We start from the raw sequence: 124,203 nt of genomic DNA, 5'->3' as shown, positions 1-124,203 counted from the left end.
ACACTCACACGTACACATGTGCACCCACCCCTCCACACACAATAATGGCACATTTAAATTTTTCTCTTAAAATTGGAAAACTATAAATCAAACTATCATTAATTTGCAAATCTCACTTCCTCTTTAAGAGGAAGGATGACACCCAAGGTTTAACCTCTGGCCTATGACATGCACAGACATGGATATTTAAATATAGTTATATATACATGTCTACCTCTGTGTGTTTGCATGGATGCATGTGTAAGTGTGTGTGTGTGTGTGTGTGTGTGTGTGTGTGTGTGTGTAATTACCACAATGGCCCAGAATCAAGAAAAGGACTTCACACAATTCACTCAGTACTGAGCTTTTCATAGCAGAGCTAGGATGCCTGGACCCCCATGTCTGAGACAACATTACTGGTTTTACTCATTTATTTATTTAAATTTTATTATTTTAAGTGTGTGAGTGTTTTGTCTGCATGTATGTATGTATGTATGTGCACCACATACACCTCCAATGCCTAGTATTCACAGCGGCCAGAAGAAGGTGTTGGAGCTCCTGGAATTGGAGTTACAAGTGGTTGTGAGCCATGTGGGGTACTGGAAATCGAACCCTGGTCCTATGGAAGAGCAGCCATTGCTTAAGCCACAGAGGCCTCTCTCCAATCCCTTATTTCTGGTTGTAAATAACAGAAGTGTACCCAGGCCAGCTTGAGTGCAAAGGTGTGGCTGGAGGATTCGGAGAGGTATTAGAAGACACATCACCTGCCTCGTGGTGTTAGTCGACCACTGTCTAGAGGCACTGGTGTTATTTGCCTATTGCCAACTGAAGAATTTGATTCCTTTCAGATTGTGTAATAAAACTACTATACTTTTGTGATGATATCTGGGCATGTGGACTTCTTTGGTGTTTGATATGGACAGGTCAGTTTGGGCTTAGGGGCTGTATGTGGCTTTGGTGGACACAGAGGACTGGGATGTGCTTCCTGGTCCAAGCATGGAGTCTGGAGGAAGATATGGGTGTTGAGAAGGGCTTGTGGAAGTGGAGCAGGCAGACTCATCCAGCTAGACTCTGGAGAAGGATGTGCAAGGATCTGGATAGGCAGAAGGGTTAGATGCATCATGGGAGGGGCCTGTGTGTCCCAAAGCTCCTATAAATATCCACGGTGCAGATCTTTGTGTAGACATAACTTCTTTACTTCACAGAATAAATACCAATGAGACTGTTACATCATATAGCAAGAATAGATTTAGCTTCATATGAATCACATTCATTTCTATATTAATCAGATTCTGAAATATTTTAGATGAACTGGGTTGAATAAGATATTAATCTCTTCTGTTATTGTTTACTCATGGTTGGCTACTGGAAAACTTGAAGTTACACATTTATTCTTCTGTTGGAAGAATTCTGTTTTAAAATTAAACTACTGGAGTTTAAAAATAATCCTTCACTGGCTTGAGGTGTAACCTGAAGCAGTTAACATATGATATCTTGGTTTCCTTATCTGCTCAGAGGGTGTAATGTTAATATTCAGCCTGAATGAAAAGCATTTATTGTGCATATATTGATCTTGGCAAGTGCTGGGTAGCCACTAACTTAATAGTGAGATAAGCAGTAGGATGATCACGGAGTAAGCTCATTCTTAGAGACCACAGATTTGGAAATGGGGTACGTACTGGTTTATTTTTATTGTCACCGTGACACAGGCTAGTCCCTGGGAAAAGGGACTCTCCATTGAGGAACTGCCTACATCAGATTGGCCTGTGAATATGCCCATGAGTTATTTTCTCGATTGCTATTTAATGGATATGAGGGACCAGCCCACTATGGGTGGTACCATCCCTATGCCTGTGGGCATAAGCTATCTAAGAAAAGTAGCTGCAAATGAACCAGTGAGCTAGAGGGTAAGCCAGTAAGCACATTCCTTCATGGTTCCTGCCTTGACTTCCCACAGTGATGGATTTTGAGCTAGAAGTGTAAGCCAAAATAAACCTTTTCTTCCCATAGTTGCTTTGGACATATTCTTTTATCTTAGCAACAGGAAGCAAACTAGAACAGGGTATAACTGAATAAATGGAAGGACTGCTAGAGCAGTTTATTGCCCCCTCCTCTCTTTCTCTCCCTTCTCCATCTGTAGTGAAGATCAAGTAGGCTGCTGGGTAATGTTAGAAGGTTTCTTCCTCTTGGCTATGCCTTTCACTGCAGAGAAAATAAAGAGGGTATAGTAGCAGACATCACAATTGGTAAACTTTGCTTGGCAACAAGAATAGACACATCTACGATTTGGGGTTGATTTATGCAATGGGGTGTTGTCGAGGTGTGGATCCCCAGGGAATAGATGCTAGTGGGTATACTCTTGAAAGGGACTTGGGAATGGGGTCTCTCCCCAACTTTCCGTTAATCTAACGCTAGAAACACTTGCTCCTGGACATCTTCTCACCATTGCCATGGCATGCTGCAGATTAGAGACCTCTTACCAGTACTGAGCCACTGCGGGCACCAGGCCATTCACGCTCATAAACCAGCGCTTCAAAACCTGTGGCTCACAACCCCTTTGGGGTCAAGCGACCCTTTCACAGTCGTCACCTAAGACCATCTGCAGATCAGATGTTTACACTACAATTCCCAGCAGTAGCAAAATTACAGTTATGATGAAGCAGCAAAAATAATTTTATGGGTGGGGGTCACCACAACATGAGGAACTGTATTAAAGGGTTACAGCATTAGGAAGGTTGAGAACCACTGTCATAAACCCCCTTTCTTCATAATTGTCCATGTCTTGGGTATTCTGTTGTAGTCACAAAAACTAGCATAACATTTACAAAGGATGGTGACTGTTAGCTGGCCTCAAGGCTTCTTTCTCAGCGGTATTAAGGATGCAGAAATGAAAACTTTGAGGTAACAAATTCATATTTTAAAGAGACTGCTATTAGTTCTGGGGTGGTCTCAAACACCAACCAAAACCCTGAACATACAGTTTGTCCATCACTTTTCTTTTGGGACAATTAGAATTCTTTGTTATCCATAAATCTGTGGTAAGAATTGAGTGAAGGGGCTGGAGAGGTGGCTGGTTAAGAGCGCTTGCTGCTCTTTCAGAGGACATAGGTTCCCAGAACCCACATGCTTCCAGGGAATCTGATGCACTCTTTTGGCCTCCACAGGTACCTGCACACATGTGGTGCACATACTGATAACCAGGCACACATATACATAAATATTTAAATACTTTAATGAAACATTGTACCTATGGTATAAGTGTGTATGAATATTAATGTGTAATATCATGAGGGAGTAGCAAAGAGAAAAGTTAATAGATTTGATTCACCATGTCAAAAAGAGAGTCACTGTGAGCCATGTCAAAATTGGAATTATTAAAATGTAGTCAAATTTGGAGGGTGCAAGTCTAAGAAGAAATTAATGTGGGTTAGCTGTGCTAATTTAAAATGTGAAACACTTCAGGATTTGAGAACCATGAATAATTTGGAACTCTTTTATATTTCTTATGTATCTATGAAATAGTGATGCCTGAAAATACATTTTCAAGAGGCAGAACTTAAAATTTATGCAAATCCCCTAAGACCTGAGATGTGAAGAAAGAAAATTAGTTATTTACTTATGGATAAAATGTGACAGTCATTATAGAATGGGTGAATGAGTAGTGAGTTAATTAGAAGGCAAAGGAAAGAAAATAAAGCAATACTGGAACCTATTAAGAAAAGAATTAACACTTTAATTGTGCCTAGCTGTGTAGTCAGAGTGACTATTCTATCTTCAGGGAAGCCCGATCCCTGACAGATGTTGGTTCCATCAGACCATTGATTGGTTTAGAAATAGACATGTGATGAGTTAGAACAATGAGCTTTAAGGCTTTGGAGCTAAGCTCTTCAGAGCCTGAGTCATACTGACAGCAGGATCCTAGGGATGAGTCCTGTGGGTTTATTGTTGAGGACCTTTAACTTGCCTTGGTTATTACTTCAACAATATCCAACTAATGCCCTGTGTGTGGTAAGTACTATGCCAGGCTAAAATCACTCTACACCCTTCACCCACACCTATTGGGCTCAAGATAGCCCGATTTAGTTTCTTATTTTAAAACCAAAAATAACATTTAGAAGTCCTGATTCTAGTTCAAAGAGCTCAGTATTGTTGGAAGTTCTTCATTTTTCCCCTGAGTCATTATGGTAGTTGTTCCTGCGAGAACACCCCCTCGTCTTGTACCTAAGTGTACCGGCTAGTTTGTGTGTCAACTTGACACAAGCTACAGTCATCAGAGAGGAAGGAGCCTCAGTTGAGGAAATTCCTCCATGAGATCCATGTGTAAGGCATTTTCTCATTTAGTGATCAGTCGGGGAGGGCCCTGATGGAAGATGGCCTTCTGTATGCTGTAACTAAATCTTTCTCTTATTGGTTGATGGATAAAACTGTTTCTGCCAATGGAGAGGCAGGAAGTATAGGTGGGGCTACCATACTAGGAGGAAACTGGGAAGAGGAACTCAGAGAATGAGTTGCCAGAGAGACACCATGTAGCTGCCAAGCAAGAGGTCAGGACATCACCAGGTAAGCCAAGACTACATGGCAATACACAGATTAATAGAAATGGGTTAATAATTAAGAGAGAGAGAGCCAATAAGAAGCCTGAGCCATTGGCCAAACAGTTTCTAATTAATATAAAGCCTCTGTGTATTTATTTGGTACTAAATTGCTGTGGGACCAGGTGGGACAGAAACTTACATCTACAGGGCCCAGCCCATGGTGGGTGGTCCCATCCCTTTGCTGATGGTCCTGAGTTCTATAAGAAGGTTGCTTGAGCAAGACAGGGGAAGCAAGCCAGTAAGCAGCTCTTTCATGGCCTCTGCATCAGCTCCTGCCTTCCAGATCTTGGCCAGTTTGAGTTCCTGTCCTGACTTCCTTCATCGATGAACCGTAATGCTGAAGTGTAAGCCAAATGAACCCTTTCCTCCCCAACTTGCCTTTTGGTCATGGTGTCTTGTTGCAGCAATAGAAACCATAATTAAGACACTAAGACAGAAAGGTAGCAACAAAAAAGACCAAAATGGTCATTGGATTCAGTCAGCTCTAGGCTCCAACTGGTTATGAAAAGTAGGGAGAAAAAGGCAGAGCATGCTGGCATACCCCTGTAATTCTAGCACAGAAGGGGCTGAGGCAGGCATATCTCCAGCTGGAAGCAGAACTTGTTTCTACAACAAAAACCATGGGAAGTGCACACAGTGTCTGCGCATACTCTAACGAGGACCAGACAGAGCAAGGAGGTCCAATTAACCATGTTTCTTGACAACAGCATGACTAAGGAAATGAGAAATATTGTATAATGCCAGGTTAGTCAAAGTATGTCCACCAAGCTAGGTGGTGGTGGCACATGCCTTTAATCCCAGCACTAGGGAAGCCAAGGCAGGCAGATCTTTGTGAACTGGAGACCAGCCTGGTCTACAAGAGCTAGTTCCAGGACAGCCTTCAAAGCCACAGAGAAACCCTGTCTCAAATCACCCCCCCCCAAAAAAAGTATGTCCACCAAACAGTGCCACTAATACTCAATTGGGAAAGTTTGCAAAAACACCAGAGTATTCTGATATCGTTGGAAGCATGCCAGGATGGAATGGTAAAAAGTGAATATAGCAAAAGTTGGGTTTTTTGTTTGTTTGTTTGGTTTTGGTTTGGAGTTTGTTGTTGTTTTGTTTTGGAAAGTCTTCAGAGCTTGGGGTCCCCTATACCTTGGTGAGGGAGGTTTTTTTGTTCTGTTTGACATAGGGTCTCACATAACCCAGGATGGTTTTAAATTTACTACATAGCTGAGGCTGATGTTGAATCCTTGGTTCTCCTGTCTTACAGCCCAAGGGATGGAATTATAGGCATGTGTTACTACAGTGACCTCAGAGCTTACTTTTATTTAAAATAAAAGATCACTTGGGCTGGAGTGATGGCTCAGCTGTTAAAGCAAAACCAAAATGTTAAAAAAAAAAACCAAAACCCTATTACACACACACACACACACACACACACACCATAGTATACTATTTACAAAATAGCAAGATAAATGTTACCACGTTGATATTATCATTAAGATTCTAAGTGCTAAGTGTAAATTCTCTGAGGTATTTCTCAGTATGTAGTTTATATCAATAGGAAGTTTACGTCCATACTACATAATTCTTACATAGTTATTTTCTATTTAGCAAGTTAAAGTTTGCTAGAAGTGTTATCAGAAGCTAGCCCATGATCATAGGCTTTTATTCGAGAACTACTTAAGCTACCATGGCTCTGAAAGATTCTGACTTTTTTTTTTAAAAAAAAACCTTTTTGTTATGTAGTAAGTTCACTTTAGCAAACAGGGCAGATGAGGTCAGGGGAAATTGATTTTTACAAGGTCAAGAGGATAATTTTAGACAAAACTGCTTCTAGACATTTCATGTTCTTTGAAAATAAACACGTTGTTAAACATCTCCTGTAGATAATATGAATAGAGCAATTGATAGTTTATCCATTACCCAGGCTGTCTGGTGATCAAACTTGCTTGTCATGTTGTGAACGCTTAGACTAGAAGTGTCTAGACATTTCATCAATATTTACTGAAGCATGGGAGACATTAATTTATCCACTTATGAGTCACTGCAGATAGGAAAAGCAAATAAATTAAATTGCTCTCATAATGAGAAAAACCGCCACATCATAACAATTTGATGTTCACGATCTCCAATTGGTTGTTGATTAGGCTAAAATTCATCTCAGTTTTGTTAGTCTAGAATTTATGAGTAGGGATATCTGAAATGACTGGGAAGACACTATTTCCCAGGCACATGGTTTTAGATGTAAACAAGACCACATATTTTACTGTTCTTACTCAGACTGTGCATGGGAAATAGCCTGGGAGCCCATCAAAGAAGGGGGGCGGCATGCTGCATCTAGACTTCAACCACAGGGGAATTTCTACTCTTTTTCCCCACTGCTGTCTGACAAGTTTTTACTTGTGTCAAATTACAGAGTTCTACAAGCAAGTGCCAGATTATGATTCTAATATTGTAATGTCATGGAAAATTGCTTGATTATCCAAAGTTCTCCATTTCTGAATGCATATTGAGAAGTGTATTTGAAATCATTTGGCACGACAGACACTTCTGTATCTTACTTGACCAATCATCAGGCCAAGTAATATATGACGAAAATGATATATTATGTAACTTATCTATGTGTACTGATACATATATAACTTACCAATATTCATGTACAAACACCTCTAGATTAAATATATTTATATAAAAGACTAAAGATTGATGCATTGTGCTTAATCCTTTTAAAAAGTCTTATATTAAACTGCCCCTGCATTTACAGCAGAAATATGAAAAATTGACCAGTTTACTAAGTGCAGATGAATTCACGGAGGTATTGAAAATGAAATAAAAATTTCTATTGAAATGTTATATTCCTGATTGACATTTAAGAGGCACTAACAAACTGGAAATAAACATATTTTTATAGACTTTGGGGAGGCTGAAAATTCTAGGAGCAGTTCTGTGCCCTCTAAACTAAGATTGGAATCACAGTGAGGAAAGATGGCAGATCATTTCCTTCTTTCTGACCGTGGGAATTGTCAGGAAGCAAGCGCCGCAATGCAAGGTCTCTGTTCCTTGGCCTGGGTTTTCCGTTCTTTCATCAGCAGAGGCCTGGCTTTTCAGAAAACGTACAGTCACCTGTGATGCCTGCTGCATAGTGCCCAACACAGATGCATCATTCAGTCAGGGGCTTGTCAGAGAACAGCTGAGAGAGAAAACCCGAAACAAATGCATCTCCAGCTCTATCCATGTCAACAGTTTCTTTCTGGTTTTAAGTCAAGACAGCAAAAGCAGTGAGTTTGGGTAGCCATTCTAGTGCCATGGCGAGTGAAGGTCACAATTCCATGCCTCTGAGCTCACCTTTGGAAGAGCTGGTGCCTCTGTCTCTTTAAAGGCTGCAGTCTCAAACCCCTGCTGTCTAGCAAAACTGGAAGCTTCTATTTTGTAGCACGAAAAATAAAAGACCCAGAGACTGATATTGGGGTTCAAGTTTCAAGCTGAAGGTCAGAAAGCAAAGCAGCCAAACCATTAGCTCTTACCTCTCCCTCAACTCAGACCAAAGGGACAATCCTCAGACTGCTCTCTACTTCACTGCTCCTCAGATTCACTCAGACTGCTATGCTATTCTTGATGTGGCTAGAGACTCCTGGGACTGACTACTGAAGACCCCGCTCCTATCGTTTATACCTCTCTAGTGCTGGGATTAAAGGTGTGAGCTCTGTTACTCTTTTAGTCTCATCCAATATCATGTATCCCTGGGTGGCCTTGAACTTGGAGAGATCCATCTGCTTTTGCTCCTGAGTCCAGATTAAAGGTGTGTACCACCACTGCCTGATCTCTACAGCTTGAGGCTGACTTTGCTCTCTGAATCCCCAGTTTAGCTTTAATAAATCATAAATAATATAGCACCACACAATTTCATTTCCATAAAGGTTAAGCACATAAGGTCTAACTTTTATCAAGGATTTTCCATGCAGGACTGGCCTCTATGTGGCATCATTAGAGTGGAGAGCCTGTTGCCTTGCAAGCATAGTAAATCACCTTCAACACTGTCTTTGGGAAGATGACAAGAAAAAAAGCCTGCTGTCTAACAAACTCTTGCTTGTCCTAGCAAGACCCAGATTTCCCCCAAATCCACATGCTTCATTTGACAGCAGTTGGGAGCAATGAGATTAGCTAGAAGGGACCTGTTGCCACCAGTAACTTATTCAGCCCAGCTTCTCGATGACTGCTCCTTCACAGTGTGGCGCACCCACAGGGGCCCTGGCAGCCTTCCTTGTGAGGATTTCCACAAATCCATCCATCAGCGCAGCCAATGAGCGTTGCTGCTGTGTGTCTGCTGAGTCGCCCACCACGTCCACTCTCAAGCCACCTGCATGAGATTCAACTGCAAATGTTAGTTTTCCAGGTTCACCAAAAAACTTCCTTGTGCTCACATCCAGCCAAGATTTTGTCATTTTGTTTTAGAGAATATGTGTCAAGGAAATCTTTGCCCACCATGGCTGAGACATCAAGAAAAGAGCTCCCTATCCCAAAGAGGGTATTTTCACTCCACTTTCAACACTTTGGGCTTTGGCTCCTTTTCAGTTGCTACCATCTTTGCTTCCTTCCTTACTTCCTTCCTTTCTTTCCTTTTTTTTTTTTTTTTTTTTTTTTTTTTGGTTTTTTGTTTTTTTTTTTTTTTTGAAGACAGGGTTTCTCTTTGAAGCCTGTTCTGGAACTCGCTCTGTAGATCAGGCTGGACTTGAACTCACTGAGATCCACCTGCCTCTGTCTCCTGAGTGCTGGGATCAAAGGTGTGCCCCACCACCGGCCAGCTTGCTTCTTGATACAAAATACAAGAGAGGTATTGAGTGAGTCTAGACTCTGCAGTCATTTTAACTTTGAAATTTTCATTTCATTTATATATACACATACATACACCTTGAAATGTTCAGCCAGAAAAGTAGATCCATTTTTTATAATGATTGAGTATTTTTTTGTAGATCTAGGGAAAATGCATTCCTTTAGAATATGTACAATAAAATGTTTTTTTCCTCTCTTGTTGGTATCTTTTGACCCTATATTTGCACATGTGTTTATATACTAAACATATATATGTTTCATTTTCATTTTGAATTCCTGTTTACAAAGTTGGTCCTTTCTTGATACCAGAAAACTTCCTGCATGGATATGCAAATTTCCCTTAATGGTAAGAAATTCTTACCATGCCAGTCTTGGCAAACAGTGCTCCTTACACTGCATACGTATGTTCTTTTTGAGAGTTTTGGATTTGGGACAGGCGGTAGTCAGTGGAACTTGTATGACCTATGTCTCAGCTTTTCAATTGCTGCAATAAACATCATAACTAAAAGCAACTTGGGTAGGAAGGGGTTGTTTGGTTTACACTTCCATATGACAGTGTGTCATTCAGGGAAGACAGGACTGGAAACTCAAGACCCTTGAGGCAGGAACTAAAGCAGAGAGCATCGAGGAATGCTGCTTACCAACTTGATCTCCATGGCTTGCTCAGCCTGCTTTCTTATATACCCCAGAACCACCTGTTCAGGGGTGGCACCACCCACAGTGGGCTGGGCTCTCCCTTATCAATCATAAATCAAGAAAAATGCCCTACAAACTTGTTTACAGGCCAGTGTGATGGAGGCATTTTCTCATATGAGGTTTCTATGCCCTGCAAACTCAGAACTTGCATCAATTTGGCAAAAACAAAAAACAAACAACAGACAGGATTACCTACTCTTCTCCAAGCCCTCTGGGCAGGAGTCTCTTAACAAACTTCCCAGTAGACACACCCTGTACCTGTTGCAGCTAGGAGACAAGAACTTCCTGGATGGCTCCACTGGCATTGTCACAGCCTAAACAGGAATTGCTCCCCACAGGCTCTCTGCTAAGTGTTTGGTCCCCAGCTGGCAGTGCTGTTTGGGGGAGATTCTGGAAACTTTTAAAAGTAGAAGGAGGTCTGGCTGAAGCAGAGCACTGGAGATGGTGTGCCTTTTGAGGTTATAGCTGCTAACTTGTACCAGTCTATTTGCTTCTTCTCTGAGGAGCTTCTGCTACATGCTCTCTGCCATGATGCTTTGCCCTGCCATTGGTCCAAGGTCAACAGCACTAAAGACTACAGTTGGAAACCTATGAAACTGTAGGTTCACAGAAATCCTCCCTTAGGCTGTTTATGTCTGGTACGTTGTCACAGTGATGAGGAAAACAACTAACAGAGACTCCTTAGAGTCTTTGGCTTGGTCACCTTGTATTTCATGAGTATTTTACTTTCACTGATACTACTTGTAGCTCTTTACTGGAATAAATATTATACATGAATAGATACTGAGTCTAAGAGGGTTCTGAGAAAACAACTCAACATGGGAGTGTTCTTGGAACTGTGACACACAGTCATACTCCAGCAATCACAGTGAAGACAGCAGTCCTGTCCCTGAGTGTGTATGTATTAACAGGGGAAGGCTAGCTGTGTGTGTGTGTGTGTGTGTGTGTGTGTGTGTGTGTGTGTGTGTGTGTTAGGGTGCCCAATCATCTGACTCTGGTGTAGTTTCAGTGAAGATTAAATAAGAAGCCAGAATCTCACCAATTCACCAATTTTCCACCACCAACAGCTGTCCTCCACATTCTGAAAGGTTTCAGTAGTGTCAAGGGACATGCAATAAAGAGGTATCTTTCTCCTTTCCAACTCCCCTTACTCTAGCCAACAGAAATGAAATACCTATCCTTCATCCCCCAAACCTGGGTTGTCCATGGAGGCCATGATGGCATGGCTTCTGCCTTTGCCTATGAACTCAGTGTTATAGAAGGCCTGCTGAAATAAGATCCACATCTGCTTCAGTATGATCCAGAGTCTCCAAAACGGTCAGGATATAATAAGATGGGATTCAGCACCCAGCAATTTGGGGCATTTCCACACAAATGAAAACAAAACAAACAAACAAACAAACAAAAAAAAACCCACCACCACCACCACTGAAACCCAAATAATCAGTAGATGTTGTGGAGTTTGAATAATAAATGTTCCCAACATGCTAGCGTGTTTGGACCGTTGATACCACTGGGCAGGGCTGTTTAGGGAAGTTATAGAACCTATAGGAAGTGCATCCTTCATGGAGGAAGTACATCATTTGGGGAGGACTTGGAGGGTTTATAGCTTTGAACCACTTCCTGTCCTTTTTCTGTCTGCTTCCTGTGTCTGAATGAAAATGTGATCAGCCTACTCCTTGCTTCTGCTGTCATGATTTTCTATTATCATGCCTCCCCTTCCATGATGAACTACCAAATGGTTTCCAAAGTGCTCTAACAAGAAAGAAGATAGGCCTGGTGCTCCGATGGCCCAGGCTGGCAGAAGGCAGGTGGGAGACAGCACAGGCCTGGGCAGGTGGGTGCCGCCACAGTGAACAGGTCTGTGGAGACAAAGTGGAGAGAAGTAGTTCATGCAGTGTGGAGAGCAGTGGGACTAAGACATGACGTTGGTGAGGAACTGTCCAACACGGGTGGCCTCCTCTGCACCTGGAGCCATGTGATGTCCAGGCCTGTTTTGCCACTGAGGGCCGTGTCTGGGTCTGTGGCCCTCGGCAGCAGGGCTCTGTGTTAATGTCAGAGACTGTGTTACCACAGAAGGTTATACAGATGCATGGGGGTCTGGGCCACCACCTGAAGCCATGTTGATGTCTGAAGGCCATGCTGCCTCCAGGGTCATACGAATTTGAGTGGCCTGCATTAACACTCAAGGTCATGGTGACATCCAGGTCCAAGCTGCAGCCAAAGGCCATGTCTGGGTCCAGGACCCTATTGCAACCAGGGTCTGTGATGATATCCATGGCCACCAGTGTTAGCACCAAAAGTCGTTGGGGGTTCCTGGGATCTGGACTGCCACCTGAGGGCATGTTGGTGAGCCATCCAAGGGCCATGCTGCCAAGGGGACCATACTACCCAGGGCCATGATTTGCAGCCAAGGGCCATGACTGGGTTTGCGGTGCTACCACAACTGGGGTCTGTATTGATGTCTGTGGCCCTTTTTACCACCTGGGGGACCATTATAAAGCTAGCCCTGGTTGCCTGAACACTGGAGACCTGGGCCTGCCCCTTGCCAGCTGCCTTAGCAGGAGAGCATCCCAGCCCTCTCCTGGGAGAACTGGCTCCAGTGGCATGGGTGCAGGAGAACTGGCCCCCACCATTGATGGCGCTGGAAGAACTGTCCTCGTTCACCTCAACAGGAGAGATGACCCTGATCCTTACCTGAGGGAGAGGTCCTGGTGGACATCCAAGCCCATATCCCAGGTTTTGAGTTGGCCCACCCCAACATCTATCCCATCTAGGACCTGCTGGGACATGTGAAGGGACTGGCCCTGTGAAACCATAGCTGCCAGGACTCAAGCAACAGCAGTATTTAGAAATTTTGGTGAGGGTCCAGCATTGATGCTATACCAGAAGCCAGAGGCCTTGAGTCAAACCAACCACTCATTGCAACGAACGTTTGTGAGTATAGCTGTTTGGTCAAGAGGATATACTGTGTGACATACTGCAGCTCACTATTACAACAAATGAATATGTGATAGAGAGGCAGAAAAGACAGGGGATTGAGGTATGTTTTTTAAAATTATTATTATTTTTTTAATTTTCTTTTTCGGCAAGGCTATAAGGGTGGAGGGCAGACATGGAAGGACTGGGAAATGTTGGGATTGAGGTACATGGTATGAAATTCCCAAAGAATGAAATAATACAATAAACCATCAATAAAATAAAAATACAATAATAATAGCAACGCAATAAAAGTCATGTTGATGAGAGAGAGAGAGAGAGAGAGGCGATAAAGAGAAACCTGAACATTGGAAGGGGAAAAAAACAATGGAAAGAGCAAAATGTGAGTAAAAACAATAGACTTCTACAGAAATTTCTAAATTTTCATTGGTGATAGAAGCAAAAATCATAACATTGTTCCATATGGTTATTGATGCACATAAAGGAGACAGTTATAGTACTATAAACTGAGGAGTGGGCTGGAGAGGTGGTCCAGAGGTTAAGAGCACTAGTATCTCTTCCAGAGGTTCTGAGTTCAAATCCTAGCAACTACATGGTGACTCACAACCATCTATAATGATATCTGGTGCCCTCTTCTGGCATGCAGACATACATGAAGGCAGAACACTATATACATAATAAATAAGCAAATAAACTGGGGAGAGTAAAGAGAACTCAGATTCTCAAGTTTCATTTGAATCAGTATAATATTGTCACTATGATGTGTCATGTACAGGCAATGCTAGAGTAGTCGATGTAAAAATGTACACAAGCTGGGCAGTGGTGGTGCACGCCTTTAATCTTAGCACTTTAGAGGCAGAGGCAGGGGGATCTGAGTGAGTTCAGAGCCAGCTTGGTCTACAGAGCTAATTCTAGGACAGCCAAGGCTACACAAAGAAGCCCTGTCTCAAAAACAAAACAAAACAAAAACCCAGCCAACCAAACAAAAAACAAACAAAATGTACACTAGAAAATGTATGCCCAAACTCAAATGCTACATGCACAAATCACAATGAAATTCCAAACAATATTTAAACAACAGAAAGATAAGGACAAAAACAACAGAAACGACAGAGGCCCAAAAAGAATGTGAGCAATTGAACCTTAACATACAACAATCACATTCAAATACTCTACTTCACTTCTAAAAGCCACACAAGTGGAAATAACCAAAATTTCCAGTGAGTAATGGTTAAATTGTGATAAACCTACACCCGGGATTTACACTCAGTCATAAAAGAAAGTGCTAGTTACAGTGGATCTCAAGGCCTTATATGTAATTTTAAAAAGCCATTTTGTGTGAATTATCCACCAGAGAAGACTATTTGAACATGGCTTGAAGCCAGTAGTCTGAACCTACTGAAGTTCGTAGTCCTTTCTCAGGGTGAGCACTTAAGCATAAAAAAACCACATCCTGGGTTGACACACTCTAGTTAGCAAGAACAGTTAGCCAGAAGCAGAACTGTAAAAGCCAGAAAGCAAAGTTAGTGCATTTAGAGACTTTCCCAGAACAATGGACTCTGATAGATTAGGTCTTTGTTTTTGTTTTGGTAGGTGGTACTGTCTACACATGCTGAGACTTATGACTTGAATAGTACTTTCATCATGGTGTCAGTTATGCTAAGGTCTGGGACCCTGCTATAATTTCAGAAAGCTTATATTGTAATTTCTCATTGTCTGAACATCTGGTCGGGGATTCAGAGAAAAAGGGGTGGTTTCAAGAGTAACGGATTATCACAGGTGACATGTATGATGATGGGACACTCTTGGGTCTTGATTCAAGTTGTGGCTATATAACCTACATAGAGTAAAGGGATAGAAAACTATATGCACAACCAGCGTACTACATGTAGAGAAGATGTAATTACTAAAACAAAAAAGAGTAAAGAATGCATTTGACCTTTTTTTGCAACTTTTGTGAATCTATTATTATCTGTTTGTTTTTAATATGTACACAAACATGATGGCACATGCCTGGAATTGCAGCACTTAGGAAGTGGGGACAGGGAGTTCCTAAGTTCCAGGCCATCCTGATATACATAGTGAGATCTTGTCTAAAACAAAACAAACCTTTGTTTTTTTGATCATATACAAACTGTATATACGTACACATATTATATGAAGCACATTAGATATCTTAAGGCATACCAACTGAAGTTAACTGTGGTAATAACGTATCTGTGTAATGTTAATATTTTTTAATGCTGCTAGTTTGGATCTAGAAACTCAACCGCCAAGTGAAGTTTATTCTCCCCACAGCTTCTTAGAAACTCAGGAGGTGTTGCCAAGTGGGAGGAAATTAGATTGCTAGAGGTGTGCCCTTGAAAGAAATAATAGACCTTTACTCCTTCCAGCCTTTTTTAAATTGCTTCCATCAGGCAAAGAGACCGCTTTCTCTTACACCCTGTGTGCTACTAATGGCTCAAGTCAATGGTGACAAACAACCTTGTAGTGAACCTCTGAAACTGAACACAGATGAACGTTTCCTTTATTCAAATTGATTGTCTTGGGTATTTTGTCACAGTAATGGAAAACTGAATCATTTAAGTGCTTGAGCCTGCCAACATTATATTTTAGAACATTCCAAACACTGAGTCTTGGTAGTCAGCACTCTTTCCCACCAACCTGGTCCCACATGCCCATCAGCCCCAAAACACATGAACACTGTATTAATTATGAACTCTTGGCCAGTGGCTTGGGCTTCTTATTGGCTAGCTCTTATAGCTACTAACCTGTGTATTTCTACATGGTCTTATCTTACTGGAGAATGCCTCATGTGTCCTCTCTTCCTGGGCTCACGTTGAGACTCCTCTGGCAGGCTGTCCTGCCTACCTCTCCCAGATGACTTCTCCTCTCCTAGTCCTGCGTTTCTTACTGCCTCATTGGCCATTGGTCAGTGTTTTATTCATCAACCAATAAGAGAAACATATACAAAAGGACATCCCCATCAAGTCTTACACTCATTTAATCATTCATTTATATAGAATATCACAAGCATATGTATATTATATATACATTGTTGTTTAACATTTGTTATTCATTAATTTATCATATAGTTAGTGAGCCTCAACTTTAACCAACATCATGCTAGGCTCTAAGACTAAAAGTAACTAACTAAATAAGTAGTTTCCTTCCAAAGCTTATGGTACAGTGGGTGAGACTGTTGCTTTAATAACGTTCCAAAGAAATGCTCGACTAGGTTACACTTGGTAATAAGCAATATTTAGACAAGTGTAAACTAATGCTTTGAAATACTAACCTGTAACATAAAGACTGGTGGTGATGATTGCAAAACACTGAAACTCACTGAGCACTGAAGGGAAACAGCCTGTAAAAGAGGTTAAAACTGTGAGGAACGGGGACACTGGATTTACAGAAGGTTTCCTTAGAAGGATGGAGCCAGAACACAAGAACAGGGCTGGCTTTGGGTCAAAGGGAACTGTCTCAATTCAGAATCAAAAGAAGTGAAGACGGGGCATGCAGGACTTAGATTAGAGACTTGAAAAGGCTTGAAGAGGAACTCCACGGGAGTAATTGGAGGTCTGAAGTCTGAGGGGAGTGGAAGTTTTAAATGGTTGTTTTGGGAAAGCAAGCAGAATAGGGAAAAGATGTAATTTGCCAGGCTTAGTTGAGAGCCTGTGGAATCTGTCCTGTAGGGAAGATTCTAGCCATTTTTAGCATGGTGATTGCAGGCAAAATAATAATAATAATAATAATAATAATAAAAGGCAGGGAGGCAGGTACACACACACACCATACACATACACACACATACACCACACACACCACACACACCACACACACACACACACACACACACACACACACACACACACGTGCGCTCGCATGTGTCTTCCAGAGCCTTATGAGGGAAGGGAAGGCAGTCACTGGAGAAAGACTTGAGAGGGAAAAGGTAATCAACATTTCTTAGGAAAGGCTGAGATAAAGTTGGATAGCAGTGATACTGGATTTAGAAACAAAAATGTTATTTTGTCTTTCAAAATAATCATGGCTATAGTGATATCTGCAATTTAGCATCTAATTTTGTTAGACAAGCATGATAACCGTCACAGTATGGAAACTCATAGCATCTAATTTTGTAAAACTTTCTATTTCTTTAAAGTCTTTTAGGCCTGGAAACCGATCATCTACCAGGCCTTCTAAAGATTTTTTTTCTTTTTGGCTTTTCCAGACTGAGTTTCTCTGTGGCTTTGGAGGCTGTCCTGGAACTAGCTCTTGTAAACCAGGCTGGTCTCGAACTCAAAGAGATCCGCCTGCCTCTTCCTCCCGAGTGCAGGGATTAAAGGTGTGCGCCACTACCGACCCACCCTTCTACAGACTTTTTTTTCATTTGAGATTATTTAGTGTAGGAATTTCTCTAGCCTTTACAGAGAAGTTGAGTGTAGTAATTACAAATAAAACTAAAGGAGGGGCTGGGGAAGAGCTCAGTCAGTAAAGTGCTTGATGTAAAAGCATGAGGACCCAGGTGCAATCTCCAGAATTCATGCAATAAGCCACGGTGACACATGTTGCAATCCCAGCACTCTGGAGACAGAAACAAGTGAACCCTTGAGCTTGCTGGCCAGCCATCCCAGCTACACTGGTGAACTCCAGGTCCCAGTTAGAAAGCATCTCTCAAGACATAAAGTGCTGTTGGAGAGAATGCTCAATGACTTTAAACACTGGCTGCTTTTGCAGAGGACAGAGTTTAGATCTCTGGACCTACAAGGTGACTCACAACCATCCTTAACTCCAGTTTCCTGGTGCCCAACACCCTCTTCTGACCTCCTACAGTACCAGGCATAAACACGATGTACATGTGTGTGTATGTTCAAAACACGTAAACATATTAAATAAATAAAACTTTAAAAATTAAGAATCAAAAGAGAAAAAGTGAAGCAGATTGCTCCTGGAGAAGCATACCTCAGGTTAACCTCTGTCCTCCACACACCTCCCCTCAAACTTGCACATGAAACTGCACACACACACACTAATAATAATAAATGACTTTTGTTGGTTTTATCATTTTTAAAATCTGAACTTTCATCAAAACAATATGGATCAGGGGAGTGTCAGCCTACAATCCCAGTGCCTTCTACAGATTTTTAACAAAAGATTTTATTATGTATAGTGTTCTGTCTGCATGTTTGCCTGCATGCCAGAAGAGAGCACCAGATCTCATTATAGATGGTTATGAGCCACCATGTGGTTACTGGGAATGTGAACTCAGCACCTCTGGAAAAGCAGTCAATGCTCTTAACCTCTGAGCTATCTCTCCAGTCACTACAGATCTTTTATTGCTGCAAAGACACTAACTAGGAAAGGACAAGAATCATTTACTGCCTGTGTTAGGAGAGACTCCAGGAAGCAATGGCAAATAGTTTCTCTTTTTGGCTGCTGTAAGCCCTTTTGTAGGTCAACTCTGCAGTCAACCCTAGTCACCAAGAGTTCAGTTCTTTTAGTAATATAAAGGAATAATAATACATTTCAATCCATGCCAAGCATTTAAATTTTTTAAAAATGTTTTTATTAATTTTGTGATGTGTGAGAGCATAACACTCTCTCACACACAGAAGCAGAGGTCAGAGGATTTGCAGTGTTTAGTTCTCTCCACCATGTGGGACACAGAGATAGAATTCAGGTTGTCAGGCTTGATGGCAGCTTCCTTGGTCCCTGAGCTCTCCAGTTGGCCCTCCAATTGTTTTAACTTTGTTTTTCATTTCATGAAGGTTTAGCTAAATAGAAGGAAACTTGGACGGCCTGCCATGTCGATGTATGACCGTAATCCAAGAACTTGGGAGACCAAGGTATAAGAGTAAAGAATTTCAGGACAGCAGTGCTACACAGGGAGATCTTGTCTCAAACAAATTAATGGCTGTGTGTATGTAATGTTCTGGGTTTGACACCCATCTCCAGAAAAACAAACAATTGAACAAACAACAAATAAGAAAGAAAAGAGAGGCAAAAGATAATTGAAATTTTAGATTGGCCAAAAAATGTTTTGCTACAATATTATTTTTGAGAAATACTATTAAACACTTGGCTACTATTATGTATATTCTGGTAATAACTAAGTTATTAGACCTCTTGTAACATGGTTTTTCTAACATCAAAACAAGAACCTCCTTATAAAGTGTTGCTATGGCAATGATAGTGTAGCTTTCATGTATTTTAATTGACCTTGGTGATTAACAAACTCTATACTAGTTATGGTGAGGAAACTAGAACCGGGCCATGCCAAGCATCTAGTGGGTAAACAAAGCAAGGAAGAGATGTTGGGTTAAAATCCCTGAGTTGGGACTGGAGCCATGACTCTTGCAAAGGACACAGCTTGGTTCGCAGCCTTCATGTGGGGAGTAACAACTATCCCTTAACTTCAGTCCCAGGGGATGTGAAACCCCTCTTCTTACTAGGCATGAATGTGGTGAAAACATAAACACAAAGGCAAAACACTCATACACATAAACAAAATCTTTAAAAGAATGGCCAAGACAGAAAATTTAGTTGTTTTATTTCTAACAAGCCCAAGAAATGAAAAAAATACACATCTCTGTTGATTAAAAAGAAAGACACACATGTGGACATTATTTTTTTAATTCCCTTCCCCCCTTTTTTGTTAAAGAAACCAGTTTAAAAATTTTTGGTTTTGTGTTTTTATAATTTTAACATTACGCTAATTTTTGTGCTTGTGTCTTTGTACTTGTGCCACAGTACATGAAGTCAGAGGACAACTTTCAAGAGTTAGCTCTACCTTGTAGGTCTTTGGGATTGAATGCAAAACCAAAGTTTTATAAAGTATCATATCATATATACCTATCTAGGGACTAATAACATTCAATTTATTTTTTAAGGTTTTGTTGTAGTTTTTCTTGTTTTTTAACAAGTGATACTGGGAATTTCTTGCATGGACCAGAAGGGTTCTGCCCTGTTGAGGTTTATTTCTGTCTGAGGCAGTTTCATTTTAGATCCCAGGACTGGAACTAGAATTCTCTTATGTCCAAGCTGGCTTCAAACTTACAGACTATTCTACTGCCTAAGCCTCCCAAGTGCTGAGATTACAGGCACGAGGCAACTGAAGGGGCTCAGATAGAGACTACTTTGTATGTGGAGGCTAAGGAAAACGTTCTTTTACGGGAGGTACCCCTTCTAAATTCCTAAAAGATAAGCTCCTGCAACTCTGACCCCTTGCTCCCTCCCCAGAAGTGCAAAACTGCTATGAAATGATTAACTGCTTGCTCTGGTTTCTATAAACTCTGCTTATCGTTAAGCACAAGGAGAGTGAGGCAGTCCCCTCATATAGCTGTAAATTCCACAGAAATGAAGTAAGTGTAACCTGCCTTTAAAAGCCCTCTTCCCTTTCAGCTCACGGAAACCAAGGAAAGTGGCAACTGAAAGATTAAAAAAAAAATTGGCTGATTATAATTTAAGTCGAGTCCGGTCTCTCGGCGTTTTCGGGCTCTGTATCATGTATTTCCATCTTGGAAAGAGAATTAGCAGGTGTGAGTGGGTGGGGTTCTGAGCCGATACACCAATCTGGACCACAGGTGTCACACAGGCTTTTGTTCCCCGAGTGTCTGGGTCGCTTTGGCCTGCCCTTTCTCTTTCCGGACACTCCGTTTTTCTCTCGGGTGGGGTAAAATTACATTACTACTGGCTCCTTTGGTCTACGGAAAGGTCTGGTCTCCGGTTCTCTAAGGTCACCTGCTCGTCTTCCTTCGGCACATGACACCGCCGCACGAGCTACAGTCGCGTGAGCGCCAGCGGCACGACGGAGTCGCCAGCGACCCACGCCGCAGCGTGCTGCTCGGCTTCGGCGAGAAAACACGTCACAAGGCCAAGGCGCCCACCCGGACTCGGAGCATGCGCAGAATGACCGGCGGCCACCCAGGAACCGGGGGTCCCTTTTCCAGAGGTCACAGTCTGGAAAAGACTTCGGCTTTCTTGCCACTTCATGGAGATTCTGGTCGGGGAATCGCCCGGGCTTAGCATTTGAAGAGAAACCAAACAAACTGCCGCCTCGTCGCCACTACAGCACATTTCCGGTTTCCACCACACATTTCCGCTCGCCGGTTCCGGCCCCTCCCCTCACTTCCGGTCTCCTTAGGTTCCGCTGCGGCCGGCTTTTGCGTCCGCTGTGGCTGGTTCCGCCGCGCTCCAGGTGAGAGGACGCGGGGTTGGTCTACACGCCTGCCTGTGAAGGCGACGCTGCGGCTGGGGGATGCCACTGGACTGCATGCGCTTTCGCGGTTTGTTTCGCTGCGGGCCGGGCGGGCGGGTTGCGACCGCGGCTGTCCCGCCCGACACCCAGAGGCCCCTGTCCCGATGCGGTGCGGGTCCTGGCCGCCGCCTTCGCATCCGGCCTTCTCACCTGATCCCAAGGCTTCCCACATCCTAGAATGTTCTGCGTGCCGCAGGCCTCATTCCTCCCTCTGGCTGGGTCTGTCTCGCCCTTCCCTCAAGGTGGTTGTTGAAGGCGTCCTAGGCAGCTTGTTTCTGGGTCTCTGCCTCCCTTCAGATGCTCTCCCGGGCGGGCCCGTCCCAGCTGCCCTCTGCGCGGCTGCTGCTGGCCGGTACCCGGACACCACTACCACACACTCAGTTTTGCCAGGCTAAATGAAAAGCTCAAGCTGTTACTTTTGAAATTGCCGCCTTTAAGCTGCTTTTAGTTGTGCGGTGTTGCGCGAGTCGCTGGGATGGATTTTGCAGGTTTCTAGTCTGTATAAGTGAGTGCAGTTATTAATTCAGGATTGTGAAGATCATTTCAGATAGTTACGATGCTTAGCATGCTCTTCTCTCACATCTACGGTTCATCCATCTAGCTCCTTGCAGCTTACAAAGTGCTTTGAGGTGTCATCGTTTGTCAAAACACGTAAATTTGAATGGACTCATCCTAGGGTTTAGCAGGCTGAGGGCCAGAGATAAGAATTGACTAGGCATAGCCAACGCACTGGATGTTAAGTAGAACTCTGATTTAAATGTATATTCTTTACATATCCCATAAGAATGTACTTCTGAGTTTGATTGCCATCCCCCAGCGGAGATTTATGTAATGAACTATTAGAATTGTATAAGAAAAAAGCATAAAAATGCTCATGTGTTTTTATGCCTTGCATGATTCTCAGTAGTGATGAAATAAGACTGAGAATTTTTTCAAAAAGTTTTAGGAACTTAAGCCGTAAAAGTTTGTATAACCTTTGTGTTGTCTATGCCCGGAGTTTTAGGGCCTTCACCAACTTGTAGTTACCATTTGTGGCAGAAGTTCGTTATGAAGCAGTGCTGTTTTGTTAAGCACATACAATGCCGTTGGCAGTTTTTTCTTTTTCTTTTCTTTTTTTCCTTTCTTGTCCCCCTCACATACATATTGGCATCTTTCCTTTTTTATTTTTAAATTTAAATTAGAAACAAGGTTGCTTCACATGTCAATCCCAGGGTCCTCTCCCTTTCCCTCCCCCTCCTCCCACGCCCCCCCCCTATCCCCACTCCTTTCCCCAGCGAGGGTGAGGCCCTCCATGGGGGTGTCCAAAGTCTGTCATTTCATTCAGGGCAGGGCCTAGACCCTCCCCCAAGAGTCCAGGCTGAGAGTGCATCTCTCATTGTTGGATGGGCACCCAAAGTCCATTTGTATGCCAGGGATAAATACTGATCTACTACCCAAGGCTCAATAGATTACCTAGTCCTCCTCACTGACACCCACATTCAGGGAGTCTGGATCAGTCCCATGCTGGATTTCCAGCCATCAGTCTGGGATTCAAGAGCTCCCCCTTGTTCAGGTCAGCTGTTTCTGGAGTTAACAAGGCAGTTTTTTCTAAAGCTGGTAACATGGAAGAGCCTAGAGGAATGGCATGCTCAGACTTCAGCATGATTCAGAGATGGTAGAGTAAGACGGGGTAAAATTCACATTTGGTCCGTTTTCCTTTAACTTCTGAAGTCTTTTCCTGTTAGGTCAGTGCTCTTGGTTGAGACCCACTAGTCTGAGAACACTCTCATGGTCTCTAAGCTCTACTCTGCCCATCACAGCACAAATGAATGCTGGATGCCTTCCTAACTCTTAGGAACACTCATTCCCATCTCTGTGTCTTACAGAAAAAGAACATGTAAACTATTGCATTTTGGCCCTCATGCCTTTTTATTCAAGGTCATAGCACTTTGGGGGGGCAGATTCTGCCAAAAGTGGCATTTATTGCCTTAGTTAGCAGGCTTGCTGCAAATTTTCTGTAGAATAGTATTAACATGAGTAAATATAAATGTGACTATAAAGGGAAATGCATAAGGGATTTGTTAATCTTTTATAAGGAGCACGGTAACAGACTTTCCAAGTTAGGTTTTTGCCAATTGTCACATGAAATTTACTGTCTCTAGCAATTGGTTGTGGTGATTGCATGAGTAGTACAAACAGATGCTCCATCGTGTACGTGAAAGCTTTGCAACATGCCAATAGTCTGAGATCAGGAAACTCAGTTCTCTGACCTGTCAAGGAAATGAGTTTATAATGGTGAAAGCTTTATGGGACAAGCAACCTGCATTTAGTTGTTAAGGAGAACAGCAGCTGCCATGTAACATTTTGTGGATCTATATGAACAGGTTTGCTCGTTTTGTTTTGTTTTTTAACTGAAATTTGATCTTTAACTCTTGTAGATGCACTTTAAGTTAAAGTTTTGATATACAGTGTGTTGAGATTTATTCAGAAAACCCACACCATTTAGGTGCTCCTGAATAGAGTATAACTATTTCCATAATGGGAAAAGGGGAATATTCTTATCAGATACCTTTATCAGATGAGATGATCTTTGCACATCTGGTCAATTGGTAAAATATAAAACACTAAATGTGTATTATCTAGGACTGCCTGAAGCGTAATAAACTGTTGGGTTTAAATTTATATAATTAAGACTTAATATAGTGCTTCCCAAGTACTCCATGAGTTAGAAATGTTAGTTGATTTAATTGTCATAAGAACCCTAGGATGCAAATGTGAATAGTATTCCCCTGTTCTACAGATGAGGAAAGTTGTGTGTGCTAAGCAAGATAACTTCAGGAGTCAAATAATAAGTGGAAAATCTAGGGTCTGAGCCTAGGTAGTTTGCTCTGGGTTCAGTGCTCCTAATGAATGCCTCTTTAACATTTAGTGAAAATGATGTCTGTTGTGTGGGCTCGACTCTCCAGCATGCATAAGCCCAACCAAAGAAAGCAGGATGGGTCGGCAGCTCATTGTTCTCTAGTTGAACAAGAGGAGTCTGAGGGTATTAGGAGATACTAATAAGTCAGAACAAGTAAGAAAATTGTAGCTTGTAGGATTCTGAGAGTACTTTTCTGAGGAGACACACCCATCTCTACCATCAGGCTGAACAATAGAGTTTATTGTGTTTGATCTATCAATTTTAATGTCTTCCATTTGCATGTGCCTGTCTCTTAGGTGTTTTCTTCTGACAGAAAGCTACCATTTCATATGCTTGGAGAATGGCACTCCCCATCATTGTGAAATGGGGTGGACAGGAGTACTCGGTGACCACGCTTTCAGAAGATGATACTGTGCTGGATCTCAAGCAGTTCCTCAAGACCCTTACAGGAGTGCTCCCAGAGCGCCAGAAATTACTGGGGCTCAAAGTTAAAGGTAATCTCCCCACTTTGAGGTTTCTACACTGGTGGTTATGGGTTTTCTATTTGCTGTTATGTTTTTTTTATATATATAAGAAACTTTTTTGAGTTTCCTAAACTTGTTTCAGTGATAAATATAAGAATATGAACAGTTACACTACTGTCTGAATGACTTTGGGTCCCCTGGCAGTTAGTATTTGCTTGGTAAGGCTTTGGCACAGAAATCCTAGGTGAGAATCATTTATTTCTGGCATCTGTGATTTACCTTTCATTATTACTTGGGCCTTGTATTCTCCCCAAATTGTCTCTTGTTTCAGAAGTGGAGATTATACTTAGTTTATTGGCACTGTTCTCGTATTTTTTTATGTCACTGACAGGTGAATTTGGAGTAATAGAGAATCTAAAATTTAGTCTTGGGCTTCAAGGCTTCTAGAGCAGTACCATCTTTATCTTGAGCAATAAAATACACAAGTTGATTTTGCTCAGGTAGTCTACTGCCGGGCCAGATGGGACTCAGGGAGACAACCCCTGTATTACTTATGACTTATTATGCTAGATGCATATTCAGTAATAGCATTTTTTTTTCCTGTAAGAAAGGAACAAAAGAAACCCAAATCTACCAGACTTGTTCATGTTTGGCTTTTATGTAATGGGATAGTGGAACCAGCATTTGAACTTTAGTGAGAAAACAGTCATTTGCTTGTATTGTAGGCAAACCTGCAGAAAATGATGTTAAGCTTGGAGCTCTCAAACTGAAACCAAATACTAAAATCATGATGATGGGAACTCGTGAGGAGAGCTTGGTAAATGTTTACTTTTGTTACCATATGTCCCTTTGAAGGTGGTATGATATACACTGTACTGTTATAGCATAGTTTTAATTGTAGTAAAAGTTTCCATCTTATGACCAGTGAAAAATAACTGCACGATGAATATGGTATTAACTCAGTAGAGCTAACTAGTGGGAACTTTTTAGTATATAGTTAGTTGTAAGTATAATGTAGCCTATGTGGTGAAATTTAACATGTCAGATATGCCCAGGGGACATACAGAGCAAGTAATTAACAGCGGGAATTTTCCCACAGTGTGTGCTTAAGCTCAGATTGCCAACATGTGTTTGTTACGGTGAAACACAACTTTCCTGTCTTAATAGGAAGATGTCTTGTGTCCTCCCCCTGACAATGATGATGTCATCAACGACTTTGACATTGAAGATGAAATAGTTGAAGTAGAAAATAGGTAAGTGCTCTTGGCCTTCAAAAACATTGTCATGTGAGAAGAGAGGGGGTTTTCATGTGTTCTTACCTTTTCTGTTAGGGAAGAAAACTTACTGAAGATCTCTCGCAGAGTCAAGGAATACAAAGTGGAAGTGTTGAACCCTCCCAGGGAAGGGAAAAAGCTTCTGGTGCTGGATGTCGATTATACATTATTTGGTGAGTCAGTTAAGGTAGTCAGCTGTTCTTTTATATGCTAACAGTTTTTACCCAGCCCCTCCATGTTCACATGAAGTATTTGAAAGCTTCCCTTATTGTTACAAAAATAAATCATTCATCTAGGAAATGCAGGTAAGCAAATGAAGGCATTACCTATCCTTTTAAGAACCAAAGATGGTCACTTTTAATGTTTTGATTTTTTTGTTGTTGTTGTTTTACATTGTTTGTGTGTATCTCCTTTTTTTTGTTACTTTTGCTTTGAATTAAATATATATTGTGCAAGCCAGGATTATCTGGGAGTAGGAATCTTAATTAAAACAAAATGCCTCCACATAATTGGCCTGTAGGTAACCCTGTGGTGCATTTTCTCGATGGATGGTCGATGTGGAAGGGCCCAGTTTACTGTGGGTGTTGCCTTCCCAGGACTGGTGGTCCTGGGTGCAGACTGAATAAGCCATGGGAGCAACATAGTAAATGACATTCTTCCATGGCTCTCCTTCAGTTCCTACCTTGAGTTCCTGCTCTGACTTCTCTCCTGAGAGCTGTAAGAACTTTTTGGTCATAGTGGTTTATCACAACAATCAAAACCCTGACTAAGCCACATACCTAAAAATATATTTGTATACACACCTAGGTTATTTGTGGGGAAATAGAATGATGATGTGTCATAATTTAACCAACTTAACCTTGATTGAAACTTTTTATGAGAGCTATTTTAACAATAGTGTTTTTTATATTTTAGCCTTGTTTTCTGTCTAAATATATTCAGGCACCTTTCTTAAATTTAAAATTAATCATGTCAATTGAAAAAGAAAGACGTTTGTTTCATCTTCTAGTATTGGCAATAAATACTTTCTGATAGTAAAATTTTCTTGCTTGTAACCCTAAATGTTAAATGTGTTATAACTTATTGTGCACTTTTCTTAAGAATTAGTCAGCTGATTGTACTTGAATAGTGAAGTTGATTTTCTTAGGATGATGGGTATATGTAAGTATGGGTGCCTCCCTTACTGTTCATATTGTGAATCATATTCAAACTAGATGAGAAAAAATGCACAGTGGTCCATGTAAGTCTTCATTTTCAGTGTTGCTCTTTGTGTGATTCACAGAATTGATCCACTGAAACTGCAGTTCAAGGGCGTTAAGTTCTGTGCGTTGTAAAACATCTGCTCATCCTCAGTGTCCTTAGTGTCAGGCTATTTGCAGTTGTATATCTTGTATCCCATGATAGATTACTTTTTTTATAATAGCTTCATTCTACCCAGCACTTGTCCCTGATAATAAACTAATAATTGTTTTTATGATCCGTTTTCTTTTAGATCATAGGTCTTGTGCAGAGACGGGGGTAGAGTTAATGAGACCATATCTTCATGAATTTCTAACATCTGCATATGAAGATTATGACATTGTTATTTGGTGTAAGCTTAATTTTTTTATTAGATTTCATGGAAATAAGGTTGATACTTATACTATTCTGTGGTATGGAGCATAATTTAAAAAGACCTGTTTAAATTTAATATTTTTTAATTGTATTTCTAAAATGTTGTTTGACTTTCTTATGTCATTATAAGAAGTACATGCATATTTTCTTTATAGTAAGAAGATAGTTGAATGTAGGATAAGAATAGGCCATGGTGTTAGAATAAAAGTGTTTATTTATTTGCTTTTGCAGAGCTGGGAATTGGCCTAGGAACTTTTTGCAGACTAGAGACACACTCTGCCACTGAGCTATTTCCCCAGCCCTTAATCCTTAATACCTCCCCCTTTTTTCCTTACTCTAGTTTCAAAATATTTGGAGACAGACATTTCTTTTAAAAAAAATCTTAGCAATATAACTGGACAGAAATAATAGTGTGAATTGCTTAAGGCAAACTTAATACATGGCAGAAGCAGTGCTCTTGATGTTGAGGTCTTTGGACATTCAAGGACATGTAGACCCATGTTGGTCATGGGTTTGCTGCAGAATAGAAATTTGCTGTGTGACTAAGGTCACACTTTGAGTTCAGTTGACATTTATCTTCCCACTTCTTGATAATGAATGATTGTCTTATTCTGTGTGTCTCCTTGTTTTTCATCTGGAAATTACATGTTCAGAACAGCTACTAAGTTAATATCTTTCTTACGATTGTTTTCATTGCAAATACGACACTCTTAAACTTCTGGTTTTATGGACCAATTCTGCATTAAAGTGTAAGTCGAGACAAGGAGAACCTGTGAAGATGAGGATTGACTTTTGTGTCAGTGGTGTGTCATCTAATGTCTGTTGTTACAGACATGTAATGTAGCATAGGGGGCTTCATACTTTTGTCTCAGGTTTGTTCTTAAGATGCTTGGCTCAAAGAGCTTCATTTGCTAAGACTAACAAAGCCTGGCTAATCTTCCACACAGACTTTTGACACCATATGTGCTTATGCATTGCCTGGATCCCTGGCCAGAGAAAGTTGAGATCCACACATCTCAAACTTAACTTTGGAATGAATAAAGAATAGTGGAAGGACTGATTTAAAAGTAGTTTGGGTTTTAGTTTATCATGGTTACCTCTGTCATACAAATACAAATGGTTTAGGTATTATTCTTTTTAGAAGACACACTAAAGTAAGTTTATTAGGGACCATTATTTATGATGTTTTTAAAGTTGTGGTCTTGCTTAAAAAGCTTATTTATTCAGAAGAAGTTTTTTTTTTTAATGAAACTCAAACTTTTCATGTATATTGTATTATTCCTCATGTTTTAGCTGCAACAAATATGAAGTGGATTGAAGCTAAAATGAAAGTAAGTGTTAGAAATAAGCATCTCACAATGTTTTGAAATCACAGTTGACAGATCAAAGATTCTAGAACAGAGTCAATTTCATTTTTACTGGCTGTCTTTTAATAGCTATGGAATGCCAGTATTGGGAGTAGAGGTGCATGTGAGCCTGCTTAATGATGGGTTGATCTGAATGACTAAGCTGGTTCCAAGGAAAAGCTAAGCCCCTTTTTACCTTCCAGTAATGTTTGCTTTGCCCTTTGCTCTAATGTGTTATGCTGATGAGATGATTCATTCTAAAATGGCCAGTTAGGAATGAATCCACTTAGGATTTACTCACTGACACAGGTCAGCAAAACAAGTTGTGTAGCAAAATGTGGCTGCCATTGCTATAGAAAATTGGCATTTTGAGAAATTGCAGGTAGAATGTTCAGAAAGCCTGGGATTTTTTCCCACTTGTATTTTAACTTCATGAACATTTGTATTACAGGAACTGGGGGTCAGCACGAATGCCAATTATAAGATTACCTTCATGCTGGACAGTGCTGCTATGATAACCGTGCACACTCCAAGGAGAGGGCTCATCGATGTAAGAACTCCAATTTCTTTTGTTAAAGATGAGTGTAGATTTTATATTTAAATAACAGAAAAGAAAGAAAGAATTTAGAATTTCATCTGAACAGATAGTAAAACAGTTGAATTTTGACAAAGACATTGTATTTTAAAGATTTGTAACACTAGGGAGGCAGGCAGATCTTTCTGAGTTCAAGGCCAATCATTGTCTACAAAGTCCAGGTCAGTGAGGAGTGAGGGCTATGTAATTGAGCCATGTATCAAAAAAATAAATGAGTTAATTTAAAAATTTTTAAATGAATTATAACGATGCAAGCAAGGCTGTTGGAAGGCTATCTAGCAAGGAACTGTGTTAGGGCTAGCTGTGATGATGGTGGTGAAGCACTGCCGGACTAAGTAGAAGAGAAAAACTGAAAACTATCAAGAAGTATGCTTACCCTTCTCTAGAAGAAACTGATGTATTATATAATACACGGGCCAGGTTATATCCTAGAAAATAGCAACAGGACATCAGAGAAGAGAACTGGACTTTAAAACTGAGGAATTTTGACATGGTTTACTCAAGTGACTGCTTCTACAAGGCTCTACAACAGGCACAGTTAGTAATAAAGATGCAGGAAATGTTGTCTGTGCCTTTTGAAAACATGTACTAAGAATGAAGAGAGCCAGTGTTTCAAACAGTGGTCTAAGCCCATGAGGACTTGCTCAGTGCAAGAACTACTGCACACACCAGGAGGGAGGCATGATTACCACCTACAGCTTGCTTTCCAGGGTCTAAAGTATTGTGGAGTTCAGGAAATGCTAGGCAGGGCTGCAACAGTGAGACAGCAAAGGACAGCTAACTGCTGGTGATTAGGGATGGAGAGCTGGGATTGGCGCCTGTGACGTAATCTACTTCCTCTTTTGATGTAGCAGAATAGTTAAGGTGTAGAAGTAAAGGCAGCCCCAATGACTATTACAGGCCGGTGGGAATGGGTCTTAGCTTTTATGTACTCTAGGATTCCCCTTAGCTTAGCAGTGAACTTTCTGAGGCTGTTTTTTATTTTAAAAGCAAAAACAAAAGCCAAGCCTGGAAGTGAATGAATCAGACTGTCTAGCTGTTACCTGTCATATTGACACATGATTTGACATGTTCCCTTGTGAATTTCTATGTTTCAGATTATTCTGTGGTCAGCAATATCAGTATACTAATTTTAGAGAAGTAGCCTGTGTTTGGGGGAACAAGGTGTGCTAGACTTAAGATTATAGGATGTAGATGTCCTGGTATCTGAACAACCTCCTCATCAAACCTCCTGGGAGAAGTTCCCTGCAAACCCCAAGAGTCTGGCTTACTGCGTCAGTTCCTATATTAGTGACTAAAGAACTGGGCAGTTTTGTTTCAGAAATAAACAAGTAGTAGAGATAATTTAGGAGGAAAAAATAGTTAAAATAGTATTCCTGGGAAGAAAACGTCTTCATGTTAAGCTGTGGAGGACCCAAGCACCCTTAAGCATTTCTCTCCTTGCTGCCTATTCCTCTCACATCTCTGAGTGGAAACCCTGGTGCAAGCCTTTAATCCCAGCACTCGGGAGGCAGAGGCAGGTGTACCTCTGTGAGTTCAAGGCCAGCCTGGTTACAGAGCAAGTGCCAGGACAGGCTCCAAAGCTACGCAGAGAAACCCTGTCTTGAAAAACCAAAAAAAAAAAAAAAAAAAAAAAAAAAAGACACATTCGAGGCATTTTCTGAATGTTCTGATTTGTTCATATTTATTCTCCGAAATAAAAGGTTGGTAGTTGGTGAACATTTCCTCCTATGACAATGGTTCTCAACCGGTGAGTCTTAACCCTTTGGGGGGTTAAATGACCCTTTCACAGGGATTGCCTAAGATCATCAGAGAATACCGACATTTATATTATGATTCATAACAGTAGCAAAGTTAATAGTTGTGATGTAGCAATGAAAATAATTTTGCAGCTGGGTGTCACAACAGCATGAGAAACTATATTAAAGGGCCGCAGCATTAGGAAGGATGAGAATCACTTTAGGAAGACATTCCTCCACCTCATGCAGAACTGGTGACACGTGACTCTTCAGTGGAGAAACGTTGTCAGTTTGGAGTTTGTGAGGCTTTTATAGACTATGTGAGTGTCCGCAGATAGGTCTGTGGAGGGTTCTGTCCCTTGTAGTCCTGGATTAGGAATTCCAGAACAAAACCAGGAATTAATCCTGGTGCCTTTGAACTTTGTGCATCAAATGCCCTAGAAATCAGGCACCAGCACAGTGATTTAAAGACAAAATCAGCAGGGCACAGTGACGTCTACCTCTGTTCCAGTATTCAGGAGGCTGAGGCTGGAGGAATATGAGTTCAAGGCCAGCCTGGGCTGCAGAGTGGGGCTCTGAAATAACAAAAACAAAGGAACACCACCAAAACACACATGGATATATTCAACAAGGTAACTAAATTTTTAATTGAAAGAGCCCAGTGTAATTTTCCTCACTAAGATGTTCTCAGTTTGAAAGGTCTTGAGAGAGGTGGGTTATCCATTAGCCCAGGAAATACTTACGGTTTTTTGCCCTAGAATCTTCCTGTGAAAATGGTGTAAAGTGTTGCGGTAGGGTTAGGTGAGTTAGATGTGCACAGTCATGTGCCTGGTGGTCAGCCAGTGCATCCCTGCAGGCAGGAAGGAGCTTGCTTTGCTTTTAGAATGGGGTTAACTGTTAATACGTATTGAGTTAAATATAAACCTCTATTTTAAGGTGAAGCCTCTTGGTGTCATTTGGGGGAAGTTTTCTGAGTTCTACAGCAAAAAAAACACCATTATGTTTGATGACATAGGAAGAAATTTTTTAATGAATCCACAGAATGGACTGAAGGTAAGACAGACAGTTTTACTTACTTAGGCTTATGTAACCTAATGTGGAGTGTCATGAAATTTTAGGTGATCTTTCGGTTAAAGATGAATAAACAGTGAGTGTTAGTATGGGCCCTGTTAACAGTGCAGAAAATGTTGCCTAGTATGTTTACTGTGCCCTGTCTTTGTATAGATACTTAATCATGTGTTATAATTGCCTATGGTATTTAGTACAGTAACATGCTGTAGTTTTGTGGCGGGGAGCAGTAGACTTTACCTTTGGACTTAGGTGTACAGTAAGATAAGAAGTATATTCTGTGATGTCCAAACAATGGTGAAATCCATTTCATGTATATCAGGAAAGGAAATGTTAAGTGATGCATGGTGTTATACTGTATCACATGTACACACGCACATACACAATTTATCAACTGTTGTTATTGTATGTCTGTAACTGTTTACCAGATGTGTATTTTTTTGTCACTTGTGTATCTGATACCCACAGATTCCAGAAGAGAGTGTCAGATCACTGAACTGGAGTTACAGATGGTTGTGAGCAACCTTTTGGGTGCTGGAAGCCAAACATGTGTTTTCTGCAAGAACAGCTAGTGGTCTTTACTGAACCATCTGACCAGCCCCCTGAGCTTATATTTTTATGGTCACAAGCAAGAGGAGTTTAAGTATTTGGGGAAGTTCAAATGAAAACGAATGTTGCTTTTTGCATTGTCACCTTAGTTAGCCAGCCCACTTGATTATTTAGTTTTAGCTGGCTCTGGGAGCAACGTGGACTTGCTGACACTGAATTGTAACAGAAATCTGATGTTTTGTTAGAAGTGTATACCTTAGAGTTGCTGACATTCTGGCGAGCTGGCTCTAGTAATACTTTTTCTTTATTTCTTTTTTGTTTTTCCTTTTAAACTGAAGCTAATAAGGGCTTTGCAGCTAATAAGTCAAGTGCAGATCTTAGAATTATCAGGCACATGTGATAGAAGGAGCCATATATGTCTTATACCTTTTCTTAATCCTAAGATGAAAAGTCAGGACTTGCTTATAATCATGTATGTAATGGGTGTTTGACAGAATTTGGACAGAGTCCGTGTGACTTGGTTGTTGAGTCAGTGATAACCTTAGCATGAGTCACATGAAATCTGTGTAGCAGCCTCAGAGGCATTTCAGTCTGGCAGCAGAGAATGGTGAAGCTTGAATGCTTTTGGTCCCCGTGGCTGCTAGCACCTCTATGCAGTATGAACACAGAGGTGCTCTGTGACAAAAGTGAAGATTCTCCAGGAGAAGTGGAAACCCTGTCGCTAAGAGGGTTTTCTCTGTCGTAAAATTCTCAGCCAGCTAGGGTCTTGATAAAGACTAGGAATGGGAGCTTGTAGAAAGTAGGTCCTTGAAGCTTTATAAAGTTTGAGTTGAGTTGGCTTTAGTGCATCATGAGTGTAGTGCAAATGTCAGAATGGTGATTCAGGGTGAGATTTTAGTACAGACTTAGCCTGTTGCCTTGGAAGAGAAGCAAGCGTGTTCACTCTGTACCCCATCTTCTGTCTTTTAATATTCTGAAACAAACCCTAAATATGTATTTCATTTACAATTTTAATTATTTTTAAAATGTTAAAGGCTATCTTGAGTTGTAGAAACATACCTGAGCTGATCTCCTTAAGAAAAGTCAAAGCTATTAGGGAAGTAATACAGAGGTATAATACAAATAATTGGTTGAAAAAACTGTAAAAATAACTCATAATTCATTTTCTCGGTGCCTAAGTCAAGATTCAGTCTCACTTTTGTTGTCCTGACTTTTATAGTTTGAAGTAATGCTTTTTAAGTGAAGTATTAATATTATAGAATATGTCAGCCTTACCATTTGGGAAAACTTGACTGAACTTTTATGGAAACTGATCTTTATACATAAATGACAAAGTGAAATGTTTATGGCAAAGTGTGGCAGGGAACTGACATTAATGTGTGATAATCTCAGCTTTCTGGAGTACATAATGGGACTTGGACCATGTCAGTTCCATCCCCAGGACCCACATGTGGAGGGAGAGAACTGGACTTGGACCATGTCAGTTCCATCCCCAGGACCCACATGTGGAGGGAGAGAACTGGACTTGGACCATGTCAGTTCCATCCCCAGGACCCACATGTGGAGGGAGAGAACTGGACTTGGACCATGTCAGTTCCATCCCCAGGACCCACATGTGGAGGGAGAGAACTGGACTTGGACCATGTCAGTTCCATCCCCAGGACCCACATGTGGAGGGAGAGAACTGGCTCCTGAAAGGGTTTCCTGGCTTCTGCATGTGCACATGGCACACACAGGCAAACAGCAAACAAAGTGACAGGTGTAGACTGTCATAGAGGAGTGCTGCAGTAGAGATAACCCACTGTGCTTAGGTCAAGCTCATATCTGGGCTGACTCCATACAGAGTAGATAGTGGAAATGAAATCAGTTAATGGAAACCATTCAGATGCCAGAAGGAAACAAAGTGCGAGCAACACTGCAAGACAGGAGTGGCCATGCAGATTCCAGTGCTGGAGGAGGCCGTGGTGTCTGGTGTAGGCTAAGGGTAGAATACGTTTATGAAAGTCATTTGCATTGGTATTTTAGCCTCAGTGCCTGACTGAAATGATAAGAGTAGCCTGAGGTTTTGTTAGCTTTCCTGTCATAAGGTGAGGTTTGTTTGTTTTTTGACAGATAAGGCCTTTCATGAAAGCACATCTGAATCGAGATAAAGACAAAGAGCTTGTGAAACTCACTCAGTATCTCAAGGAGATAGCCAAGCTTGATGACTTCCTGGAGCTGAATCATAAGTACTGGGAAAGGTAGGTGCTAACTATCATTTGTCTCTTTACACCAGTAGTGAAAACATGTTGGCAATGCCACCCTGTGCCCTTAATTTTTTTGGTTGTTGTTGCTTGTTTTGCTTTTGTTTTCAAGACAGGGTTTCTCTGTGTATCTCTGGCTGTCCTGGAACTTGCTTTGTAGACCAGGCTGGTCTCGAACTCACAGAGATCCTGCCTCTGCCTCCTGAGTGCTGGGATTAAAGTCATGTACCACCACCACTGTGCCCTTAGTTTTTTATATAAAGTGAGAAACTTCTAAAATTATGGTTTTTTCCACTGGCATCTCCTCGAAAGTGCTTCTTCTAACCCCTAACTTACTCATAACCCACATTCCTTGGCCTTTAATATTGCAGTACTGAGAACTTGAGAGGCTGGTGAGTAGCTTTGTAACAGTAAGCAGGCCACCCTCTGAATTCCCTCCTCCTCCCACCATGGTCCTTGAAGGCAAAATCTCTATGTAGACTGTGATGCTTCAAATTCTTGGCCCTCCTGCCTCAGCTCCCCCCCCGCCCCAGTAGCTGGGCTTACAAACACATGCTAGCACATGGGACTGACTAGGAGTTGACCACTATTACTATGCTGTAAGGTGTGTCAGCATGACATTGTTTAACATTGCAAGGAACTTCATTGTATAGTAGCAGAAACAGAAAATAAAATAGTTTCATATGACTTTTCTTTCTAAAGACTACTGCATTCGTGTAGTCTTTTATTCTCCTTTTCTAAGTACAGCCATGGAAAAGTCCAATACAACTGTATTCAAAATCAAGATGACACATCCAGGCAAACCTGGAGAGATGGTAGGGGTATGTGTCCTACAAGTGAGGCTGCCTTGAAATCAGACCTTTAAAGAAGATCTGGTTCTGGTGTAAACATCAGAAGAAACCCCTGTTGGGTGCTTTTCTTATTCAAATTCCACTTTTGGCTTTTTACATTACTTTGGCATATAGCTAATGATGGCAGTTTCTAAGTGTGAGAAAGGGTTGGAAATCTTAATTTAGCAGCAGATCCTATTAAGTGATAACAAGGAAATAGTTGATCACTTGGTAGCACAACTTTATAGTCTTTTCTTTTTGTAGTGCTGGGCATTGAATCTAGGGCCATATGCTATGCAGCCACTGTACCTGTGAGCTTCATCTCCAGCTTTCTCCTTTACACTCTTGAATACAGTCCTATTTTAAAAACACACTGTGTGTGTATGTGTGTCCTGCTCCCTGTAGTATCTTTATTCCACTGTCTTTATACGGGAAATAATAAGATCTCTAGATGAGGTCTAATTAGAAATCACAATACTATTTAACATTGGAAAAGGCAGTTGATGTGGTAACTAATGTTTGCAACTTCTCAAGGCTAATTGTGAATTTGAACAGCCTGACTTGGCAAATTATTTAACCTTTGTACCTGAGAAATAGAAGGAAGTTGTAGCAGAAATTCAACACATGTGATTATAACAGCAGTTGGCACAGAGCACTCAACAGTTTTTAGTAGCTGCTAACTGTACTGATCTTCAAAGGCCCATTATTGAAATAAGTCCTTTGGCAGGAGAGGAAGATTGTTTCCATGACTTTGCCTAATCCAGCTTTGACGTATTTATCTCATTTCTTGCAGGTATCTATCAAAGAAGCAAGGACAGTAGTTACCAGTTACACTCACAGTTGAAGATCCTTGAGATCCATGGACCTTTGTTTCTTTGCTAGGCATAACCATGATTGTGCTGGACACTGGAGAATATGCCAGGCTGCCTAGCTGTGGTCTTCCAATGCTTTGTAAATTTAATTTTGTATTTTTTTGAAGATAATAACAAAGTGCTAAAAAAAAGTTCTTTTCCCTCTATGTTAATTTACTCTTGAAGAAAATGTTCTCTGGCATTGATTATTGAGGTGTTTTTCCTAGCCCTCTAAAAAATGGAAAACAAAAGAAAATTGAAGGTAGAAAAAATATATTCACCAGTGTCATCCTGTGACTTTGAAACAAGTTTTGTCGTATACTTTTGTCTCCTTGTATAATCAGCTGCCTGAGTCTGAGACCAAACCTATCTTGCAACTAGCTAGTGCTTTCCCTCTTTAAACCAAAAGCAAAACCAAAAAGCCCAAACAAGCTTTTAAATAATAACAAGTTTGTTGTGCTGAAAACTCCCTAGAGTTGTTGTTCTTGTCACAGAGTTCCTCTTCTACAATCTGTCAGGAAGATCTCGAAGCCGGAGTTGTGAGTGTTCTTTAAGAATGAAGGACATCTGCATGAAAAGGCTATGCCCTAGATGGCATGGTAGCAAGCAGACTGAAATAACACTACAGGACAAGAGTAGACTTCTTTTTGGTGGCTAAGTAGAAGCACTTCTGCCTAAGAACTTAGTCATGAGCAGTTTACCGCAGTAGTGAAAAGGCACATTCACCAACTCCAACTCTACTCCGAAGCATGGATAGCATTTCTGCCTACTCCAGCTGTGTGTCATTGCTAACTACTAACACCGTTGCAGCAAACATATCTAGCCATAAGATTAAAAATACCTGTTACTTGCAATGCTTAAGCCTGCAGATATGTAATGTGACCACTGTTTTGTGTTGACAGTATTGCTTTATACAGTTCTTGTATTTGAAGGGATTGCTCCTTTTAAATGAACATGGTGTACATTGTTCTTATGGGACTATTTCAGTGGTGTAAATAATAAATATCTTTTCTTAAAATACTGGTTATCTGTTTAGTAATGTCTCGGATATTTTTCCCCTATTTGTCAAATCACTGACCATATTCAGGCAAGGACCTCCGAAAACTAAATGTGATCCTGGCATGCGGAGGCAGGAAGAATCATTTGGAAGCCAGCTGCAAAATAAGTGTGTGTATATCACCAGCCATTCAAAATGGTTTTAGCAGCTAAGTAGATGAGAATGCTTAATGAAAATAATTTATTAAAATATTTCTCAAATGTCTGGTAATTCTTAAAAAATTAAGAGCCAATAGAAATTGTTTTTTAAAGTTTTTATTCTTGCTTGCGTTTGCCTATGACTTCAGTTGCTTTCTACCTTATTTGCTAAAACGATCTTACTAATTAGACAGATCTACCTTGTGTCTTTCTTGTGTTGCTTAACTTTTTCCTGATGGGGATGTGTGTGTGTGTTATGCATGGGTGCATGAAGGTTAGAGGTTGACATTGGTCATTCCTCTTGATAGTTCTCTGCTTTATTTACTGGAGACAGGGACTCTTGCTGACACAACAAAGCTAAACTAGCCAGTCTGCCAGGAGGATTCCCTATCTATCTCCTGAGTGCTAGGATTACAGGCTTTGCCGTGTCTTGTTTGTAGGTACCAGAGTTCTGAACTTTGATCCTCATATTCAGATGGCAAGCACTTAACCCATTGAGCCATCTCTCCAGTGTCCTGCCTAGATCTTCATGAGTGCTGGGCTTATGAACACAGGTCCTCATGTTTCTGTACAGGCCCTTTTGCACCGTGAATCATCTCACCAGTCCTAGACTAGAACATTTTTTCATTGGTTTGTTTCATTTTCCTTATGCAATGAGTTTATTATTCCAAATAGGAATGGCTTCATCTTTTTATGTGAGCTGAACATGAAAGATAAGTTATTAACAGACCAGGGGGAAAAAAAATAGCATTCTTACCATAAACTACACATTTAGCCAGGTGGGCTTTTAACATACATTTCCTGCCAGTAGGTGGCACCCAAATCAAAGTTTCCTAGCTGGTATGTTACCCTTAAGGGTGTTTGGGATCATGTGCAAGGTATGTGAACCTTTATACCTTTTAACTCTTGAGGTTTATGGCAAAAACATCTCTGTTCAACGGTGTATCTGGTAAAACTCACTCATCAGGCATAATTCCAAGCTTAAAATAATTGATATCTAGTGATGCATATTTAACCTAACAACTACATAGCATCTTGAAATCTCACATTGAAAGAGTGGTTTGAGACCCCGGAGTCCTTTGGGTTTTCATTCATTCATAGCACTGGGATGTTGAATTACCTGTGTCTATAGTAGCATTCAGTTCAATAGGTGAAGAATCAGCAGGTGAGTAGCAAGCAACTGAAGCATGTTCAATTATGGAAAATAAATCGGTCTTCTATGGGGGGTAGATCTGTGCAGAGGTAAGAGACTAAAAAAGGCTATGCAAAACTAGTGTTTAGACAGTGTCATTTAGTGGTCAATACTAATATTATTGTGGTTCTCAAACTTCCCCCAAAACTCATGTGTTGAAGACTAGTACTCAGAGATAGGGCTTTGGGAAGGCAATTGGACCACAAGGGCACTAATCTCATAACCAGATCACCTATAGGTTGCTAGACACGGGAAGCTGGGTTTTGCTGTAGAATTGAGCGCTCTCTGCCTCCTGCCTAACCAGGTAAACAGCTTGCTTCACCACATCTCTGTCAGATGCCTAAAAGCAATACAACCAACTAGCCATTAACTGAAACCTCCAGTTAAACTAAACTTTTCCTTGTAAGTTGTTTTATCTTGGGTATTTTGTCACAGTGATAGAACACTAACTTATACAACCATGAACAATGAATAAGTATATTGGGGATTTTCTCCTACCAACTCAGTCATCAACAGGACACCGATGGTGCAGATCATTATCTACTGAAATATTTGTACATCAAAACTTAAGAGGTGCCTATGAAGATTAAATGCATAGCTATTTATGTAAAAATCTAATTTTTAGAATAGCTTTGGGGAAATGTTTGTAGGTCTTAGTATGTGTGCTGAGTGTGTTGAACTTAAAAGAGAACTCCTTAGAGAATTTTAAATCCATCTAAGATTTATGAAAGATCAGTAAATTAGAGGAGAAAGGACAGACCTGTAAAGTAGATGTGTATCACTTGAAATGCCAGTGAGAACCTATGTAGAACGTGGCAATAGAAAGACTCCAACAAAACAAGAACAAAGCTTAAAAGCCTTTCAATCCTGTTAGTGGTTCCTCTTCCTCCTCCCTTCTCACTCCCTCTTTCCTCTCCTCTTCCCCCTCCTTTTTGACATGAGAGTGTGGTGTTAGTATGCCTGTTCTGGGGTCTCCTTTCTGTTTCTTAAGCATTGGGATTCTAAGTGGGCCACCATGTCTGCCTGGCATTCCCTGGATGTTGGGGATGCAAATTCTGATCCTCACCTACTGGGACCAGTGCTTTACCCACTGAGCCTTGTCATTGTTGACTCTGGAAATAAGCAAGAACTTCTTAAATGCTAAACTTAAAAGGTTTCCTGATATAAATCGTCAATGTATTTAAAACAGTGATTTGTGGGCTGATGAGATGACTAAGCAAGTTAAGGCTCTTGCCACCAAGTCTAACAACCGAGTGTGGTCCCTGGTGGATAACTAGAGGTTATCCTTTGACTTCTACATGCATGCCATGGCATGTGTACTCTCTATAAATAAGTAAAAATGTAATAAAGATACTTCTTACATCTTAAAGGAATTAAAAATTGGTTTTTCTATTTTGAGAGTTCCTATTTCCCTCTACCAAAGGAGCCATTCCTCATCACTGTCAGAAAGGACAATAGCTGTTTGTCTGTGGTGCCCGTTAGCATACCAAAATGCATGCTGACCTCCAGCCTTACTCAGTATCTGACTACTAGCTCTTTTCACCCCACCCCTTACTGTAAACTCCAGCTCATGGGCTTCCCTTGCCACAGCTTCCCATATAACCCTGGCATTTCTGCTTTACACTGTTTGGTCTTCCTTTTCTCCCTCTTTCTCCTCTCATGGCCAGTACAGTGTGCTGGCCATGTTCAGTTTATTACTTTCTCTCCTGGATCTGGACTCTTCCAGACACCTCTGACTGCACTCTTTCTTTCCTCGTATCTACCATAAGAACCTACCACTCAATCACACCTTGAAACAAGTCACATCCTTGTTTTTATATAGGATCATAGACATGTACCACTATGCTGGCTGGAACCTATTTTTTTAAACATGTTTAATGAACAGTAAGACTACAAACTTTACAAATGCCCAAACCAAAAGTTACTAAGCATCAGGGATTCCTGTGTCTACATGCATGTCTACAACAAGCATCTGTCAAACCAATGTGGGTAACTTGGATACTAAAGATTAAACTGATGACTTTTCAGAAGTATGTAGATCATAAGAATGAGGTATTCTCCATTGTTTTGCATATGTACTTGCAGTGTGCATTCTTGTTTGCATGCTCTTGCACGTGTCTGTGTGTGTGTGTGTGAGAGAGACAGAGACAGAGAGAGAGGCAGAGAGAGACAGAGACAGACAGAGAGAGAGAGACAGAGACAGACAGAGAGAGAGAGAGAGAGAGAGAGAGAGAGAGAGATGTGCACCCGAGTACAGGTGCCTGAGGAAGTCACAAGAGGGCAGCAGATACCTTGGAATTGGATTTATGGGTGGTTGTGATTTGCCTGACATGGGTGCTGGGAATCAAGTTTGAGTCCTCTGCAAGGGCAGAATGGACTCTTAACCTCTGAACCATCTCTCCATCACCATAGCGTTATTTGTCAACTTGATACACTCTAGAGTCACCTGGGAAGTCTCATTGAGGGATTGTCCTGATCAGGCTGGCCTGTGGGCTTGCCTGAGGGGATTGTCTTGCTTACTGTTGATTGGTGTGGGAAGACCCACTATGGGTGGCACCATTCCGTGGAGTTCCATCCTGGACTAATTAAGTGTGAGTGGGGAGGGGGATGGGGAGATGGGGAGATGAGCATGAGCAGGCTTAGGTGTATTCATTGTCTCTCTGCTCTTGGCTATGGATGAGACCAATTTCCCCACAATGATCAGCTGTACCATGGAATTGTGACCAAATAAACCCTCTCTTCCTTAAAATTGCTCTTGTTAGGATGTTTAACCATAGCAACAGAGTTGAAACTAGGTTCCCTGAGACAGCCTACTTGTTAAGAAATTTACTTAGCTTACTTTTTTTTTTTTTTTTTGGTTTTTCCAGACAGGGTTTCTCTGTATTGTTTTGGAGGCTGTCCTGGAACTCACTCTGTAGACCAGGCTGGCCTCGAACTCACAGAGATCCGCCTGCCTCTGCCTCCTGAGTGCTGGGATTGAAGGCGTGCGCCACCAACGTCCGGCTTAGCTTACATTTTTGAAAGCCCGAAAAGCCAAACAGCGCGGTGTAGCCCATGGAGAAGTTTTCCTGGTCCTGTCACACAGTGGTGGGCAACAGAGATAAGACTGTGTGAGAAGAGTCCACACTGTCAAAGCAAGTCGTTGGAGAGAGTGGCTGGCTTCCGACAGAGGCTTCCATGAGCACACCACCAACTGACCTGAACCCTTCCTCTGTGTCCCAACTGTTGTAAACTTGTCAACATTAACAAACATACTGAGGTCCAAGCATCCACCAAATGCCTCTTCCAGGGGTCCATGAAGCCATATTCAAGTCACAGCAATGGCATTTGCACAGAGAGCTGAGCAAGAACTGTTACTCAGGATTTATGGAGAAGATTACAGTGGAAAGATGTGACAAACCTGCAGGCAGGATAAAAACCAACAGATTCGGGGTCTAGGAAGATGGAAGTGTGGCAGAGGCAGGCCAATCCACAGAAAAGGTTCAATTCTGCAGGTCACAGTAAGTAGTCTAGTGAACACTAGGGGCACAGGAGGGTCCATTGTAAGGTTTAAGTGTGGGAATGACAATGTGTTTGTTTTGTGTTGACAGTCTTAGTGGGATAAAATTTTGTACTAGGAAACCCTATTTGAAGTGTGATTCAGCAATTCTTAATTGTGTAACCATCATAATTATTTAATTTGTTATTATGTGATTTATTTGTATTGGGATGAAATGCTAGGTATCTACATAGGTAAAAGTGTTCTACTAGAGGAAAGGAGGTGACTTGATCAGTAAAATTTCTTCTGCTTTGCATGAGAATCAGTTGTGATCCCCAGACTTTACATAAAGGCCACATGTGACAATGAGCAATACCTGTAATCCCAGGACTGGAAGTGGGATGGAGTGGAAACAGTTGGATTCTTGGAACTCATTGGTCACCTGCCTCGTCAAGTGTATGTGTATGTGTATGACATTCAGTGATAGATGCTGTCTCAAAAAATAAAGGTGGAGAGTGATTGAGTGGAAACACCCAATGTCAATGTAGGATCTCAACATTCACTTTTGTACACACACACACACACACACACACACACACACACATGGATTAACAATACACCACACACATGCCAGCATTGACAAACACGTATACAACACACAGAACCCTCACAAATATTTAGGAATCAGCAACAATAGGTTTGGTCTAAGACATTACAAATGCTTATGTTATGTACCCACACGTATGTCACAATTAATGAATGAGATAGTTTGTGAGATTTGGTGTCAGATCAATGAACTTCTTAGAGATACAGCAGGCATTCTTTTCTCAGATACAAACACAACTTCAAAACACTAAGGTAGGCTTTTCATCTGTGCTACTTTCTTCCAAATAAAAATTTCCATTGCAAATACGAGAATGATCAGATGGGTCTTAGCAGCTCCGATTGGTTGCTTGCCTCATTGCTGTGGCAAAAGTGACTTCAGGAGAGGGGGATGCATTTTGGCTCACAGCCCCAGAGGACATACTCCATGGTTCTGGGGAAAGCATGCTTCAGGAGCTTGAGGCAGCTGGTCTCTTTGTGCCCATAGTCAGTGAGCAGAAAGCAAGGCATATTCTTGTTCAATTTGTTCATATTTAGTACAGGACCCCAGCCAGGGGAATGGTGCTGCCCATATGTAGGGTGTGTCAATTAACCTAAACCAGATAATCCATCACAGACATTCCCAGGAGTTTGTTTCCATGGTGATCCTGTCAAGTTCACAGTATTAGCCATCACACTCTCCATGCTTGGATAACATCCCAAAGTCAGACACCATATGTCTATTTCTTTGTATTCTTCCCAAGTATGCAGAAAGGTTCCAAACTTGGTAGGTTCTGGCAAATATGAGTTAAATTAACGTGACTGTTTTCTAAAAATAGTTATTTTATTATTATTATTATTTGTGTGTGTGTGTTTCTCATGTGTTTGGACACTCATGCAATTGTGGAGGTCAGAGGGAAATTGTGTGGAGTGGGTTTATACCTTCCACTCGCCTGTAGGTTCTGGGAATCAAACTGAATTCACCAGGCTTGTATAGCAAGTACCTTTAGTATTGAGCTATTCACCCCCACCCAGCATATGACTATGTAGCAAACAAGCCATGCTAGTTTAATGTCAATTTGTTTTTATCACTTAACTTCTGTAAGTGCCTCCAACCGTGATGTGAGCAACGACAGACTCAACAGATGCATTATTTCCATCCGGTTGCGTTTCTGCACCCTGATTTTTCAATTTACCTTCCCAGGAAGAGATACTGAAATAAAAATATTTTCATGACAGCTTATCATAAAGGGAGAAATTTGCAAATTCTGGGTCTTGATAGGAAGGTGTATTACTGCAGTTTTAGATCTCTGGAATGCATGATAGATATTTTCATCCAGCTCCTAAATACTGCCTGCTTTTAGTGTTACAGCAAATTGAATCACATCATTTACAAATGCCTTCATAAAAGAAGAGTAGGCACGCACAGCGCCGCGTCTAAATGCCCCAATATTTCTCTTACAGTGATACTCCCAGAGAGTTCTGGGAGCTCAAGACTATATGGTTGTCCCTTCTGGTTTCTAGGACAATGAGAAGCGTTTCAACTATGCCACCTAGCAGCAAGTGGAAGATGAAGCCCAGTTGTCCTGCTGCCACCCCGGTCACTTGTGTGGAGCAAGTGTAGGAAGAATCACATGACTGTTAGGCATTTCATGTTTTACATGTGTCGAAGATGAACCCATGTGGCCACTGTTTGCCCAGACAGTTCTGTATGTGCAAAAAGACACTGTGGTCTGTTATGTGATCCAACACGGAGAAGGTCCTTCTGTAAGACTGATCTGGGGAACTCAGCTGAGTTGGGTGTTAGAGTACAGCTGAGACCTAAACCAAAAGTGCTATCTGGGAACAGGAGGGTAAGGTATAACCCTGGTAAATGTGGGCTTTGGAGTGAAGCTGTTGGACTGACTGTTTCCATGCATAAATGTCAGGAACTTAGCATCCTTACACATTTTTATTTCCACGCGTCTTAGGATTACTGTTGCTGTGATAAAACACCGTGACCAAAAGCAACTTAGAGAAGACAGGGTTTATTTGCTTACATATCCCAAGTCGTAGTCCGATGATGGAAACCAAGACAGGAACTCAAACAGGGCAGGGACCTGGAGGCAGCAGCTGACCCAGAAGCCATAGAAGATTGATGCTTACTGGTTTGCTCCTCATGGCTTGCTCAGCCTGCTTTCTTATAGAACCCAGGACCATCAGCCCAGTAATGGCACCACCCACAATGGACTGAACGCCCCCCTCCCAAATCACTATTAAAGAGAATGCCATACTGGTTTGCTTACCTACAGTAAGATCTTAGGAAGGCATTTTCTCAATTGAGGTTCCCTACTCTCAGATGACTCTAGCTTGTGTCAATTAGATATAAAACTAGCTTGCACACCACGCAACAACCTGCCACACACTTATGATTTAAACACCCCATGTTTATTACCTCATAGTTTCCAAGGTCAGAAGTTGAAGCCTGGCTTAGTTGGATACACCGGCTTACCAGGCTGACTCTTTGAAGGAGTGCTATAGTTGTCCTGTCTATGGCTGTGCATTTAGTCTCAGCACCTTGAGCAACCATAGGTCTCTGCATTAACTATCATTCGCTATAAGAAGTTTACCCAAGGGAGGCTGAGAGCAGCTCTGATCCCTGATCTGGTTTCAGCAACTGTTTCACATTGTATTTTGAGGCAGGAGCTCTCATTGAATTTGCAGTTGATTGATTTGGTTAGGTTGGCCAATGACTTTCAGGAACTGCCTGTGTCTGTTCTTTCAGCACTGGGGTTATGTGACAGTATGCCTGGATTTTGAATGGTTTCCAAAAGGTCTGAACTCAGGTCTTCATGCTTGTACACACAACAGGTTCTTTACCCAGTAAACAACCTCACAACTCCACTTGTCATATTGTGATAGAGATTTGCTGCAGGACCCAGGCTATCCCCTAAAAACTCAATTGCTAAAGATTTGTGCCCCAGAGTAGCACCACACAAAGATTTGAAGTTTAATGGGGGGCCTGGTGAGGGACTTTAGGTCTTTTGGAGTGTATTCAAATGAGAAATACACTTGGACATAACATGGCTAGTTTGTGGTGTAATGCCATCATACCAATATGCCTTACCACAGATCCAAAAGCAACTAGGCCAACCAATCAAGGACAGAAATCTCCAAAAACTATGAGCCAAAATAAACCTAGTAATTATCTCTGACATTTGTCACAGTAGCAGAAAGTTGACTATCTTAGAGACCTCCATATTGATGTGATAAAAACAGCCTAAGGAAGAAAGATTTTATTTGGCTTACAGTTACAAATGGATAGAGTTCATCATGGCAGCTGGCCTGGAAAGATGGGGGCGGGCTCAGGAGACTGGCTGGTCACATTGCATCTACACTCAGGAAGCAGATATTAAACAGGAAGTGGGGCAAGGATATAAAGCCTTAAGGCCCACCCCCAGTGACCCACTTCCTTCAACAAGGCTCCACCTCCTAAAGGTTCCACAGTCTTCCCAAACAGTATCATCTGTTAGAGATCAAGTGTTGGAACATATGAGCCTGTGGGGGACATGTTACAGTCAAGTCACAACACTGACAACAGTATCCTTTCAGGTTCCCTTTCCAGGCTTACTTTTCCTCCTGTAGTCCCTGTCCTTCCGTACTAGAAGAATTTAATTTCATTGGTGGAAGACAGACAGGAAGCTCTGATTGAATCATAACATCTACTCTAACCACTGCCTTGCTTTCTGATACTCAAAAGCCAAAAATCAATTACACTTTTCTCTGCTTTACTCTGAGCAATTCATTCCTTTAGGAAATGAATGACTGAATAGGAGTGAGAATGTGGGGGACCATGACATACACACACACACACACACACACACACACACACACACACACACACACACATGCTCACACCAGGGAAATTTTGACATTTTAAAAATTATTTGTTCACCACAAACACTACCTCCCATTCATTAATAATGATTCCTCTTTGGCATACAGACTCCTTTCAGCTTTCTTCCATTTTTTTCTTTGGGAAATTGTCTCATGGAACCCAGGCTGGCCTCAAACTTGCTATGTGGATAAGGATAACCTTGAACTTATGATCCTTCTGCCTTGACCTATAGAATGTTGTGATTACAGGTATGTGTCACCACAGATGTAGAGATTCTGAAAACACAGCGGGAGCCTCCTGTGTGGATATGGAACAAATATTTAAGGTGGCTTCCTCTCTGTACCAGAAAGCAGGACAACTAGAAGAGCTAGTGCAGCTCAATGGTAAAAACAGCACTTGCCTAACGTATGAGAGACCTTTAGTTCCAACTTCTGTACCACCAAGTGAATCAAATAAAATAAATCACATGAAATGTTTATCAACGGAGAAGGTGCTGGATTGATTTCTATGACAAACTTGACCCTTGCTTCAGTTACTTTTCCTGGTCATCATGTCAAACATCAAATCTTCCCCACATCCTGATACGTACAACTGATGAAGCTTCAGCCATTTGCTACGGTTCGAACATGTCTGTTCAAGTCCGAGTCTTGAAGAACTAATGGCCAAATGCTACAGGGCTGAGAGCAGGAACCTGTGAGAGGAGAGTTGTTCTCAGAGTCTCTGCCTTCAAGGGTTGACTAGTACTTTTATTGAGAGAGTGGGTTTATTATAAAAGTCAGGTCAGCCCCTTCTTGCTTGCACCCAGGTGATGCCTTCCTCTGAGTTATGACAAAGCAAGAAAGCCCTCGTCAGATGGAGACTTTGGTCTTGGACTTTGCAATCCTAACAATGGTGAGACAAATTTCTGTTCGTTATGACCTACCTAGTCTATGACACCAGCCTGAAAGAGACTAAGGCTTACATCTAAGGGATTTCTTCTTGAGAATTGCTCATTTTCTACATATATCTTCTAAGTATGCACATTAATTAATATCTGTTGCTTGTTACAAAGGTATTTACTAAGTTCTGGAGAGGTGACTCAGCAGTTAACAGCACATATTGTTCTTCCAGAGTACCAGAGTTCAATTCTTCACACCCACTTCAGGCAGCTCATGACTGACTGTAACTCCAGTTCCAGGCAATCTAATGCCCTCTTCTGGCCTCTGTGAGCATTGCACCCATGTGGCATATATTCACACACACACACACACAACCCCCAAAAGTTATTTCTTTAAAAAGTATATCTTTGAGTTTAAAGTGTAGCATTTAATGATAGTTTCAATTTTCAATTGAAAGTGTAAGATAAAATGTAAGGATTTTTTCTATTTTGAGTAATTTTTCTATTATTTAGAAGTAAAATGTCTTCTTCTGAATCTTGGGCTAAATAAAAAGTCATAGATTTGATTTTTGTGTATATTTGTCTATGGAGAGTTAGGAGTTAATGATTTTCTTACCTAGTGAAATTAGAATTACTCTGGTTTAAATTTCAAAATACAATTGCATAAGGAAAAAATAATTTTAATGCATTTCCCCCTGAAAAGTGCTAAGACTGTTGTTGTTGTTGTTGGTGGTGGTGGTGGTGGTGGTGGTGGTGGTGTGTGTGTGTGTGTGTGTGTGTGTGTGTGTGTGTGTGTGTGTGTGTGTCTGTGTGTTTATAGGCACACAAACATACGGAGAGCATGTGGAAGTCAGAAGACAACCTTCAGAGTCAGTCCTAGCCTTCTACCTTGTTTGAGGCGGTTCTCTCTGTAGCTTTCCACTGTGTGTGCCACACCAGCTGGGATCTGAACTTAAGTCCTCATGCTTGAGCAGCAGGCACCTGATCCACTGAGCCATCTCTCCAGCCCCCTTGGTAGAATTTACATTATAACCCAGTGAAGTTCACTTGATCTTCTCCTCCCCTCCTCATACTACACCTTCTCTGACCATCAGTGCTTTTGGCAGAAGTTTCTGACTGCCTAAATATCAGAGGTGGATTCATTTCTGCTCCTCAGAACCAATAGCAATTAAACAGAATTGCTGAATCAGCCAAGCATGTTCTGAATTCTAACCTATGCAATACAGTAACATTTCTGCATGATTGAATCTGTCCAATTTGTTTCAAAACATCACCCTACAAAGCAGGCTGGCTCATGCCTGTCCCAACAAGCCTGGTCCTCCTGCTTTATGGACAAAGATCTAGAAAACTAAAGGCTTCTTTGAAGAAGACCACAGTGTGTACTCCAGTGTCACCCAGGAAAGTCGAAGCCCATCACACACTGGGTTTCCCATCATACATTGGGTCTCTTATGACATCTGCCCTGAGACCTATTGGGCCAGGGTTTATAGGCCCAGGTTCACCAATGCATTTATAAATTCTATCACCACTGGTGCTATTTTTTCCAAGCTATCTGTCCCTTTGGATATAAGAGTGCTGTTGAAACTTTAGACAAATTATATTTGATAGATATTAGTTGCTCCTGAAGAACATTTCACCAGCTCTGCAGCCCTTAGCATTAGAGACTTTCAGTGACTATCCTGCAGGTAGGACAGGGAAACTTTAAGGACAGGAAAGTGGGTAGGGGTGGCGACAGAGGCACTTGGCTCCCCATGGCTGGACTTTTGCCTTATTGGGGTGTAGTCTGATGGCCTGAGAGTGTGTGATATTCTGAAGCATGGGTATTGATATTGACTGAGACTCAGCTGTTTGTTTGAAAAAACTAAAATAAGTCATAGTTCAGTATGTAGGGATTCAAGGTATGGGTACAGCCTCAGTTCAATCTAATTTAACTAAGCAGTCGTTTGGAGGAGGACATCAGTTTTAGAATCATGGCTAATTGGAAAATGTTTTCAATTTGTGAGCTTTTTGACAAGTGACAACTTCTTCTCCACTGAACACCTCCAGGCAGCATCTTCATAATTTGAAAATTATGTGTTTAATTTTTATTTACATTTTTGTATGTGTTACTGCTTACCTCCATGCACCATGTGCATGCCCAGGTCCTCTCAAGAGCAGCAATGATCTCAACCACTGAGTCGTTTCTCCAGTCCTACCTTTATAATTTTAGATAATATTTGGAGACGCTACAGATGTCCAATGAAGACATTATAAACAACCAACATAATGCTGTCAATACTTTGGCACAGATCAATGCTGTCTAAAGAAGTAAAAAGCAGCTGGTTACAATGGTGCATGCCAGTAGGATTTCCTGAAAGAGGCGGAGGCAGGAGGATCACGAGTTTGAGGCCAGCCTGGGCTACACATCTTTAAAAAATGGTGGATCTCTGTGAGTTTGAGGTCAGCCTGTTTACAGATTGTGTTCCAGGACAGCCAGGACTGTTACATAAAGAAACTCTGTCTCAAAAAAAAAAGTAAACAACAAATATGAATCATATGTAACTTGAAATTATTTTGTACCTAAATTTAACAGGAAGGTGAAATAAAAGATTAATAATACTTTAACTTAACATTAAAATATTATATATTTTAATATAATATAATTCTAATATAATACATATAATCATGTGTATTCTATTATAATCATATTATTAAAGGAAGAATTTTACATTCTCTTATACTAACCAAGTGTATTTTACTAGTACAGCCTATCTTACTCAAGTTCAAACACTGGTGCCTGTCTGGGCAGGTCAGCATAGGTGGGCGTGGTTTTCTTTCCCTAGGATTAGGCCATTCACAGGAAAGCATTCTTGACATTCTTATTGGCTTGTCCATCTCTGAATGTGGAAGCAGAATGGTAAGAAGGTGGTGGGAGCTGCAGGCAACCACAATAAGAGAGAGAGTGGCCAGGGAGATGGCTTGGCAGGGAAAGGAACTTAGTGCTAAGCCTAAAGACCTGTGACCTGTATTTGATCCCTGGACCCCATGTGGTAGAAAAAGGGAACTGGCTCTTGAAAGATACACAAATAAATGTAACATAATTATTCAAACAATAATATGAAAGAAATATAGATAAAGCAGTATTAAATTAACCACTATCCACTTATCTCTAACTATCATCATACTTACTGACTTTCTAGACAGGGAAATACATTCCAAACTATTAAGAAAAATCAAATGGAGGAAGAAAGCTTAAAACTTAGCCAAAAGAACCTGAGCTAGTGAGAGATCACTGACTCAAGTCTGACAAATGGGGAACCTGCATAAGACGGAACTAGACTCCCTTAATATAGGTGATAATGGTGTGACTGGGACAATACATGAGGCCACTGGCAGTGAATCTAAGACCTAACATTAATGTACAAACTGACTTAGTGGAGCCCATTCTATATGGAGAGATACCTTGCCCAGCCTAGACACAGGGGTGTGGGGGCAGAGAGGTGCCTTGATCCTGCCTCAACAAGATGAAGGGACAGACTTAGTAGACTTCCTAGGGGAGGTCTTACTCTCTCTGAGGAGCAGATGGGAGGAGGGGAGTGGGAGGAAAGGAGGGAGGGGGAAATGGGATTGGGATGTAAAATAAATAAATAAATAAATAAAAACTTAGCTAAAAGAAGATGAGTTGACTGTCCAGGGACAATCCCGCCCCCACCCACCCAGTACTGCTCATCACTGCTTCCCAGGGGCTCTCCCTTTTCCTAATTGTCCTCTCCCTAAAGCTACAGCACTTCCTGTCCCTTCTCCCAGGCCTCTGCTCCACCCTGCCATCTCTTCTCCCTCATCTGAGGCATCTTTCTTGTCCAGGTTATCCAAATGGCAGTCTTTCCTCTCCCGTGTCACCACGTTGTGCCTCTGTGCCTAATGTTTTCACCAAGCAGCCACTACAGACAGCTTGTCTTTCCATAAAACTGGAAGCTGCAGTCATAGGTTTGGGGCTTTATTTTGCTTACTGCTTTTAACCTAGCATTTAGAGAACTAGCTGGCACACAGTAGGTTTTCAATACATGGTTATGGAATGGATGCCCAGGAGAAAGAAATAAGGGGCTCTAGGCAATGGGAGCAGGATGTGCTCACAGTTAGTGCAGACATGTGTTTTTTTAAAGCAGACATAATAACTATGGAACCTGCACAATATGCTTTTTTTTTTTCGGTAAAGCACAGCTCAGGATTTTCATTTTTAAAGAAAGGCCAATTTGTTTCCAAGCACCTAGAATAACATCAGACTAACTAAGGACTTTTGGATCGCCTTGGGGTTTGTTTTAATGAATAGCTGGAAATTGTATGTAATTAGCATTAATTTTTATGTGTATATCCAGTTGTGTAAAAACAGTTCTCTTGAATAATTTAAACATCCCCTTCTCCTCGAGAAGCATTTGGCACACTGGGCCTTCAAAGATTCTATTAATGGGAAGTCATGAGGTTTAAATGCAAAATAAAGAACGATTTTTCCCCCATTTGTGTAGTGTGTGGAGGATACTTCAGAAGTGGGCAGACTCAAGAATCGAGTCCTAGGGAGCCCACAGAATGTCCTCTGATAGCATATATAGTAAGAGAAAGGTTTTAGTTAAAACAAAAATAATAATAATGGGAGGAGTATTATGTTCTTCCTACATATTAATTATAAATTACAATTGAATGCAGGTTGATAACAGCTGGACATAGGAAATATGATTAAACAATGATTCTTGCAAGCAAGTATTAGCCACATGTGACAAAACTATTATGTGTAAGTGTGATCATATAATCAGGTTCTCACACAGTCTCACGGTGCATCTTCAGAAGATATATTCCTCTCAAGGGAAAAAGAGTAATTGCACAGTGGAGAATCCCTGAAGGAAATGCCCAAACCACTTGGCCCAAGTTCTCTGACCAGGTTCTCTGACCTCTCCATCTTGCTGGGGCATGCCTCAGCTCCCTGTCCCACAATACAGAAAACAGAAGGGAATAAATAAACAAATAAGATTACCAGTGTGGTATTATTGGAGAGAGGGACGCATGCACACAGAGAGAAACAGAACTGGGTTTATCCATGAGGAAATAATAGAAAAATTTGAGAGATAATTAATGACAAACTAGCCACTGCTCTTCAAACATGTCAGGGCAAGTATGAATGGGGAAGACAAAGGAACTTTCCTAGATTGAGATGATGATAGGAAACTAAATTCATTTGATTCTGTAGTCAATCCTACACCACCATAAGGACATTAGTGGGACAGATCTGAATTAAGATGTAAGAAAACTTTAATAATATTGTGAGAATATTAATTCACAGTTTAGATAATTGTAGTGCAGTTATGTTGACATTAGGGAAAATTTGGTAGCAATAATGCCAACAAATATTTTAAATTCCCAAATAAAATAAAACTCAAAGGTTAAAATGAAAGATATGTATTTAACCTGGCATGAATATGACAATAAAATTAAAAGCCATAATGCCTAGCTGTTAGGTAGGAACATGCTTCTGTAGGAATTCATATGTAGGAAGTTGCAACACAGTGTTTTCACATGTGCTAGAAGCAAGGTTCTGCAGATGTGATTATTAAGATGAAGCCCTATGGCAGTAGGGTGTTTTCCTAGTCCAATATTTCCGGTGTCCTCATTATTAGAAATTTGGACATAGACGGGGACACAAGGAGATGTCTTGAGAAGATGGAGGCAGACGTAGAAATGCATGTCCGTAAAACAGCAAAAACTAGGGAGAGGCACAGTGTGGATTCACCTCTCACAGCCCTCACAAGATGCCAAACTATTGTCTAAGCCACCTGGTATTGTGACAGGAGGCTTGAGAAACTAATACTCTGGTAACATGTATGGTGAACCTAATATTATGTCTCCACACGGAGCTCTTTGCCTCAGGCTCGCACAGTAGGCATTGTCACTGCTCCCTACAGCTGAGAGAATTGATACATAGAGTAGGTAAGCTAACTATCCTGCAGTTGCCCAGCTGGTAAATGGAAGGGTAGGTTTTTAACCTCTGCACTTGACATCAGTGTGTTCCCAACCACTGTGCAATGGTTTATTTGTGCAATGGGCTCTAACTCCAAAGACGTCTTACTGTATTTGAGATACTTGCCATATTAGTTACTTTTCTGTTATGGTCCAAAATACCATGAGCAAGATAACTTAGAGAAAAGAAAGGTTATTTTGGCCTATGGCTCCCGAGTGTTAGATTTATGGTAGTATAGAGCATGGGGACAAGCAGAAAGCAACTGGAGCAGGAAGCTGAGCGCTCACATGTTGAACAGAAACATGAAATAGAGAGAGCAAAACGTGTAAGCAAAGCCTTTTACTCCCAAACCCAGCCCCAGAGACATACTTCCTTCAATAAGGCTGTATGAGCTAAATCTCCCCAAACAGTGCCACTAACTGTGGATTAAGTGTTTAAATTCACAAGACTATGGGGGAGATGGGATCTCTCTTATTCGAAGTCCAAAGTGCTAACCATTACACCATGGGGCCTACGGGGTATCTCTTATTCAAACCACCACAGTTGCCTATGAATTTCTTAGCATAGACCACATACAATTTCCAAGGACGGAAAACAGTGAACTGCACATGTGGTTACCAAATCCAGTTTTATTACTGCCCATCTGGCTTCAACCACCTCGGCCTTGTGTAATGAAATATCTGCTTTTTGGGAAACATTAAAGTCAAACTTGTGAGTACTCCCAAGAGAATGCATGAGTCATTCGGGAGAGGATCCGCTTTGAAAGCACAAGCTAATCTAAATGGAAACTAGAGCCTGAGTTCGCATCTAAACCACAAGGGAGGGGCCTTGGAATGCCTTCAACAAAGCAGAGAGCCAGGCTTTCCTCTCTTTTGTAACAGTTTAAGAGATACTCGTCCACTGGGTTTCATTCATTTGCCTTTTTCAGTCATTCCCTCATTTAATTATCTTTACTGAGCACTCCTGGTCCTTCCTGGCACCAGTTCAGCCAGCATGACTTGGAGAAGGCCGTCCCAGTTCTCAGCTGCTCTCTCAGTCAGGATGGGGCCTTCTGTAGCTTACACATGCGCTTGATCACTGAGCCATACTCCCACCACCTGAGGGAGTCACGGTGCTCCACAGTCCCTATACCCAGGGCAAATCTCACATATCGTCCTGGATTCATTATTCCAGTCTTAAGGATCCAGTCATTGATTGTGCCGTGAATACATCCACAAATACAAAGTAACATTCATTTATTTTTGAATCTACTTAATTAATTTCTTCATATATTTTACATCTCAACCAAAGCCTCCCTCTCCTTCTCTCCTCCCACTCTCTCCCCCCACCCATCCCTCCTCTATAGTCACTCAGAAAGGGACAGGCCTCCCATGGGCATCAGCAAAGCATGGCATATCAAGCTTCCTTAAGACCTAGCAGTTTCCCTTGTATTCAGGCTGAGCAAGGCAACCCAGAGTGAGGAGTAGGTCCCCAAGAGCCATTCAAAGCACCAGGGGACAGCCTCTGTTCCCATTGTCAGGGAGTCCAACAGATCAAGCTATGCAACCTAAGCTGGTCTCTGGCAGACTCAGGTTGTTGGTTCAGGTTCTGTGAGTACCCATGAGCCAGGCTAGCTGTTTCTATGGGTTTTCCTGCAATGTCCCTGACCCATCTGGCTTCTACAATCCCTCCTCTCACTCTTCATCAGGATTCCCCTTCACCCTTCATGTTGCCTTAACAAATCCTGTCAGCTCATGCCTGTGCTGAGCGTGTGTAGGCTTGCATTCACTGACTTCACCCTCTTCTTGTCTGAAGATGCGGTGTATCCGGTATATCCAATTGTTCAAACTTCTCGAGGTCTTAATGTCTCCACAACTACAGACCGTAACTTGGACTTGTAAGTTAAAATAAACCCTTTCTCTTCCAAGTTGTTGGAGGTTTTTTTTTTTTTGTCCGAATATTTTACCATGGCAACAGAAATGGAGGTAAGGTGGACATTATAGGGGGCCAATGTTTCTCTGCCACATATTCCCACTTTCAAATCTGGGGTTCATGTTTCTCCTCTGTGCACTGGAGGCAGGAGGCACCGTTATATACGGCAGTTTCCCACTCTCTGTTCCTTTCTGCTCTCAGTGGGTGAAAAGACCAGATTGTTATTTTCTTAACTCCCGTTACAGTTAAAATAGGAACATATTTTCCCAGGGGACTCTGGGAAAAATTGTCTTTCCTAGTTGAAGGAAAAAAAAACTCTTAGAAGAGAACTGATCTTCCAGTCTTAGTCCATGATAAGATGAGGGCACGATGTTTGGTGATATAGCAGCAACCTTGCAGGACGAAGGACAAAGGATTAAGGCTGGTAGAAAAGACCCGAGGCTGGAGATCATGTCATTGACTTGCTGGATTAATTTATTGTACCAGAGATTACTGCCAGAATTCCTAGCATTTTTATCCTTCATGTCTTGTATTGCTCAAGACTATTTTAATAGGGGTCCTTTTGCTTGCAACTCAAAGTTTCCAGCTTATAACTCCCTTCCTCACCTATGCAAGCACTTACAGCACTGTCCTTAGATTATCGGTAGGTACCTTGTCTTCTGTCCTGTTTAGGCCGGGAGATCTTAAAGGGCGTTTGACCTGACTGCCTTGTTCACATGTTCTCTCTCCCACCTAGTATAGTGGCAGACAGAGTAACTCTTTGGTAATGAAAGAATGAACAAACAACTGAATGAGGCTCCTCCTTCTCCTTCATTTGCTCTCAGTACCAACTCCTGCTCTCTACTGCCCAACTACATGAGCTGACTTGAGACTGTGTGCCTGCAGCAGGTAGGACTGACCTAATTAGCACAGAGTTACTGAAGACTTGGCAGGTAGTGCAGGACATGCCCATACCATGGCCTTTCTATGCTGATAAGCTGCAACAGTTACCTTGTTGCAGCAACAAAATATCTGACAAAAGCAATTTAAGGACAAAGAAAAGTTCATTTTGGTTTACAGTTGGAGAGTGCTGTCCATCACTGAAGGGGAATCATGGTGGCAGGAGGCTGAGTTGGCTTCCTTTCACCCTTCTACTTAGTCTGGAATCCAGTTCATGAGACGGGGCTGTCCACATTGGGGGGGGGGTCTTCCCATCTCAGTAAGCCCAATGGAGAAGCTTGCTCACAGACATGCTCTGGGGTTTGTTTCTATGACGATTCCAAGAAGACAACCAGGAAAAGCCATCACACAGCTGCTGGTGTTTTTCCACCCTCTAACGGTGTGGAACAGAAGATGCACTCCAGGTTCTGAACACCACGATCCAAGGAGACGGACAACTATTTTGAGAAGCTAATTCGTGCTAGAGTGCTTTGAGAAGATAGTAAATTTTGACGCGCTGTCTCACTCTGGGTGACAGACTGGTCATTTTAATGCCCATCTTCTGGGGATTATGACTCATTACAAGGAACAGACAAAATAGGAGTCAGGAGATCCAAGTTCAAGCTTGAGCACGGACATTAATCAGGCTGTAGTCCTTGGGCAAGGTACCAGACTGCCTTCGCTCTCCTCTTTTCATAAAGGCAGACAATTTTCAACCGTGTCCTGCAAAGCTGTGAGAGTATTGAGAGGTCCCAGCCTCTCTGTGGTGAAAGGAACAGGAGTGGAACAACTCTGTTTTGTTTGCTTTTCATATGAGAAGCCTGAAAGTTTAATGTTTAATTACACAGGAAATATACTAATTAATATATCGTCTTTGTAAAGAACCAGAGCATGGCAGGTGCAGCAATCACTTCGTGTGGTGGCACTTCATTTAGGATGGCCAGCTGAACAAAGAGACCCCCTGCCCCCCAAAGCAGCCAGGCAACTTTTGGTTGTTAACCTCCAAGGCAATGCGTATATTTGTGGGTAGAGGAGAGTGGGGGGTGGGGTCTGACTGGGTGGGTGAGTGGATTTCAGTGAAAGGGATAGGCCATGACCAAGGAAGGAAGAACGTTTTAGAAGGTTCCGCAGAACACCTGTACATGGGTTTTTGAGACAGGTCATTGCTCTGGGTGCTGCGATTTGGGAGCCGCGTCACTGCCATGTGCTTGGTGGTGACAGAACATAGCTTTGGATCAGTTCATGGTCCAATCCAACCCTCGTGTACATGAGGATGAAAGAAGAGATGATTTAGGATTGCCTGTACTGTGTCTGACCTTAGAAGATCAGCAACCAGAGCGGACATCCTCTGAGCTCCCTGCTCCATCAAACCCGAGGCCACTGGAACCCACCTGCTTCCCTGGTACCCACTCCTCTCTCATTCTCTGGCTAGCGCCTTCACCCGGGGAAGGTGCCAAATGGGCTGGGGAGGAGAAGATGGAGGTGGTCTGTGCTCTTTGTGAGGCAAGGCGGGAGCATAGCGACATAGCGAGCCGCTGTGGAGCTCTGCAGTCCATCACTCCCCGGCATCCTCCAGTAGAGAAGCTGTACCATGCAGCAGGCAGGCAGCCAGAGAGCCAGGCTCTGCAGAACCCAGGCCTGAGAGAAGGTAAATGCAAATGACCCCCTCCAGCATGCTTCCCGGTAGAAGGAGGTCTTTCAGTATGCACACCTGGTTCCCTCAGCCTTCGGCTGGAATGCTGATTTTATTTTTGCATTTTATGAGTCTGAGAAAGGGAATTAATTTCCTTGGTATAATACGACCCTCTAGAGAAAGTCTTGTCCAAAGACATTTTCCTCACAAAAGCTGCCCTGAAGAAAGGCTGTGCTGAAATAGAAGGACGTGGTTAGAGTCTGATTTACAGGCAAGGTGAATCAGTAGATTTATGCTAAACTACTATATCCTGGGAAGATGACAAAGAAAGGGCTCCTCCCAGGAGCCGGAAGCCTCTGTAAAGGAAACATTTGTGGTACAAATACCCTTATCTGACTATTTTGTATTGTAATACACACACCTTGGTGGTGTATTAAATACTCTCTTAACAGAGTGCATGATCCCTGAAGTCAGGGTCTGGGATCACTGTGTATTGATTTCTCCACAGAGTTTGCAAATTTATTTGTAAGAAAAAGATTCTATGCCAATTTGTCCTCCCCCTCCACACACACACACATTGATGAGTGATCTCCAATACCAACCTAGTTCTCAGAGACATTAGCACCTAGCCTTCCACTCTCACCCCTACAAGAAGCACGGCTTGCAGTGTCAGGATTATTTCCGGTGATAAGTTTATTGTGGTTTGAATCTGATGCACACTCACAGGCTCATGCTTTGTACACTTGGCCCCCAACTTGTGGTACAACTTTAAAGGAGGTGGAGGCTGACTGGTGGAAATATGTCAGTAGGGAGGAATGTTCCCTGGAAACTCATACTTCTGGCTTCTGTCTTCATTCTCTTCTTCCTGAACCACGGTCATGTGAAAGTACCCCAATATTCTCCTGTGGTCATAAACATGTTCCCGGTGCCTTCCCTTTTACAGTATCCTTCTTAAACTTGATTTGAAGTCTCCCCATATGTTGTTTCTGTGGGATATTCTATTACATCAATGCAAAAGTAGCTCACACATATGTTCAGGGAAGTCAGTTTTCTAAGCACTATTGGGGCTTAGAATAGGGAAGTCCAGAGCGATGCTTTGGCGCACAGAGTAGTTTAAACCAAAGGACACTGGAAAGACCTCCAAAGCAAAATCTCCCCCTGACCTCTTCTCCTCCCATCTCCTATCCCACTACCCTCAAAGCAACTCACATCTAATGGAACTGCTTTCTCTCAAGATAGATTATAGAGCCTCTCACTCCCCAAAAAACTACAAAGCCTGATGAGGGAGCTCTGTCTCCCCCTTCTTCCTTCCCTCTTGAAAACCTTCATACCAGAGATGTCCTGCTCCATCCCTGAGAGCAAGGACCACTACACAAAGTGACCAAGATGATTAAGAACATGCAGGCTTTGCTGGAATCTTGTCTCTGGTCTCTCACCATTAGATTACACCCTTCCACCTGATCATATGTCTATCTGATGTCACTCCTTTCATTAGAATGTTTTTCTCTCGAGCCTTAAGCCTGTGTTCACTTCTAACAAAGTTGCTATTTTTTCTCTTGTTGACTTGTCTCTGCTTGGGGAAGTTGACATGACTCCTGATATGGGCACAGGAGGCATCCAGTTCTGCTATTCTAGCCCTTTGAGTCCTTATAACTGCCCTACAAGACAGCAGATATTACAATGATCCCAATAAAGGAGGAGAAAGCTGGATCTTGGAGATGGTAAGTGATTTATTCAAGACCAAGCTGCTAGTGTGCATAGCTACTATTTACACTGTGCCCCTCATGTTAAACTGATGGCCTCACTTCGTAGTGACCTACCATGTTAGAGTGTCAGCCCTTTGGTATTCAGAAGGCTGGGAACAACGTGAGGTTACATATGACTTGCTCATCCTGTCGCTCTAAAGTTGACGTGGCTCTAGGGACAGAGCAGTAATTTCAGGAAGCATGTGGTGAGGTTGTTTCCCAGGGCCCTCATGCTCCACCCTTCACCATTCTGGGCTGACAGCCTCCCATGGAAAAGGGGCCCTGGTTCTTACTCATTTGAGTTAATGGGAGAGTGACATTCTCCTCCTTATGGTGGTCGGGGATCTAAGGGGACAGTTTCTGTGAGATGCAATGGGCCCTTAACTCCTTCATTTTCTGTTAAATGTGGGCAGGAAGGAACAGATTCTTAATGGTTTGATTTTTGTGAATCTCAGAGGATGGCTTGTGTGATGATGTTTGTGATAATTCATCTCTGATGCCAGCTTGACTTGATCTGGTATCAACCTTAGGAGACATGACTCTTGGTGGGCATATACCGTGAAAGTATTTCCTGGAAGGACTAAGTGAAGAGGGAGAACCCTTCCCCAGAGTGGGTGACACTTTTGGGCATTGGTCCAGATATAAAGAGGCTGTAGGGGAAAGCAAGGTTGCCTTTGCTTGCCTGATTCTGGTCCCAGCTCAGCTGGTTGAGTACATCTATTCTTTTTCTACCGCTGCTGCTATCCTTTGCCGATACTGGGATTCAACTTCTTCCAATTTCTAACATGGGATGAAGACCCATGGCTTACCAGGAGTCCTTCAGCACCAGGCTGGGATTGCTGAGGCATCCAGCCTCACGATCTGAACAGATGCTGCGTTTTCAGCTTCTTCTGTGTGACAATAGCCATCTTTGGCCTGTGCAGCCCACAGTGTATAAAACCAATACTGATGGCCTGTCCAGTCCATAGAGTATAAAACCAATACATTCCCTTTGTCATATATGGTCACTCTATTTGTTCTTTTCCTCTAGAGAACCCTAACAAGTATAGTGTCCAAGGAGTCTCCAACATGGTCCCACACAGTGTTGTTAGAAATGGACTGTTCCAGTTCTTTGTCAAGCTTCCTGATGGCAAGCTCTAGATTCTAGATTGTTCTAAACCTGTTATCTGACTTGGTTGGCAACCTCCAATAAGTGGTGTTCTAGATGTTTAGGATATTATTTTTTTTTGATGCAGTGGCTCATGTAGCCTCAGCTTCTCTCAAACTTACTGTTAGTTAAGGCTATCTATCCTTGAACTAATCTTCTTTTTTTATTTTTATTTTTTTATTCTTTTTTTTTAAATTTAGATAAGAAACAAGGTTGCTTCACAAGTCAGTTCCAGGTCCCTCTCCCTTTCCCTCCCCTCCTCCCGTGCCCTCCCCCCATCCCCCCCCCGTTATCCCCTCGTTCCCCCAGGGAGGGTGAGGCCCTCCATGGGGGTGTCCATAGTCTGTCATTTCATATAGGGCAGGGCCTAGACCCTTCCCCAAGAGTTCAGGGTGAGAGTGCACCTCACATTGTTCTATGGGAGTTCAAAGTCCGTGTGTATACTTGGGATGGGTACTGATCTGCTGCCCAAGGCTCAATAGATTACCTAGGCCTCCTCACTGACACCCAGATTCAGGGGGTCTTGATCAGTCCCATGCTGGATTCCCAGGCTGATGCCTGGGGTTCAAGAGTTAACCTTTGTCTGGTCAGCTGTTTCTGGGGGTTAAACCAGCCCAGTCTTAATCCCTTTGATCATCAGTCCTCCCTCTCTGATACTGGCTTTCTTGAGTTCAGCTCAGTACTTAACCAGCCATTAAATGTAGTTTCTGTTTCCCAGACTGTCTGGCCATAGGATTGTAGGCTGGCATTCCCCAGATCTATGTCTAAAATCCATATATGAGAGAGTACATGCCATGTTTCTCTTTTTGTGACTGGGTTACCTCACTCAGGATGGTTTCTTCTAGTGTCATCCATTTGCCTGCGAATCTCATGATTCCATTATTTTTTTCTGCTGAATAGTACTCCATTGTGTAGATGTACCACATTTTCTCTATCCACTCTTCGGGTGAGAGACATCTAGGTTGCTTCCAAGTTCTGGCTATTACAAATAAAGCTGCTATGAACATAGTGGAACAGACATCTTTGTTGTATGAATGGGCATCTTTTGGGTATATGCCTAAGAGTGGAGTTGCTGGGTCTTGTGGTAGGTTTATTCCCATTTTTCTGAGGAATCTCCATACTGCTTTCCAAAGTGGCTGAACCAGTTGGCACTCCCACCAGCAATGGAGGAGTGTCCCCCTTTCACCCCATCCTCTCCAGCATAAATTGTCATTGGTGTTTTTGATTTTAGCCATTCTGACAGGAGTGAGATGGTATCTCAGAGTTGTTTTGATTTGCATTTCCCGGATGGCTAAGGATGTTGAGCACTTTCTCAAGTGCCTCTCAGCCATTTTAGACTCCTCTATTGAAAACTCTCTATTTAGTTCTGCAGCCCACTTTTTAATTGGGTCCTTTGCTGTTTTGGAGACTTGCTTCTTGAGTTCTTTGTAAATTTTGGAGATCAACCCTCTGTCAGATGTGGGATTAGTGAATATATTTTCCCATTCTGTGGGCTGCCTTTTTGTCTTGCTGACTGTGTCCTTTGCCTTACAGAAGCTTCTCAGTTTCAGTAGGTCCCATTTATTAATTGTTGATCTCACTGTCTGTGCTACTGGTGTTATTGAACTAATCTTCTTGATCCCATTTTCCAAGCCCTGATATGACAGGAATGCACCACCATGCCTCAATGGGAGGATATCATTATTATTTCATTTTTGTTCATTAATTTTCTGTTTTAAAGGGAAATACAGGGGGTTTCTGCTTTAATGGGTACAGACTTTCACTGTAGGAAGAGAAAACAGCATTGGAGACAGACAGTGGTCACAGTTGTACGCACTGCCAATGCACTAATGGCTGTGAACTGTATTCCTAAAATGGCTAATGTGCTGAAAGATAAGTTTTCTGTATTTCAGCACAATAGAAAAGAAACAAATATGGATCTTGATTTCTCATGGGCTATGGTTTGAATGTGTTCCCCCGAATTTCATGTGTTGGCTTGGTAGTGTGCTTGTCCAATCTGTACAGAGCCCTCAGTTAGATCAGTATAACATAAAACTGAGTGTGTGGGTTTTCTTGTGGCGTCCTTGACCTCTCTGAGTCCTACAATCCTTTCTCTCCTTCTTCTTCAGGATTCCCTAAGTCCCACTGAATGTTTGGCTGTGGGTCTCTTCATCTGTTTCCATCAGTTGCTGGATGAAGCCTCTCTGATGACATTTGGGCTAGGCATCAGTCTATTAGCATACCAAAATATCATTAGGCATCATTTCATTGACATTTTTTTCTCTAGTTGTGCTTGGTTCTATCCTAGGTCTCTGGGTTCATCCAGCCTGTGGGTTCTGGTGCCTCAGGCAGTGTCAGGGGTGGGATTTCTCAGTCATTGGTTGGCTAGTCCCTCAGTCTGCAGGCCATCCTAGCACATCCCTTAGGCAGACTGTAGGTAGAAGGTTATGTGGCTCAGTTAGTGTCCCAATCCCTCCACTTGAAGTATTGTCTCATCACAGGATATGGTCAGTTCATGCTACATATCCCTTATTGCTAAACTGCTCCATAAGAGGAATTCAAAGCCTGGTCAAAAGGCAATGATTTGGGAAGTCACGGCCCTACCTACCACCATTGTTTTGCTAAATGGACATGCTTCGAACTGCCTTTTAAATAAATATTTTTGGTGATACTCTTTGATTAATGTTTTCAACCCCAGCCAGAGAAACTTCTACAGTAGAGAGCAGTTAATGCAGAGATTCACAATTGGTCCAAGTGCTGAGAATAAATGATTGTTGAGTGCTTAGTTCTAAATGGGACATCTGTACCAAGCTCCCCAAGGCTCAGCAAACATCCTGAAAAAGAGTGGAAAGTATATAAGAGCTGAAGGATGGGGAGGAGTGCTATGAGATGTTCCATTCCAGAAGTGGAACAGCCACTGCCTATTTGACCTCTATGCAGTTACCATTACCTGCACAAGACTCTGGGTTCCTAAGAGCTTCTGCACTGACACCTGACCACCTGCCCCTCTCTAGTGATGGTCCAATTGTGGTTCTTCCAGGAGTCTGATGTTTCTATACAGGACTCAGTGTTGTCCCTGGGGATGAAGGATTTCACCCCATCTTGTAGCACAGTGCTTGTTCAGTTGTGGCCATGTCTGCACTTCCTGGTCAGGTGGGCCTGCCATTGCTCTTGTCTCTTGCTTCCTGCTGTAACCCATCTATTTGGAGCTCCTGTAACTTCTAGTTCTCTATCCAGTATCTGATCTTCAGCTTCTAATGCTCAGAGTGCTAATGGTCTGGTGGTGCCCTGTCAGCACCTTCAGAATCCACTACTGGAAGCATCTTCACCGGCCACACCTTGACCTCAACAGAATGGTCATAGCAGGTCCTAGGACTTTGAGCAGGTAGAAACAGCACCAGGGCCTGGTGTTTGTCACCCAGGCTGCTAGGCCACTCAGTGCCATCACTACATCCAGTGACTTGACTTTTAAGGCCTGGCAAATACATTTAAAACAGAGAAACTCTTCATTGCATGCACTGAAATCAATCAAATGGTAAGAGGCCAAGTCAGAAAAGCAAATGTGTGGTGAGGGCCAGAACAATCAAGACTGCCCTAAGTCTGCTGGAAGTTTGGCGAAATAGCCCCAGGTCTCTGTGCTTATAAAATGTAACTATTATTTTCCTATCATTGTTCATTTAGTTCCTACTGAATGTTTTGGTACCAATAGATGAAAGGACCTTGTAGGAAGATCAGCAGGCGTTAGAATCTGTCCCCTGCTGTCAAGTGTGGGCTCATAGCAGGATGTTGTACTTCAATGGCTTGAAGAGAATGGCAGAAACTCCCTCCCACCCTTCTAGAACACACAACCAGGACTCTAAGCAAATAACTCTACTTCAAATCCCCCTGCAATTGCAAAGAATTCCAGATGTGCACAGCTGGATTTTCAGAATAACAGGGAGTTGATGTCCACTCTCTCTGAGTTTACCACTTACTCTTTCCATAGGACTCACTAGGAGAACTAGATAGGCCCTGCCCATGTTTTAAACAAAGCTGACATCTCTTTTCTGTCCTGTCTTTCGAGATCCTAGGACATCATATATAGGGAGCATCTCAGCCCTCAATGGGATTAAACCTGTTCGGTTTTATTTTATAAGTGCAAAATTGGGCACTCTGAAGGGAAAATGACATGAGGTTCATTGGAAACTCCAAACACTAAAGGGTAATGGGCATCCAGACCCAATACAGATCCTCGGTAAATACTGGAGCTGGATGGATGAAATGGAGAAATGAGGTGAACAAGGCTCATTCATCTCATTTAGAGTTAGAGTTCTCTTTCATGGTGTACGGATGTGTTGGTTAGTTTTTTGTCAGCTTGCTAGAGTCATATGAGAAGAGGGAACCTCAGCTAAGAAAATGTCCCTGGCTGAAAAACACTTTAGGAGATGTTCAACATCCTTAACAACCAGGGAAATGCAAATCAAAATGATTCTGAGATTCTACCTTACATCTGTCAGAATGGCCAAGATAAAAAACACAAGTGACAGCTCATGCTGGAGAGGAAGTGGGTAAGGGGAACACTCCTCCATTGCTGGTGCAAACTTGTACTTTGGAAGCTGGTGTGGTCGTTGGGAATCAACTTACTTCAAGACTCGCCTATAGCACTCTTGGGTATATACCCAAAGGATGCTCAATCATACCACAAGGACTCTTTCGCAACTATGTTCATAGCTTTATTGTAATATCTATAACCTTTAAACAACCTAGAAGTCCCTCAACTGAGGAGTAGATAAAAAATATGATACATTTATACAATGGAATATTACTAGCTGTTAAAATCCAGGACACCAGAAGGCGAATGGATGGAACTAGAAAACATCATTCTGAGTGAGGTATCAGATTGAGAAGGACCAGCGTGGTATGTGCTCGCTTATTAGTAGACAGTAACTGTAAAATAAAGGATAACTATGCTACAATCCACAGACCCAGAGAGACTAGATAATAAGGAAGGTTCATGGCGCGGGGTGTGGGGAGGGCACACAATTCCTGGATCTCCCTGGGAAGGGGAAATAGAAAAGATTTCCTAAGTGGACTGAGGGTGAATGGGGAACGTGACTGATTAGGTTGAGGTCTAGCGGGGGAGAGAGTACTGAAAGAGACCACTGCAAAGGTAAGGTGTTTTGGGATCAGGCAAAAACCTGGCACAAGGAATCTTAGTCCCAGCTAAGACTCCTAGAAATAATGGATAAGCAGCCTGGACTGGCCATCTCTCATGACCAAATTGGTGTCTAGCCCAATTGTCATCAGAGAGGTTTCATCCAGCAAACGATAGAAACAGATGCAGACCCACATCCAAGCATTAGGCAGACTTTGGGCCATTTTGTAGAAGAGGGGAAGAAAGGGTTGTAAGAGCCACAACTAACCTGGGCTCACAGGGGCACAAAGAGACTGAACCAACAACCAGGGAGTCTTCACAGGACTGACCTAATCATCCTGTACATATGTTACAGTTGTGTAGTCTGGTCTTCTTGCGGGGCTCATAACAGTTGGGAACAAGAGCTCTATGCATCTCCTTACTGGCTTTTGGGACCCTACTCCTCATATTGGGTCACCTTGACCAGCTTTAATAGATGGCGAGGTGCTTAGTCTTACTGAAACTTGATATGCCCTGTTTTATTAATACTCATAGGAGACTTGCCTTTTCCTAAACAGAAATGGAGGAGTGGGTTAGAGGGTGGTAATAGAGGGCTGGGGTGGAGACTGAGAGGAGAGGAGGGAAAGGAAACAGTGGCTGGGATGTAAGATAAATAGATAGATAGACAAAGAAATAAATTCATTAGAAAAAAACCCAAAAATGTCCACGGCACTTTGGCCTAGGGGCAAGCCTGTGGGGCATTTTCTTCATTGATTTCTAATGTGGAAGAGCGCAGACTACTATGGACAGTGCTATCCCTGGGCAGGTAGTCCTGACTTGTATAAGAAAGCAAACTGAACAAGCCAGGAAGAACAAGCCAGTAATCAGTGCTCTTGCATGGCCTCTGCTTCAGTTCCTAGCTTGAGTTCTTACCTTACCTCCTCTTCACAATGAACTCCAAGTTGTAAACTCCGATATACCCTTTCCTCCCCAAATTGCTTTTGGTTGTGGTGGTTTATCACAGCACTATAAAGCAAACTAAAAAAGGGGGAAATCAGAATATCATCTCAGGATTGATGACAGAGTGGCAAATCCCTAAAGAGGGCACAGTGCAATTTTGTGCCCTAGTGGAGTCCCTGCTGTGAAGCCTGCAGGGACCTTCCCTGAGCTCAGCAAGGCACTGATGCTGGAAATACTATAAAAGGAAAGAGCGATTCTGCACAATTGGAAATGAAATCACTTCAAGGAGAAGCAGTTCTTAGATGATGGGGCTGGGGAGGGGTGGGGAGGAGGATGTACCCAAATAGGCTTGGAAATGGAATGCCTAAGCCAGCTGAGAAGGTACAAAACCATGACTGCAAAGAAGAGCTTTTATTCGTTTGGTCTCACAAGGCAAAAATAAATAAATAAACAAACAAACAAACAAAAAACAAAGGCAATCATTACAAGAAGCATGGTCATTACGTAGCGATAGTACATTCGTGGCATGATGGATCCTGTCTGGTCATAACTGCACCTTGGGTTCACTCAGGTTCATCATCAGGCTGATTCTACATGGTGTTCTTTGTACCTATTTGTGTGGCTATTATGGCACTCTGGATTTTATATCCTTTAGACACAACTATACGTATGCTTCCTCTAAAATTCCAAGAGCTCATTTTCTTTATGGGGGTTGGAGGTGGGGACTGCTAAGGAGGTAACCAGTTAACTCTCTCCATCCCCTCTCCCCTTCCCTTATTCTTGAGGTAGTTTATTCAGTAATTCAGGCTGGCCTTGAACTTGCTATGCAGATGAGGGTGATGTGCTAGGACTAAGGTGTGCACCACAATGCTTAGTTTATACAGTGCTGGGGAACAAACCCAGAGCTTCATGAATGCTAGGCAAGCAATCTGCCATCTAAGCTATATATCCTCAAACTTGGAATTAAAAATTCCTTTAAATTTAGGTGCCAGAAGCCTAATAGAAGCACAGGTGATCCTTGTTTCTTATCAATGCCACTGCTAGGAAGTCATCATTGATGTTAGAACTAGCTCTAACTTCTTCAGAGTACCTTCATAACTTTTTCATGTGTCTAAATAACCTCTGTGTCTTCACTGGTCACAAATATATAACATCACTTGTATCAGAATATTATGTTCTTATTAGTTATCACAAAAGCCAATGTACCTGTGCAGCCTTGGTTGAAAGTTGTTGAAAAAGATAACACGTTCACACTTTGCATAATAGGGTCTGGTCCCTCTGGATCAGCCCACCAGAACATGAAATATTCAATACATCTTGATATACAAATGTTAAATACAGAAATAAATTAATAAATACATAAATTATTTTAAATATTTAAATAGCATAAGGCCAGGCAGAGTGTTAAAATATCTATACATAAATTGGCTCATTGTCTCAGTGGGCATTTAACATTTAAATGTAGAAATATAGGAAAATATCATTATGAATATAAAAAACTGGAAAAAGTCAACCAAGTAGAAAATGGCTTTGGGGGTCTCTTCCATCATGAGTTTAAACTTTCTTTCTTAGAGTCTTCCATTTTTTCTTCTTTCACAGTCACATCCTGGGACTGGACCCTGCAAAGGAATGTAGGTAAGTCCATGTGAGTCGGAAGTGTAGCCCCTTATTTCTCAGCACACATTCTCCTCAGCCACTGGATCTTGGGGTTTCCACGTGAGAAGGCCCAGCCCTTCCTTATACAGCTAAGAATTCAGCTAGTCTTATGCTTGCCAGGGACTCTCTTCCCGAGAATTTTCTTAAAGGGGCATATTATTGGGCCATTTCTTTATTGAAATCACTTCAGTGGTCCCTAGAATCCCTAGGACTAGGTTCTACCTTCTGTCCACTCCCAAGTCCTTCTGCCTTTGACTCCTAACTGACTCCTGGTTTCCTCCCAATCTGGTTTCCCCTGTCTTCCCCCATACAAGGATAGGGCCCATGCCTGTTTTCTTTATTGCAGTGTCTGTGGGTCCAGGACAGTGCCTGAAGAACTAACATAGACATTAAATTAATATCTGGTAATGAACACATGTGTTTCCGACTCTGGTATCCCTATGCTAGGAACTACATCCCCTTCCCTCACAAGCCCCCCACCCCACATTGTTGTCCTCCATCAGGACCACTGAATGTGCAGGTGTGGCTGGGATTCACGGACCTGCTCACCTAACTGCAGGGCACAGATACCCATCTGCTCCACGATGAATTGTAGTAGTGATCCTGAGCTCGCACACGGACCTCTGCACCTTTGCTGCATCGGATTGTGGCAGAGGTCTTGTCTACAAACTGAGACTCATCTTTCTGCAAAGGAGAGGAAAAATGTAAGACCTTTAGGCAATACAAGGCAGGCTGGCATGTTCCTGCAGAACATGCCCTCCTTAAACATAGTGTTGTCTTAGTACGCTGCTGTTGCACCACCTGCTGGCAGAAACTGTTAACACAGGGGTGTGTGTGTGTGTGTGTGTGTGTGTGTGTGTGTGTGTGTGTGTGACTCCCACTGTGCCCCAATGCCAGTGTTGTAAGATTACACTTAGCTTTTACATAGTTTCTTGGAGTTAGAAACCAAGGAAGCACGTCCCTTACTCATCCATCTTCCCAGGCCTTACTTTTCTATTTAGTAAACTCCAACAGAAATAACTTGCTCCACCTTCTGTCTCTCCAAATAGCAGCCTTGTACGAAGGCCCCATGGGCAATGACTCCAGTATGAGGTTGATAATGGTGGGACCAACCGTTCTTAGCTGTCCTCTGACTGTCCAGAAATATCCTCCCCTGTGTCTGTCAGTTTACAAATGTGACTTCAAATCCTGGCAGTGCTAAGCAGCTTAATGCTTCAGGAACATTGGCTCTCTGTATCTCTCCTTATTTATGAATGGGGCCCATGATAATACCTGCCTCTAAGAATTGCAGCAGGTTAATAAAGCATTTATGTAAAAATGCCTAGAGAGCTTCTAACAAGTAGAAAGCACTCAACATTAAATAGTTAAAATCTGTTCCAAAATCACCTCATTTTTTCTGCTCCTGCTTTTAGAGAGTGATTGAATCTCTATACTGAATTGTCACCACATTATAAATGCTACGTAGGAAAAAAGCCTTTGATTTGTGACTTTAAAGGCTCTGTTAAACTGTCCCCAAAATGTTGTAAGATATCACTGTGTTAAGGGCCAGAGGGCTGGAAAGCCATGCTGGCATGTATAAGGGTGGGCACCTTGCTTGGTGAAATAGTTGCAGTGTATATTAAACAAATAGGGAGTATCCATACTGGGTATGACACAGCACCAGTATTCTAGCATTTATTATAGTCACTCAGTTGACATAATCATTTCAGTCTCCTGGAACCCAGGTCTCTATATCATTGACAATTTAAGTAGAGGATTGACCTTCCACTGTTCTGGAGGAAGTGGGGTGGTTGGGATCACAGCCTTTGTGTTCAGCAGACTGATGCTGGGTCCTGGTTCTGCCACTGCTCTAACTGGGTGAACTTGAGAAAGTCATAGTGTCTCTGAGCTTCACTGTCCTCTGTGAAGAGGGTTAGGGTAATACTTGCTGCCTTTGGGTCTTCATGTGGGTTGTGTGTGATAGACACAGAGAGGCCTTAGCACAGTTCTAGTCCTGCAACAAGTGCCTGGTTGTTAGGATCATCACGTTGTTCCCAGCATGGGCTGCATAAATCCAACCTGGGTACACTGTGCCTGCGCCCCGCCTTACCCTTTCTCTCTTGCGATGGACCTGAACGTGGAACTTGAGGGAGAAGTAGGAATGGGGAGTGCTCCAGGAGTCAGGATACTCCCAGGATAATTCCATCTGAGAGCCCCTCAAGGGCTTCAGCTGCATGTTTTTGGGTGGGTCCGGTTTGACTGCAGAAGAGGACAAACATCCTTTATTACCCTGCCGGGCTTTGGAGCCTGGGTTTAGCCTTCTGATCTTGGGTGACTGGTCCTTCCACTTTCAAGTCTCTATAGCTCCTCCACTTCTCTGCTCACCCAGGAAGCATCAGTGAGGTACCTCTGCTGAGGATGCTTCTTCCGTGCGAGGAAGTCACATTATTGGCCCCATCCTATATTTTTGAACATGTTCTTCACTGCACAGACTGGCAGGCCCTGATAGTTGAGTCATTCTGCTTAACAAAGACTCATAACTGGGCTCTGCAGTCAGGGACACCCTCTTCGGGATTGGTTCCCCACTTAGGCCAGCATATTGCTGGCCTAAGACTCACAGTCTATCGGGTGCCTCTACTTGACTCTGTCTGAGGATACAGTGAGTATCATGGTCTTCAAGTGGTACTTTCTTCTAGATGGAGAGACATCTCTGGAGTATGCTCCAGTTTAGGAAGTCTAGCTCCATTTCACACATTTTCCTGGTAGATGCTTCACAAATACCCTTCATAGTTTTGGTAATACGATGAGCAGTAATAATGTAAAAGTAATACAACCAACATCTTTGCTTTAGGCCTCTGCCAAACGTTATCTCCTCAGAGGGTACCTCCCTGATCATACCCTGTGAACAAGACCCACCCCTACCAACCACAGACTTTCTGAAAATTCCGCAACAAGGTCTCTGATCCCATCATGTCCTATCAGGAGGACCATTCCATCTGTGGTAAAGGAAATGAGAAATGACAAACTCTCTGTCTCTCCATTTAGAAGTAGCTGTCCAGGGGAATTTATAGCTATACACATGTATGTGGATTCTGGAGAAAAATGAGTTTCTGAAAACTGCAATTGGTGGGGAAGTCCTGGTCACAGTGTAGATAACCCAGTAACTCTCGGATCCATCACTCATCTATCTGGGTAGCAGATTAAACATGTCACAAAACCTGCTACATGAGGGAGATCAGGGTCTGGGCTGCCAGCAGGGAGACTGGAGATCTGGGGAAAGGAGGCTTAATCTCTCAGTTTCCTCCTCTGCAAAATGCAGACAACAGTGTCTGTTTCATGCCTTTTGGGGGGTGCAGAATAAACAAGACTGCAGGTGGCAAACAACATCTTTGCTTCCCAGGCACATGCTCCCCCACAAAACTTACTGATGTCCCGGATGAAGAAGCCGGTGCTGTAGTTCTCGTATTTATACTTGTGCTGGGCCTCCATCACCAGCCCGATGGGCAAGGTCTCCTCGGCAGTCGGGCAGGTGATGTCCTCCTGGCAGGCCACCGAGTACTTCTGATAGTCCTTTCGGTCCACTGTGACCTTCTCTGCAGACAGAGACGCTGCTCCACATGTCACTGCCCGGGAATCAGAGGAGCTGATGGCCAAGACAGAAATAGTTCTGTGTTACAGATCACAAAGCAAGTGCCTGGTGACTATAGTCTGTCTGAGAACAGACTGTGTAGCTGGTTAGATTTATCCTCTGGGGTTAAAAACAAACAGACACCCCCACCCAAACTAGCCCTTTCCAGCAGAGGAAGCCTAGCTGTAAGAGACTAAGACTTACATCTCTGGCCTAAAGGAACCCGGAAATGTTTCAATGCAAGAGAACCTACTTAAACCCCCTTACTGAAAATTTAAATCCGCTCTATATCATTCATAAGGTCAATAGGCACTAATTATAAAGAATTAAAATGACAAAGCAGGGACGGGCAGTGGTGATGCATGCCTTTAATCCCAGCACTTGGGAAGCAGAGGCAATTGGATCTCTGTGAGTTCGAGGCCAGCCTGGTCTATAAAGCAAGTTCTAGGACAGGCTACAAAGTCACACAGAGAAATCCTGTCTCAAAACAAACAAACAAACAAACAAAAACAACAACAAAACAAAATGACAAAGTTGTTTATAAAGAAAATATACGTGCTTCTGCCATCCCCATTTTAACTCAAATCTGAGTCCCATATATAGATATTATTTACAGTTTTCTAGAGTTTTTCAATGAATAGTCAAGATAACCATATACACACATACTTGCACATATTTATTTTTAACTGTGTTTCAGTATGCCTTTAGAAAACAAGAAAATTATATACATATAATTTTGTAACCATGTTTTCCTCTCTGAAAGTATTGTGAGGAGTTCTCTAAGCAGAACATGTAAATTGGGTTATTCTTTTCAATAAATGCACATGAATGCTCCATCTGAGCATTCTTTTGCTAATTATGCAAAATATTCCAGTGTCCCTTATCCATCCATGTACCAGTGTCTTCATGAGCCTGTGCAAGAATTTCTCTAGAAAGAAAATGCATTGTGCGTGTCTAAGGTTTGTTTGTTTTGCTTTTAAGCACATAGAGATGTGGCATGTTGCTATATGGTAGGCATCCTGCAATGTATGTGGGTCTACTTAGAGGCCACATTTACTGGCTCAGAAAGTTCTCATAAGAGCAGTGAGGACTCTGATGTCACCCTGAACCATTATTTTCCCTAGGTATGTTTAAGTCATAGCAAATTCATTAAAAATGGGGAAATGGGTCCCTAATTTACTTATTCAAACAGTAGTAGAGTTTGTTCCACTGCCCTCCACATGGCTCAGGAAGTTAGCTGAGAACTGAAGTCAGTGGCACAACAGCCTGACACAGCAGCTCTGCGATCCCGGGGAATGGTTTCTTAGAGAAAGTCCAAGAGTGCTGGGCAAACTGAACGTCAGAGTGGCAGTGTTGGGGAGGCAGAGAGAAGTTGAAAAGGCTCTAGGAAAATTTCTGAAGGCCTCAGAGGTTTCTGGAATATGCTTCAGGACTTCTGAGAGGGAGGCCCTAGGGCACTTGTTTCTGTTTTTGGCACAAGGCAGAGTTTTGGCAAATTATTTGTAGCTATGAGTTCTTTTTAATTTCTCCCCATGGTGCTGTGAGCCTTAACAAAACGCTGCCAGGCAATTTGGACGAGTGAATACAAACTCACCCGACAACTATTCTCAGAGGGCCAGCTTAAAGTGTTCCTTCCTTAGGCAAAATGATGGAAAGCAGAAAAAACAAAAACAAAAACAAAAAACAAAAACAAAAACCAGAATCGACTTTGCTGTCCAGTTCATATCATTCTCTGATAATCCACAGACAGTCTGTACTCATTTTCTTTGTGAAGCAGGTCTAGCCAAGTGTGAGAATCCGGAGCTGCTCCCTTACCTACTGCTGCTCTTGACGTTGAACTTCAAGTCAGTGCTGATTGCAGTCAGCCACCAGCAGGTGAACCGTCCAGAGTAATTTGCTGCCTCGCATTTCAGGAAGGTCTTATTTTTAGGATCTGTATTACAAAAGGAAAAAAACCCCAATATTTAGGAGTTTTCTTTTACTAAAGAAAGACCAGGGTTTAATTTTTTTTTATTATTATTGTGGATGAATCACAGGCCACTGAATGGTACAAGGGTGGGTTTTTTTTAGGACAAGGTCACATTTAGGTTGGACTGACAATATAGAAAGACATGGAATTCCTTATCCTCCTCTGAAGTACTGACAATAGGTGTAAACCACCATGTCCAGCTAGATGTAGTCTTTTTTTTTCTTTTTGTGGTGCTGAGGCTCGAGCACAGAACCTTGCACATGCTGGGCAAGCACTCTACCATTACACTATGTGCCACAACTGGTATTTTCCCATCAACTTCAATGGAAAAAGCTGCTCTGTTGGCACGTATTTCAGCACAGACTGGTAATATCTGGAGAGGGTGCTCCTCCCATAGAGTGTGGTATACTGCAAACACTTTATGTCCATTAGACAGAAATACTCTTTTTTTTCCAAGTTGTCACTCCAGTATTGAGTTATCAACTGGGCACATTGGCTAACTTTAACAGATATCCAATAACATCATTGTTACTCAAAGGAAACTTGAAAACATGCATTCAGAAAGACAACTCTCTCAATATAAGATATTAATGGCCAAGAGCCCAAGAATTCCAGGAAAGCCAAGGGAAATGGAGATTCTAGGGTTTATGGTTAATCATTAATAACTGCATTAACTATGTCCTACCTTTTCAATTTTTAATGTTTCTATTTCTTGGGAGGGACAAATGGGCTCTGAACATAGTGAAGTTGACAGAATCACTCTGTAAGCACAAGGACCCAAGTTCAGTCCCTAGTTAGGGAAGAATGCCAGGAGTGATGTCATGTGTTTGTACTCTCAGAGCTGAGGAGGCAGAGACGAGAAGATCTCTGGGTGCTACTGGCCAGCCAGTCCAACTTATCGGTAAGCTATGGGCCAATGGGTGTTATTGTCTCAAAGGAGATGCAAAGCATTTCAGAGAATAATACCCAACGTTGTCCTTTGGCCTCCACACATATATGTACCTGTACACATACACATACACACACACACACACACACACACACACACACACACACACACTACTTTTTTATTGAGGAGAGGTAGCAGAAAAGATACTATCTCAGGGAATGAAATTACCTTTCTGGTCCTTTAAAATATCAGTGGACCAAATTCCATTTTCCTTCTTGTGAAGCAGCAGTCGTGAGTGGCTCAGAGTCTTGCCTCCTTTGTGGCAGGTGTATTGGCCAGCATTTGAAAACTCTTTGACTTGGATGGTCAGGGTTTTCCCAGAGCCTACAGCTTCACTGTTCTTGTCTGAGGTCCAGATGATATCATCTTCTTCAGAAGTGTCACAGGTGAGGACCACTCTTTCTCCAGCGGCATCAGGAGACCAGTCCACCTCTACAACATAAACTGGAGAGGACCAGCAGTGAAGACCTGAATGGTCAGCTTCATGAACTCTGGAACTAGGTTCCGTTTACTGTCTTGGTATCCCCACTGCCTGGGCACGTCATAGCTCACAAAAGTTTTGCAAATGCTAAGATGGTTTTAGGGCATGGAGCCCTGTCTGGACTCAAGGTCACAGAACAGAGAAACAATTTTATAGCTGCCACCAAGTCATTAACTGGCAGATGGCCTATGACAATTAATCCCTGATTAGCAGGCCATAGGGAAAACCTTGAAACATAAAGTTGCAAACAGCACAAGATTTGTTGTTAGAGGTTGGGGAGTGGAGGTGCAGTGGGGTAGGGAATAAATTTCCAGTTGCAGTTCACAGGGAATATGGCTAGGCGTAGTGTTGAGCAGAGTAAAACAGTGGTTTAAAGCGTAGGTATGGAGGAAGACACACCAGGAAACTCAGTCTCCTCTAATAGGATTTTGGGTAAGCTACTGGTCCACCAGAAGCCTTGTAGTCCTTGCAAGACGATGGAAACAATAGTGTGTATGCATGTAGATTTGGCTGTGTAGATAGATGGGAAAAATCATGCACCTCAGCACAGTAACTACAACATAACTCTGTGCTAGCTTCACCATCATCATCATTATCACCATCACCACCATCGCCATCCAATGACCAAACAGTCAGGCAAATGCACTGAAAAACTCTTAAAAATTATCCAGGAAGATTTAAGGTTTTAGTCTCTTCTGCATGAACCTCATCAGTGGAGATTGTCATTAGTTGCTTTAAAAAAAAACCAAAAAACCCCCAAAAAACAAAAACAACAGGGTTTGTCTGTGAAGCTTTGGATCCTGTCCTGGAACTCGCTCTGTAGACCAGGCTGGCCTTGAACTCACAGAGACCAGCCTGCCTCTGTCTCCCTAGTGCTGGGATTAAAGGTGTGCATCACTACCTCCCCGCCATCAGCTGCCTTTTTAAAGAGCTAATTAATGCCAGTATGGATAAATAGATGATAGTTTCTTTGTTTTTTGAAGGAAGGTGCTGATGCCAAAGAGCTAAGCAAGGTCCCATCAGGCGTGAAGTGTGACAAAAGCTGTATTTCATATCTTTTGTCTCCTGAGCTATGTGATGGATTTCTAATGCCAGTTTCTAAATGAGCCCCCAAAAATAGCGCCATAAAGTATTCTGGAGAGTGCTAGATCAAAGCTTCATTCATCTGATTATCCACATATCTATTACTAATTGAAAGAATAGCTTAATGCAGCGGTTCTCGAAGCTTGGTGGAATCCCAGCTTCCATCATCAGCATCACCAGGAAACTCATCCGCAATTCTGTGTTCTTGGTTGCTGAGTCAGAAGTGTTGGGATGGCCCTAGTGGCCCATTTGGTAAGCCTAGATTATCTTGATGTCTGATTAAATATGGAAGCCACAGTGGTGAGGAGCTGGGGCTTTGGAATGGCGCAACAATCAGAACCAGCCAAAGGCCTCAAGAAAGCCTTGGGTGTGGGAAGGGACTTTAAGCTTAGTCTCAGTGTCACCATCTTACTTTAGAGAATTTCACTTTGTAGCCCAAACTGGCCTCAAACTCAGGGCAGTCTTCTTGCCTTGACCTACCAAGTTCAGGGATACAGGCATGAACTACCATGCCTGGCTCTGATGTCATTATTTTTAAAATGAAAGTAAAATATTAGTGCTTTCTTTAGAAGGTGGCATATAAACTAATTGGTATGCAAGCTTAAGACAGTCCCCTCATGTTCCCTGTGAATGGTGGCTTTGTGATTGCCATTCACATATAAAGCTTTGTGAAATGCAAAGCTCTCACTTCAAGTCAGTGGGATTTGTAGGCCCTGAATGGGAAGCAAAGATAAGAGGTAAAAATCACTTGAGGCCAGACTCTTTGGAAATCATTAGCCTGGGCTGACACCAAACCACAGGAACCTTGGCTTCCTCCTGGTTCTCTTTGTTCTCCAGGCAACTGAGCAGCACTGCACTTACTTTCCTGTTAGAACCTGGACCTGGAAAGTCCAGAAGACCTTGGCCTAAGGGCAGGAAAAGAGCTCTCTGGGGATGTTGGAAGCAGAGATTAGGTGTCCGCTGGGCTGCAGGCCAACACTGTGATTCCATCACAAGCCTTCTCTGTGTTTCTCACATTGATTTTCTGAAACTTCTGTGGTTTACTAGTCAGAAGTGATGATGATGAAGGCGTTAACTCTGCCAGGGCCTCGGTTCCTTCCTAAGCACTCTAACAATCCCCAGGTTGTAGATCTGGCTATGCCAATGGCTTTACTTAGGAAAGGGTCCAAAACTCTGTTGGGATGGGTGGCCAGACTTTGTGAGATTATCATTTTTAAAATAGCATTTAATTCTTCCGTGTGTGTGTGTGTGTGTGTGTGTGTGTGTGTGTGTGTGTGTGTGTGTGTGTATGTACCACAGCTCATGTCTGAGGATCAGAGGGCAGTTTGGAGAGATTGGCCCTCTCCTTCTATCATGTAGATCCCAGTGATCAAGTCCAGGTTATCAGACTCGGCAGCAAGCATCCTTACCTGCTAAGTCATTTTCTAGCTTCCGTGACTCTTTGGAATGAAAACACTGGCCTCAGTTTTTTTTTTGGGGGGGTGCCAATTTTGGTATTGTACTGTCTGGGTTCTTAAAAATTATTTCTAATCATCACCAAAGAAATCTTTTCATTTTAAATTTATGCCCATTTCCTCTTTACGGTCACAGGAAAGAGTTACTTCTTACCCTCCGTGTAAATCATCTAGCGCTTAAACACTCAGGCTCTGAAGTGAGATTAAATGGGATCAAGTCCTGTTTGTAGGCAAATTACTTAATCTCCTGAGCCTCAGCTTTCAAAATCTGTAAAATGGAATACTGATAGCTCCTACTTTATATGGTTGTTATGAAGTTAAATGAGGTTCTATGTTCAATAAATATGTAACATGTAAATACTACAGGACATGCGGTGGTTTGAAAGAAAATGACCTTCAAAGGGAGTGGTACTATTAGGAGGTGTGGCTTTGTCGGAGTAGGCATGGCCTTGTTGGAGGAAGCATGTTGCTGTGGGGGTGGACTTTGAGGTCTCCTTTGCTTAAGCTATACTCGGTATGGTAGACAGTTTACTTCCTGTTGCCTGTGAACCAAGATGCAGGACTCTCAGCTACTTCTCCAGCACCATGTCTGCCTGCACACTGCGTGTCCCATCATAATGATAATGGACTGAATAAGCCACCCCAATGGGATGTTTTCCTTTGTAAGAGTTGCTGTGGTCACAGGGTCTCTTCACAGCAATAGAAACCATAACTAAGAAAATGTAGCTATAAAAGCAGAAATGACCAACATTATTACATTGGATTTATGAAACATTTGAGATTCTTTTAGGAACATCACAGGACTGAGCTGATGCGTTTGCTATGTGTGAGACAGTACAAGGACAGAGAGCACTCCTTGCAGTTCCAACACTGTTTATTAGTCTGATAATAATCTTACTGATATTGGGACAATGGAAAGTTCGGAGACTTTGTTTTAAACAATAGGGCTTGCTCAAATTTACATTCATTTTACCATATGCTGTCTTCTGTATTCATTAATGGATTCAATAGCCTCTGTGGTCAATGCCAATATTGACACCCAACTAAGAAAAAGAGGCCATGAGGTTATCCAGCTCAAGGTTTTAGAATGAATACCTGGAAGAACCCTGTTTTGAACCAAAGACAATATGAATTTCAATCACAAAGTGGTGCGACGAAAACCATCACAGCACCACTGAGCAGACAATGTAATATGGAGGAGCAGGGGAGGCAGATGACAATCTTGCTACTTGTAAAATCCTCTACTTGGAATTTTCAGTTGTTTGACTGAGTCACTTCCTAGTATTACAGGCCAAGGTTATATCCCCTATGCCATTACAGTTCACCCGAAGCGCTTTTCCCGTTGTCCAACGTGAAAACCAAACAAGGCGGAGACCGATCCCAGAGATGGAAGGAAGGAGGATAGCCCTGTATCTTCCCCTGAGGAAAGGCTTTCCCAGGAGACCCTGCGCATGCCTGTCCCCTTCAGTTTCCTTTCCTAGCAGCTGTCTTGAGCTCAGGCTTAGAACTTGGAGCTCCATATAGAAAACAAGGCAAGATTGCTTACCGTCTTTCTCCAGCTCCCATATGGCCATGAGTGGAGACGCCAGCAGAACCACAGCAAACCAGGAGATGGTCAGCTTCTGGTGACACATCTGTATGGACAAGCAGGAGGAAGAGGAGGAGGAAAGGGAAGGGAGAGGAGGGAAAACAAGACAGAGAATGCCAACCATTAGCCAGTTAACCAAACCCACGCTTCCTCTGCCTTCTAAATGTTGTCTTTCCCCTTTCTTTTCCACAATGACAAGCTAGTAGGATTATAGGAGATCCATTCTATCTTTGGGAGAAAAGGTCTCCAAATGGTGAACCACAGGAGGCTACCTGGAACTGAAAGAATCCCATTGCCCAGCCCTCTGATAGTATTTTGTTTTTAAAAACATGTTTTTATGTCTATTGTATGTGTACATGTGTGCATGTGTACATTAGCATGTGTGGCGGTCAGAGGACAACTTTTGGGAGTTGATTCTTTCCTTGCACTGTGGGTTCAGGGCTCAAATGCAGGTAGTCTTCATGCTGTGCACCAAGACATTTTACTTGCTGAGTTTGTCTTGCTGATAATTCCCTCCTCCTTTCCTTCTCTTTTGAGACAGAGACTTAGCCCTGGCTGTCCTGAAACTCACTCTGTAGACCAGGCTGGCCTCAAACCCACAGAGATCCACCTGCCGCTGCCGCCTGAGTGCTGGGATTAAAGGTGTGCACCCTCACACCTGGCTCAGAAACATAAACTTAGAGATGGAGTGTGGCTTCCTGGACCCATGTTCAGCTCTTACTTACCTAGTTCTGACTGAATATTAATATAGCACTCAAAGAGCACTGAACAGAGTGGGAAAAAGGCTTCACCTGCACGCTGATTTCTGGAACCAATACTGTGGTGCTACAAATATTTACTCAGACAATTTGAGCTCTGCTTCCCTCTCCTTAAGCAGCTGTATCACTGCCCAGCATTTGGAATGTACTGGGATGGTGTAGGCGAAAGGACCAGGTGAGGTGTGGGAAAGGTAATGTATGGGTAATCTTTCAACTTCTGGCAAGAACCTGTAGTGGCTTAGGCCTCTTCTTTTTTTATTTAATTTCTTTTATTTGAATTAGAAACAAGCTTTCTTCACATGTCAATCCCAGCTCACTCTCCCTCCCCTCCTCCCTCCCGCCCCCCACCAACTACACCCAGACCCCCATCCAATCCCCCACTCCACTCCTCAGGGAGGGTGAGGCTCTCTCCGTGGGGGATCTCCAAAGTCTGTCAAATCATCTGGGGCAGGGCCTAGGCTCTCCCCCATGTGTCCAGGCTTAGAGAGCATACCTCCATGTGGTATGAGCTCCCAAAGTCCATTTGGATGCCAGGGATAAATACTGATCTATTGCCTGAGACCCCAAAGAATGTCGAGGCCTCCTCACTGACACCCAAGTTCAGGGGGTCTGGATCAATCCCATGCTGGCCTCTCCCCCCTTGTTCAGGTCAGCTGTTTCTGTGGGTTTCACCAGCAAGGTTATGACCCCTTTGCTCATTGCTCCTCCCTCTCTGCAACTGGTTTCCCAGAGTTCAGTTCAGTGTTTAGCTGTGGGTGTCTTAAACCTAGGCAGAAATCACTCCAAATTCTAAAATAGTTCTCACCCTCATAACAAAACTGAGAATTTTGTAAGCCTGAGTGTATGGTATAACCCAGACTTATTAAGACTACTGAGTCTCAACCCAGAGTATCTGATTTAACATGTCTTGAAGGCTTCAGAAGTGGAGGCTTCTGGTCCACGAAACACATTATAAGGAAAACATGTTAGCCAGCATTTAAGGTTCAGAAATCCTACAAGTAAAAGTGTTTTTTTGCCAGAAGAACATAACATGGACCCACCACGAAATATTGAAGTAGATAAATCAGCCACCATCTTATATTGAAACCCAGTTTAGATTAACACCCAGAATTAGCAGAAGTCTTTCAACTGTGGAGTTTATACCTCACTCATAAATGTGGTTGAGATAATTAGTGTCTAATTAATTCCCTTTGGAAACACCTCCCTCTATCTTGGAGGATGCTACCATCTGGCAAGGACAAATTTTGAGAGACCACAGGTCTAACCCATGTAAATTAAGGCTTAAATATTCTAGGTAAATACCTTAAACATGAACATGCATTGGTTCAAGATCATGGCTTTGTCAGAACTACTACTAACCTTCGTGGACCTTGCTATGTTCTCTCTCTTCTTACAGACATCAGTGACAGAGACAGAGCCAGAAGCCAGCCCTTGTCCAGGTCCAAGTTATCATACAGCCAAGCACTAGCTGAAATGGACACTGGTTGGTACATGCTTGGAGTCAAGCAGACATGGGCTTAGATTCTGGTCCTACTACTCAGGTGCCAGTCTTGTTCCTCTGAGCCCTACTCTCTTTACCTATTAAAGGACAGAGTAAAGGGTTATGTGGCCTTAAAGGGCTGGGAGGTGTGCAGTGAAATGGTATAGTATAGTAGGCAACTGATGTTTTGTTACCTTGCACTAGCAACAGAAGAACTAGGGAAATATTTGAAACTCTTTCGGCTTTGAATACAGAGGGTTTGAAAATAAAAATCTGCTAGGCTGTAGAGAGATGCTCAAGGAAGACAATTATACATGTCTGTAAAACCCAGATGGCAGCACTCTGGGAAGGGAAATAGACAGAGATTCCTGGCATCTCCTGGTGATCTCTTCATATGCTCTCGGAACAGGGATTTTCCCCTTTGGTTACATGCCAGGCATTTCTTTGAGCATCACACGTGGACCATATTGGTTGGAGGGAGCCCTGGCAATGGTCCAAGGAACAGTCTTCATCCCAGCATCACCTACATCTTAGATCACAGAAACCCAGCAGAGGGGAGAGATGGTGGTGGGTTGCCTCTTAACCAAGCCCACACAGGCAAAATGGGTGCAGGGTGGTGACCAAGCTTTGTCTTTCTGGCTGAGCAGCAGACACTGGGGTGCTGTATCTCACTCCACAGTGGTTTTAGTTTGTTTGTTTGTTTAACATGATTTCATTAGTTTTCTAAACTCCTGAAATTTTTGTACAAAGGACACAGGAACCCTACATTAGAGAGTCCAGCTTCCTAGAGTATGCAAATGCTCCAAAACATTGCTGCCAACCTGGGCACAGGGTACCTGAATGGACATTCCCTTTTGCAAGTTTCGTCCTGTCATTTTTTTTAATTAAAAAAGAGAAATAGTATTTAAAAGCAAGAATGCTCAGAAAAAACAGCACACACAGTGCAGATGGCCTGAGAGGCATGGGCAAAGGGCTGTGCTTCCAGAGCCCGGCAGACCTCTCTCTGTCCCTTGTTAGTTATGTGACCCTGACAAGTTGTACTGACTTCTTCGTACCTTATACTTCTAGACTGTAAAATAGAAACCCTGTCAGGAGAGCAGTTCATGAAACAACCCATAGAAAGTGCCAGTTTGATGACCAAATGGAACCAGGACCTCAAATACCTAGTCTTCTCTACCCTCAGAACTTACTGCAATGATAATAATTTGGTTACACATTTAATATCTATTCTCCCTATACTGAGGTCTGATGGCAGAACTTATGTCTGTCTTGCCTTATACCCAGAGTCTAGTCTAGAGGGAGTCCATAGATAATTGGCGCAATAATCACAGCATTTCGGATTCTAGCAGAATGAATCTCAGAGGCAACCTAACCTCATCTTGAAATGCTGCTTGAACACATCGAGCCACCAGCTGAGGCTTAGTGGTTACTGTGTAAAAACTTGATGTCAATCTGACCCCTCTGGCGGCCCTGGTTTTACCTGGGCAAGCAGAAGAAAGCAGCTTGTGAATATGGACTCTCGTCCCTTTCCTCCCAGATTTTAGAACCCCTTAGGAAGGCGTTTTGAACACGACTGAGGTGTTTCCGTTTCGAAGAGGGGTGAAGTTAGTTAAAAACCCACAAGAACCACAGAGCCCAGCCAGTCAGTTTGACTATCACAGCTGACTTTCTACCCATCAGAGGGAGGGAAGCAAATGTGACGTTTAGTTATGAGTCCAGTAACTGTAAGGAGTGCAGGAAAGACTTTTACAAGTTTCACTAGTAAGGCAAGAACAGAACTTAACTATATATACTCTGTAAGGGACAGGCATTAATTAGTACTTAAGAACACACACATGTGTGTATGTGTCTATATAGAAAAAGCAGACCGGTCTATCAGGTACACATTATTAATAATTTAGTAGTTCATTCTTTTTTTTGAGACAGGGTCTCAAACTCATCACATATTTGAAGCTGGCCTTAAAACCCCCCAAATTTGTTCATTCTGCCCTCACCTCCCTAATTCAGGGATTATGGGTGCGCATAATCACCTCTTTAATGAGCTAACTGTTTAAACGAACACTTGAAACCTCTGTCCCCAGAGTACCTAGTTTTCACCATCAGGTGAGCCATCAGTGACGTTGTCCAGACCCTCTTACCCCCACTCCCATGCTGCCTGGTTCAAAGGTAGCATAACCACTGGAGTCTGTACCTGGACAGGCTTTAGGCTCAGGGAATCAGAGGTCAGGAACAGGGGAGTACTCACCTTGCTTGGCTGCAGGCTGCCTGATCTGGTGTGCCTCGACCACTGTTCCTTCTGCAGCTGCTATTGCTCCTAGAGCTTATATACTCTACTCCTACAGAACTTTCTGATGGAAACCCAAACTAGAAACTGACTAGTCCCAATTGCAACATTGAAAACTAGTGTCAAAACATTTTGGGGAATTTTAAGAAGTTCCTCCCCCCTCCTTGTTTCTCTGCATGCACCCATCACACAGAGGGAATATAGACATCGAAATCCCAGGTAAGAGGAAATGAATTCGGGGTGTGGAAAAAGGAAGGAGACAAATGCTAATTTCTGTTTACATCACGCCCAAGGTGAATAGAGACAGGCATGGCCAACCTCACCAGGATTCTACAGACTGGGGAAGAAGCAGTTCGTGTCCCTCAGCTGAGTTCATGGTTCAAGGCACAGTCAAACGATGAGGTGCTGCGGTCCCTCAGGAACAGTCTACAATTCGGAATTCAAGGCAGATGAGACTACTGGCAAAGAGCCTAGTGTGTCTGGGCCAGATTTCCCTATTAGCATTTGGGTTCAGAAGCTACTGCCACCTGTTTGACTTGGTGCACACACACCCCTCCACCTCTGTTGTCTGTATCTAGAGGCAGCCGTAGGGAGGTGGAAAACGAATAAGATTCACTGTGTATTGAGGCATCTTCTATGGTCATAGGCCCTTACTTAACAGACAGATGATAACATGAGCTGAACAAGTCACGGCAAACTTACAGATGACTGATGCCACACTCAGAAGCCACCCTTTTGGATACCCAGAGTATATCATTTCATTAGTCACATGCCTGTGGTCCTATAAACCCTGTGTAATTCTCCTCTTGAAGAATTTAAAATTTGCAAAGAGAGGCGCAATGGTGTACATGATGTTAACTCCCTTCCCCATCTGCACCCAAAACACCAGTTCTTGGGTTCTCAGACAGATGTGGGCCGCTCTCAAAGTTGCCCATAGAGGGCGCTTCGGCGAAGACATCCTCGCAGTTGGGACGCACTAGGCTGCTTCTCCATTCCTGTCCCAGGCATGGGTCTCCGCCGCCTGGGAAGTTCCTAGGGCTGAGGCTGGACCCGGTCAGGTTTCGGGCGGTGCAGATTTCCGGGCTAACTTTCTTCGAAGTGTCAGCCTGCCTAGGGGGGGAAACGGGAAACTTGGGTGAGAACTGCGGAGCTTCCCAGCTGCAAACTTCCTCCCTCCTGCAGCCCAGCTGCAATCCCTCTGGTTCTGACCGGCTTCAGGCTGAGGGTGGAGACACCAGTCATAGCAAGGTAGCTAGTAGCCTCCCTGAACTTGAATCCTAGGCTTCGAGTGGAACTGGTTTTGTATACAAGATAATTCTTAAGTGAACATACTAGGTTTCATTGATTATTGGTTGTACTGTGTTGTGTTGTGTGTATGTGTGTGTGTGTGTGTGTGTGTGTGTGTGTGTGTGTGTGTTTCACAACTGACACGGAAGGGACTTTCTGTGGTTCCTGAATTTGATTGTTACAACAAATATTTAAATATGTAACTACTTGGGCGTGGGTGTGTATCCGTCTGAAATAAAGTTTGACATGCCCCCAACCAATCACTAGACGGTATTGAGCAGCTAAGGTGATATGAAATTGATATGGGACTATTTAGGGTAATTATATCACAGTAGCTGAGCCCTCACACCTTTCCCCTATAAATATACACTAACATGAGCTAAGACTACCCCCTAGATGACTAATATTTTATTCATGTTCTCATAAGAGCATCTTCAAAATTTTGGAGATAAATGATTGATAATATAAAAATCTCAGTAAAAAAAATAATGTGCTGGTTATGGCAAAGCTCTGAGGGCAGCCATAGTCCCTGTGACTGAGAGTCCTGGTCAGGCTGATCCTACGTGCGAAGCTCAGGGTCACCTCTGTCCATCTCACCCATGGAGAGATCGGTAATACATTAGATCATGGTCTCTGGTCTCTCTGAAAACTGGATCCAGCACCTTCTTGGCAAGCTACCTAACCTTGCTGAGCCTCACAGCTGCTGGGCAGGGTTAGGAAGTGCTCTCTGGGCTTAGATCAGCTGTGAAGATGAAAGGGATTTCATGGTGTGTACCAGAAAGAGAAGTCCGGGGCTGAAGAATCTCTCCTTAGCCTATTTATTTATTTATTTATTTATTTATTTATTTATTTATTTACTACCCCAGCCTGTCCCTGGAGGGCTTTAGGTGGCTCACAGGGCAAGGTCAAAGACGGCTGGAGGAATAGGAGACACAAGGGTGTGATGTGGGGAGTAACAGTGGGGCTCCCAAGCAGGTTTCCTCATGAAGCTGCTCGGCTGTAGTTGAGCTCATTTGGCTTGGAGCCTCCAGGCGGCTAAGACAAGTAAGATAAACTTGACTTCATCCCATGAGCCTGTTTTGATAGGTTCAGCTCACCCACAGGGGAAATAGTTCTCAAAGTGTATCTGCATTTGACAACAAAATTCAGCTTGCTAGACCTCAAACTAGGAGACTCATTCAGTAGCCCTGGAGTGGAGACTCATTCAGTAGCCCTGGAGTGGAGACTCATTCAGTAGCCCTGGAGTGGAGACTCATTCAGTAGCCCTGGAGTGGAGACTCATTCAGTAGACCTGGAGTGGAGACTCATTCAGTAGACCTGGAGTGGAGACTCATTCAGTAGACCTGGAGTGGGGTCCAGGGCTCTCCCTTTGAACTAGGGCACCCATGTATCAGGTTCTATGTAGGTACCAAAACTGACATTTTGAGACATTCTACACACCTGTGTCCCATTGACTGACATGACATCTGTTGCCTCATTCATTTTGAACATTCTACAAAGGCCACCAGACTCCAGGATGATGCCAACCCGCACCCTTTAACCCAATTTCTCTGAAGAGATCTGTCAGCTCCTCCCAGATCACATGCACATGCCCTGATGCCCTCCTATGGGAGACGGAGGTCTGGTGATACAGAGCATGCATGCTAAAAGCTATTAGGCCAATAGCACAGAGATTAGGCTGTGGCAGGGACCTCATCCATCTCCCCAGCCCCCCTCCCCGTCCCTGTTCGTAGCTGAGAATCACTGGAAGAATATATTTGGACCCCAAACCCTCTTCCCTTACCAGAAGATGGCTATAAGCTTCCAGTATACATGTCAAATACAGTATAAGTTGTGTATGCTATAAAACATTAGTGTTTAGACAATGCAGAACAAGACATGCATTCATGGTATTCTCAAAAATCCACAACCCAAATATACCTTCACTAAGAAGCTGAAGCTTTGATATAGGGATTCCTAGCAGTACACATTACCAAGTTTTTGGTGTGTTCCTGTAGAGCCCCCTGAACCCCCGTATATATTTATGCATTTGGCTGTCTAAGTGGGATCTTGTTACATGAACATTCCTTTTATATGTAGTGGGTGATAACTGGACAGGATTGAGTTCTATCATGATCCAAGTTTAAATTGCAGTTCCAAGAGTTTTCTTGAATACAAACCTTCCACATGTTAGTCAAGAGTCCTACCACCGTTATATCCACAGTCCTACAGCTGCCTATAGTGTATACATGGCTTACTAAGGAGAATATGTTTTCAGTCCCTGAAAGTTGGGTTTTCTCTTTAGCTGGGCATAAAGTCCCAATCCCAGAGGAATGGGTATGTCAACTAGGTGACAATAGGTGAGCAATGGGGAGTAATAGGTATTGGCTAGGTAAACCTGATGGTTAGTGCTGACATGAAATGAAGAAATGGGGTGATTGGATGATGAGAAATAAGGCTTCCTCCTCAGCCCATCCACTTACAGGAGATGTGTCTGCCCTAAGGTTATGATTGCTACTCCCCTTGCCTCCTTACAGATACAGATTCTTGAACAGGGAAAACATCAGGAGTGTATGTGTCAATGTGTGACTGGATGATGGTTTTGTGTGTGTGTGTGTGTGTGTGTGTGTGTGTGTGTGTGTGTGTTTTATGGCTTCCTATTTTCCCCCAAATGTCTATAATGAATTTGTAACACTCTTTAAAAAATATTGGGTTTATGTATGTGTACATGTTGTTTGTGTACATCCATGTATGTGTAGATGTGTACAAATGCAGGCATGTATGGAGCCAGATGATGTTGGATTGCTTCCTTAATTGTTCTTCACCTTAGTTTTCTTAAAAATTTAAATCACATTTTATTGTGTGTGTAAATGTATGTGTGTGTGTGTGAGAGAGAGAGAGAGAGCGAGAGAGAGAGAGAGAGAGAGAGAGAGAGAGAGAGAGAGAGGGAGGGAGGGAGAGAGAGATGCACACCTGTGTAAACAGTATATTGGAAGTGGTTGTCTCCTACCATGTGGCTCCCAAGGATTGAACTTAAGTCGTTAGGCTTAGAGGTAGGCATCTTTCCCTACTGAGCCATGCCACTAGTCCACCATCTTATTTTTGAACCTGGAGCTGACCAAATGACTGGACTGGCTGGCCAGTGGGCCTCAGGATCTTCCTGTTTCCATCACCCCAGCACCATGATTACTGGCACATTCTGATGTGCCACGTTTTAGATAGGTTCTTGGGATCAAATCCAGTTCTCCATGCTTTTACTGGAAGCACTTTATACACAGAGGCATCTCCCTAGTCCCACATGCCACTTTCCTTATTGAACAAAATATCTGAAAGAAGAGGCGAATGAGTCAAGGTAGTGGAATTCAGACCTAGGTGATCATGATTCTACTGCAAATTCAATTGATATAACATTTCCTGCATACAAATCACCAGGGTGAGGAGAAGCGTGTGCTGCCCCAGATGAGCTCACTTGGATTCTCACATGTCCTTCAAGCCTGTGCCTGCCCCTTTAATGCTTTGAATAGCATATAAAATTAACTTCATTCTTAAAGGGATTAAGATATCTTCAAACCAGCCTCCTCCCCAATAGTGACTGAGGATATTTCTGTCTGGTCATACTTCCTCTCTCGGCCCATGAGAGGAAGGCAGAGGGTGTGGAATGAAGCCAGGACTGTTTCATCATCCCAGTGGTCACCTGGGCCTGCTCAACTGCACTGACTGCAGGGTAAAGTAGATGCTTCAGATGGACATGGCAGTGTGCATGTGGAAACCCAGTGTTTCCCTCTCTAGGTTAATCCTAGTGAAAGGAATGGGTGTAATGGGAACCGGAAGGAATCGGGTGTGTCCTAGGCTTTCCACCTGCTGAGGTGTAGAAATGCTTTGCTAGGGAGGTGTGCGGCAACAGCTGGTCTGGTTAGAATTAGGCAAAGTCAGCAGGTGGATGGGGCTGGTACGGGATGTGGGAGTGGGGGGGTAGGGGATGTGGGGGTGGGGGTGGGGAGATGGCTTCTCCTGGGTTGTCTGCAGTTCTCCTTTCTAATTTTCACCCACACAGCAAACTCTAAATAATCAGGTGTGTGCCTGTGTTTATGGGATGTTAAACCACCATCCAACAGAGTACTTCACTCTCCTGGAATGCTGAGGATTCTCCAGGGGAGATCTGATTTCATCCCAAATCAAGACCTGCAGTATAAATATCTTCTCTTGAGACTAGTGACATGGGACAGACAGTTGAGTCTCTGTTTTTCTGTGATTAAATGAGGTCCCACTTAATAAGTGGGATATTAAGGCATATTGTTCTGAAAATAATCTTATTTATCTGTGTTATTGTTTTCTCTTTTTAAATGTTTCATCATCACCATCATCATCATCTATGTCATCATACTCTCCACCATCATCATCATGGTTCTAAATCCAAGATCTTATACATGCTAGGCAAGGACTCTGCCACTCCATTTCTAGGCCCCCATAAGTTTTATTTTGAGACAGTCTCATCATATATTTTAGGCTGGCCTTGAATTCTCAGACTGGCTTTGAACTTGAGCTCCTCCTGCCTCCACCTCTCCAATAGCTGGGATTATAAGCAATTGCTTTCACATCAGCCTTTTCATTTATTTTTGATGGCACTTTTAGAGGGAGCTCATGCCTTAACTTGATTATGTTCTAACAAATTGGCATACATTTTATTTATGCTACATTAGTAAGAAAAAGATATCCCTGTTAGATCTTGGGTGATTGAAAAACCATGAAATTTAGGAACCATCACCAGTAGGTTACACTTAGCTGGGCCTATTAAGGATGCATAGAAGTTGAAGAAACTCAAGATGAGGTAGAGTGTGATCAAGTCACCAGCAAATTTAGTCTGTAGTGTTAATGCACTAATGCTTTCTGTTTGTTTTGTTTCTCTGATACAGGGATACAGGGGTTTTCTATGGAGCTCGGTGTGTTTGGTATGTCAGCAACAATGAAGACTGTAGAATGATATGTGGGAATCCTAGGAGGCTGGAGAAATTTTGCAAAAAGGAAGTTTCATATCCTCAGTCCCATCAGGAGGCAGCGAGGTGTTCAGACACTGGGGCTGGACCTGTCTTGGGTTTGGCTCCCTGCTTGTCCCAACACTCAGGTGCTCATAGGTAAATGACCTCAGCTCTCTTGTCATCTGTTTCCTGCTGTGTAAAGTGAGACTCAATCATCTCTACCTTAGGCAACAGATAGAAGAATCAAGTCATGTTTCATATAGAAGGTGAGTTAATACGTATTAGCTCTTATTGAGGTTAAATAACATAAAATTGCACGAACTTGGTTACCAAATGAATCTATCATGCCAATACAGTGGCATCTTTGCTTGGTTTCTTCGACGCAGGTTATTTGTATGTAGCCTAGGCTAGTCTCAAACTCTTCATCCTCCTGCCTCAGCCTCCTCATTGCTAGGATGGACCATCATACTTGACCTCATGGTGACGTTTCAATAACTAGTTTGACTCTATCTGGCTATCTGCTTAAGTAATTGCTTGCTTTTCAGTTGATAAGAATTTTAGTGATTACTTGCTCCATGCGAGAGAAGGAGTAGTGTGCTCAGAACACCAGGGCACCACACAGAGGAAGTGAGCCTGTGCTGTGAGGGTTGGGCATTGTGCTTTAGAAGCACACAGCTCTTTGGAGGATGTGGTCAGGGAAGCACTGGAGAGAGATGTCTAAGCCGATACTTGACGATGAGGTAGCTGGATGAGAAAACACAATAGCTGGCTTTCTCAAGTGTGCTTCCCACAGAGCAGACACTGTGTGTGCGCTTTGTGGGCATTTCCTCACCCAGCCCTCACAACCCAGCCGTGGCTGGATACAGTCCTGCTCACTTAACGCTCGAGGAAGCAGAGGCTCAGAGCATAAAATCAGCTTGCTGTGGAAAATGTATCGAGCCAACAGGGAAGCTGGGACTGTTACACATTCTGTGTTTGAGTCCCTCAGTGCCATCTGTCACCCAAGGCCACCTTTGTAATGCTAATAAAACAGAAAGAGGGCAGGTAGGAAGAGTAGGCATTGTCCTTAGCTAAACCATGCACAGAAGAAGGGGTAAGGACTAAGTGGCTTTCTGAGATATGGAAATTCCAGAAACAGGAGGTGGAGACAGTTGATGGGGACAATGTTGTTTGAGACATTTATGAGAATGGGGGCTGGAGGGATGGCTCAGCCGTTAAAGGCCAGGCTCACAACCCCAAATATAAGAGAATGAGGTCCAGGAAAGGGGAACTGCAGTCTGGTATGAGCAGGTGACAAATGGTGCATATGCTTCCTCCCATGGCAGAGGGGAGTCATGTGGCCTTCCTTTCTTCTTGGCAACCATCAGTGCCTCTGGGCCCTGGGGCTGCCCAGGTACCAATGGAAAGATACCAGGGTGCACTGGGCTTCTTATATATAAAACCCAAAAAGGGCTGATTGAAAAGGAGCAGTGGGTTGAAAGGGTGGGGGTGGAGGTCCAGAAAGCACTCCTACCTCTGTGGCCATGGACAAGTGATCTAAACGAATTGGCAATAGCTCAGCACTTTCCACCTGGACAATCAAAGTTCCATGCTTGAGTCTTTTTTGGTTCTAGTTAAGGCTGAGGCCTATAACACAGATAGGCCTGGGAATCACTTACCCAATGACATTTTTTTTTGTTACCAAGTCTTGTATTCTGAAATTAGCAAAAGTCACATGGCTCTGTCAGTTTCTGAGGCAGAAACTTCCCCTAACAATGGCACGAGGGAACTCAGGGGTCATGACGTGAAGGTTGTCCTAAACTCAGCAACTAACATATTCAGAATGTTTGTATCTTGCCAGACAGTGCCTAGAGCTTAACAGTTAGGCCCCATGAGAACGCTTCACAGGCAAGGACACAGAGAAGTGAGAGAGTGCAGCATGCCCACAGAGAGCAAGGCAGAACTGGAATTCTTCCTCTCAAGCACTATTGTTTCATTTTTAATTTTTTGATGCTAATGATCAGGCCCAAAGTTCACATATGCTAGACAAAAGCTCTACCATTGACTGTTCTCCAGCCCTAAGAGTTACTGATGGTGTAAAGCGACGACATGGCTGCTCCAAGGTATGGCTGAGGGGAATGAAGGGAAGATTGTTATTGTAGATATGAGGGCTAGTACAGCCAGAGACTGAGAGAGCCTGGAGGTATACCTGCTTTGCTATGCTAACAAAAGACACGATCATTTATCCTAAGCTTCTTTTGGGCCTTCCACTTACGGGATTGTGTACCTGGCACTGTAGTACAACCATAAGTACAGCAGCCTCAAATCTCTTTCTTTTTTTAGGGAGCTAAGAAAGAACCATCGCCCTCTGTATCCATAGAATTCCCCACTCACAAATTTAACCAAGCTTGGTTCAGCTGTCTCTGTAGATTTCTCCATCATGATCTTGGTATCCCTTGCTCATAAGTTCCCACCTCCCTGTCTTCGCCTGGATTCCCAGAGTTTGGCCTGGTGCTTGGTTGTGGATCTCTACATCTGGTTCCATCAATTACTGGATGAGGGCTCTGTGACCATTGTTGGGGTATTCACCAGTCTGATTACAGGGGTAGGCCAGTTCAGGCATCCTCTCTCCTGTTGTTAGGAGTCTTAGCTGGGGTCTTCCAAAAAGTGATAACCTCATGAAATTTTCAAGCAAATGGACAGAACTAGGAAAAAAACCCATCATGAGTAAGGTAATCCAGACTCAGAAAGACAAACACGGTATGTATTCACTCATGTGGGTATTAGGTGTAAATAAAAGAATAACCAGACTAAAATCTGCAGCTCCAGATAAGCTAGGTAACAAGAAGGACCTTAAGAAGGACACATGGTTCACCCTGGGAAGAGAAATTAGATGATATCTATAGGGCAAATGGGGTGTGCTGGGGGCTATGATAAGGGGGAAGGAAGAGGGAAGGAGAACAGGAAGGAACAAGATGGCCTAGGCAGGGAGGGATGCAGTGGAAGAGCAATGGAAAAGATATCTTAACATAGAGAGCCACTATGGACTAAGGGAGAAACCTAGTTCTAGGGCAACTCCCCAAAATCCACAAGACTGACTCCTGTTGACAAAATTCCACATAACCTCAGCTTATGAATCCTGGAGTAACTGAGTATATTGTCATGCACCATAGGCCAAAAAAATAAATCTAGCAGTTTTAAGTTTAATTAACATTAGCTGGGCAGTGGTGGTGCACGCTTTTAATCCTAGCACTGGGAAGGCAGAGGCAGGTGGATCTCTGTGAGTTCGAGGCCACAGCCCGCCTGGTCTACAAGAGCTAGTTCAGGACAGCCTCCAAAGTCACAGAGAAACCCTGTCTTGAAAAAACCACAAAAATTAATTAATTAACACAAACCAAAACAATTTAGTGTTATGAAACATATTAGTAACTTTTTGAAAAACAATCTTGAAATTAACCTGTATTTTTCACTACTGCATTCTCAAATCTCCACAGTTATCTAGTGGAACGTATGTGTTTGACAGTTCAGTTCCTCTATCTCTGGAACCCGACTGGAAAACAGTGAATTCCTATCCCACACTGATTTCATTGTAGCACTTACTTTTTGTTATAGCTAAAAGCATGGATTCCACCAAACATGCCACTATGGAAAGGGATGTAGCATGAGCTCGGATTTAGACAGTGAACACTCTTGTTCATGCAGCATCCAAGTTGTATATTTGATGTGCCTTGGAGACTTCAAATACCTCTCAGCCCTCCTGAGAATAGGCAACCCTGGGGCAACCCATTTAGGGTTTGGGAAGCACATAACAAGGCATACTGTTTCCAAACTATGAAAACAAGATACTCCATTGCCATCAATTCCTTCTTAAATAGTACTAAGTACATTTCTTATGAAAATTCTGAAAAGGAATTGTGTTGTCTTTTATTTTTCTGTGTGTGTTTGCGTGGGTGTATTCATATGTGTGCTTGTATGGGTACACATGTATGTGGGAGTGCATGTGCACATGTACACGTGTGTGTGGAGGCCAGACAATAATGTTGGGAGCTGTTCCTCAGGGGCCACCTTTTTATTTATTTATTTTTGGCCAGAGTCTCCTACTGAACTGGAATGTGCCCCAGCTCTTCAATGCTAACATTATAAGTGCTCACTATGCAGCTTTTTAATGTGGGTTTTCATGCAGGTTTTAAGTATCAAATTCGAGTCTTCATTCTTACAGGGCAAGCAAGGACTTTGCTAAATGAGCTCTCTCCCTTGTCCCAGTCATCAATCACCCTTTTTGAAATTGGATCCCATCCGCAAATGTTAAACTTAGTCTGGTTCATTTGGATAGAGGGGAAGGGTGAGAAACACAAGTGCCCTTTAGCCACAGTGTGCGAGCACATCAGACGAAACTAAGAGGAAATGAATAGGCTGCATGCTGAGGTTCTGAAGCATCGCTTTTGGTCAGACATGCAGTTAGGCTGGTAAACTCCAGGCGTTGCCCTCGTGATTAGGAGCATCCCGTCAGGGGGGAAATTAAAGAACGGGAGAGTTGAAATGCACAGAGGAAACCTAACACCTAGCCTCCTCAGCACATTCCTTTGGCTGTTCTCATCTGCTGCTGGTTCCTGTTCTTGGTGAGAGAAAGTGTGAGGGCTAATGACCAGACCTCTGTCTGTGGAATACCCCACACCATGATGCAATCTGACTACCACAGTCTCAAAGGAAAATGGCTGGTAGAACTAGTTGACTTTAAGTCCACACAACTTTTTCTTTCTGTGACATAATATATGCAAATCCTCCTGGCTGGTGGAGTCACTGGTGAAACCAGAGGGAGATTTTTCTTACATCATCCTTGTCGTGGCTTGTTCTGGGTGATGGGATGGAGAACTCCACCACTCAGACATAAGGTATGTGTTCATTAGCCAATATTTTAGGCCTAAGTACTACATTCTGAATGAGGGTGAGCTGCCAATTCCTTTCTTGAGTTACAAACTTTTTTGGGGGGGAGTACCTAATAACTCCAAGTTAGAAATTTAGCACTTATCACACTTAAATCGTTTGCGTTCTCTTTGAAAGGTGTGGACATCTAGGACCACTCACTTTTGCCACATTGTGCCATGAAAAAATTGACTGTGTTGATGAACCCCTGAAAAAAAAAGAACTTCATTGTAGGAGAAGTGGGAATCGAAACAGTGACATTTAAGAGAGTTATCCATTTCCACTTTGAGTCAGTTACTTCTCTTACCTGTCTGGCTTAATGCCTTTTTAGTGTTTTCCGTCTTTTCCCACTGAGCTGAGAACTCTTATCTGAGAAGATTTGCTCACAAACACATATAGTCATACACTAGACTGTCAACAAAACTGTTGTAATGTGCATACAAATGAATAACAACTGTATTTTGTTTCCTGACGATGTACAGATTCCAGCTTTTTCCAGTATGTATACAACACACTTAAGCATAATTGTTCGCAAGAGCCAAGATGCTTAAAAACCAACTCTACTGTGTGCTGTTTAGTTGATATTGGGTAAGACCATCAGTTGTTTGGGGCTGCTCTTTATTAGAGTTAAAGGGAGAGCCCACAACAAAGGGCTGCTATGAAGGTTTAAGTGAGACAGATAGAACCTCATGTAGAAAGCCTGTCTTCCACGGCCACACTGTTGTCATAAGGATTTTTGTTCTCCAGAATGAACAGACTGCAAGTTTCCTTGAGCCATGAACCTACTTACCTTTTCCATTTCCGTCTTACCTTCTGTGTCTGGAGCAATAATGTTTACACAGTTGTACTAAGGAAATACTTTGTTGTTGACTAAAACACTTGAGAGAAGATTGCCCTTGGATACTCAGGCATTTCTGAAAGCTGTGAGACCTCAGTGTCCTGGGTAAATATAAAAGTTTATTTTGTGTGTGCGTGTGCTCATGCATGTGTGTGAGCTGTCTCACGTGGGTGCTGGGAATGGAACTCTGTCCTCTGCAGGAATAGAAAGCTGAGTTCTCTCTCCAACCGGAGTCATTAACACATGAAAGTGAGCATTGGTTAAAGTTCCAGTCACAGAGACAGCATTTTCTTCCACATCCCCTCAACATTATTGTGTTTTGATTGAATGTTCCTTTGTTCAGATTCTTTTAGGTTTCCATTAGAACTTTCTGGAACTGAGACTTATAAAGACTGTCAAGATAAAACTTACAGGGATGGCAAATTGAGGGCTCTTTAGAAGTCAAGAAGCCTAAGAAGTGTGATGTGTATGATACAAAGCAGCATCCCAACAGTAGGAAGTCACACTCCTGTGAATGCACTCAAGCTCAAAACTTGTTTAAAGAGGCACTATACTCACTACATAAACTTGCAGGCAGAGAGAGAAAGGAAGAGGAGAAGGATTAAGGAACTGGAGATACCAGGAGACATGGAGAGGAAAGCAAGATGAGAAAGAGGTAACCCTACATGATAGAATGTAGATTAATATAAATTGTTTAGTTTAAGTTATAAGAGCTAGTTAGAAACAAGCTTAAGCAATAGGCCCAGCTTCCATAATTAATAAGAAGTCTCAATGTCATTATTTGGGAGCTGATTGGTAGGACAGAAAAAGACTTGTTACAGCTGAGTGTCTGGGGAGACAGGAGTCAGTTATGCCCTAGAGTGAATATCTATCTAAGGAATAGTGAAGGAGAGATCACAGACAGATGTGTAATCTGTTGGCAAGGGTGGTTGGGCACTGTGGATAAATCCCAATTAAGAGGGAATTAAGAATGTTGCTTCTCAAGGTTTAACCCCCAGAAACAGCTGACCTGACAAGGGTTAGCTCTTGAATACAACACTGATAGCAGGGAATCCAGAATGGGACTGATCAAGACCCCCTGAATGTGGTGTCAGTGAGGAGGCCTAGGTAATCTATTGGGCCTTGGATAGTAGGTCAGTATATATCCCAGGTATACAAATGGACTTTGGGTGCCCATCCAACAATGAGAGATGTGCTCTCACCCTGGACTCTCGGGGGAGGGTCTCGACCCTGCCCTGGATGAAATGACAGACTATGGATGCCCCCATGGAGGGCCTCACCCTCCCTGGGGAAATGAGGGGATATTGGAGGGGTTGGTGGGAGGGCGTGGGAGGAGGGGAGGGAAAGGGAGAGGGACCTGGAATTGACATATGAAGCAACCTTGTTTCTAATTTAAATTTAAAAGAAAATAAAGAATGTTACTTCTCTCTGAATGTGGGCTGTTTACTCAGTCTCTTTGTCGCTTGAATTTCTCCATCTGTAAAATAGGGATACTCTCAACATAGATCTATATGCTTTTACAAGAAGTCACAATGTTTACTGACCATAGCTTATGTGCTTAGGTACTATGCACTTCATGCCATCTGTACAACAACCAGACTAAAATGGCTTGTTTGATTCCCATTGAAGGCCGAATGAGATGTAGAAAGAACAAGTGTGTTAATTGTGTTAATTGATATCCCAGAGATAAGAATTGCCTAGGCAGAAATGATGAGATACCACTTAGTATGTGATGTGGTTGATATCATGTATGTGAGCCTTGAGTTCAAGACCCGGCTAGAGAAACACCTAATAAATATTAATATTGAGGACATTTAAATCAATTATACTATCATTATGATGTAGCAGGGAGATTTATCATAGCCTTCACAAGAGGTGATGTTTGTAATTGGCTTTAGGACCATGGACTTTGACACAAGGAATGGGGCAGAAGGACACTCTAGACTATGGGTACAGCAAGATGTATGGCTCTTTGGAAGTGGTGGGGTGATCGGGACATTGATCTAAGGCTTTGTGGCAAACAAGAGAGAAGAGGCTTGCTGGTGAGACGGTGAAGAGCCTCGCTATCTGCTGGTGGACAGCATGTCAGTACAGAAAGTGAGAGGCCGGGAGCCTCCTTCAACTCCCTTCTTTAGGGAGCTGGTCTGTCCTTGCTGTCACGTTCTTCTGGAGACATCCTCACATCCAAGTCTTCGTGGGCAGGCCCCCCCTTTCTGGTGGTGACACCCAGGACAGAGGAAAATATAAACAATATCTTGGAGCCCTGGAGTCCCCACTCAGAGCCCCAGCTTTCAGTCTCAACTCCCTGCTTCCTCTAGGACAGTGAGTTTGCTGCTTATGTATCCAAAGGAAAGAAAGGAGAGAAAGCTAGCAGAAGGTGTTCTTCCGGTCACGTGCTTTTATTTCTCTTTCTTTATGTTTCTCTCTGTCCTGCTGACACTTCACTTATGAGCCAAAAGGGCAGGATCCAACTTCTCTCCAAAGCCAGATACCCCAGGGTAGGCAAAAAAGAAAAAGAAAAACAGAGGGGCTTCTGGAGAGGAAATGAAAGAAGACAGCTGTGGGTTTCCCTTCAGGCTTTCAACTGTGAGCTGTGGGGGAGATTCATTTTGAAATAGAAAGACAGACTTGTTTGTGTGATGCCAACGCAAGCATTTGGAATCCCTCCATGAGAGAGGACAGAGGTGAATAGGGGTTCTCCACCTACCCTGTGGAATCCTTTCCTGGGAAGATGGCACTATGAGTAAAAGGCACAAAAAAATAGGAAGCAGGTCCCCTGGGGCTTTGGTCTAGTGTTTTCCAAAGGGCAAGTGGCATGTGAGGTGATGTTGGAGTACATGGGGCAGGTGCGAAACAGTAGCAGTGGACGCTAGGTGGGGCTTCCTCATTCTAAAGTGCTTTTGCCTTTCTTTGGACTTTTGGGCTGTCCTGAACACCTACCTGGAACTCATTATGTATTCCAGTCTAGCCTCAACACATGGCAATCCTCCTGCTTCAAACTTCCCATGTGCTAGGATGATAGATGTAAATGTTGTAACGAAGAATAATCTTGAGATAGTAACAACCATAAGAGCTAATGTTTATATGCTATAGTCTTGAAATTATCGTCTCATTTAATCTTTGACCAGCCTCAGGAGGTTAGTACCATTGTAATTACTGGAGTTGTAACAGCAACTTTCTCCAGTCTTTTGACTTAAATCAAAACATGGGGTTTGTCTGGATGACTTTCAGACTAAGTTTCAGACTTGTCTCCGGGGTCCCCAGGTTGTTAGACATAGCTATGGGATTTGCCATTCTACATAATCACATGAGCTTCATAATACACCCATGTCTGTACATATGTGTGTATATATGTGTAGAAGGCATGAGGTCTTTGTGCTCACAGATTAGCACCAAGGAAGCCAGGAATGTTAAGCACACAGGCTTGTCTCTTGAATGGAAGGGATGTGTACACTTGTTTTTCACCTGAAAGTTGGGAGTGGACATTGTTAGTAGCCTGGTCATCTGTGCTATCTGTAGGGCCAGGCCACACCCAAATTCCCCAGACTATTATGTGAATCCCAGATTGTCCCTCCCTAGACTTTTATCTTTAGCTTTGTTTCTCAGTCAATAGAACCCATTCTTAGGGGAGATTTCACAGATGATGTTATAGCCTGGTGACCTCCACATTATCTGTATGGCCAAGAACACACCATGTCCTGGGTCCTTAAACTATAGAAGCCATCTTCATGGTAGATGTCACATGCACTTTGAAAAGTTTTGATGTTGTCATTCCTTCAGCTGTAAAGTGCACATGGACTTGAGATAGTTGTCACCAGGAACCCTTTTTCCAAGGTTGTACTAGATTAAAATATGTCTGAAATAAACTTCTTAGGGTCAGACTTTATGAGTTTGAACCAACACCAGCTAACCAGGTCATGTTGAACTAGATTTCCTTTTTGCCTCATATAGACCATTCCTCTGCTGGGGTAGCATTTGCAAGGACCTCTCCATCTACCAGGAAAGAGTTATGCAGGTGTCCTGTTTAGGGCTGAGCACGTGTCAGCACAGTCACTTACTCTCAGCAGTTTGATCAGTTCTGAATCTCTGTAGTAACCACTTCTCACAGCAAGGGGAAGGACGGCCCTAATCCATGGGCACAAACACAACTTTTAAGAACCAACAGGCACAATGTGTCAATTTAGCAAAACAACAGTATTAGCTTTCCTATCAGGGTTTAAGACCTCTCTAGCTATGATCTTCTGACCAGGTTTACAATGCAGACTTGAATCCCCTCCTGTCGATTGGGCCTCAAGTCCAATCAGACAATAATCAGTTGCCCCACAAACAGCCACAGTTGTGCTTGTGTGTATCTTGCCTGGCAGAAACTCGTATCCTGGCATGCAGGGCTTGCAGCTGATAAGGCATTTGATGCCTTTTCTTACCCACAGCTTTCTAGCACTTTCCAGCACTATGAAAACTAGCTAGTAGGGGAGGAATCTTCCAGTTCAGCTTCAGTTTGATTTCTCAGTGTCCTGCAACCGAAGTGGGTTGGTGTCTTCAGTAATATGGTTTTACTGTCTGACTCTGGTCGGCAACCAAAAACAGTAACAATAATCTGTATTGTTTTAGGGACATTAGGGGCTTCAGTGGCCAAACACTCATAAGGAATACCCATGTTTAGCTTCTGGGTTTTAACTTTTAAAAAACCTGCTTTTGGGAGTAGCATTAGCCATCCTTGTAGGATACCTCCATTGACATATTCCTTCTTTTGTTGTAAATTATATTTTTAATTAGTTTATATAGTAAGGGGTTTCTGTATGACCTTTTCATACATGCTAGATACGTCTCTTCCATTTTCCTGTACCCTCACCTTATTCTTGTTTAAATGTGTCCATCTCCAGTATTCTCCCAATGGACTTTTAGAACTCCTGTGTTTTACTCTCTCTCTTTTAAAGACAGTTCCAGCTCCTCTCTGACTTCATAGCCTGTACACAGATTCTCATGCCCCACTTAAACATAGTAAACATTCTAAGTAATGATTCACATATTGAGAATATGTGGTGTTCATATTTCTTGATCTGGGTATACCTCACTCAGTATATTTCCCAATTTCAACTATTTTCCTGAAATTTTCATAACTCTATTTTTCTTTGTGTGTATGTAGTATATTTTTCATTATTCATCAGTTGATGGATACCTAGGACGGTTCCACTTCCTAGCTATTATGAACAAAACAGCAGAAAATACAGATGTACATGTAACTCTGTTATGGGACATGGTGTCCTTTGAGTGTCTAGGAGTAGTATAGCTGGGTCATAAGGTTCAACCTTATCTTTTAGAGAAACTCTAGTTCCACACTGGTTACAACAGTTTAAACTCGCACTAATACCAAATAAAGGCTTCCCTTTCCCCACATTTTTACTAACATTTGTTGTCATTTATTCTTTTTTATTTATTTATTTTAATTTTTATGTCTTTGAAACATGCATGCATGCTTCACATGTCAGTCCCAGCTCCCTCTCCCACCCCTCCTCCCTTGTCCCTCCATCATCGCTTCCCCAGCCCCCCACCCAATCCCCACATCATTCCCCAGGGAGGGTTAGGCCCTCCTTGGGGGGAAATCTCCAGAGTCTGCCATTTCATTCAGGGCAGGACCTAGGCCCTTCCCCATGTGTCCAGGCTGAGAATGGGCTCCCTAAGTTCATTTGTATGCCATGGTAAACACTGATCTACTACCCAAGGCCCCAGCTATTTCCGAGGCCTCCTCACTGACAGTACATTCATGGAGTCTGGATCAGTCTCCTGCTGGCCTCTCAGCCATCATTCAGAGGTTCAAGAGCCCCCCCCTTGTCCGGTCAGCTGTCTGTGTGGGTTTCACCAGCATGGTCTTGATGCCTTTGCTCATCATTCCTTCATCTCTGTCACTGGGTTCCAGGAGTTCAGTTCAGTGTTTAGCTGTGGTATCTGTCTCTGCTTCCATCCGTCACTGGATGAAGGTTCTAGGATGGCATAAAAGGTAGTCATCAACCTTATCATCAGGGAGGGGCTATTAATGTGGTCTCTCCACTATTGCTTAGTTTGCCAGTTGGTCTTATCCTTGTAGATCTCAGGAAATCTCACTAGTGTCAGATCTCTCCTCAAACCTATAATGACTCCATTTATTATGGCATCTCTCATCCTATTCTCCTCTATTCTTACCTTGACTCAACCTTCCTGCTCCCCCATGGCTTCTTTTCCCCTCCTTTTATCCCCCTCTCTTTTTCCTTGTTCCCTCTCCCCTCCCCCGATGTTCCCAATCTGCTCAGATTTTGCCTCATTCCACTTCTCTGGGGTATCATGCATATCTTTTGGGAATCTCCCTGTTTCCCAAACTCATTGGCACTGGGATTGTAGGCTGACACTCCCCGATCCATGTCTAAAATCTATATTTGAGTGAGTACATACCATCCTGAGTAAGGTTTTATTTATTCTTTTGATAATAATCACTGTAACTGGAGTGAGATGGTATATTCAAGTTTAATTTTGTGTTTCTCAGATCCATCTAAGGATGAACACTTAAACATTTATCAGCTGATTGTATTTCTTCTTTTAAGAATTGTCTGTTCAGTCCCATTGGCTGTTTTTCTTTATTTTTAAAAAGTGTGTGTGTGTGTGTGTGTGTGTGTGTGTGTGTGCAAGCATATGTGTCCACCCCACCCATGCTCAAACAAAGTTGTGGAGGCCAGAGTCGATATCAGAAGTTGGCATCGGCTATCTTCTTCCATCACTCCCCATCTTACTTTTTGAGACAGGGTCTCTCATGGAACCTAGGATGGGTTGATTGTCTCGATTATCTGGCCACTGTGTCCTGGGGTCTTCCCTGTCTCTACCTCCCATCAATGAGATTGTAGGTGTGTGCTCCCACATGTGGCTTTTTATATTGAATGCTGTGTGTCTGACCTCAGGTTCTCATGCTTTGCTGGCAAACATATTAGCTATTGATTGAGCTATCTCCCCAACTCCTACATCCCAGCTTTTAATTGGGTTATTTATTGATTGATTGATGTTTAGTCTCTTGAGTTTTCTGTATAATTTAGATAGGGAGACAATGATTCAAAAGCCAGGGAGGCAGAGCTGACCATGTTCTTGTTTCTGCTTCCACGGATCTTTCAGGTCTACCTTCACATGCTACCCTGGCTATTTGACCATCATCTGAGGAACATTGCTTTTCTTTTTTGAGACAGGGTCTCATATAGTCCAGGCTGACCTTGAACTTACTATATAGCTGAAGATGATGTGGAAATTCTGATCCTTCTGCCCCCATTTTCCAAGCACTTGGATTACAAGTGTGGACCACCATGCTCAGTTTATATGATGTAGGTTAGAAATCCAACTCAGGCTTTTGCTCATGCTAGGCAAGTCCCATTTTAGCACGTTCTAATAACTTTCACCGCCACCAACATTTTTGTATCTTTTGCTTGTTGGAATTGAATTTGGTGTGAGTGCGCATGCATGTATGCCTATGCATATGGATGTGGGCATGTGCCTGGAGGTCAGTGGTTGATGTGAAGGGACTTTCTTGGTTTCTCTCCACCTTAGATAGTAAAGCAGGGTCTCTCACTTGAACCCAGAGCTTGCTAATTCAGCTTGCTCTGGTGATGCCTTCCTTGCCTTCTGTATACAGCTTTTTTCAGGTGGGCACTACGGATTTGATATCTAGTCTTCATGTTTGCAACAAAAACACTTTGCCCACTGAGCTATCTCTCCAGACCCTGAGTTTGATTCTTTTCATATGCAACTATATCCTCATATAGTTTGTGACTTTATGTTACAATAGAATAGGAATTATCTCTACTGAAAAAAAATGTAATCAAGATACGAAGAAGATTAGGAGTTGAACAGAAACAAATATACAACCTTCTGCTACTGGGGAAAATGTTGACCAGTACACGAGATAGGTCATGAGAAGTCCATTCTCTTAGGAGGCTCAGTGTATTGTGGACTCTGAACAAAAACCTCCTGACATTAGGGCATTTTGAACATTTTTGACGACACATTTTGGTATCATTTTAGGATGGGATTTTTTTCTGTTATTGTTGTTAGCAAGAGCTTGGCTTTTGAGGAAAAAAAGAGGAAGTTCAATACTACCAGGGCACCCACTTCCTCTTGTTCTTTAAAGTCCTTGGGGTTGTCCAGACAAATGATGATAATGATCTTTTAAATTATTATGTAACTTTGAAAAACATGCATTTGACAAGGATGAATTTCAAAATGACACTGAGGGACTGACTGTTTCACTCTTACTAAATCACACTAAAACAATACCATTCTAGGGACACTGAAAGATTCCAAATTTTAAAAAATCCCTTGAATTTATGGAATTTTTTAACCTAGAGAATCACATCCCCAAGAAAATAAAAAGGAAAGAAATAATGCTAATAAAAAGAACAAACTTAGGACCTCAAAAATTCATAACTTCCCATATTCTGAATTTAGGACAGTAAAAAAAAGATTATGAATACAGAGGTGGTAAAGTTCAAAGGAAAAGAGAAATTAAATTTGAAACAGTAGCAATAGAGTTAGGTATAAGCTTAATAAACAATGAACATGACTCAGATTCATGCATATTTCACAACTGGTGCCAAGTTGAGATTTAAGCTTTTCTTGTGAACACAAATAGGAAAACCCAATGTATGACATGATTTTCTATGACTGTGAGGCAAAACGGACAAATCCTTAGGAGAAGAAATGCTATATTTGATGCTATGACTAGAAATGATGTATCTCCTGGCTTTTAGAAAGAAATCATTCTGTGACCCCAGGTCTTCCTTCTTAGAGACCCCAGCGGGCATTAGTTCTCAAGTTGTAATCATGGGTCTGGTGAGATGGCCCTGTGAGTGAAGGCACTCGCTACAGAGATTAATGAACGACACAAGATTTGCATTCTAAAAAACTAGAGAACTGACTCCTACAAGTTGTCTTCTGACCTCCATACGAACACTGTGGCATAGGATTCCCCCATCTACAAAACAAATAAATAAATGTAGAAATATACTAAAAATAGATCTGACAGCCACATGAACACTGTGACTGCCTCAAAGATAAATACATGTAAAAATAAAATTGGAAGCATGTTTTATTTTCAAATATTTTCTTAAGTTATTGTTTTATGTGCTTATATCCTGCTATGGTACCTCACTGTTTCTTTGACATCTACTTATTACTTTGTAAGCACTAGTAAATATGTATTTTGAGTCTATTCTTGACTTAACCTCAAAAGGCAGACACCCTCTTTGCAATTTTCTAATGCCCTTTAAATTTTTTGTTAAGTCTTAAAATGAAAAAGTAATTATGATAGGAAATGTTGTGATGATGTACCACTAACAGTTTGTGTGCCACACTGGGAAAAAGAAAAGAAAACAAAAACATCTGACATTTGATGACCTATGACATCACTGCAGGGTGGTATTTCTTCACAGGAGTTGTGTTCCCCCAGAGATGAAGAAACTGAGGTTAGAGGATTTTCAGAGTCTCCAATAACAAAGCAGGATAGAAACTGGTCCTCTGTTGAAATCAGGCTCTGGCTCCTTGATTAGTTCACAGAGGGTTGTTTTCTCAAACTGAAGCCCAGGCCCTTTGACTGTTTGCCCATCCATGTTAGGTCTGTAGTGATGCCTCTGGCTATGGAATTAGAGGTAGCAGGTCTGTCAGGCATATGTGAGATCCAAAAGAAGGACTTCATCAACTTCTGTGAGCAGCTCTGTCACTTTGTGCCCCCACAGGTTTGGGGGAAATTGCTTTTGTGTTCACCAGGATCTCACTAGGCAAGACAACTGTCCTGAGTTGGTCTTCTCTGATACTGGAAAATACAGCTGTGAGGTTTGGAATGGCTGCATTTTAACTGTGGTTCCTGGTAAAAGATTGTCAATCAAGAGTACTTTTGGAAAGATCTGGAGAGTTTGAGTATTGTGCATTCCTCATAATCTTGGGTGAGTATTTTTGAGTCCTTGGAAACAGCCTTCTAGTGACCACTTGAAAAACAATGTGGAGAAGAAGTCTCTAATTCTTACAGAAACGTGACTTCAGGCAAATGAACTCATGATTGTGATTTGCATTTCTAATGAGACTTAATTCTTAGTGTAAACTTCCCCCCCTTATATCTTAAAGATTAAAAGTAGTGAGTCCTGCTTTATTCATCTCTTAAGGAGACTCTTCTGTCTTTCTACAAATTAAAAATATTCATATTTATTTATTATCAATTTTCAAACAAAGTCTTACTATGTGGCTCTGGCTGTCCTGCAACTGCTATGCACCTCCAAAGATATATCTATCTGCCAACTTGAAGATCTTACATCTGTGGTATGCATGGAGGACTAACCTGTGTGATAAGATTTATTCAGTGTCCCAAGACTGAGGATAACCCAGTGGAAATGCTTTTTTTATGAAATGGATACCAAATGTAAAGGGCCCAAAGCCAGAATGAGACATTTGAACATGACCAAGCCAGGCTTTGACTGGTGGTCGACTCATCCCATCATTTTCTATTAGTGCAGCCGTTCTCAACCTTCCACAACCCTCCTAATGCTTTTACTCTTTAATACAGTTCCTCATGTTGTGGTGACCCCCAACCCTAAAATTATTTCATTGCTATATCATAACTGTAATTTTGCTATGGTTATGAGTCACAATATGAATATTTGATATACAGGATAGCTAATATACAAACCCCATGGGGTCGTGACCCCCAGGTCGAGAACCACTGTATTAGGGGTACTGTATGAGCCAGACTTTTTGTTCCTGTGACAAATGTCAGAGAGAAACAATGGGAAGGAGGGAAGGTTTATTTTGGCTCACACTTTTGGAGGCATCAGTCCAAGACCACCTGGACTCATGGCTTTATGCTTGAGGTGAGGCAGAACTTCATTGTGTTTGGAGCCTGTGGCAGAGGCTGGTCATTGCCTGAAACTCAAGAAGCAGGGAAGAGACAGGAAGGAGCCAGGAGACAAGATACGCTTTTCCATGGCATGCTCCAGTGACCTATTTTCCTCAACCAAATGCTATCTCTCAATAATGCCATGGTGTTACAAATCCATGAATGGATTAAGCCGTTGATTAGGACAGAGTTCTCACGTCTCATTGGAAACACACCTGCACCCCTACCCACCCACCCACCCACCCACCCAGAGATGTGCTTTATTAGTTTCCTAGGTGTCTTTTAGTTTAATCGAGTTGACAGTCAAGCCTGACCATCACAAATGTGGTACTGAGAAGGCTACTTAGGCAGTAGGAATTATTCTTCAGGACAGAGCAGGGAGAAAGCTCATGCTCATGCTATCTAATGCTGTCCTGTTCCTCTAGATGTTGATGGAAAACATAATGGGTTTTTATCTTTGTCCTTAAACCTCACCCAAGTCAAGGAATAAGTCTTTAAAATGCTCTGAATTTTATGATATGATCTAAAAATGTGTCCCCCCCCCTACCCCAATCCATATGTTTAATTCCTGGCTCCAAAGCTGATGGTGTTAGGAAATGAGTGGGTGATAAGGACTTGAGAACAGAGCCTTTGTGACTGTGATTAGGAACTTTGTGAAAGAGACTTTAGGAAACTATCGTCTCTTCTGTCATGCTGAGGGCACACCAGGAAGACAGTTGGCACAAGGAAATAGGGTCCTCAATTCAGATTCAGAATTGTTGGACCCTCTGTCTTCAGCTTCCCATCGTTTTTTACCTTCTTGATAACTGCCAACTGTAAGAATAAATCTTGATTGCTTAAAAGCCTTAAAAGTCTATGGTGTTTTGTTACAGTACCCTGAGAAGACTGACACAGTGGATGTGATTATTATCCTTACCTTACAGATGAAGAAATGGGAGGAGAGAACAAGTCACAGAAAGTGGCATTTCCAAGGTTGAATATAGGCCTGAGTATTGAAGAGGTGGTTGACTATTTCCTTAACTGCTGGGTAGGTTCTGGTGATGTAAAGGATGGCACAGGAGTGGTGTGGGCCTTGAGGTTGGAGTCTAGTTGGAGATATTCTAGCCGTGGTGTTTTCCGGACCTGTGCCCAATCTATATGGTTCTTGTGAGTAAATATTTGTAGATACAGGCATTAGACTGTCTACTAAGGACATATTAAATTCTGTTCTTTATGCTTTATAGGCTACATATCTTGTTAAAGTTTCAGAAAATGAACTAAGGTACACTATTTCTTCAGTTTACCTATCTTTGAAAGTAGGAATAATAATTTGTCCAATTTCTAAGGGTAATTGTGAGAATTATAAAATTATAAAAGATAGTAGTTTTATGGAGGACATTGGCAAAATGTCCAGATTCTAAACCCTGTACATGAAGTTGTTAAAATAGTCAGCTGAGTGTTTCATGCTATTTACTGACACCCAGGCTGTAAATAATGGAATTTGACATGTTAATAATGTTTTAGACGGCCTAGGCACATTCCGTTGGTTATAGCCCATATGATGGCTAACCTAACTGTTAATTTGACTGCCTTTAGAAGCATGTCTCTAAGTGTTTCAATGACAGTGTTACTCGAAAGGTTGAACTAAAGCATAACTGTCCCATGAACTGAGATCCTGGACCCAATAGAGGGGATAAAAAGGATGGGAGGACCAGCTCTCATCTCTCTCTACTTGTTGGCAGCAGATGCGATGTGACTACATGTGCCATGTTCCTGCTGCCATGCCTTCCCTGTCATGATGGACTGTAAACTGAGCCAAAATAAGCCCTTCCTCCCTTAAACTGCCTTTGTTAGATACTCTGTCATAGCAATGAGAGTCAGTAACTAATGGAGCCCAGTTTTTTCCAGCCTAGTATGTAAAACCTTTCTTCATGCCTTGGAGTACAGTAGCCCCGCCCTGTCTGCTGTCCAAGATATTATTCTGTATATTTCTTTGCTCTTTGCTTGAGTCTCTCCGCATTTTCTACTTTTGGCAACAGGTTCGCTTGCACTGAGTTAGAAACTATGTGGGACTGAGAATTTTCACAATCTACTTTCCTTCCTAAGACCCTCCCTTGACTCCTTCAGCAAAACGTGTGGCAGGGGAATATGGGATAAAACAGTAGTGAGCAGGATTCACCTGAACTTGGCCATCAGAGGCATAGAATCCCACTAGCCCTGGTGGACATGATTGTGAGCCTCCAGCTACAGGGGCTCTGACTCCTCAGAAGACTCCTTGGGGATTTACCAGTCATACAGACTCCCTTTATTTTTGATATGTCTCTAATAAGTTCAGGGTTTCATTATTTTTTCCTAGGAAATTGGGTTTTATTACAGGAGTATAGTAGAAGGGTTACTTAATAGGAGTAGAAATGACTCAAAGACAGCCGCATCACCAAAAGCCTGCCCCAGAATGGGTTTCATTATTTTTAAACATAAACGAAAATTTCAGATAGTGAAACAGCACAGCTAAACACAGGATATACATCGGCAGATCCAATTCACAACCACAAGTAAGTGTGTGAAATCCTGAGTGTAACCACATTTCTCAGATGGTGAAGAAAGAGGACAACCAGCTTTCCTGAAATGAAACCAAGAGCCCAGCAACTGTCTTTCACTATGCGATACTCAGAGGTCCACGGAAATTAAATAATTTCTGAGAAAGTCCTAAGAATGAGCTTAAGTCCTATATGTCTTCAGAGAAAAGGGAACATCATTGGTGTGTGTGTGTGTGTGTGTGTGTGTGTGTGTGTGTGTGTGTGTGTGTGCAACTTTCGGAGGTTGGTTTTTGTCCCCCACCTTGCTTTTTTGAAGCAAGATCTCACTTGTTTCTGCAACTGCTCTCCCCACTTCAAGTTAGCTGGGCAATGAGATTCCAGGCACTCATCCTTCCTCGACTTGCAATATCTCCATAGGAGTGTTGGGGTCATAGACATGGGCTTTTTATGTGGACTCTTGGATTAAACTCAGGTAGTCAGGCTTGGGTGGCAAGCACTTTTACCCAGTGAGCTATCATCCCAGAACTACTGTTGATTTCTAATCTGTTTTCTTTTTCTTTTTGCATTATCTGTATGTATGTCTGTGCAGTATGTGCATGCTCAGTGCCTCCAAAGGCCAGAAGAAGGCATCGTGTCCTCTGGGGCTGGAGTCATGGGTGGTTGTGAGCTGCCATTTAAGTGGAAGAGCAGCTAATGTTTTTAATCACTGAGTCATTTCTCTAATCCCACACAGCTGATTTTTAATTGGACTTCAGGATACAGAGGACCAAAAAGGAGGGGAACAATGGCACTAAGCATTCATGTTCAGGCGCACACTCATTCAGGGGAACAATGGCACTAAGCATTCATGTTCAGGCGCACACTCATTCAGGGAAACAATGGCACTAAGCATTCATGTTCAGGCGCACACTCATTCAGGGAAACAATGGCACTAAGCATTCATGTTCAGGCGCACACTCATTCAGGGAAACAATGGCACTAAGCATTCATGTTCAGGCGCACACTCATTCAGGGAAACAATGGCACTAAGCATTCATGTTCAGGCGCACACTCATTCAGGGAAACAATGGCACTAAGCATTCATGTTCAGGCGCACACTCATTCAGGGAAACAATGGCACTAAGCATTCATGTTCAGGCGCACACTCATTCAGGGAAACAATGGCACTAAGCATTCATGTTCAGGCGCACACTCATTCAGGGAAACAATGGCACTAAGCATTCATGTTCAGGCGCACACTCATTCAGCAGGAGCAGCTATGGGAGATGTCTGCCAAAAGGACAAGCGAATGTCAGATAAAACCAATTTCAGCCAAGTTTTCCTTTGTAGTAATTGGATTCTTTCTGGCAAATATTATTCAAGGGTTCAGTATACAAGAGAGAGACTATCTAGTCTGTTTTGTAGCTGGGAAACTAATTAGTGCTCAACTTATCTCCATCCACCCGGTCCCTGAGAAGTCTGGAGCCTTCATCCATCAGCAACATAGCCATGACCTACTGAGTTAAGTCTCAGTGGAGATCAGACTGGGCTAGTCTGGAATTCACTGCTTAGCTAAGGTGAAGTTTCATCTTGTCATGCTCCTGTCTCACCACATCCAGCTGTTCTCTGTGGGATATACCACAGGATAAGCACTTTGCTAACATGGCAGCTATATACGTAGCATCATATTCAATTTCATACCACACACACCTCAGTACTTGTAGGGAGGGGTACCCAAAGTCCTATGGATACTAAGGGGCAAATCCTGACTTTACACACAAAAAAGACACCAGTGTTCTTGCTTTAATCCCACAAACTCTACTGTCTCTCCCGGACAGGGTTTTTACTTCCCAGTAGGGGCAGACATGTTCAAGGAATTATTACAGAAGGGAAATAGAGAGGAAGAAAAGGAGGGAGGAGGGGTCAAGTGGAGGAGGTCGAGTCCCAGGGAAGAGTGGGAAGAGGGCCAAGTGACAAAGAGGAAATCTGTGTAGAATGATAAAAACCCAAAGATCAAGTGTTAAGGGAGGAAACTCCATGGAAAATCCAAACATAGAAAATATCACAAGAGAGAAGAGAAAGAAGATGTGAATTCTCATGCGGGTTCATTGCTTGTTAGTGACCAAAATGCCAGGATTTCATCCAAGGTGAGACTCCTGGTTTCTGTTTTGAACAGATTACAGGGCCACTGAAAGCCAAGTGAATGCTCAATAGCAAACAGGTGGCACAGGAAAGTGACCCAGGTCACTGTGTCCTGAAGGTGGAACCCAGAGCTGGCACTAAGCAGCCTTTCAGAAGCACCTAGCTTATGAGGCCATGCTATCTGTTCCCATGCTGCCTGTGCCATCTCATGGTGACTTCTTCCCATGACTAAAGTTCTAGACTGGTGACTGAAGTGATTGGCTGGGTTCCTAAACCAATTATGTCTGGTTTGGCGATGTCTTATTCTCCAAGACAAAAGTAGGGAGAAGAAACAGGCTAGAAAGCTGTCAGTCTGCTGGTGACAGCACAGCCTTGCCATGGATGTCCTATTTGTGCGGCATTCATTAGTTGCCAAGGTGAGCGGTATAACAGCCAGAACTGTCCAGGGTTTGGTGTAGCTGTTGCATGACTCCCACAGTCTCTACTGTATGATTGGAGACCATTATGCAGAAGCACCGACTTAAGGACAGACCACTTCCTGCTGCAACTCACCTTCCTGAGAGTGCACCGCCAAACACCTAATAACATTTATTTATCACTTAGCTGTTCATTCATGAGAGGGGTGTGGACATTTAAAAAGATAGAATGTTGTACCACATGTGGTGGTGTTCAACTTTAGTCCCAGTAGTCAGGAGACAAAAGCAGGTGGATTTGTGAGAGTTGGAGGCCAGTCTGACCTATAGAGTGAGTTTCAGGTAAGCCAGAGCTACATAGTGAGACTATATATATGAGAATATTTTTCTTTTACAATTTCATATACGTAAACAATCAACCCTGATCAGATCCATCTCCAACTCAACCCTCCTGAAACTCCTAGGGACCCATAAGACCTCTCTTCCGCCCTCCTCCATCTCCTTCTCCTCCGCCCCTTCCTCCACTGCTCTTCTGCAAACCACTGAGTACAGTTAGTACTGCCTGTTGGAATGTTGGCTGATACTGTTGGCTTGACCTTGAACAGGTAACCACAGCTACGATGGATTCGTGAGTGTCATGGTCATGTGATGTCTAGAAGACATCATATCACTGCACTTATCCCTACCCCCTCCTCCTCCTCAATGCTCCCACTTATGGTCGAGCACTCACTAGACACTTATTCTCAGCATTTTGAACAGCTATGGTTTCTACGTTAACTGCTGGCCACTTCAGAGAGAAGATTCTCTGGCCAAGGTTGAGGGAAGAACTAATCTGGAGGTATAAATATAAATATTTAGAGGGCAGCTTGACGATGGATATGTCCATTTAGATAACAGTAGAAGTTTCCCAAATAGGACCTGTGACCTTCTAAGTCATGGACTGGGATGTGGACTCCTAAAACAAAGATATTGAAAAGTACTGGAAGACCCTGAGAAGGAAAAATAGAAAATATTAAAAAGCTCCCTGTATCCTGGACCACATACTCACTCTCTTCAGATTTCCCCCCAACTCTGAGCCAGGCAGTATCACCTTCATTTTATAAGAGATATGTTGTGGGAATTCATTCCACCAATAGGCTTGGGGTACCAGCCTTAGGGTAGAGCTTTTTGTCTGCTGGCATGACCCCTTTAAAGGAAAGGGGGACAGTTGCTTGTTCTCTTATATGGTGGTCAGAGACAGGACTGCTGGTTCCATTCACCCCTGGGCAGACCATGGCAGCTATACACCTTGTTGTATATTTGTGAGTGTATTCTAATAAATCCTAAATTCCCCCTTAAACAAGCTCTCATGGATTTACCTATATTTGCCTACAGAGATGCTCAGAAATTTCCAGGATCTAGGGAAGGTGTGTTTGTCTAATCCTTTTGATGGCTCTGTCTGTCTGTCTGTCTTAGCCTCTTTGTCTTTCTATTTATTTATTTTGCATCCTCTCTCCTTTAGGTGTTCCCTTCTTCTTGAGGACATCTTTTGGTAATTGATTAGCTGCTAAGCTCTCACCCAAGGGCACCAGGATAGGCACCAAACTTCTGTGAGAATGTATGGTAAAGACAGAGCTTTTGGGGATAAACTGTAAGTGCCCAATAAGTATTACTCATTGTGGGGAACACAGCAGATAGTGAGGATTCTGATGGTTCATCTCCTGCATTTCACATTGCCTGGGCTCGTATGCCACCTAACAGCACTTGATGCTGAGTCATTGGCACACCATTATTGAAACTGCCCTGGCAGAAATGAAGACATCTAGATAGACACTTTTGTCTCTCAATCTGACTATTGAAAAGAATGTACCCCAACAAAAGGGGAATCTCATGTTGGGAGTAGGAAAATACTGTGAGCCTGGTGCCAGTCAGTGGGGAGAATGGGGGGGAACTTTGTGGCCCACAAAGAGTTTCCACACAGTGCTGACAGCTTGTAAGACTTACTTCTGGAGATACTGGAGTCTAGACAATGATGGGTCAAAATGGGTGAAAGATCCCGAATTTATAGAAATAAAATATAAGCTTAAACAGGGAGGGCACCCCACTAGAGAACTTGGGAAGTGAACAAAGGACCCCATCCCAGGAACTGGCCAAACCACAGAATGGAATGTATGTTTTAGTAACCTTAATTGCAGAAGGGCTGTAAACCCACAAAAGGCCAATTCTGGGCTGCTGACCACCTGTGAAGAACTGACCAGGGCGTCAGAGATGGGCAAACAAGATTTGTGGGAACCACCATTTACTTAGGGAGAGATGATTAACTCATACCAAGTTTTGAGGAATTTACAACATGTAGGTTAGGAAGACATCTACTTCCCCTGGTCAGTAGTCAAGTACCCCCTCCCCCAGTCACAAGATAGACAACCTTCCCAAAGGCTTGTGGTTTTTGTCTTTAAAGGCTGATTGTAACTGAACCTCGGGCCAATCGGTCTAAAAGCTGACCGAGAGGCCCATCTGCAGATGCCTAATTAAAGCCTCTTGCGTGTTGCATCAATTGGCACGTGGACTCTTGATTCTTGGGGTGATGAATCCAGCTTTGGGACCCCTCCTCAATTCGGGGTACCCCAACAATGGGCAGACCACATTTTGACTGGGACTGCTTAGATGTATGTATTCTTGGCTCTCTATTTAAGCTGTGGTCTCACTTCAGGACCCTAAAGATGTACTGGAGAGGAGCACTTGAACTCTTTGTCTCTCTTCCTAGTCTATTAGTTACTTTTCTTTTGCTGTGATAAAGCACCATGAGCAAAGGCAATTTAAGGAGGAAAGGGTTGCTTACAACCCTTGGTTTACCATTTCAGAGGGATGGGGACCAGAGAGGCATAGCAACAAGTGGCAGGTCCAGACACAGGAGCAGAGAGATTGCACCTTCAAAATGCAGGCTTGAAGTCAAGAGAGTGGATTGGAAATGGAGTGAGACTAAACACTAAAACCCACTCCCAATGACAAACTTCTTCCAGCAAGGATCTATCTGCAAAAGGTTCCACAACCACACCCCCGCCACCGCACACAGTGCCACAAACTAGGACCAAGTTTTCAAATATCTGAGCCTGTGGTGGACATTGTCATTCAAACCATCACAAGCCACATTAAGCAATAGCCTTTTGCTATTAATTTGGATGTGTTAACTTTCTGAGGACTGGTGGTCAAACTTGAGCTATTGGGCTACAGACTGTGACCCTACGTTTGGCAATATCATGATTCTATTTCTTCCCTCACAGGCACGGTAGAGGGTTTAAGTAGGTGTGCAGTGTTGTTGACATACAAAGAATGTTATTCATTGTGGCTATGGAAATTCAGACAAGGAGTGAGTATCAGGACTCAGTGAGATTTGAGCAGGCAAGAAAAGTTTCCTGGGCAGGTGGTGTCTGAGCTGTGCTTGGGAATCTGTGAGGAGACAGGCTGATGAGGAGAGAGCATTGTACTGTGGATGGGCAGTATGGAGCTGTGAGACAGCATGGTGAGCTCTGAGCTGTGAAGGCTCTGATGAGTAAAGAAGCCAAGGGCAAGGGAGGAGAGCAATGCTGATGCAGAAAGGAAGGCAGGTTTGGAGCTCACACTGAGGACTTGACAGCTCTGGGGAACTGGGCCTACAGCTCCTCTCTCATTGAGTTGGTTTTCAAGGAAGTGAGATCATTTTCATAGATAAGGAGTTTGCTGGTTGGAACCATGCTTGTTTTTTTGGCCTCTGCAAACCTCCACCTGTTATCCAAAAGCCTCAGGCTCCAACTGTGGTTAGACTCCTCTGGGGACAGGCCATTAATCAACTAATGACTTCAACTTTGGCAGAGAAGGGGAGGCTAGTAGCTTGAGGCAGTCTTGTGAGTGCAGGAAGGAAAGACTGTTGGAAGTTCTTACAGGGATGGGAAGACAAGTTGGCTACAGTTCCAACACTTCACCTCAGAGGATAAGGGAAGATTTGTTTATTAGATTTCCCTGGAAGTGAAGTTGTTGAGGCTTCTGGAGAGGTACATCCTGAGGTGGGAGAAGAATACAGAGAAGAAAATAAGAGAGTCTGGGAATGCAGAGTTAGAATGACCCAACCACAGGGACAACAAAGAAGCAAGTAGCTCCTCAGCAGGGAGTTTGAAAAGAGAAAGCACTCTTAACACAGGCTAGGCTCATCTCCACTCATAAGTTCCTGGAAATACTATATGCCGTTTCCAGGATATGGATCATAACACCTGCTCAGTTGCATTACCAGGATGCTTAATGATCATATGAAAAAAATGTAGGGTTTCCTTGGAGCTTTGGAGTACCAAGAATGAAGTAGAACCCTGCCCAGCTTCCCAGGCCTTCTGAAAGATCACAGGTCATGTAGGTTCTCTCACCCCTACTCGCTTCCCCCAAATATCAACACACATTATTCCTTTTTCTGCATAGATAATTATTCTCTTGACTTCTGTGTGTGATTTCAGCTTCTAGACCGTCTTCTCAGAAAGGCCTTCCTTGATGTCACTCTGCAGTCCTGCTAGTGATGTACATCAGCTCTAAAGTATGATTTCTCAGCTCCAAATATGAATCTCACACTTATCAGCTGATTGACCTTGGAAGTTGGCTAACCTCTTTGAGCCTTAGTTTTCACATTCATCTGTAAGATAGGGATGCTAATAGTATCCACCTCATATAGTTGTTGTGGAGAAAAGAGGATTGTGTTACTGATGTTGTTAGGGTCAGAGCCTGGGCCCTGGCAGACATAACAAGCTAAGTTTCATCACCAGTACACCAAACAAAGAGACACATGATAATGAAAAACAGAGAAAGGAGGTTTAGTCAATACACTTGGAGAAAAAGGAAGAGGAGGAGGAGAAAGAGGAGGCAGAATAGGAAGAGGAAGAGGAGGAGGAGGAAGAAGAAGAAAAAGAAGAAGATCTAATATCTACTACCCCTAAGTCCACCTTCATGGTTTAAAACAGAGGTCAAAGAGGCACACTTAACTATGGCGTCCTGGTCAAGATGTGGTCCTGCCCTTCACTGGTCCATCATTGTCTTGACTCCAGTATCTTTTACAAGGTAGTTTGACAAATTGTAAGAACTGTGTAAGAAACTGCTGTGGCTGACACCAGGACCTTAGATTTCTCCTTTCCAATGAGATTTCTGGAGGGAAATTCCAATTCCTTAGGATCTGCTGTTTGAATAGTCTGATAGGCAAAGAAAGGGTCATGAGTGTTTCCAGAATACCTTCGTTCTTGCCAGAAGGGCTATGACAAGAATAGACACTGTCTATCATTGCTGTGTGTCTGGCCATCCTACTTCCTTTCTGAAGTGAATTTATTTGTCTGTTATCTGACATCCACCCCCTTCCATAGCACAATTTTCACAAGAGAGTAACCACACCTTCCTCCTTTGCTCTGATGTATTATTTACCTAGCACGATGCTTACCACCTAAGCAATGCTCAAACAATAGTAGTTGCATGAGAAGCTAGCTCCCCAAATGGGTATTTCCTGGGAGTTTCAAAAGCCACCCATAGAGACATGATAGGCTGGTGAGGATTTAAGAGTGAGTGAGAACATTCTATCAGATGCTCTGCTTTGATTTCATCCCACATCAGGCTTTTGTTCATGTCATGAGACAGCTAAGACACCCCAGGTTCACCTAGGAGCTTCCCCTCCATGTAGCCCAGCATTTCATCCCCCCAAAAGAGCAAGAAAAATTAGAAAGAGGCGCACCTGAGCACATTCTTCATAGGGGAATAAAAAAGGACTTCCCTCAAAACCATGTGACAGCATTGCAGGAGCCAACTGGGAGTGGTGTTTGACTAAGCCTGTGAAGCATTAGGCAGGGTCTTGGCCAGAGGTGAGGAAGGCTTGCAAGCCCCAGAGAGACCAAGCTGCAAGGAATTGTGGGGTCAGCAGCCAAGGCCTGGTCCATACATCTCTGACCTAATCCTGCTATAGACCTTCACCAAGTCACTTTGTCTCTCTGGGTCTCTTCAGTGGCTTCAGGTCAAGTTGAGGGAATACAATGTCTTGGAACTAGCTCTTGTAGACCAGGTAGGCCTCGAACTCACAGAGATCCACCTACCTCTGCCTCCCCAGTGCTGGGATTAAAGGTGTGTACCACCACTGCCTGGTGGGAATTGAAATAGATAATAAAGGTAGGGGGCATACAGTTTGAAGTTGGGCCATATGCAGACCTAATTTAATCATTAATAAATTCTTTCACTTCCTATGGAACTGGTTTTGAATGATAAATGATATGATGGGTTTATTGAGAATTAGTTCCCATTGCCATATTTTATCCTTTCTCACCTCTTCTTTCTCCTGGTCTGTGACCAGGGTTTCTGATCAGCAAATGCAGCCACGTGACCACTATTCCTCTCTTGTTTCTCAAGGTGGCAAAGGAGCAACTGGGAATATAGGAAAAGGAAAAGAGAGAAGCAGATGCTAATTCTGTTGTCTCCTTCACTGAACTAGTGGGTGTATTGTGTGACTTCCACAAAGCCAAGCCCTAGGGACATTGTCCTTTCCTATCTGAGTGTCTTGCTTCTTGGGGATCAATGCCATCTTGGGTGCTCTCCTTATTCATTTTCTTTTAGTTTAGTACCCTCACCTTACTCCCCAGCTATCTGTGTGGAGTGTGCTACTTGGATTTTCCTAGAACACGGAACCCTTACTAATTCTTTGACATTATGGCCTCATCTTCACATAGGCTTCTGTGAGCTGTCATACCAGGAAGCCTGGAGTACAAGTAGAAACAGCATGGAGTCTGTCTTTCTGGATTCCAGGAAAACTGGGGGCTGACTTGTGCTGTACCTGATCACCTGAGTAAAGAGGGTTTGTCTGAATACCGTGAGCATTCGAGAAGTGTGTATCAAATAAACAGTAAGGTTTGTTGCCTCATTTTTATGGTGGAGATTTCTAACAACCAGGAAGCTGAAAGATGGTGAAGATGAGCATGGCCACCATCTAGATCCAAAAAGAACATCTTGTTTCAGTTACTTTATCATGCTTCCATATAATTATCTAATCATCTATTCACCTGCCAATCCATTCTTAGATTTATAAATTTCAAAGTGAATAGCAAGCACCAGGATATTATTCCCATAAACCATTCATCCAATATAGTTTTTTTCCCACTATAAAACTGATTGAAGCCAATTGCAAAGCATTTTGTCAATCAATAATGCATAAAGGGAAATCTGGAGTCTCTCTTCTCTCTCTGCAGTCTTGTCTTCAGTCTTAAATGTCCCAACAACCATAATAATATATATATGCATATATACATTTAATTTCAAAAACTGGAGTCTCTCCTCTCTCTCTGCAGTCTTGTTTTTAGTCATAAATATCCCAACAGCCATATATATGTATGTACACACACACTCACACACACACACACATTTCATTTTTATTTTTCAAGGAGGCAGAGTCTTCCTCTATATCCCATGCTGTCCTTGAACTTGAGGTGCTACTACTGCCTCTGCTTCCTGAATTCTGGGATCAGAGGTGTGAGCCATTACTCCTGGATATCTTTGATACACTGTAAAACTAAAATTAGAGCAATTCATTGCATTTCAGTTTATTTTTGGAAAACTCAACCCTCTTTTAAAGACATTCTTTCCTGTTATTAACAATAGGTGGACTGAATGCATTTTATAGTATAGAATTCTCCATGTTATTTATCTTCATGTTATTTCACCTGTAGAGAAGACTTCCAATTTTTGACTCAAATTTTTACTTATAGATTTCTCTATATGAATTTATTTTTATTTATTTAGTGTAGTTGCTAAAGCATGTGTGGGGTGGTCAGAGGACAACTTGCAGGATCCCAGGGATTGAACTCAGATCTTCAGAACTGGCGGCAAGCTCCTTTACCTGATGAGTCATCTTGATGACCCCTGACTTCCATTTTTCTGGATACAATAAAAATGGTTTCATTCTACAGACATTTAGCAAGTACCACCACATGGCAGGCATGATTCTGCGTATGACCGAGATGGGCTGGGGAGAACTTGAGGTGCTGACATTTGAGCTGAGAAACAATGATGAAAAGGAGCCAATTACATGACTAAGGAAGAAGAAACAACACATGAAAAGGCCTTGAGGTGGGGGTAAGTTGCTATGTGTGAAGAACTTGGTGGGGTCACTCACATCTCTTAATGCCTTTCTTACCAGTTGGCTCAAGGACATCAGGATCCAGCCAGTGAGCAGTGCTCCTCCAAGGTCTCTACTTCAGTTCCTGCCTCCGGCTTCCTGCCGTGCCTTAAGTTCCTTCCCCCAGTGATAGACTTCTTGGTGGAACTGTAAACTGAAGCAAGCTCTGCCTCCCCCCCAAGCTGCTTTTTGTCATGCTGTTTTAGCTCAAAAGTAGAAGCCCCGACTAAGACAGCAGAGTATTATTCAGCTTCAAAACTGCTCTGATATATGCTGCGATGGGGATGAACCTCGAGAGTCAAGTTCACAGAGTTCAACAGTAGAATTGAGTTACTCGGGCCTGGAGAAGGGAGAAATGAACTTTGTGATGGGTGCAGATTTCAGTTTCACAAGACAAAAAGCAGCCTGGAGATGGCTACACAATACAGTGGACGGACACTAAAACGTGCTGAAGGATCGCTAAGGCGGTAAATTTTACATTTTTTAAACCACAGTTTCAAAAGTCCAGCTGCATCACTTGCTGGGTGTGACTTTTCTAGGCACTCTCAAGCTTGCATTTCTCTTTGTCAGAATATTGCCTCACAGCTGTGAAAACAGTCAACTAGGCTGTCTAGTTCCTGCCTTTCTTTTCTTTCTTTCTTTCCTTCTTTGTAGAATTTGGAGTCTTGGGCTCAACCTTTGTAGGCAGCTAAAAGATCGTGTGTGTGTGTGTGTGTGTGTGTGTGTGTGTGTGTGTGTGTGTGTGTGTGCATGCTCAGGTGCAATGCTTGTGTATATGAGCCCATGCATGGAGGCCAGAGGTTAAAGTCAAAGTCTAGTAGTCAATGCTCTATCTCTTCCTCTGTCCCTTCACGGTTTGTTTTCCTAGATAGGGTTTCTCATTGAAGCTGGAAGGTGGAGCTTGCCCTTTGGGTTAGAATGACTAGTTAATAAACACCTGTCTTTGCCTCCCAGTGCTGAGTTTCAGGAGTACAGGGCCATATAACTTATTTTTGTAAGTGTGGGGGAACCAAACTCAGGTCCTCAAGGTTTCTTGGCAAATACTATACCCACACTCGAGGTCTTCTACTGTTAAAGATTAGTGCGACTTGATTGGGCTAATTTGAATCATCTGGGATATATTCCTGGGTCTTAAGCCTGAATCTTATTTATAAAATTGCCTTTGCTGTGTACAACAGGGGCTTTCACAATCCTGTGAATGAAGGCATAGATAGTTTTGCAGAGGTTATTGTTCTAATTGCCATGGCATACATTATCATGTTAGAATGAAATAGTTTGTCAGAACAGGAAAGAGCCCTGGGGAGTGAGGCAACAAAAGGAAAATCTGGGTGAAGACAACAGAGCTAAGCCACCGGCAGTAAATGTGCTGCCAGAGCTGCTGCAGATAAAAAATGCCGGGTTTCAGCTCGCAAAAAAGCAGAAGACAGTACTCTCAGACACACACAGAGCAAAACTTTGCGGGTCTTACACTTCCCTCTTGAGAACAGCTCTGCCAGCTCTGATGCTGCCTTGCTGGCTGTGACTACAATTCCTTCCCCCATGATTCTGACTAGCTCTTCACTGGATTGTTGTTGGTTCACTGCTGCTGTAACTGAAGTGTGTTGATTTTTTGCTATGTAGGGAGGTAACCGCTTAACATCCTATCTCTGTGTGCTGTCTCCTGAAGGACGGTCGGTCATTGTATCTGGAATGTTGCCCAGAGACCCGGGTGTTAACAACTTGTTCCCCAGTGTGATGTTTTTGTAGGCTTTTAAGAAGTATGTGTAGGGCTACTGAGGGCATGGCTCGGTGGTTGCACAGTTTGCCTTGTAAGCTTAAGGGGCTGAGTTTGGATGCCCAGAGTTCATGCCAGGCTGGGTGCAACAGTGTGTGTCTGCAAGGCCAGTGTTTCTGCTTGAGGTGGAAAGTAGAGACAGGAGAATCCCTGGAAGTCTGAAGGTCAGCTAGCTTGGATTACGGAATGGAAAGCAAGCAAGAGACCCTGTCACAAAGAAGAAGGAAGACAAAGGCCAACACCCAAGGCTGTTCTCTGACCTCAACATGTATGCTGTAGCATATATGAGTCCCCACATGTACACAGACATGTAGGGAGTGATGAGCACACACACACACAGATTAAAAAAAAAGAAAAAAGAAAAGACAGGTTAATGGAAGGAAGTTCGATCCCTAGGATGGGAGAGGCATGCTCATTAGTGTATGGCAGGACTATGATTTCTTCATCTTGTCTGCTTATGCTGTAAACTTTATGGTGTCCTGGTGACCAGGTAACCAGGTTGCCTCTGTCACACGATCTGCTGTGATGTGCTGCTTCACAACAGATTCCAAAGCAAGAGGGCCAAGTGACCATGGTTGCAAACCTACAAATCATGAGCCAAAACAAACCTTTCTTCTTTGTAACTCATTTATCTCAGGTATTTTGTTATAGTAGTAGATGCTGACTGATGCAGACACTCTAACGGGATGGAGTCTCACAAGCTTCCCTGGCATGATACCACTGTTTAAGCTTCAGCCATCCACTCAAGCCTTTGTTATCCTTCCTGCTTCTGCCGACTCCTCCTTCTGTCACTTTTCTTCTCTTTCATAGTTTTCTGGAGTCTTAGAATTAAGACCATGGAAAAAACACACACCATTTCAACATAGAACATAAGTACATTGTGTGCTAGCCATGGTGGCTTATGTCTATAATCACAGCCCCTGGAGAACAGGAGAATCAGAAGATCAGGGCCAGCCTCTGCTACAGTGCAAAGAGGGGACCAGCCTGATCTACAGGAGACCTTGTTTCAAAAAGGAAAAAGAAAACAAAAACAAGAACAAACCAAGTCCAACCAACCAACCAAAGATATAAGAAGATTAACAAAGGTAACTTCTCTTTTCTTTGTGCTGTTAAAAGTTCATGGGAAAGGAATGGCCCTTTCTTGCTGTGTCCTCTTAGTCTGTGAGGAAGCAGGTCCTAGGACACACTGCCTCTGAGGTGAGTGGGGCTGCCAGGAGCTTGCTGCTATGATGAAAGCAAGGAGAAAGAGCATCAGCTCCTTTGAAGATAGGGAGGTCACGAGCTGTAGGTAACCAAGGGTGTGACTCTCCAGATGCCATCCCAGGGGGAAGTCCAAGTCTCAAGTGCTCCAAGGTCTCAGGCTTTGGGAACTGCAGTTGCAATAAGTAGGAAACCCCCTCCCAACCTTGGCCATCCACACCCCTGCCTCTCTCCATCTCAGGTGTCACAGGCTCCCCCGTCTTTCCAAAAGGGACAGCTAGGAGAGAACGTTTGGAAGTGAATTAGGAGGGCAACACTGCTGGTGGGAGCCACAGGGAACTGCTCCCTGGGTCACCCAGCACGTAAATGAAACAGTTGGGGTAAGACACACCACAGACTTGTTCTTTTGACTTCAGACATCTGTAAATATCTGAGTAGACATAATCAAATTAGCACCAACAATGATCCCACGGCTATTGGGCAAGGATGAGTCAACCCTGCAATACATTGA

General features: G+C 42.7%; 2 protein-coding genes and 1 pseudogene across 3 annotated transcripts; 1 reads left to right on the top strand and 2 right to left on the bottom strand.

Annotated features, from left to right (window-relative positions):
• Nucleotides 1–7,647: 7,647 nt before the first annotated feature.
• On the bottom strand, nt 7,648–12,457 carry LOC110341208 (annotated as a pseudogene).
• An 8,507-nt stretch (nt 12,458–20,964) lies between these two features.
• Nucleotides 20,965–37,775, top strand: Ublcp1 (ubiquitin like domain containing CTD phosphatase 1). 2 transcript variants are annotated; one of them, XM_005071916.4, is made up of 11 exons: nt 20,965–21,225; nt 24,481–24,678; nt 25,374–25,465; nt 25,816–25,901; nt 25,980–26,095; nt 27,415–27,513; nt 28,830–28,867; nt 29,334–29,432; nt 32,153–32,269; nt 34,946–35,073; nt 36,700–37,775. In XM_005071916.4, exons 2-11 carry the CDS (start codon nt 24,525–24,527, stop codon nt 36,725–36,727), a joined length of 957 nt encoding a protein of 318 aa, XP_005071973.1. In that variant the 5' UTR covers nt 20,965–21,225; nt 24,481–24,524; the 3' UTR covers nt 36,728–37,775. The 2 variants fall into 2 exon arrangements, with proteins under 2 accessions (XP_005071973.1, XP_040604415.1); XM_040748481.1 differs by lacking the exon at nt 20,965–21,225 and adding an exon at nt 21,242–21,313.
• Nucleotides 37,776–67,741: 29,966 nt separating this feature from the next.
• Il12b (interleukin 12B) lies at nt 67,742–84,656 on the bottom strand. The gene is given in 8 exon segments (NM_001281689.1): nt 67,742–68,968; nt 69,547–69,689; nt 71,095–71,243; nt 72,410–72,627; nt 74,428–74,545; nt 75,699–75,974; nt 80,095–80,182; nt 84,620–84,656. Coding segments are annotated over 6 exon segments (984 nt in total). The 5' UTR covers nt 84,620–84,656; the 3' UTR covers nt 67,742–68,968; nt 69,547–69,554.
• Between the last annotated feature and the right edge of the window lie 39,547 nt (nt 84,657–124,203).

Source organism: Mesocricetus auratus, unplaced genomic scaffold (genome assembly GCF_017639785.1).
Source record: "Mesocricetus auratus isolate SY011 unplaced genomic scaffold, BCM_Maur_2.0 Super-Scaffold_100007, whole genome shotgun sequence".
NCBI lineage: Eukaryota > Metazoa > Chordata > Mammalia > Rodentia > Cricetidae > Mesocricetus > Mesocricetus auratus.
This window is presented reverse-complemented; position numbering and strand designations above follow the sequence as displayed.

Coding starts and splice junctions, on each gene's coding strand:
- Ublcp1 (XM_005071916.4), top strand. CDS start 24,525: ATGGCACTCCCCATCATTGTGAAATGGGGTGGACAGGAGTACTCGGTG. Junction 25,466..25,815: donor GAACTCGTGAGGAGAGCTTG/GTAAATGTTTAC, acceptor CTGTCTTAATAG/GAAGATGTCTTGTGTCCTCC. Junction 27,514..28,829: donor TTATGACATTGTTATTTGGT/GTAAGCTTAATT, acceptor CTCATGTTTTAG/CTGCAACAAATATGAAGTGG.